Source organism: Sminthopsis crassicaudata, chromosome 2 (assembly GCF_048593235.1).
Source record: "Sminthopsis crassicaudata isolate SCR6 chromosome 2, ASM4859323v1, whole genome shotgun sequence".
NCBI classification, from domain to species: Eukaryota; Metazoa; Chordata; class Mammalia; order Dasyuromorphia; family Dasyuridae; genus Sminthopsis; species Sminthopsis crassicaudata.
In genome coordinates, this window is record NC_133618.1 from 356,368,781 (window position 1) to 356,512,959 (window position 144,179).

Here is a 144,179-nt window from a genome sequence, read left to right on the forward strand (position 1 = left end):
GCGCAAGGAAGGATTTTAGAGGCAGAGGTGTGTCTAGGTTGTGGACAGGAAAAAGCTTTTAGTTCTCCCAAATTCTTGCAGCCTCTCCCATATCTCTAGAGACAGAAAGTGAGATAAAAGAAGGCCTTTTGTCTCCCCACAGCAATTTGTAAAGAATTGTGCACAAGCATAGAGCTATAACAATGACCCAAGTGGCTTGAGTGTCCATTGCAGGATAGGGAAAGAAAAAGAAAGAAGAAAAAGACTTCTTTTACCTTGTCCAGAGTTCCAAATTTCCTGGTCCTGCTATCTCTAAAAATTGAGTGAGATAAAAAGAGGCCTTTTTGCCTGAAATGCAAATACTCTCCTCAGGAAAGTACTGCCAGCAAGCCCAGACCCGGTCTGGGTGCCCACTATCTTTAAAGACAAGGTGAGACAAAAGAAGGAACACAGGTATTCTTCCCGGAAGAATACTGCACCAACAGCTCAAAACCCAGATTGGTTCTGAGTTCCCTGAAAAAGTTGAAGTTCCGTTTGGTCGCCAAATTATATCTAGGTTTTGGGTATTTGGGTCAGTGAACCAATGATGAGATCTAGAATTGGGGGTACCTAAATGAAATTAGGGTTTAATTGAGGTCTAGTGGCAGGTTTGGGGTACAGGGAGTCAAATAGAATTCCCCTGCAACCCATTTGGATTCGGTGCAAGGATACAGAGTTAAATGAGGCCTAGTAGTGATGCAAGAGTCCTCTGTAAAGGAATTTACAGATCCAAAAACCTAGATTAATAAAAGAGGTTTATTGTGGGGTTTGGAAGTAAGGTTAAAGTCTAGTTAATAAAAGGTGAAGGTGAGATAAGAGGGCACCGGAAACAGTGTTCTAGTGGACAGAGATCCTTGGCATGCCAGACATAAGGCTGCCATGTTTGGAACCTCTGCCTAAAGAGATTTATTTAGAGGTAAGTAATCAATTAAGCCAGAGGGATTAAAGGTTTCCAAAATTACTTGAGCTAGTAACTAAGGAGATTTGGTCTCTTTTACTTCAGTTAAGTAATCAACAAATAGAGATAGTCAGTTTGGAGACTTTCTCATATCTCCAGGCCATTAAATAATTATTCAGGTTTTTCTCTAAATAGCTGAGTAAAGGTCAAGGGGCTACCTCAGGTATTTTCTACTAGAAAAGGAAATCTTTGCTCTTCTTCCCAGAACCTAATGATTAAACAGACCCTTGGTGCTGAGTCTTGAATACGCAAAGTTATTATTCTGAGAAGTCCTCAGTTTCCCATTTCACTCACTATATTAAAGATATTATTAAATATATATTAAAGATATTAAAGATATATTAAGCACTTGCTATGTTATGACCTATGCTGAGGATACAAACTGAAAGAAATAATTTCTACTTTTCAAGGACTTTACAATAAATATTTATTAAGTACCTAATAAGTGCCAGGTATCGTGCTAGGCTCTATAGGTAGAAAAGACAAAAGTAAAATAGTTTGTATGAAGGAAAGGAGGTGACAAAGAAAAATATGAATCTGGCAAATCATACATGGTGATATGATAGGAATTAGAAGCAATTTTTTACGAGATGAAACCAAAAGACAACATGAGAGAGATTCTCTGCCTTAGAATTCTTCACCCAGATCCAGTCCTGGAGGTAATCTCTTGCCTGGCTTCACAGGAAGGGAGTAAGAAAGTATGATTTTTTTTTTTTTTTTTTTTAAGGAGGGAGGATAGTAAGTAGTACATTTCCAAAAAGACTCTCAACCTCCTTTAATGTCAATCATTACTCAAAACATTGGAGTCACACTTTCTAGACATAAACCATCTAAAATAATAATAGCTAGCATTTATATGATAAGTAGGTGATTCAGTGGATAGAATACTGGATCTAGAGTTAGGAAGACCTCCCCAGTATTTTTGCCAAGAAAACTCCATGGACAGCATTGGTATGTTATGGTCCATGAACAGAGTCAGATACAACTGAATATCATTTATATTCCTCTTTACATATTTGATCTTCACAACAATCTTGTGAAGTACATGATATTGAGGAAACTGAGATTAAAAATGTTTAGGTTAAATTACTTGTTCTGGGTCACACAGCTGGTAAATATTTGAGCTTCCTAACTCCAATTCCTATTCTTTAGTTACTACTCCAGACTACCTTGAATCACTTAGCTAACTATGAACACTATCAGATTTGGAAAACTTGAGCAACTGACTCAATCAGTGGCACAGTATCAGGTAAGGGATCCATGCCCTAATCTTAGCTTTGTCAATGAGTAATCACATGACCTTGACCAAGCCATTTCTAAACTTCTAAAATTAAGGGATTTGGGGCAGCTAGGTGGCGCAGTGGATAGAGCAGCAGCCTTGAATTCAGGAGGACCCGAGTTCAAACCTGGTCTCAGACACTTAACACTTCCTAGCTGTGTGACCCTGGGCAAGTCACCCCAGCCTCAGAAAAAAAAAAAGAAAAAGAAAAAGAAAAAAAGAAAGAAAATTAAGGGATTTAAGCTAGATAGTGTCAAATGTTTCTTCCAACTCTGACACTCTACTAGGTCTCATCTAGGACAGGACACAACAGGGTTTATACTCACAGAAGGAGACCAATCAGCAGAGTATGAAGCTGGCTCTTTTGTTGAAATAAGAATAATTTTTTTTTTTAACATTTTAAATAGATCCATTATAAATGTAAAAACTATTCTTAACTTAGATTGTATTTGGCAATAGACCATACTTTGCTGGCTCCTGTTCTAGAGTTCCCAAATAGCTAGAGGCCATGATAGCCATTCTAAAGAAGCAAATGGCTACTTTCACACATCTTAGGTAATATCTGAAGGGGCCTAAACTAAATGATAGTGATAAGAAATTTTTCTTCCATCATCATCCCTAAGCATCTCAACATAGTTTTTAAAATAGAGTGAAAATTAGTTGACAAGTCTTAACAATTTTATTCTTAGGACATCTTTCATAATCATCTCCTTCTCTTTACTGAACTGGTCATCACCTTAGTTCAGGCCTCTATGAACATGAGGTTTTTCTTGGCAAAAATACTGAAGTAGTTTGCCATTTTCTTCTCCAGTAAATTAAGGCAAACAGGTTAAATGCCCAGACATTTATAGCTAGTAAATGTCTGAGTCAAATTTCAATTTGGGTTTTCCTGACTCTAGGCCACTTTATCAGCCAGATACCCCTCAGGGCTCATTACTTCTCACATAGACTATTGCCTTCTAATTGTTCTCCTTATGGTCTCCACCATCTTTCCTCTTCAACCCATGTATGGAGTTTCATACAACTGCTAGTTGGTATTCCTAAAGCATAGGTCTGATTATGTCACTGTTCAAAAAGCTTCAGTGGCTTCCTGACATTTTCTGGATAAAATAGAAATTATTTTATTATTGCTATTATTATTAGAATTTATCTTATCTGTGTACATTGTTTTCAACTAACAAAACAGAAGATCCTTAGGGATATTTTGAAAATAAAAATGTTCTTAGTTCTGAACATAGTGTCAAGGAAATAGGATCATTGTGATTGGATGTAGAAAGGGCATAAGAAGTTATATAATTCAAAACTCTTACCGATATTACTACTGAGAAGTGAAATGAGTAGTGAAAAAATGACTTGACAAAGATCAGAGATGAGTATTAAATAACATAGAGGGGTTTCAACCCAAATCTTCTGAATAAAAGTAGTACATTATTCTTCCCACTGTCCTTTTTTTATGCTACCCTGTAGTAAATGCTTAATGATTGTTGATTAAATTAGGTGAACTGAATCTCAGACTTAAAAGAGACATCTAGATGTCCAAACCACTTTTAAATGTGAACAGCCTCTATAATACTCCCAGAAAATTTCCCCATAAATGCTGTACTATTCAGATTTTTGACTGCTTTTTTCCTACAGTCATAGAATTTTAAATGTAGAAATGATTGGATTTAAGTACAGCAAGGTATATGCATAAGGCACCACTTCTTTCATTCCCAGACTTCAACACAGACCATATATTCATTGGAAGTAATTAGGAAGGCTCAGCTTATCTCTATATGTGCTCCATAGAACCGGTTCCAGTCCAACCTTCCTATACTTACAGTTGGACAAGAACCCAGTGGTTATCTATCTAATTCAACCTACTCCCTAAATAAATCATCACTTAAAATACCTGACAGGTGCTCATCCAACTGCTCAAAGGTGTCCAATGAGGGGGAACTTATCACCTCCCAAGTCAGACCTTAAAAAATTGTGAGGAAGCTTTTTTTGCTTCTGCAATTTCTATACATTTCTCCTTGGTTCTGTCCAATGGAACAAAATAGAACAAACCTTTCTATGTGACAGCCTTTTGAGTATTTGAAGAGTTATTTAGGTTGCTGTTGAGTTTTCTTTTCTTTTTTTAAAACTTTTTCATTAATTTAATAATTATAACAATTTTTGACAGTACATATGTATACGTAATTTTTTACAACATTATCCCTTATACTCTCTTCTGTTCCAAATTTTCCCCTCCTTCCCTCCACCTCCTCCCCTAGATGGAAGGAATTCCCATACATATTAAATATGTTATAGTATATCCTAGATACAATATATGTGTGCGGAACTGAATTTTGTTGTTGTTGCAAAGAAAGAATTGGATTCGGAAGGTAAAAATAACCTGGGAAGAAAAACAAAAAATGCAAACAGTTTACACTCAATCCCCAGTGTTCCTTCTCTGGGTCTAGCTGATTCTGTCCATCATTGATCAATTGGAATTCCCTATGTCGAAGATATCCACTTCCATCAGAATACATTCTCATACAGTATTGTTGTTGAAGTGTATAATGATCTCCGAGTTCTGTTCATTTCACTCAGCATCAATTGATGTAAGTCTCTCCAAGCCTCTCTCTATTCATCCTGCTGGTCATTTCTTACAGAACAATAATATTCCATAACATTCATATACCATAATTTATCCAAGCATTCTCCAATTGATGGGCATCTATTTATTTTCCAGTTTCTAGCCACTACAAAAAGGACTGCCACAAACATTTTGGCACATACAGGTACCTTTCCCTTCTTTAGTATTTCCTTGGGATATAAGCCCAGTAGTAGCACTGCTGGATCAAAGGGTAGGCACAGTTTGATAACTTTTTGGGCATGGTTCCAAATTGCTCTCCAGAATGGATGGATTCTTTCACAACTCCACCAACAATGTATTAGTGTTCCAATTTTCCCACATCCCCTCAAACATTCATCATTATCTTTTCCTGTCATTTTAGCCAATCTGACAGGTGTGTAGTAGTATCTCAGAGTTGTCTTAATTTGCATTTCTCTGATCAATAGTGATTTGGAACACTCTTTCATATGAGTGGAAATAGTTTCCATTTCATCATCTGAAAATTGTCTGTTCATATCCTTGACCATTTGTCAGTTGGAGAATGGCTTGATTTCTTATAAATTAGAGTCAATTCTCTGCATATTTTGAGATAAGGCCTTTATCAGAACCTTTAAATGTAAAAATGCTTTCCCAATTTGTTACTTCCCTTCTAATCTTGTTTGCATTAGTTTTGTTTGCACAAAAGCTTTTTAATTTGAGGTAATCAAAATTTTCTGTTTTGTGATCAATAATGATCTCTAGTTCTCCTTTGGTCACAAATTCCTTCCTCCTCCACAAGTCTGAGAGATAAACAACCCTATGTTCTTCTAATTTATTTATGATCTCGTTCTTTATGCCTAAATCAGGGACCCATTTTGATCTTAACTTAGTATGTGGTATTAAGTGTGGGTCCATGCCTAGTTTCTGCCACACAAATTTCCAGTTTTCCCAGCCGTTTTTGTCAAATAATGAATTCTTATCCCAAAGAGTTCTCTTTTCTCTAGTGAAAACATACCTAGTTCTTTTAACTGATTTTTAAATGATTTGAACTCAAAGCTTTTGAATATCTCAATTATCCTCCTCTGGTCACTCTTCAACTTCTTAAATTGTGGAATCCAGAACTGAATACTATCCACTTGAGTCTGACAAGAGCAGAATACAGAGAATTTTAGAAGTTATGTTTCTCTTAATTCACTCTAAGACAATTACTTTTTTGGCTACCAGTATCACATGCTGACTGATAAATTGTGTATTCCATTAGAATTTTCAGATTTTTTAAAAAAACTGTCATTTTAACTATATGTTCTCCATCTTGTACCTACTAAGTCATTGAGAGTTAGTAAAGATTATTGAAGAGGGGAAGGATGTAAGCCAGATTTTTTTAAAAATGATTTTTAGCAAATATGTAGAAGGTGGCAAGAAGCAGGAAAGTTATTGAAATAATTATTGCATTATTATTATTAATATAATTATGTTTTATTATTTAACATAATTATTATATTAATATTATTATTAACATATTAGTAATTAACATAACTAATGTATTAACATAAATCAGGGATAGTTGTATTGGAGGAGTATAAGGGATGAGAAAAATGGAAGATATTAGGGAGGTAAAAGTAACAGGAATTGGTAACTGATTAGATATGGGAAATGAACTGAACTATGTAAATAGTTGAGAATAATTCTGAGGCTATGAACCTAGATAAGTGATAGGATACTAGTGTCTTTCATAAAATGAGATTAGGAAGAGTCATGGGTTTTGCATGAAAGACAATGAGTTTTGCTTTGGCCATTCTGAGTTTGAGATCACTATGGGGCAATCAGATTTGGGATTTATTAACAAGATAATAATTAAGCTTGTGGGAAATAGATGAAACCCCAACTGGAGAAGTGAACATAGATGATAATCCAACAAAGCACAATGAAGAGTGATCATACAAGAGTGATCATACAGGTAGGAGGAAAACCTGTAGAGATTGGTGTAGGGAAATTACTAGAAGGAAAGTGCCAGAGAAAGGTTAGTCAACAACATCAAAGGCTGAAGAGAAATCAATTCAATTCAACATTTATCTTCTAGATTCATGGATACTATGACAAAGATACAAAAACATGCTTTATCTCCCAATTTTCTTCCTTGAAGGCAAGCTCATCTTTTTTTATCCTGAGCACATAATAGACACTTTAAAAATGTGTGTTATTTCAAAATGGATGCCTAAGAAGGATGAGAAAATCAATACTTTGAAAAATATACATTACAAATTATTAAACACTGAAAATAATGTACTTAGTGACCTCTGAATTGACAAATTTTTTGGTAGAAAACAAACAAACAAATCTTCAATTGGTAAAAATCAACCTAGAGGGAATTGGGAAAGTTTTGATTTGTTCAGCTAGAAATGGACGAATCAATTCCCAAGCTGCAGCATTTATGTGGGTCTCCTCATCAAAAGCAAGAACTCTAGAGAGGATCAGGAAACTGCCGTGTCCTCACCTAGACTGGAGGATGAAAAGTAATGTCCTACAGAATTCTTTGACCCAAAAAGTATATGAATGCTTCCTAAGACTTTTACTTTTTTTTATTTTCTTATTGTTTTTTTGTATAATATATATGTATATATCTTTTTATATTTTTCAAAATACATGCAAAGTTTTCAACATTTGCCTTTGCAAAACCTTGGGTTCCAAATTTTTCTACCTCTCTCCCCATTTCCACTGTTCCTTAGATAGCAAGCAATCCACTATAGGTTAACCATGTGCAATTCTTGTAAACATACTTCCACATTTATCATACTGCACAAGAAAAATAAGATCAAAAGGGGAAAAATGAGAAAAAGAAAACAATCAAGCAAACAACATCAACAAAAAAGGTGAATATATTATGGTGGAATAAACTTTCAGTCCCCGTAGTCTTCTCTCTGGATGTAGATGGCTCTCTCCATCATAAGTCTTGGAATTGGCCTGAATCACCTTATTATTTTTTATTTTATTAAAGCTTTTTATTTACAAAACATATGCATGGGTAATTTTTCAACACTGACCCTCGCAAAACGTTCTGTTCTAAATTTCCTCCTCCTCCCCCACCTCCCATGGATGGTTAAATATGTTAAAATATATATTAAATCCACTATATTATACATATTTATACAGTTATTTTGTTGCACAAGGAAAATCGGATCAAAGAGGGGAAAAAATGCAAGCAAACATCAACAAAAAGAGTGAAAATGCTATGTTGCAGGCCTCTGTGAAATCATCCTGTTAGTCGTTTCTTACAGAACAATAATATTCCATAACATTCATATATCATAATTTATTCAGCCATTCTCCAAGTGATAGGCATCCACTGAATCACCTTATTGTTGAAAAGAGCCAAGTATGATTTTTATTTTTAAGAAAAGTATATAAAACACTCGTGTGGTATGGCAAATCCTAACAAAATTCTCAGAGGTCTCTCAAAGTGAAGAAAAGAAGCTTTATTCAGGAATCTCATGAGAACTGGAAATCCAATAAACTGGAGTTCCCCAGTTTAAAGGAGGTCACCCCTTCAGAAGTCAGAGGAGATTATATAGTCAAAAGCCATAAGAAATCATGACAACCCCACCCACCATCCCACCTTCCCCTTATCTGGTCGATTCTCATTATCTCTATTAATGTCTGGAAGTAACTTGGAGTTGTTAAATTTTGACCTGAATTTTATGATGGTCACTTTCACAAGTTTTACAGTTGTTTTATTTTATCCAATATGAGCACCCTATCTCCCAAATTCCTAGGTAAACTGAATCCAAGTTATAAATTCAATCTACCTTAATTAATGATTTTATAAGAAACCATATAATCCCCTCACAAAGATTTGTTTGGATGGATTACTTACAATCCATTAAACTAGAATAACCAAGGAAACTTGATTTACCTCAGGCTTCCTCAACAAATAGAGATTACCCAATTTATAGACCATTAAGAATATCTCCAGTTCCTTAATTAGTTAGCTTTTTCTAAGAAGTTAAGTAAAGGCTTAGGAGGTCAAATATTTCTACTAGAAAAGCAAGTCTTTTGTTCTCCTTCCCAGGGTCTTAATGATTAACAGACCTCTAAAATTGGGTCTGGAATTATCAAATGACTATTCTTGGGCAGTCCTCAATTTCCCTTTATACTCACACTTGTCTAGCAATTGTCCCTAGCAGCCCTAGCTAGGCTAGTACACTCTGGGGATATGGGAGTGGTTTTGGTCTGTCAAGTATGAAGCTGAGATTGTGACAAGAGATTATCATAGACTCCACACAGAATGTCTAAACTCCATAGGGGCTTGAAATGCAGTAAAACAGCTAACTTTTGAAAATATCAGAAAATGTAATAGGGAACAGAAAATATTTGAGGATACTTGGCTCCTTCCCTCTCCTCAAATTCTATTGCTTTGTGTCTAAAAAGTTTGAAAATGCATCATTAATCATTTCTGTGTGAATGTGATGAATTATTGTAGCCCAGCCTGAATAAAAATGTGATGCACTTTCATATGGCTGCTGTATTTGTTACCTCATTCCTCCCCATCCCCACCTCCACCCCAAATACTGGTGCTTTCCCTTTCCACAGAAGCCCTTGATTCTCTTCATTTGAAAGAAATATGACTTTGCAAAGTTAGATAAAATAACCAAAAGATTATATCACTACCACAGAATCCTAGTTCTGCAAGGGACCTTAGATAATATTGATGCTTGGTGGGTTTGTGATTTTTTTTTTTTTTGCTCATCTCCCCGAGTCCTGTTTGAGGCATGAACTGCTTTGCAATATTTCCTGCGCAATTCTGAACAAAACCTTTTAGTATTACCTCTCACTGAACAGAATATTTCATAGTCTCTAGGAACTCAGCTTGAAAACACAAGATTTTATTTCTGATTTCAAGGTGTAGGCAAGAACATTGACCTTCCTTCTCCTAGTCCCCCATTATCACTACTTGCAGTTCTTACTCATCATCTAGGAGTGCTGCACATGGGTTGAAATTACCGGCTCTGCCATCTTCTATCTGAGTGGATTCAGACAAGTCACTTGATCTCTATGGAACTCATTTTGTTCATTTGTAAAATGGCTTTGGAAGTTCCTTCCAACTCTAAATTTATAATCCAAAGAAAACTTTTTTTTTTTTTTTGTAATAATCTGTCCTACTATCTCTTCTCTTTCACTATTGAGAAAAAGAAAAGAAGAAAAACAAAAGAAAACTCTCCCTACAAATATACATAGCTCAGCAAAAAGAACAAAAGAAATAAATCCTGTATTTACCATATCTGAAAATGTGGATCTTTTAAAGTTTATCACTACTCTAGTAGGAGGTGAATGATCTATTTCATCTCCATTGTTTTGGAGTGATGGTTTATTATTGCATTAAAGTTTTAAAGACTTTCAGTTATTTTTCTTTATGATGTTGTCACTATTAATTGTTCCTCTAGTTCTGTTTACTTTACTCTATCAATTTAAAGACCACTCAATTTTTTTCTGAAACTATCCATTTCACGATACAATATTTTATTACATTCATATATGATAATTTGTTTAGTTATTCCCCATTAGGAGGACATTCCCTTACTTTCTAATTTGGGTTTACAATTTGGAGCTGCTACAAATATTTTTATAATGTTATGCTGAAACAGATGCAAGATAAAACAGGAATTTGATGTGGAGATTTATTGTAACTGCAGCTGCAAGGGGAATTCAAATCCCAGAGCAAGCAGGTTTAATGGGGGGGAGGGGGACAGAATCCAGATTAAGAGGAGCAAGAACCAAGGGAGAGGGTCCCTATCATCATAAACAATAGTTGTACAGAAGCAAAAAGCCAGCCCGTAGTTCCTTATCTGGGGATGCCTTTAGGCCTCCTGCTGCCCAAGATATTCCAGGGCGTTAACCCAGAAGGGGCTGATTGAAAAACAATCCCTAGAGGCCTAAGAGAAGGGGAAGTTTATTGTAATTTCCTTGTCTATGGCAACAGATGGGTTTGAGCACGGGATGTTTATCTGTTTGTTTATACTTATCCTTTGTGCAGGAGGAGTCCACAAAGGGTGGAGATCTATCTGGATTTTTGTAAGGGATCAAGAAGATGCCTTGCAGTCCTTGAGGGCAGGTGTGTTAAGTTATTTTTATTTTTATTTTTTTAATTTATTTTTTATTTTTTTTTATAATATTATCCCTTGTATTCATTTTTCCAAATTATCCCCTCCCTCCCTCTACTCCCTCCCCCCATGACAGGTAATCCCATACATTTTACATGTGTTACAATATAACCTAGATACAATACATGTGTGTAAATACCATTTTCTTGTTGCACAATAAGCATTAGATTCCGAAGGTACAAGTAACCTGGGCAGACAGACAGTAGTGCTAACAATTTACATTCACTTCCCAGTGTTCCTTCTCTGGGTGTAGTTATTTCTGTCCATCATTGATCAACTGGAAGTGAGTTGGATCTTCTTTATGTTGAAGATATCCACTTCCATCAGAATACATCCTCATACAGCATTGTTGTTGAAGTGTATAGTGATCTTCTGGTTCTGCTCATTTCACTCAGCAAGGTGTGTTAAGTTATACAGGCTATGGTGAAATAGGTTTTTTGGTGGGGCTCCAGGAGTTTTGCTGTACTTTTAAGTTATCTAAGCTTCCAAGGTTAGGCAAGGATTAGTTAAAATGTTGGGGTAATACTTCAGTAAATAATAATAATAATAGCTCACGTTATATAGTGCTCACTATATCTCAGACACTATGCTAAGTGCTTCTAAATATTATCTCATTTAATCCTCACAACAATATTGGGGGAGGGCTACTATAATTATCTTATTTTACAGTTAAGGAAACTGAGGAGAGAAGAAGCTAAATTACTTGCAAGTCATATTACTAGTGATAATCTAAGGCTGGATTTGAACTCATCTTTCTGACTGCAAATCCAGTATTCTATCTATTGTACCCATATGAATGATTCTTATATGTAAGAATCTGTATGTATGATTTTTGTCCTCTTTCTTTGATCTCTTTGCTATAGAACTGTTGAGGTTTTGAAAGGAACCCAAAAGATTGGTGTCATAGCATAGTGAGGTGTCTCAAAAGAATTTGCAAGCTTGAACCCATAACCAAGTCAAGGGGCAAAGTTTATTGTAATTGTAACATCAATTAAAGCATGTCAAGCTCCAAAAGAATTTAGCAAAGAATCAGGAGCACGGAGACAAATTTATTCAGTTCTTCATGTCATTAATATGCTAATTTTATGGCCTAGAGGTAGAACTGAGGAGTGGTTTTAGGAATTTGGTTATCATTGATCTAGGACTATCCTAAGGGCAGAAGACTTTAGTATCATTGACAGATTGTTAGAACAGAAGCACTCTAAAGTGGGGAAGGGAGAGGGGGAGGAGGAAGGGGTCTTCCTTACTATTGTTTCCCCTAGAAACTATTCTCCATTAGGACTAGTCCTGATATTTCAAAGATTTTCACACTTGGATAATTGTCTGGGCACAATTTCCAATTGCTTTCCAAAATGGCTGGACCAATATCTATCTCTACCAATCAATGGTGCACTACTATTGTAATGCCAGAGAAACAGACAAGATAGAGATTAGAGAGTTTTTAATATTATTTGAAAGGGAGAGATTTACTGGAATCAAATGGATCCATGATTTGGTCCCAAGGCTGAACAATACCAAGAATCCATCAGCAAATGTCGGATACAAAGATTCTTTTATAGGATAACAAGAATGATGATGGCAGGAGGTACAGGAGATGGGGATAGGCTGCTGATATTCTAATGATGTCTAAAACATAAGACTTTTATCCTATCAAATATTCTAATGATTAAGAGGGAATGGTTATAGCCTGAAGCAGTGTAACTGAGGGACAATTAGGAAAACTAGGTTAGGACATTAAAAGGGATCTGCAGCACAATATTATGAGCTTTGCTCTATTACCTTGAATATTCCATTTTTTCAATAGTATTTTATTTGTTTAAATACATGCAAAGATAGTTTTCAACATTTACCTTTGCAAAACCTTGTTTTAAAATTTTTCTCCCTCTCTTCCTGCCTCTCTTGCTCTCCAAGACAGCAAGCAATACAATATATGTTAAACATGTAATTTATTAAAACATTTCCATATTTGTCATGCTTCACAAGAAAAATCAGTTCAAGGGGGGAAAACACAAGAAAGAAAAGGAAAACAAACAATAGCAACATCAACAGGGTGAATTTTGATCCACATTCAGTCTCTATTGTTCTCTCTCTGGATGTGGTTAGCACTTTTCATCACAAGTCTATTGAAATTGCCTTGCAGTGATGCATTGTTGAAAAGAGTCCAATTTATCACAGTTGATCACACAATCTTGTTACTGTATGCAATGTTGTCTATGTTCTGCTCACTTCACTTAACATCAGTTCATGTAAGTTTCCAGGCTTTTCTGAAACCAGCCTGCTCATCACAATAACATTTACATTTACATTTACATACTATAACTTATTCAGCCATTCCCCAACTGATGGGAATTCACTCAATTTTCAATTACTTGCCACTCAAAAAAGGGCTGCTAGGAACATTTTTGGCATATGTAGATCTTTTCCCCTCTTTTATGATCTATTTGGAATATGTGGATCATGAGCAGTTGCATACACAATTTTATAGATCTTTAGGCATAAGAACATTCCGTTTTCCTTTTGTCATTTTTAACAATCTGATGGATATGAGGTAGAAGATGCTTAATTTGAATTTCTTCAATCTTTAATGTGTAGGGAGCAGTTAGGTGGCGCAGTGGATAAAGCACCAGCCCTGAATTCAGGAGGACCCGAGTTCAAATCTGGTCTCAGAGACTTAACACTTCCTAGCTGTGTGACCCTGGGCAAGTCACTTAACCCCAGCCTCAGAAAAAAAAAAAAAAATCTTTAGTGTGTGGAGTAAGATATGGTGAAGAACTTTCAGATTAAGCACATATTGATCAGAGACTGCTAGCTAACGTAAACCAGACCCATGTCACATGAAGGCCTAGGCTGCATTCCATTGCCCAAAGAAGAAGAGGTTATAAATCACTTTGTTGGCTGCATTCCACTGACCAAATATGATCAATCACAACCTATGGAGGGCGGGATTTTGGAGGTTCTTTGTCTGAAATGTATAAAAGTTGTGAACATCTTCAAGAAAGTGGCTCTCTCCTGCTGTGAATTTGGCTCACAGACCAGGATGGGGTCTGCTTCTAGAGATTCTAATAAATAATTCGCTTTTCTATGAGTGATCTCTGAGTAGTCATTTTTTGGATAGGATTTTCTATCCCTCACATTAGTAACTTGGAGTATTTTTTCATACACTAATTAATGCTTGGATTTATTTCCTTCCAAATTACCTTTTAATATCCTTTGACCATATATGTTTTGGAACATGGCCCCTTAGTCTTATAAATTTGAATCAGTTCCAATCTAATTTGGATAAGAAATCTTTATCATAATAAATTTGATGCAAAGATTTTTTTCCCTCTTTTTTCCCTTCTAATTTTAATTACATTCAATTTGGGAAATATGTAATTTTATGTAACAAAATCTATCCTTTTCACTTTGTTATCTTCTCTATCATTTCTTTAGTCCCCCTATCTATTCATCTGAAAGGTAATTTTTTCCAGACTCCTCTTATTTATGGCGTGACCTTTTATATCTATATATGCATATATTTGAACTTTATGTTGCTGTATGAGAGAAAGTTTTGGTCTAAAATCTGTATATTGCTAAAGACCATTGGTCTTTGAATTGGAAGATCTTGGCTTAAGGCTTAACTCTACACAAAAAACCAAGATTATTTGGTTCTGGGCAAACCACTTCATCCCATTGAATTTTACCTTCTGTATTTAGAAATTGAGAAAGAAAATTTATATGGCACATAGTAAGGGCTTACTAAGTGCTTGTTGATGGGCTGTTTACTTAAAAGTATTGTGAAGAAAGTGCTGTTTAGTGTTATAAAAATATCAGAATATTATTCCTCTCTCTGTGAAGGATACTATTCTCATTATATATAGACTATTTCCTCTGAATGACATACACATAACTTTGGTATCTATCTTCTAGGTTTACTAACATAAAACATCATCAGACATACCTGATTATGTGGATGTTCCTTGCTCTAGAAGCAAAACTGAGATGAATCTAGTTTACTAGAATTTCTCAAAAAACAAATCTAAGAAAGGTAGATCAGTTTTAAAAGTAGCTGTCTACAAAGTGCACCCATTATTTCTGCTAAAGTTGCTTGTTTTCTCTTTCCAATTAAAGTAACATCGAAATATTTCTCATGATTTATCTGTTTGATAGAAATGTTTCAAAGAAAGATATATCTTTATTTCTATTTCAATAAAATTTCATCTTTAGTGGTTTACCAGAATTGAACTATTTGAAGTCAGAAAATAAATAAAAATGAGGAAGGTGAGAAAGCCTGGGAAATAAAATATATTTATCTAATAATCCTAAAGTAAGAAAGGACATTTGAGGCCATCTAGTCCAACACCACTGGGGCATTAAACTTCTCCACAATGTTCCTGACTAGAAGTCATCTGGTTGGGGCAGCTAGGTGGCGCAGTGGATAGAGCACCAGCCCTGAAGTCAGGAGGACCGGAGTTCAAATCTGATCTCAGACACTTAATACTTCCTATTTGTGTGTGACCTGGGCAAATCACATAAATCCCAATTGCTTCAGCAAAAAAAAAAAAAAAAAAAAGATAGATGTCATTTAGCCATACACTAATGATGGAGTACTTATTAGTTGCCAATGTGACGGAGTAGATAGAGTGCTGGGCCTAGATTCAGTAAGATCTGGATTCAAATCTGTTCTCAGATACTTAATAGATGTGTGACCCTAGGCAAGTCATTTAACTCTGGATTTCCTTAGTTTCCTCATCTGTAAAATGAACTAGAGAAGGAAATGGTAAACCATTCCAGTATCTTTGCCAAGAAACCCCCAATGAGGTCAGGAAAAGTCTGAAATGACTAAATAAATCCATTCTACTTCTAGATAGATCTCTATTTAGGAAAAAGCCAATGAGTCAACTTCACATGACATTGTTATAGTGACCAGGGAATAGTTCTACTTCAAGCAGACTGCTCTCTCCAGAGGTATCATTAGTAGCAAGAATAAAATTTATGAGACATTTGGATGGTTGGGACTATGTGTAATGCCAGCAAGATAGAGATTAGAGAGTATTTAATAATTTATTAAATAGAAGAGATTTACTGAGACCAAATGGATCCATGGTTTGGTCCCAGGGCTGAAGGAAACTATTGTCTCAAAGAATCCAGCCCTGAATGTCTGATAACAAGATTCTTTTATAGGGTAACAAGAACAATTACATAATGGGGAGGTACCTGGATGGGGATGACCTAATGGGGGGAGGAACCTAGGATAAGGATGACATAATGGAGGCAGGCATAATGGAGGGAGGTACTGGAGAGGCTCCTGATATTCTAGGACGTTGAAAATGGATAAATACCTTTATCCCATCAAACATTAATAGGGAATAGCCTAAGGTCTAAGATATAAGACCTTTATCCTAACATTAAGAGGGAATGGTTATAATCTGAGGCAGAGTAACTGAATGGGACACTTAGGGAAACTGGGTCAGGACATTAAAAGGGAACTGTGGCACAACATATGTATAGATTTAGTCTGATACCATTATCTCATTAGCACCTCATACCTTAACCAATCTACAGTAGAGAAATTCCTACAGTCAACTAGGTTGTCTAGAACCCATTGAATTCCTCTGATCCAGTACAACAGTTTAATTGTGTCACAAACACTAAGTTGGAGATTTTGACCTGATAGAAAAGAGGCCTGAGGCTTTGAGTCTAGATTTCCTTCATGATTTGCAGCCTCATCTGTTTTCACAGCCACTTACAATGGAGGAAAAATCCAAATATTCTACTTTAAACCATGGGTTCTACATGGTTTTATAATCCAAATGAAAGTAATTTAAATAAAGTATGAGATGGCCTTAGTGTTCCCCTTCAACTCACATCTGAAGATCTTACAAAGTTCTTGCACTGTTTTTAATATTCTCCATTCTTCACTGGTAGGTATGATAGAAATAAAATTATATTTCCCTTAACCACCTGGAGGCACAGTAGGTAGAATATTAGGCCCAAATTCAGGAATACCCTGAATTCAAGCAGCTTACAATTTAGCCAAGAATTTCAGAAAAATCAGAGCTGGAAGTTACTTTAGAGGTCACTTTTCTCAACTCCCTCAATTAACAAAGAAAGAAACAGATCCCAAGAAGATGGCACTAAGATTACAGAGCAAAAATCAGAACTAAAGTCTCTAACTCATAATCTGTGCCCTCTCTACTACTCTGACAGATTCTGATACCTATCACACAGCATCATTTCTCCTCCTGTCACTCACCATTCTAGTCAGATAAGCATGAACAACCAAAAGTGCTATAATTCCACACAGAGATAATGAAAGAAAAATCCATTGCCCAATGTATATAAAGGAATATGCCATAATCTATTTTTGAGGGCTGAGGACAGCTGGAGTCTCAGGAAAGTATAAAAACTTCCATCTGAGAAATTTAGCTTTTATTTGCCTGGGACCCAAGTTAAAATATGCTCAAAGCTAGATGAGAAAATATGTCCTGTCCAAATGAAATGAAATGATGGAAACCAGTAAGCCATGAGTGAGACAGTCTAATCTCAAAGTCAGAATCATGAGGGAATACATGAGTTGTGGTCACAGGATTATAGCAAAAGGACTCACAGCAGGAATTTCTAAATGCTCTAGTCTGGGACTCTTTCTGCTAGATTTTTTTTTTTTTTTCATTTTCTTCCTCCCCCCCAAAAAAATTTAGACACTTTATTCCAAACCATTCTCTCTGTTAGAATACATAGCTTTGTCATAACTCTTAACTCATAATTGCTAAAGCATCCCTTTAAGCATCCACTCTCAGGGACTTTTAGACATGGATTGAGTTACAGTATTGTCAATTTCAAATTGTAAATTCTACCTCCATAATAACTCACATCTGTTACCTTTCCACTAACACAGCCACTATTTGGTAGAAGCATTCATAACCTTTTGCCTAGACTACTGAAATATCCTATTTAAACTTCCTTTCCTTAGTCCCCCCTTTTCAATTCATCCTCTACACATCTACCAAAGTAAATTCCTAAAACACCCATAGCTCCCAATGCTTAATAAACTCCAGCAGATCCTCCTCCCTCAATTCTAGGTTCACAATTAAACTTGTTTGTCATTTAAAGCCTTTTCTAATCTATCTTTTCAGCTTTATTATACATTCTTTCCTTTCTGTATTTTGGATAAACTTGCCCCTGTGATATTTGATTTCTGCTTTTGTTCTCTCCCATGTCCTGAAATGCATTCCCTTAAATATTGTTTCCTACTTGATCCCTGCAAGCTGCTAATGCCTCCCTACTTTTGCCTTTTATATTTTGCATATGCTTTATTATCTTTCCAAATAGAATATAAATTCCTCAAGGACAGGAAGTGCTTCATTTTTCTTTATATCCACTGTGCCTAGTATATGGTAGGCACCTAATGTTTATTGATTCATAAATTCATAATTTTTTATGGCCTAATGCTTACTTAGGTTTGGAATACTGCTCCCCATAGGTAAGTATCCTTACTTGATATGCTGTAAAGCTGATTAATCTATCAAGTACCCATTCCATTATATAATCTATAGTGCCTTTCCCAAAGACAAAAATGAAATCTTTATCCTACAAAAGTGGTGTATTTTGGGTACTAACAGACATTTTCCCATCCCTCTGAATAGTCTTCTGTGCTTCTTTTCCAAATCTCTATCTTGGAAGAAGTCAATAGAGTATAGTCTTAGGCTTTGAAAGGATACTTAGTGTTCCAAGCTTTTTCAATCCTTATTTCCTGCCTAAGGAACTGAGGCCTAGAATGAGGGATTTTACTGAATTTCAATTACAACTCTGCTGTCATTTTTGATAAAGTCAATCATAGACTTTCTTTACCAAGGTTAAAAACCTTTTTTTGGGGAGGGGCCACAAATCTTTTCTCTGAGCAAGTAATAAAGGAAGCATAATGTAGTGGACAGGAAACTGGATTTGGAATCAGGAACACCTAATTGCTTCTGACTAGACCAATATTTACTAATTCTGTGACCCTAGACATGTAACTTCTCTAAGGCTGTTTCTCATCTATAAAATGAGAGTATTGCTTAAATTCAGAGTATGAACTCCTTTTTCCTAGCATACAAATCTGAGATTATCCTTCTTTTCAGTATGAAGCCTCATAAATCTGTTAAATCCTTGTTATTTTTTAAAAGGACTCTTGAAGCAGAAAATATTGTCTACCAATGTAAATAAATTCTTTTGCAGTTTATGTCAATTTGGATACTGACAGGTATCATATAAGCAGTATATATCAGGTCTTCCTAACTTTGAATACCTCTTCATTTGCCTTGCTAAAATATGTTAAATTTTGCAATTTGACTTATGATTCCTATCAATTGTTCTCTTCAAAGTTATTAGTGATTATTTGGTTTATTACCAAATCTAATAGCGCTTTATCACTCTTTATCTTACTGGGCTACTCCACAGATTCTGACACTGTTGATTACTGTATATACATGGGACAGTAGTGACCACAAAAACAGAGACTCTTAGAGTAAGAAAAAACAAAAAGGGGTTTATCACAATCTTGAGAGAAAGGGCAATTCCCATCTGACAAGGTGTTTGTCAGAAAAGAAGTGCAAAGCCAAACTGCAAAACAAAATTAAATAACAGAAATAGAAAGCTCCCCCCCTCACTTTGACCTTTTCTCCCATTGTCTAGGGGCATTCAGATTTACTCTGAACAGGGAAATCTATACCAGAAACAAAATAATTGCCTATAATAATTAATAATAAGAAGTACTTAAATGCTAATTAAGAGGTGGTGGGAAACAGAAACGGAATGTTCATTCAAGAAAATCAAACACTTGCAGCTTTTAGATATAACTTAACTTATTATTGCAGTCTCAAGTCACAAGTCACCTAGGACATAGGTTGAAGCCACATCCTTATGAAAGAGTCTTCACTCAGTTTATCCCATACAATCCATCCTCTTATTAATCTTTGAAGACCACTCACCCCATTTTTGATACATTTCCTCAACCATTTTGTTCTCAGTCTCCAATCCCTCTGGGTCTGGTTTGTCCTTTTTCTCTACTGGGGTCCATTCTCCTCAGGAATCAAAGAACCTGTTTGCAGTTTGATTCCTTGATCCTACCCTCTAAAAGTTCAAGTCTAACTGGACTTCCCCCACCAAGTTGTTCATTCTTCTGTGGAAATCCCAGGCATATCCCCAAAATTAAATTTTCTATAAAACCTACTTGTGGGCCATTCCATTGCTGTTATCCTCCCCCAAGTCAGCCCACCACAGCATTCTGCCTTGTAGTGTTGTGCCACAGTTCTCTTTTAATATCCTGACCCAGTTTCCCTAATTGTCCTATTCAGTTATTCTGCCTCAGGTTATAACCATTCCCTCTTAATATTTGATAGGATAAATGTCTTATATCTTAGGCAGGAGTTCTCAAACTATGGCCTGAGGGCCAGATGCAGCCTGCTGAGGACATTTATGCGGCCCTCCAGGTTATGGCAAATGGGCTGAGGGGGCAGAGACAGAGTGTGAGGTTTTGTTTTTACTATAGTCCAGCCCTCCAATAGTCTGAGGGATAGTGAACTGGCCTATTTAAAAAGTTTTGAGGACCACTAAGACTTAGACCTAAGTAAAGAGTATACTTCCCTCTTAATGTATAAAATGTCCATTTTAGACATCATTAGAATATCAGGAGCCTTTCCAATACCTTCCATTATGTCATCTTGGGTTCCTCCTCCCATTAGGTCAGCCCCATCCAGGTACCTCTCCCATTATGCCATTGTTCTTGTTACCCTATAAAAGAATCTTGTGTATCTGACATTGGGGCTGGATTCTTTGAGATGATAATCTCTTTCAGTTCTGGGACCAACCATAGATCCATTTGGTCCCAGTAAATCTCTCCCATTTAATAAATTATTGAATTGTTCTCTAATCTCTATCCTGTTCAGTTTCCCGAGAGTTACATTTTGGAGCTCCCCAGAGAGATATTAGAAAACATGCAAGATTAGAGATAAGAGATTTTCAGGTCTCTGCCTTGGGCTTCAAGGGTGGCTGCAGATCTTTATTCTTGGTCTTGAGAGGCCAGACCCCCTGGATTTTTTTTCCAGAGCCTCTGGGAAAGAGAGCAGTTTCTAGTCACAATAGCCTGATAGACACCCCCATTCCGGTCACAGGAGAGTAAGTTTGTCTGGGTACCTTTTGGGTACCATCTGGTTAAGCCTTAAGACCTGTTCTGTCTATATAAGACCTATTCTGTTCTGTATGATAGCATCTGGATTCCCAGAATTATGAAATACTGACAGGCACAAATTCTGGGAGTATGGTCTTCTGGACGCAGGGGACCCTACCTGGGTGTCTAAGACACATATCTGTGTGCCAGTTGGCACAACTCTGGGCATTCCAGAGAATAAATCTGGGTATTGTTTTTTTTAAAACACCATCTTGTCAAGTTTGGGCTAGCTCCTCTGAAGGGCTCAGAATCAATCCTAGTCAGGATAAGCAAAAGTCTTTGCCCCACATTGTGGGCGCCAAATTGTAAATGTTCTGTCGTCTCTCAATTATAATCCTTCTCTGGGAGGAGGTTTCTTTTCTGTTAATCCTTTTCTCTTTGAGCAGGTTTCTGGGGAGGCTTCTGGAGCCTCCAGCCAGAGCAAAGATAGACGTGAGAATGAAATCTTGACTCTGATTTTCCTAGAGTGTGGGAATCAGACTCTGCCTCCAAGAGTGTGGGAAGTCTTCTCCTTGACCTTCACCAGATTCTCTCCTTCCAGACTGCCTTCCAAACTCAATGTCCCAGGAGGCAGCCTTGGTGGCTCCTTATATCCTCCCAGAGAATGGGCTTGTGGGTTCTCCCAGGGGCTTGTGGGAACTCTGTACTGACCAATGAGCAAGCTCCTTTTCAGAAGTCTAAGGGTGCAGACTCCTTTTAAAGGTTTGAACTAAAGGTGTGAACTCTGAGCTAGAGAATTGTTTAGACAACCTGAGTTAACACCTAGTAATCTAGTAATACTAACACCATCTGGCTAAAAAAAAAAACAAACAAAAAAAAAACAGGCTCCCTTTGGATTATGGGAGGGCAGACTGGAGCTGACAACCTCCCTCAGGGCTATTCTTTCCAGATGAGCCCCTGGTCTGTGTTAAATGTTTTGACTGCTGCACAGTCTACATGTGCTCTATGTTCTGTGTGATTTGTTTTTTTTTTAATTTTAAGAGCTCTGTTAAGTTTAAGAACAATGATCAAATTTGGGAATTGGTGCCAGATTTGTTCTGAGTATTTTGGGCAGTTTTAAAATTGTGGGAAATGTTACTGTTGCCTCTGCAGGCTAGATTTAGTTACCTTTAAGTATAAGAAGAAGTTCGGTTAACTTACCTGAAAAGAGTCATGTGCCTCTAATTAGGTAAAGTATGTAGCAAGAAGGATCTGACTTCTGAAGGCTTCAACTCTGGCCAAATTGAAGCTTAGGAGAAGTCCATTGGGAATAATGGCACGTGAGGCCAGAGGGAGAGAACGAAACTATGCCGTTTCATTATTTGAAATACAATAGGAAAAGCAGTTTTATATTATTGGAAATTTAAAGCTGTATTTTGTTTGGTTAAGAGTTTGTTACCTATATTATAACATTTTAAGTTATTTATGCATTAAATCCAACTCTGCAGGATATGTGGGTTTTATGGAATCTTCCCCTTCCCCCCACTGATTTCTGCTACTTTAAAGGTGGGGTGGGGTAGGGATATTTTGTCTTCAAATTGAAACCCCACTGTTCTCTGCTACTTCAGGTATGGAGCATAGTTAACCTGGGCTGCAGTTAAGTTCGCCTTCCCTTTCCCCTGCTTCTTTGGTGGAATGGGGGGAAGGAGAGCCATGTAGAATCCTCTTCCCCCTCCCCAAACTGTTCCAGAGTTAATGTCACTGCATTTTTTCCTCCTGTAACTGATTTCTATAATCAGAGCAATGGTTAATAAGAAACTGTTTGCTGTTTCCAATCTGGTTATGTTATACCTGATTATCTGTAATCAATACTTGAGCAAATAAGTATTTAGTTTGGTCATCTATCAGTTACTAGATATTGTGTCTGGATATTCAAGTTTTTTTTTAAGGTTTATAACTAATGAGAGGCCACATCTTGTAGCAGTCCTTGTGGACCAGTCTTTCTATCTCAGACTGTTCTAACTTTTCTTTGTTAGATTTATTTTTGTTTCTAGATTTGGTCAAATTACAGATACTGACTTGCTTCTGGGACCTAGATTGAGCTTTGATTGTCAGCACACCACACTATGCCCATCCCCCTCCCTGTACTGAGAATCTCCCCCCATCTTCAGCAAAAAGCAGTTTTTGAGAAAACCATCACTTCTGCTCCTGATGTAATTTGGACTGATGGGGGAGTGGTAAAGTGGCTGAATTGTTAGAATTTTAACTGTATTATTGTACTTAAAATTTGGGATGGAAATTGTTAAACTTGTGTAACTATTGCTGTTATGTTTGAGGGATTTTTAGTCTGTTATATGTATATGTATATGATTTATATGAGGGATGGTTATTTGATAATTCCTTTCTGTGAGAAAAAAAGGAAGACATAGGAACTTGGGGAAACTGTATTTTCTTAGGCACTTCTGCCCCACCCACTGTCTTACTAGTTCAGATTTAATTGGAAATTCTTTAAACAGTCCTTTACTCCTTGCTTAAATTTATTGGACTGATTTGCTGGTTATGCTTTAACTTTGAAATCTTTTATTCTGTTGAATTGCCCTGGTAGACTAAGTTTTGGGAATTATTTTTTAGAAACAACCAGAAATCGGACACCTGTCCTGGGACTGGCAATCTCTCTGATCTGTTTCTCCACTCCTGTTACCCCATGTCCTTAATTAGTATTTCAGCATACTTAAAAGGACCTTGCAGTTTGGTATCAGGCTTCTAAAAGTTTGGGGTTTGCCTGCCTTGGTCTAACTGCATAATCTGCTCAGAAATCTGATCCTTTCTGCAGCCCTGTCTGTTCCTCTGGGCAGGGACAGATGGAGCTACTCCAAACCTCACCCTTCTCCCCTGGAGTGGGTTGCCTCGCTGAATGGGCAGCATGACTGTCTTGAGCCCTGCTGCTCTGTAAGCAGAGGCTGAGTTAAATGAACAAATTACCACAGACCTAATTTACAGTGAACTGTCCATATGCTCCCCAACTGCAGAGGACCTGACATGACTACAAAAAGGAGTTTTGTGTTTTGCTGATTAACTCTGGGGTTATCAGAGAGAGAGTATTGTGACTGGATATCTTAGAATCAGCAGGAGTAAGGATAAGCAAAAGTCTTTATTCTTGGTCTTTTGGGGTTGAAGTCAAGGGATTAGATAAAGGAATCTCCATACCTCCTTCCTCTCTCCCCACCACCAAAGAATGATCCTGATTGTCCTACTCCACCCTCTGATCTCTCTTCCCCTTCTTTGTCCACACAGATCCAGCCAGCACAGAGGTAAGTAGGGTCATCTTCCAAGCATATCTTAATAGAGAATTGTCCTTAAGTGCTAGGTTATCTTGCAGTTAAATGCATCTGTTCAGTTTTAGAATGTTGTGCCACAGTTTTCTTTTAATGTTCTGACCCGCTTTCCCTAAATGTCCTATTCAGTTATTCTGCCTCAGTTTATAACCATTCCTTCTTAATGTTTGATAGGATAAAGGTCTAATGTTTGATGGGATAAAGGTCTTTATCCATTTTAGACATCATTAGAATATCAGGAACCTCTCCATTACCTCCCACTATGTCATCCTAGGTACCTTCCCCCATTATGTCATTGTTCTTGTTACCCTATAAAAGAATCTTGTGTATCTGACATTGGGGCTAGATTCTTTGAGACCATAGACTCCTTTAGCTCTGGGACCAAACTATGGATACATTTGGTCTCAGTAAATCTCTCCCTTTCAAATAAATTAAATCTCTATCCTGCCTCAGTTTCTTCGGCATTACACCCCTTCACGCCCTTCGGCGATTCTCACATCATAACCACATATTTTCATTTGTTATTAAAGCTTTTTATTTTCAAAACATATGCATGGATAATTTTTCAACATACAAAGGTTACTTTGTATAGCCTTGTTTCCAAATTTTTCTCTTCTTCCCATCCCCTTCCCTTGCTGGCAAGCAATCCAATATATATTATACATGTTAAAATGTATGTTAAATCCAATATATGTAAATATATTTATATAATTAACTTGCTGCACAAGAAAAATCATATTAAAAAGGAAAGAAAATGAATAAGAAAACAAAATACAAGCGAACAACAACAAAAAAGTGAGAATGTTATGTTGTGATCCACCCTCAATTCCCACAGCCCTCTCTCTGGGTGTAGCTGGCTCTCTTCATCACAAGATCACTGAAACTGGCCTCAATCATCTCATTGTTGGAAAGATTCACATCCATCAGAATTCATCGTCATATAAAATTGTTGTTGCTGGACCACATATTTTCAGATAAGAAACTGTACAATCTTACATACTTGAATTATGCTCATAATTTCTACTAAATACTTGCCCTAATTATAGAAATTTATTATAAGAGGAAAAACAGAGACATGACTAGTCCTTCAGACCTCAGCCTGAGAGCACATATATGACAGGATAAAGCATTTTTAGCTAACTGTATGCAATAACAATTCCATCTTATGGCTAGACTCAGGAATAATCAGGTACGTCCTCATTCAAAGGAGCACCACTGGGAAACTGAATTGGAAGGATCCCACTTCAAGCGGAAGCCAAGGTTGTCCTCCAAAATCTTGGGCAGATACTAACCTCTACCTGTAACAATTCAGGACCACATTCCTCTGAATAACTTGTGGCATATTCTTTCAGATTGTGGATTACTGGCTTAATGAACCATCAGATAATCACACCTGAATTCAAAACTCCAAATAATATCAGCTACAATCCCAAGATATTTCATCTCAAATAGCAAGTCTCATTAATCAAAGCTTTAGGTGAATTTAGCTCTCAAGGATCACATATCCTGAATAAGTATTATCCATATGATCATCTCAATAGATGCAGAAAAAGCATTTGATAAAATCCAACATTCATTCCTTAATAGGAATAAACACTTGAGAGTAAAGGAATAAATAGACTTTTCCTTAAAATAATTAGTAGCATCTATTTAAAACCATCAGTAAGCATCATATGTAATGGGGATAAACTGCAACCATTCCCAATAAGATCAGGAGTGAAACAAGTTTGCCCACTATCACCATTACTATTCAATATTGTATTAGAAATGCTAGATTTGGCAATAAGAGTGGAGAAAGAGATTAAAGGAATTAGAGTAGGTAATGAGGAAACCAAATTATCACTCTTTGCTGATGATATGATGTTATACTTAGAGAACCCCAAAGATTCTACTAAAAAGCTATTAGAAGTAATCCACACCTTTAGCAAAGTTGCAGGATACAAAATAAACCTACATAAGTTATCAGCATTCTTATATATCACTAACCAATTCCAACAGTTAGAGTTAAAAAAGAAATTCCATTTAAAGTAACTACCGATATTATAAAATATTTAGGAATCTATCTGCCAAGGGAAAATTAGAAACTATATAAGCAAAACTACAAAACACTTTCCACACAAATTAAGTCAGATCTAACCAACTGGAAAAATATTAAATGCTCTTGGATAGGGTGAGCAAATATAATAAAAAATAACAATACTACCTAAATTAATACATTTAGTTAGTGCTATACCAATCAGACTCCCAAAAAACTATTTTAATGACCTAAAAAAAAAAAAAAAAAAAAAGTTTTCATATGGAAAAACAAAAGGTCAAGAATTTCAAGGGAATTAATGAAAAAAAAAAAAAAAAAAAAAAAAACTCAAATGAAGGTAGCCTAGCTGTACCAGACCTAAAATTATATTATAAAGCAGCGGTTATCAAAACCATTTGGTATTGGCCAAAAAAATAGACTAGTTGATCAGCAGAATAGGTTAGGTTCAAAGGACAAAATAATCAATAACTTTAACAATCTAGTGTTTGACAAACCCAAAGACCCCAGCTTTTGGATAAGAACTCAATGTTTGACAAAAATTGCTGGGAAAATTGGAAATTAGAATGGCAGAAACTAGGCATTGACCAACACTTAATACCACACACCAAGATAAGGTCAAAATGGGTTCATGACCTAGGCATAAAGAATGAGATTATAAATTAATTAGAGGAACATAGGATAGTTAACCTCTCAGACCTGTGGAACAGGAATGAATTTATGACCAAAGAAGAACTAGAGATCATTATTGATCCCAAAATAGACAATTTTGATTATATCAAATTGAAAAGTTTTTATAGAAACAAAACGAATGCAGATAAGATTAGAAGGGAAGCAATAAACTGGGAAAACATTTTTACAATCAAAGGTTCTGATAAAGGCCTCATTTCAAAACTATATAGAGAACTGACTCTAATTTTTAAGAAATCAAATCATTCTCCAATTGATAAATGGTCAAAGGATATGAACAGACAATTCTCAGATGAAGAAATTGAAACTATATCTAGCCATATGAAAAGATGCTCCAAATCATTATTAATCTTAAGAGAAATGCAAATTAAGACATCTCTAAGATACCATTACACACCTGTCAGATTGGGTAGAATGACAAGGAAAGATAATGTGCAATGTTGGAGGGGATGTGGGAAAACAGGAACACTGATACATTGTTGGTGGAATTGTGAATACATCCAGCCATTCTGGAGAGCAATTTGGAACTATGCTCAAAGAGTTATCAAACTGTGCAAACCCTTTGATCCAGTAGTGTTACTACTGGGGTTATATCCCAAAGAGATTTTAAAGAAGGGAAAGAGACCTGTATGTTCAAGAATATTTGTGGCAGCTCTCTTTTAGTGGTCAGAAACTGAGTGGATGCCCATCAATTGGAGAATGGCTGAATAAATTGTGGTATATGTATATTATGGAATATTATTGTTCTGTAACAAATGACCAACAGGATGATTTCAGAAAGGTCTGGAGAGACTTACATGAACTGATGCTGAGTGAAATGAGCAGGACCAGATCATTATATACTTCAACAACAATACTGTATGATGATCAATGCTGATGGATATGGCCATCTTCAACAATGAGATGAACCAAATTAGTTCCAATAGAGCAGTAATGAACTGAACCAGCTACATTGAGGGAAAGAACTCTGAAGACTATGAACCACTACATAGAATTCCCAATACCTCTATTTTTGTCTGCCTGCATTTTTGATTTCCTTCACAGGCTAATTGTGCACTATTTCAAAGTCTGATTCTTTTTATACATCAAAATAAATGTTTGGACATGTATACATATATTGTATTTAATTTATACTTTAACACATTTAACATGTATTTAACATGTATTGATCAACCTGCCATCTGGGGGATGGGGTGGGGGGAAGGAGGGGAAAAATTGGAAGAAAAGGTTTGGCAATTGTCAGTGCTGTAAAATTACCCATGCATATATCTGGTAAATAAAAAGCCATAATAATAGTAATAATAATAATAAAAAGTATTACTATAATCTTCCTAGAAAGTTCACAGCTTATCTTCTTATCTAAATATACATTCAACATTACACAAATCATCAAGTATTAACTATGTTCAAAAGGATAAGGACAGACCACTGTTCTCAGAATCTCCCCAAACAATGGGAACAGCTTTTAAAATGACTCAATACAAGCAATTAAACTCACATATATAATATCCTAATTTCACATTAAAGAACCCTATCAGAATTAATCATAATTTCTTTATCCTAAAAAAAAGTTAACTCAATTTCCTCTAATTGAGGAATTCCTATAAACTTTTCTGGAAATATAAATAACAGGTATATAACATCAATATTGTTAAAATTACTCTCCCCTCCCACCAAAATATTTCTAATTGCAAAGTCAATTTGAGAGGTTATAATTGTCTTTAAAGTCCATTCTTGAAGTCTCTTCCCAAGTCCTCTAAGTCTAATGTTCTCAGCCTCCAGAGTGCAATCTAAGTCATCTGTAGTGTCTGGTAAAGTCCTTCTCACTCTACTTCTTCCAGGACTTAGTAAGTATCTACTCTCCTGCAAACTGCAAACTCCAAAGGTATTGTCTGGAACAATAATCCTTGTTGCCTAAGGGCTAAAAAGGGATGAGGACACAGCACGTAATAAAAAACTTTTGTTTTAAAAGAGGGTCTTTCTCCTTCTCTTCTCAAATAAAATAAACCAATCTCATATGGAAAAGTCCCAGTTCACTTCTGGGAATATTTTCAATTCTTTACCAAAGCAATAGTTCTTGACAGAAAAAAAGTATGGAGGACTCACCTGATCTTACTAAAGGAAACCTTTCTGAAGGTTCACAGTAGCTTACTTATCCTCTTTTCTCTATCCTCCCCACTAGTTTCTCACTCACCTGGGTTGGGAAATTTCAAATTTCTCTGTGCTGGTTTATTTCCTGGGCTGAATCAATCCTCTGTCTTGGATAGTCCACTTCCATTTTTATTTTTTCCAAGTGTCTTTCTTCAGGGAATTTACCTGAGCAGAGTGGGGAATTCCCAAGCTAAATTCAAGGATCAAGAACTCTCCAGAGGGCACCTGCCCAAGGATTCTGTATGGTAAATGGGATTCCTGCTTTGACTTTTTCTCCCATTATCTAAGGGACAGGCTTATACTGTAACATGGAACTCCCAGAAACAAAATAATAAATTGCCTTTAAAAGAAATACTTAAATGCTACTTAAGAGGTGCTGGTGATAAGGTTAAGATTTGGGGGTTCCCTTCTGTCAGGGAAGCAAATGATAAGGTCTAGGTTTAGGGAGCCAAAATGAGATTAGGATTTCTGGTGGTCAGGGAGTTAAATAATAAGGTCTAGTGGCAGGTTCGGAGTTCAGGGAACCAAATGGAGAGGTTTGGCTTCCCTACACTCCCTTGGGATTCGGTGCAAGGTTAGGAGTTTTGGGGAACCCCCTTCTGGCGGCACAGAGAATCTCTGTAAAGGAACTTAGAAACCTGAAAAGGCTAGACTGATAAAAGAGGTTTATTATTGGCATTGGGAAGTCAGCCTTTACTATCCAAGAATATAAAAGCTGAATTCCTTAGTGGAGGAGTTCTGGCAGAGAGGCAGAGAGAAATCCTGACAAGAGAAGCATAAAGTCTTGTTAAGGAAATAGGTGAGGATAAAGGGAGGGTAGCACTGGAAGAGAATATCATTCCAGTGGGAAGAGGTTTCCTTGGCATAGTAGGCATGGCATAGCTTAGCATGGCATGTCAGAACCTCTGCAAGTTATTTCAAGTTGATTCTTTTTATCTACAAGCTGGGTTTCAGCTTGGGCTGGAATTTGAATAGAATTGAATGAGTAATTCAATAGGAAGCTTAATCAGTAGTGAGTGCTATCAATGGGGGTGGTGCCTGCCTCTCAGGATTTTTTAGAGGCCAGGATTCAAGGAGAATCTGTTCTTCAAGGAGTTTTAGAGAGTTTCAGGATCCTTTCTTCACTGAGAAATAGGAATATTCAAGACAATTCAACTCCCAACAGCTTTTTACCTATAGTTTGTTATTGCAAAGTCTCAAATCACAATTAGAGCATAGGTGGAAAGCACATGAGAATCTTTGCTCAGTTGCTATTTAACCCTAATTACTGAATGGGTATGGTCTATCAAACTGAGACTTGTTAAAAGACCTTAGCTTAAAAAGGCCAAGGTCCCCCACTGCACACAGGGCCATCTCCAATTTTCTTGATCTGGCCATTTGGATCCATATTACTCTGGAGGGGAAGTGAAATAGGAGATCTTACACAGATCTGCCTCACTTCAATTCAATTCATTTGCATGCTGTAATATCTTTCTGCTGTCATTGCCCTCTTTGAGAAGGAATTAAATGAATTGTGAAACCTATCTCACAAGATGGAGACAGTGTTCTAAAATTTGAGGGAAGGTCTATTGTGCCCCAGATCAGATTTCTCTCTCCAGAGACCATGTGTTTTACAAGGAGTGTAACCACATAGCCCTTTTTTTTTTCTAAGACTAAACTGGGGCCACCTTGGAATTGAAACTGTAAGGTAATTTGGTAATCCTAAAGATGTGGTTGGGTAATAAGTTTTTCCTCACTTACAACAGAGTGTGATATCATTTGTCCTGATTAATCAGGGCAAAGATCTAGCCTACATATAATTCTTGTCGGTTAACTGGGCCTCACCTTTCCTTGTCTGACTGCTCGTTGGGAGAGAGACACCCTTTCTGGCAAGATCATAATAAAATTCCTTTTTTGCTTTTACCTTGAGAAATCTCCTTGATTTATTGAGCCGTTGCTCTTGTCCCACATAGGACAAATCATTCAGTTATATCAGAGGCATTCATAGTTACCCTTTATCTTCATGTTTGTTAAAAAGTATTATTTGGCTGTTAAATATTTATACATATATTGGATTTAACATGTATTTCAACATATTTAACATGTATTGGACTACCTGCCAGCTAGGAGAGGGAGTTGGGGGGAAAGAGGAGAAAATTTGGAACAAAAAGTTTTGCAAGGTGTTAGGTTCTTACTAAGTGCTAATGAGATAATGAGATGATAGGTTCTTACTAAGTGCTAAGTTGGTACTTAACAATTCTCTAGTTACGGCCTTTAGGGGAGTTTTATCCCTGTGAACTCCTGGGGAGGAGCTTACATGTTTAGGAGGAGCAAGTTCATTGGTTGAAGTATTTCTTCCCAGGGACCAATTCATGAAACTCCACAAGCCACAACAAGTTTTGTCCAGGTTCTAGACATGTCCTTGCTATGGATTTCCAATCATTCGGGATTAGGACTTCATAAGACAAACCATCTAGTAACATTTTAACATAAACTGATGTAACCCCATAAAGGGTTCAACCTTTTTTCAAATCTCTAATTTTATTCAAATCTAAAGGTGCATATTTTCTCCTTTTATGACCTACAGAGTCAATCTCTTCAATCACAGGATATGCATGTATAAAATCACTTATATCCTATCTTTCTCTCTTAGCTTTAACCAATGCTTTTTCTAATCTTGTCACAGGCTGCTTCACAGGCGATTCTGTTTGTATTTCTGCCTCTTCCTCTCCTCCTCCTTAATCCATCCCTGAAGGGTTAATTGAGGGAGGGAAAGGGAAATGCTCCTGTTGCTCAGAATTGTACTTAACTTCATTGTTATCTGATTCATCCTTTTTCACCTAGTTTAGTTGACACCTCCCCATTTTGCTCCTTCTTCTCTTCCTTTAGAATAACAATTTTTAAAGCCATTTGGATTAAATTGTAGGTATGAAGTGTATCTTTGGAAATTGAGTTTGGTTTGGAATTGTAGTATTCACCTAATTGCTTTCCTACTAATTCCCATTCATCTAGATCCAATTCTTCTTCCAGAGAAAAACAAGGACATAGGACCTGCAGTTTTTAAAAGTTCAGTAATCTCCTCCAAAATTATAATCAATCCTTGGCTTTTCATAACTTTGATAATGCTCTCCAAACATTTTCCTTGAACAGAAGGCATTTGCCCCATTTCACTGAAATTCTACTTTAGCTCTTTAACCAAAGTTTAACCAAAGTTTAACAAAGTTTCCTTGTTACTCACGCTTCTGGGTCAGAGAGACTTTTCCATTGAGATCTGGATTGGAAGCTTTTCCACTGGAATCAGGATCTTGTCTGTTCTTGTCTTGTCCCTGTTCGGGCGCCAAATTGCTAAGGTCCATTTTAGCTCCTTTGAAGGGCTCAGAATAAGTCCTTGTCAGGATAAGCAAAAGTCCTTGCCCCATATTGTGGGGAGATCTGCTGTCTCAACTGCTGCCAACTGTGACCTAGAGTAAAGACTCCTTCCTCCAGAGAGCCGCCCCAACTCTGGCCCAGACAAGACTCTCCCCTTGCTCAATGGTGTCTTCTTTTATCCTCCCAAAGAATGGGCGTGGAATAACTCAGGGGCTTCTGGGAAGAAATACTTCAACCAATGAACTTGCTCCTCCTAAACATGTAAGCTCCTCCCCAGGAGTTCACAGGGGTAAAACTCCCCTAAAGGCCGGAACTAGAGAATTGTTAAGTACAAACTTAGCACTTAGTAAGAACCTATCATCTCATTATCTCATTAGCACTTAGTAAGAACCTAACAGCAAGGGTAAAAGTTGGAAAAATTACCCATGTGTATGCTTTGTAAATAAATTAAAAAAATATATTTTTGGGTTCAGTTGAGCTAGTTATTTATTAGTAGAGTTATTCCAGTTTAGGGTTCTTGGTTTGGTTCAAATAGCATTTAGGAACACCATGCATAAAAATTTTTAAATCCTGTCAAATGACTACTTTGAAGGACTTAGGAAAAATCTCATCCATACCCAGAGAAAAACCAATTGTGCCTGAATACAAATTTACACATAATTTTTCTTAAGGATTGTTTTTATAGGGTGGGAGATCTATGTTTTCTTTTACTTTATGATTTTTATGGAAATGTTTTGCATAGACTTCACATTGTGGTTTCTTAATGGGAGTTAAGGATAGGGATAAAGTAGAATTCCAAAGTTAAAAAAAAATGTAAAAAAAAATTGTTTTAAATGTAACTAGGGAAAATATTCAACTAATTTTTTAAAAGAAAAAAGTCCTGTAAAAAGTTTTTTTAGAAATTTTATCCAGCTAAAGATATGTGAATAGGAAATTAAAAGATTTGAATGAATTAATGAACACTCAGTGCTTGCTAAGTGTTGAGAAGAAAAAAAGAAGAGAATTCCTCATCTATAAGAGCCCATATTCTAATGGGGAAAATAACACATCAGATGGAAAAGTCCCATGATCCTTAAGGCATAATCACAGAGCAGATAATGCCTACTTTTTAATGACATTTCCCTTGATAAAAAATCAATTTCTGATGAACCATCTGACAGCAGAATCAGTTCAAGAGGCCCCAAGCTGGAAGATCACCAATGCTCAGGATTATGGTGGTGTCTTCACTGTGGTCTGAGGGAAGCTGGTGGTTAAGATGATAGTAAGTGTGGCTTGCTTGGTACATACTGCCCTCCTGTTTTTCAGGGCTGCTTCAGGTAAGTTGGCTTGACTACTCTGTGTGTATAGCATTTGCATGGCAATTGTTGGCAGTGGACTGAAAGCAATTGTCAGTTGATGGTAAAGATGGTGGTAATAAAGGTGGGTTCTCTCTCCAAAATGACTTTCTCTTCAATTATGGTTGTAGAGGATGGCTTAGAAGCAGTCCTAGTAATTTGGGACACACAACAGTTTAGTACTGTTATCTGAACAAAATATTATCTAGAAAATTTAATCCAGTAGCTTTACATGTCTATAATCTCAAGAAAGAAAATGGTAACAATCTTCCTATGTAAAAATCCTTAGTTATTTCCAAATTCCATTAAAAGTAAAAGGGAATATTTACTTAAAATTGTATTAGAGAACTAATATTACTAAGCAAAGGAGGCAGCTGAGGTGTAACAAACTATATTGAGAACAGATAGACCCTACCCTGAATCTTTGATGATCAATGATAAATCCAGCTGTCTGGAGTTCTTTCTTAAAGGCAAAGGGCCAAAGTAGTAAATTACCCCAATGTGATTCTATTTAGCAGATTATTATTCACAGAGATCCATTTTGTTGCTTTTTATAAATGTTTTAAGTTTTTTTGATGTTTTTATTGGCTGGATTGAGGGAAAAGGATCCAAGTTTAAATATTAAATATTTCACCAATATCCACACTTGAAAATCTATTTTTGAAACAAATTTCTGTATGCACTCAACCCCAAACGTGCAAAAACACACAAACATATAACTTGTTAAGAAATCAATCATGAATTAATTCTTGGTCCCAAGTTAAACTCCTGAATTAGAAGCTGCTAAACAGCCAGTTTTGGGAGTTATACTATTATAATTAATGTATATCTCTTCTTTAAATAACCCAGCAAATAATATACAATGCTGGTAGTCAATTTATTCATGTGTTAAAATCTTGCAAAATTTAAAAGGAAAAATATAATTAAGTAAGCCAATAAAAGAACTTTAACATTCCCTGTTCAACCATGGATATATCTTACATTTCTAAATAAATACTCTGGCAATTTTGACTCAGTTCACTTATTTATATGAGTCACATTATAATTGCTGTAGTGGTGAAATACATTCCTTATTGACCATTTTTGTTGAAAGATAACTGGAGCAGATTATACTACTTATGACTGAAGTTAGAAGCTGTTGCATTTTATTGATTGTTCTATTGTAAAATGTTAACATAAAAAGGATGTTCATAAAATACCAGTATATATATATATAAAAGAAATCAAAGGAAGAAATGATTTTTCCAGCAAGTCTTTTCTCCAAACAGAAGACATTTCATATAATAACTTATTTTTCTTCTATTTTCATTTTTTTATTAACAAAGGTTTCAGTGGAATTGGCCCTTTTCTATTGGATATAGCAAAAGAATAAAATAGATCATAACTTTCTCACCTTGTCTAAGACCTAGATATACAATAAATACTTGTAAAATGAGCTAAATAGCCCCCATTTTTTTTTTTTTTTTTTTTTTGGTAAAGTAATACTACTGAAAAGAGCCTACAATTTAAATTGATCATTAAATTTATAGCAGCCATTGAGAGTACATCCAATAAAGCAAAAATAAAAATTCAGTTATGCCAATCCTTTGCTCAAAATGTAGAAAGTTAGAACAGTTATGAGAATTGAGAACTGAGATATTATAAACTTTTTCAGCAAGTATCTTGTTCCATATTAAGAATACTCTCATAGTCCTGATACCCCTAATTCCCTTACCTTGTGCTCTAGTATAATCTATAAAGCCTCATTTAAAATTTAAAAACCCTAATTTTAATCTTTTTTCTTCTTAGCATTTGCTTATTCTTTCGACTACTTATTAACTGCTACAGCTTTGGGGAAATGAGGTTACAATCAAAGCAACCGATTTTTAAAAAATAAGTACAATTCAAAAAAGTTTTTTATTCTATAATTTTTTTATAATTTTCTTTTTTTTTTTTAATTGAACTTTATTTCCCCTCCTATCTTTCCCTCCCCCCCCCCCTTGGGGTTAAGTGACTTGCCCAGGGTCACACAGCTAGGAAGTGTTAAGTGTCTGAGACCACATTTGAACTCGGGTCCTCCTGAATTCAAGGCTGGTGCTCTATCCACTGAGCCATCTAGCTGCCCCCTGTTTATAATTTTCATAAAAACTTTTATGGCTTAAAATGTCAAGAAAATTCATCTTGCAAAAGCAAAGCTTTCCAAATATAGTCTTCTCTATCATCTGAGCTGAGAAATGAAAGTACAGTATTGGATGATGAAAGATAAAACTCATAAAAACAGCATATATATTTCTATTTAGCCTTTTCATTTTTTTTTTCAGATTACCATCATAATTATGTTTTTTATCAGACATTCTTTTCATAAAGAATAAAAAAGAAGGGTGAGACAAAAAGAATTTAAAGTAAGAGACCTTGGAGATCGCCTTATCTAAATTCATGGAGGGGGAAAAAAAGAAAGCTGTCCCAAGAAAGAAACCTGCCCAAAATCACCAGCAGACATGAGATTTTTAAATCAGGTTCTCTGTCTCTAAATCAATGCTTTATTAAACTTTAACAATTTAAAAATTTACAAAATGGATAACTAGAATTTAGCTTAAAATTGAGTCTAACCTACAGTCTAACTTACAATTATTCCAAATTAGCAGTACAATGATCTTATGATTATATACAATATTCATATTTAAGAGATTAAGAACCCAGAGGAGAAATAAATGGCTTAGGTCAACTGGTATTAAAATTCTGCGTCTCTTGAATTTCAGTTCAGAGTTCTATTACATATTGCGTTATTTCCAAATAGAAGTTTAATTTATGACTTTTTTCACTGTTATTACTATACAAATATGACCAAGTACAAATGGTTAATGGATGGACAAAGGTGGCTACTTGGTGGTAACTCTGTTTTTCCTTTGATAACTAAAGAAAATAATTTTCTTTAATAAAAGGTAAAAAAACTCAGAATTTAAGGGGTCCCCATCAATTGAGGAATAAACATTGTGATAAATCAATGCAATATTACACTGTAAGAAATTATTAAAGAGAGAATGTAAGTGAACCTGGAGAAATATAAACTGAAGCAAAATTAAGTAAGCAGAATCAGGTGAACAATTTATACAAGGAAAATGTAAACAATTTTGAATTCTGATCAAAGTAACCATCAGTCACATCCTTCAAGAACTTATGATGAAGCATGTTATCTTCCTCCTAACAAAGAAGTAGTGGACTTGAGAAGAAAGAGAAGTACCAATGGAGATATTATCAACATTTAGGACTATGCTCATTTATTCTGCCTTCCTACCTCTTTCTACTTTTTCCCCCCCTAAATTGGGGATTCAGGACAGAAATGAATGTCAAAGTCAGACACAAACAATAAAGACAGCAACTAGGATGGCCCACTGTTTCTTGAAATGCAAAGAATACCAAAGGGAATTCAGAAGACAGCACAGAGAATGAGGAGTTTAAAAAAATATTGAATTATGCTAATGTGTTATGTATATGTCATATATGTAGTATAGTTATAAGAAAAGAACATTGGGAAAGAAAGGACTATGTAGATACCACAAGGCAAAGAGTTCTGGACTAAGAATTGGGAAAACCTTGAATTCAAATCCAGCCTCAGAGACTTCTTAGTTATGTGGCCTCAGACAAATCACTTAACATCTGTTAGTCTAAATTTTCTCGTCTGTAAAATGAGGAAAATGATACTACTTATCTCCCCAGGGTGTTGTTGAGATATTTGTATTTTGCAAACTTTAAAGTGCTCTAATTATGATGATAATGCTTTTTAAAAGTGGTATGAAATGTAAATGTATGGTTTCATACATAATACTCCCTTATGTTTTGCTATATGCATAAAAAAACTTTTTCTGGGGGATGTTAAATAAATTCAAAATAAAAATAAGAAGTGAAAATCAACTTATTCAATATCCCCAAAGAGATATACATAACATACAGATATATATCTGTCTGTCTGTATATTTAACTTTAGTAGTACATGTCACAAAAGGCAAATGCTATTAAGTATTTTGCAGTCATGTCAAACTCTTCATGAGCTAATTTGTGGTTTTCTTGGTAAAGACCTGGAGTGGTTTGCCATTTTCTTTTCCAGCTCATTTACAGATCAAGAAAACAGGCAAACAGGTTAAGTGATTTGCCAAGGGATTAGATAAGTATTTGAGGCCAGATTTGCACTCAGGATGATGAGTCTTTCTAGGCTGGCATCACATTCACTGTACTTCCTAGCAAATAGAAGCGAACATTATAGATTGAGCAAAAAGACTCAGGGCATGTTCAATTAAGATGGTTGCCTGAATATCAGGAAACAGACCTGATCTACTACTAGATTTCACAAAAACCTCAGAATCACATCAGACAGAATAATAACTAAAAAATCCATAAGAAACTAACTTAAGTGATTTCTTCCATTCCAAAACTGAACAAAAAGTCAGAGTCAGAATGCCATGGTCAATAGAGGAAATAAGATCACCCAGCAAAGCCAATTCAAATAAGCAAATAGATAGTAGGGATTCAGCTAGAGATAAAGGTAGTTTATAGCATTGTAACCCAAAGTAACAAAAATGGAGAGTCCTCTCCAAAAACAAAATCCTAAATAAATCAGAAACTAACAACAAGGTCCTTGGAAACCTAAGATAACAGTTATCAATGTGAAAGCAAGGGGTTGTAGTAGTGTTTAGATTAGGACACCTAGATCCAGATAATCTATTGTCTCTAGAATTGTTCAAATGCCTTGATGAAGATTTTCTGACCCATAAAGATTTACAGGAACCCAAATCTGGAAAGTAAAGATCGACAGCACTCATGTAACCTAGATCTAGACCTAGAATAAAAAATGTAGCAGAAGGCAGAATTTAACGATACATAGTCCCTATTTAGGAACTAAGGCTGAAGAAGTTAATATGAGATTTTGGCCACTACAAAGCATTATCACATCCAAAAGTACAATTTAAAGGGAGAAAATATCTTCATAAAAACTAAGCAGAGGCTCAAAAGTGAATTTTTCATATGGAATACATGAATAGCTAGAAAAAATTAAGCAACAGCAAAAAAAACAAAACAAAACAAAACAAACACCTTCAGGCATTTGCTCTGTAACAACGGATGTAAAAAAAGAGGTTGAGGTTATTTCAGAATCAATGTGAGTCCCCAAAACCATGATTAAATATTTTTTAAAAATTGATTACCATATTTCAGGAAATAAATGAAAACTGCCTAGATCTATTAGAACCAAAAGGCAAATGATGATAGAAAGAACTCACAGACCACCTCCTGAAATAAATATCTCAAAAGAAAAGCCCTAGGAACATAATGGCCAAAAAAAGAAAAAAACAGCCACTCACACAACAACAACAAGCAAATGAATATACACACATGATTTGTTGTGAAATGTCAAACTGAACAAGAAAATGAGTGGGAATAGGGAGAAAGGACATTAAAAGTAAATTAAAATTAAAGGGTACCTATTAGGGAATGAATAAATTATAGAATATGAATCTAGTATTATTTCACTGTAAAAAAAATAATCTCAGAGAATCTGGGGAATGACTTTTTTGTAGTATAAAGATTGGAACAGAACCAAGTAAACAATTTCTCCAAGGACAAGGTAAACAGCTTTTAAGAACTTTTAAAAACTCTCATTGATGTAATAATTGACTTTACCTCTAAGGGGCCAATGATGAATCATATTCCCTACCTCCTGACAAAGATCAAATATGGAGTCAAAGTTCAAAAAGACATATTTTTGGACACAGTAAGTATGCGGATTTATTTTGCTTAATCATGCTTAACTGCTATAAAGGTTGTGATTTTGTTTTTAATTTGGGGGTGTGGCTGGAAAGAATGAATTCACAATAGTGATGCCAAAAAAGTATCGCTGAAACATTTTTTAAAAAGGCAGAGAGAACAGAAGACCATTCACAAGGAAGCACAGAAAAGCAAGGCAATTTTTAAAGTAACAAGTTGCATTCATCATATACTTTTTAACAAAGCATCACAAAATGGAGATTCTTGGTTTCACATACAATCTTGCGTTCTGCTGTGTATAAGGAAATGCTTGTTTTTCTGGCATTTAAATTCAAAACAAACAAAAAAAGTTAAAAATAAAAGAATGAGATTTATTGAAAGAGTATTTATGAGCAATATGCAAAAATTAATAAGCATTATGGATTTGTAGAGCACAATAAAAACTAACACATTTTACAAATTAACAAAAAGAGAAGAAAATTAAAACTTGCTACTAGAATTTCATTTCCAATAATAAAGCATAATAATGTTAGCATTACAAATGAGATGCAGACCCATGGTATAATCAAATAATTTGATCTATTATTTGCTTATCAAATTTACTTTTAGAAAAGCAAAGGCATACATACAGAAACTTCATGATGGTAATAGAATCAGTTAAAAAGTAAAACAATTAGTTCTTTTCAAAATGTCTTTGCTGAAAATGTTTTTTAAAAACACATCTGGTTAATGTGAAATACTAGTTTTTTGTTCAGTCTGGATTTTTGTAATCTTGCTTATCAATATTATACTGTCTGGACCTAAAAATCACTCAACACCATTGTTTTGTATTATTATCATAACAACACATAACCTGCTTTGAAAAAACATAACAAAGCAAAATCAGATGCTTCAAAGGCTAAGAAATATGTAAGTTGGAAATTTGAGATGATTTAAGTTTTTCAGTATTATTTTAGCGAGAACAGCCTTTCAAGAATAACTGATTAGACCAAATCTAAAGCATGACTCTAAGGAAGCACTGATAATATCAACACAATTAAGTTCAGTTTTCTAAACCAATATAATTCTAGCTTTTTGGGATGAGTTGTTTTCTAAGCCAATATAATTCTAGTTTTTTGGGATATCGATATGCTGTCATGCTATTATTTCTCACCTTTTTATCACTCAAAGGGTTAATATAGAGCCTCATTACTATATGTTGAAACTAACAACATAAAAGTTTTCTTTTTATCTCAACTAAAATTTGGAAGACTTCTTTACAGGTGAATTTCTTTTTATATTAAGACTACCCTTCTGCCCCCAATAAACCCCTCCAAATACGATACTACTTATAATTCAGTTAGGCTATAGGAGCAGAGTGTAAGGAAGAAGGCAGGAGGAAGACTATTACATTAAATGCATTTGTCAAAATTCTTGTAATTAAAGTATCACATGAAAACCTTTTATAAGATATTTTGAGGGTCAATTTTCATTATGAAAAAAACTGCAACTTGGATTAAGCTGGGCCCAGATCTTGATCCTTAATTTTGTACAGAACAGCTAAATAAATACCTTAATACTGGCCATTCCTGCCAAAACCCCATTTTTCAGCCTTATTGTACATAGAGCAACAGAGAAAATAGGCCTGGCTTGACTTCTAAGTTTTTATTGTAGGGCTACTAAAAAAAAACCCCAAAAAATGGAACAGTGAGGTTGGCTCCCAGAGAGAGAAATATACACATCCTCCTACACATTGGCCCAGGAAACATCACAGTTGTTGGGGAAGATTGTTTTGTTTTAAAAAAAGGACTCACAACTGTTAATAGAAATGTGCCTTAATAATCTCTGATAAAATCATTTTCACATTTTTGTTTCTAATACTTTATGAGGCACTTTTTTTTTTTTTACCATTTCTTTAGAACAGTGTAATAAAATATATATACTGATCTATATCTATATCTATATATACAATATATTCTTTAATTTATACATTTACCATGAAAAAGTCAAGTTCTGTTTCTAACATAATATTTCGCTTATGATATCCCTCATTAGTTGGTTTATTAGTAACAGTTCAATTCACTTACATAATTCTGGTAAGATATTAGCTTTTGGCAGTAGAGAGAAATATGTAATGAGTAGTGGCATTAAGAGGATCAAATGTGCCCCATGGTTGTATCTGAAGATAAGAGTAGTAGTACCTTAGATTCTAAAACTCTTTCATTTCAAAGTTCTCTTAACTGGTGATAAAAAGATTATAGCCTTATCTAAATATGCCTAAAAGAAAAATCTCTACATTAACAAAAAAAGTTTCTGTAATACCAAAAAATTTCTGTCTCACACAGATAAACCATTCCCATCTATCATGGAACATCTGAATTTAAAACTGTGATCCTGCAAATTCAATTTTCTGATAATTACAGTGACAATACTCAAATTTCTAACAAAGAGACAGCACTATATCTCAGCTCCAAAGAGGAAATTCAAGTTGGCCAAGTAATCAAAGTTTTAATATCCTGGGTTGTCATATACACCTATGATGCTTGTTAACTATATAACTATTTAAAATTTTTCTTGAGGGTGGCAGAAAGGGGCTTCAGGGATCATATGTAAACTAAATTAAAATTCAGAAATATAATAATATCCAGCAATCTTTAACATCTGTGAAAGGTTAAAATTACTACCTGATTAATTAGTTCCAATATCTGTTTAAACCACCAAAATTAAATGTCTTCCCTAATTCAACATCAAAACTGTAAAATGCATTTACATCATCATGAAAATGCTCCCAGTAGCTTTCGTTGGTTATTAACTAAGCTTTATTGATTTCCACCATCAAAATCAACTTGATTCTGAGAATTCAATGGAAAAAAAAAAAAAAAAAAGGCAGGACTCTTTCCTTCCTAAGTTGAATCAAAAGGCATGGCATTTACTGATTTTTAAGACAACTCGGAGTCCAGATGTCAAATAATGTTTATATTCACTGGTATTCCTTTTATCTGGCAAAGGGTTCATCTCTAGAGTAATATGAAAATTTGTGTTAACAAAAATATTTTAACCAAATTAAACTAGTTGCAATTCACAAAAAACAAATTAAATATTAGGATAGATGCCAAAAGAAAATCACATTCTCCATCAAAAAGGCCTGTTTCTTAAGATCACTAAAGTATGAAATCAAGTAATAATTTACCTGTATCCTTCCTACTTATAAAATGTCAATTTTATATGCTTATGAAAACATGAAATTTCTTTGGACAGGTAACTAAATTTCTTTTAAAATATCCTTTCCTTCTTCCACAATTATTCCATTCTTGAAAAAGTGACTGTTCTTTTAACCTGAAAATTATAGCAGCTCACAAAAAGGTCAGAGGTTTAAAGTTTTAATCCCTATCCTCAAAAATGTTATTTGGGTTGTTTAACTGCCATTTATCTAGGTAGTGAATTAGAATAAGCTATTGCATAACAGCTAACAATACAATTTGCATTCTTTGATGCATAACCACTTTAAAAACCTTGGAAACCACTGGAGATTCTCTATTCTTACATATGGGTCATAAAATACTTGCCATAAAGTACACATTATTTCTGAATAAAGACCTGAATCATTCTTAAGGATGAAATCAGACTTTTAACATTAATGCCTTGACTACATATTTATGTTAAGTTGGTTGTCTTCTCAATGAAGAGGGCTGGGAAGGAAGAAGATAATTTGGAACTCAGTTTTAAAAATAAATGTTGAAAATTGTTATTGGGGATAAATGAAATACTAAATTTAAAAAAATCCATGTGAGTGAAAAGGCATCTCAAATTAAAGCTAAACAAAAACCTTATAATTCTGATCGAAAATAAAAAAATCGACAAAAAAACTTCTTGCAACTTAAGTATGAGTTGTCATTTACAAACTGAAGTGTTTGTATTAAGACAAAAAGGGGTAACAAGCTAATAATTAACAACTACATCAGTTGTTTGGGCACTTTGTCAAAGGCTACACTAAAAAATATTCACCCATAAAAGTGCAAAATAAAAGGTTATTCTTAACTAAATTACAATCCTTACAATGGTGGCTAAAGGCAACATAATCAAAGTGGAATTTGTGATCTGTCATTCAGCTATTCACAATAGTGTTCATGACAAAATTAAAATATTGTCACAAATCTGATACCACTTGTCTGTAATAATTTTTTAAAGTGAGGCAAATATTTAGAGGAAAAAAATTTTATGATCTTTAATCTATAAAAGTATAGTTTTTCTTTACTACCTGAAAACTAGAACAGTGAATGGCATTCTTTAACTAAAGCACACATTTTATAATTTTTTTTAAAGAAACACAAGATGCCCTCCAAGAAGTTCTCACACTCTTGAGATACTTTTTTTGTTCATTTAAAAACTGGTGTGACACTGAAGTAAATGCATTTTCAAGGTCAAGATGAATGCAAAATCATTTGACATACAATTATATATATGAAGGGTCATAATACTTGCTCTGTATCTTTCAGGCCATTTTTGAGACTTAAACTACCATTTTTTATAACACAACCATGAGTAAAAACAGAAATGTCCTTTCATTACAAAATACAAATGTATTGGTCACAAGTAGGTAGAAAAAGTAAGTTATAATATCTGTTCTCCATGTAAGCTCACAGTATCCATACTGAAGGTTTCTCTAAAATTAAAATAAAGTCACTAATATAGTAACTGAAGTTTAAGATGTCAGCACTACGAAACAGAAGATATGGGATTAAGAGGGGAGCCCATTTGAGTAAGTACTTTATCCAGCCATTGCAGAGGCCCATGAAGATGAATTTCAATCCAGCATGGAGTACTGGTAACATCCTGCCGGTGATATTCAGCTCCCCAGCCCTACAAAGAATAAGAGATTTTAACATTAAATTTTTCTTCAGACTGTTACAATATAATATATTTTTGTTGAGATATAATTTTAACTTTCTGATATACAAGATATTAAAAAACCTTTCTACCTGAATGATAAAAATTTTCAGTTTTGAATATAAATAATTGGGAGTTATAAATCATTCATGAATACAAAATTGTTTTTAGGGGCAGATATAATTTCATCGATATAGGGTGGGTATTCACTGAGTAAATTCTCTTCAAAATCAACAACATTTTGCAATTTTAAATCTTCAGAGAGGTATTATTAAAGTAAAAACTAAAATTTAAGTCTCTAAGTAATTCATTAATTTATTTCAGGTGCAAGTTATGATTCATTAAAAAATGATCACTGACCTTTTTAGAGTGAAAGAAGCTATTCAAATTCAGAATATTTTAACCTAAAAAACTAGCTAATTAAAAGAAAATGTATTCTTCTTAACTTCCTCTTAAGCTGTCTGGATCTATCCATTGTGCATACAGAAATGAGAATACTGACGGTGAGAGCATAGAAAATTGGTAAGAATATTAAAATTGTTTTTCTAGCTATCTTCTGTCTTCCTATAAGAAAGGAAAACAAAAAGGATGAGCTATTGCACAACTGCTAACAGTACAATTTGCATTCTTTGATGCATAATCACTTCAAAAACCTTGGAAACCACTGGAGATTCTCTATTCTTATATATTGGTCATGAACTAATATGCTATTATTAAAAGAAAAATATTAGCCATATGTATGTAGTAAAGTAACAATAGTTCAATCAGCCTTCAGAAAAGAGAAGATCAAAGAAGAATGAAAGTGATTGGTAATTCTTTGACTTTGTCCTCAGCATAATGTAACAACAGCATTAGAGTATTTATGTGGTAATATGATTCTACTCTTCTCAGTTTTACTCATGAAATAACATTAATTTTTAAAAGCTCACATTTATTTGAAAGCTTTTAGAACTGTTATCACCTTTAAGAAATAGCAATTCTTAAGACAAAATTTTATTTAGGTAACATTAATAATAAAGTGACTGACAACAAATGGTTATTTTCCCATAGAGCTCTCTTCCTTAGTAGTTACACTTAGAATTTTCTTTTTATATCTGATGATCCAGAGAATGGCAATAAATCTGATGATATCTTCTGCTAACATTTTAGAGACATAAGTCATATGAAAAGTAATACTCAGTGTTTCAACTACATTCATAGAATTTGTAAATTTATTTTTCCTAATCGAATTTGCAGAAAACCAAATATTGAAGGCTACAACACTGGATGGTGAATCAAATTGGGTCAAAACAGAATCTACTCACCTTTACAAAGCTCATTCGAATTGTACACATTTTGGTGAGTTCATAGACTGCCTCAAATCCATGGTTGACAGACTGAGCCAAAAGCTGAGCAAACTCTTGATTGTTAAAAATCTTTAGGCTACAGCCACTAGGAATCTTACAGACAGTGGTAGGATGAAAGCCATGATGAAAGTTGCAGTTTCTACTCTGAACAAATATGCTGCTGTCACTCAGGCACTCAGCATAGACTTCCCCTCCAACATAATAAAGATGAACCCCTTGCAAAGAAATGCATTAAAATATATTTTAATAAATTTCGATTATTAAGACCACAAATACAATATAATTTTTATGCAAGATTTATATAACGTGCTCCAAGCAACCAATAATTGGCAATTCTTTACCATTTATACAACAAAATGTGCTTCCTCCATCATATCCAAATGACAACCATTTCAAGTTTGTTATCTACTATGATATTTTTGTTTCTGGTATTTCCTTCTTCTCTCCACTAATCATTTGTCATCTTTTTGGAAAGATGGAAAAGAAAGCTTTTTAGATGAGCCCTTAATTAAGTAAACTACTTTTAAAATGGAATTTAACAAAGCATTTCCTCATTATTTTTATCAATGGAAAAAAAATGGTACATAAGTTCAATAAATTTAGGATACATATATAATTTAATTGGCAGTGTCCTAATTTGTTTTGGGATAATTATATGTCAAAATTGCTTCAATCGCCCAAGACATATGAATTGAACATTGATGAAAGGGTTTTAATAGAGCAAAGCTGGAACATTTTAGAAATTGATACATATAATCCATTTGAAAATCATTTTAAAGAGATTCCATCTTTCATTTCATAAGCATATTGGGTATAGTACCCTTATTAGGCTGACAAAATAGAACTAGAAATAAAAATCCTTTTGTTAGGAAATTAATTTTCCTCCTACAATTGCTCTAATAGAGAAATGAATTTGTTCTAATAATATATTAATAGTCCATTATCAAAGATAATACCTGAAAGAAAAGAATTTGTTTTATTTAGCCAAAGAATGAACCTAGCCATACATATCTTTTCATTACAAGTAGTAATACTATTTAAAAAAAAAAAAAAAAAAAAACAGAAGGGGAACAGACTCAGAAAAAGTACATTCTTGATATTCTATACATGCCTTCAACTTCTCTGACAAAAGAATCTTTAAAATAAGTTATCTCAATGCAAAACATTTAAAATTTCTAAATATGAATCAAAATTTACCTGGTGAATAAGAGAACAGGTCTCAAGTCAGGAAGACCAGTATTTCAAATTTTACCTGATACTTACTAGACTTTAAAACCATAATCACTTAATTACATAATATCTTGTCCTCAGTTTCTTCTTTAAAAAATGAAGGGATTAGATTCCATGACTTCTAAAGCCACTTTTAGCTCTAAATCCATAAACTATTATGGAGGCAGTTTGGATCTCTGTTACTATTATATTCTGAACTACTATATTTTGGACAAGTTATTTCCACTCTCTGTATCTTAATTTCTTCCATTGTTAAAAAAAAAAAAATGAAGGGTTTAAACTAGATGATCACAAAAGTCACAAATCATATTACCTTTTCCAATGTGCCGCCTGGTATTTTCAATTGTTGAGTTACGATTAACATTTGACAACAAACCTAAACAGAATCTACTTTTGTTATTGGAAGGATCTGTAAATCCATCAACTAGAACACTTGTTGAAGATGCATGAAAAGCTTCTCCAACTCGATTGTTTAATTCATAATAAACAATTGAACACCAGTGCTTGGGCTCTTCATAAGCAACAGGTTGAACATCTGTAAATGTTAACATAAAGAAATGATCAATTACTTCACAAGATGAATTCTGGCATTTTTATTATAGTTTCAAGATATAAAAATGAAACTTTTTTACTTTTAATATAGGTTCCAAATGTCCAAATTCTCTTTTTGCCTCCACCCCCCCCCAAAGACAAGATATATGATATGCATTAAGTGAAAAAATAAAAAATAGAAAAAAAAATGCTTCGATTTGAGTCCATTCCCTTCTCTTTTGGAGGTGGATAACATTTTAACATTTTTCACTATGAGACATTTGGAATAATTTGATTATTGAACTGATCAGAATTGCTGCTAAATCTTTCATAGATTATCATTACAATATTTTTGTAATCTTATATAAACTGTTCTCCCGATTCTGTTCACTTTCCATTCTTTCATATAAATCTTTCCCAAGTTTTTCTGAAATCACCTCCATCATTTCTTATAGTACAACGGTATGCCACTATTTTAATATTTTATAACATTATTTAACTATTACCAATTAATGAACTTGCCCTTCAATTTCCAATGCTTTTACCACCAAAGAAGTGCTGCTAAAAATATTTTCCTTTTGGGATATGTCTAATCAAGTCAAAGGGTATGCATAGTTTAATAGCATTTAGGCATAATAAAAATTGCTCTCCAGTTGAATCAGTTCACAATTTCACTAAGAGTCTTCCTAATTTCCCATATCCCCACTGTCATTTGTCATTTTCCTTTTCTGTCATTTCAGTCACTTTGATAGGTGTAAGGTAGTACCTTACATTTTAATTTGCATTTCTCTATTAGTGATTTAGAGCATTTTTTTTTTCACATGGCTTTCTTCCTTTATCAGAGAAATGTGCTGTAAACATTTATTTCCCAGTTTCCTGCTTTTTTCTAATTTTGGCTACATTGGTTTGGTTTGTGGAATGTAATCAAAGTCATACATTTTTACCTCCTGCAAAATTATCTTTTTTTTTGTGCTCATGATCTTTTCTCCTTTCCATAGAACTTTTTCCAAGCTCCCCTAGTTTGCTTATGACAAAGACTTTCTAAATCATGTAATCATTTTGAGTTTTTCTTGGTACATAGTATGAAATTTTGATCTATGCCTGGTCTCTGTCAGATTACTTTTCTACTTTTCCCAAAAGTCTTGTGAAATAATGAGTTCTTATTTCAGTGGCTTATTTCAGTTGCATTTCTGATCTCTAGGTCACTATTTATTTGCTTCTGTATATAAACAGTTCTGTTTTATTTCCTATCCAATGCCAAACTGTGACAGTTGCAGCCTTATATTATAGTCTGAGATCTGGTACTGCTAAGGCACCTTCCTTCACATTTATTTGTCCTATTGAGTTCATTAAAATTCTTGACCTTTTGTTCCTCTGCTGAATTTTGTATTATTTTTTCTAGCTCTAAAATTTGAATGGTATGACATTGAATAAATAAATTTAGGTAGTTCATTATATGAACTTAGTCAATCCATATGCAATTAATATTTCTCCATTACTTTGACCTGTCTTTATCTGAGTGAAGAGTATTATGTAATTGTGTTCACACTGAATACAGTTACTTGTCTTGGCAAGTAGACTCTCAAGTATTTTATAATACTTGCAATTATTTTAAAATGGAATCATCTTTCTACATCTTCCTGTTGAATTTTGTTGGCAATATGCAGAAATGCTAATAACTTTAGGGGATTTAATTTATTGTCTACAATTGTGCTAAAGTTATTGTTTTGACTATTTTTTTTAGTTGACCTCTAAGAATCTTAAGAATATTATCATATCATTTGCTAAAAGTAATATTTGTTTTTCCTCATTGCCTTTGCTTATTCCTTCAATTATCTTTTTCTTGTCTTAATGCTATAGATAATATTTCTAGTATAGTACTGACTAATCATGTTGATAATGGACATCTCTGTCCATTACCTTTGATCTTACTGAAAAGGCTTCTAGTTATTCCCATTATAAATAATGCTTGCTCTTGATTTTACATAAATATTTTAAGGAAAGTTCAATTTTGCTTTTTAGTATTTTGTTGTTTTTATTTTAAAAAGAATTGAGTATTTCTCATTTATGGAGGACTGATACAGACATATAATTTTTTTTTTTTTAATGACGTGGATAATTATGCTTATAATTTTCTTAGTATTGAATCAACCCTGCACTCTTGGTTTAAATTTAGCCTCATTACGATTTCAGGGAAGCGAAATAAGCAAAACCAAGAGGTCATTGTACATGGCAAACAAAATTATACCATGATCAATTCAGATGGAGTTGGCTCTTTTCAACAATGAAATGATTCAGACCAGTTCCTATTTTCTTGTGATGAAGAGAGCTATCTAAACTCAGAGAAAGGGCTGTGGGAACTGAATGTGGTTTACAATATAGCATTTGCACTTTTTGTTGTTGTTTGCTTGCATTTTATTTTCTTTCTCGTTTTTTCCCTTGATTTGATTTTCTTGTGCAGCAAGATAATTGTATAAATATGTATGCATAAACTGAATTTAACATATTCCTACCATGTTTAACATATATTGGACTACTTACCATCTAGGGAAGGGATGACTAAAGGGGGGAAAATTGGAACACAAAAATTTACAAGAGTTAATGTCAAAGAATCATCCATGCATATGTTTTGGAAAATAAAAAGTTTTAATAAATAAATAAATAAATTTAGCTTGGTCATATATGTGATATATTGCTATAATCCCCTTGCAAATTTTTATTTAAATATTTCTGCATTAAAATTAATTATGGAAATTAGTCTATAGTTTTTTTTTTTTTTTTTTTTTTTTTTTTTCTGTTTTTGCCTTCCCTTGTTATTTGTCACAAAAGGAATCTGACAAGACTCTTTTACCTATTTTTTTCCAAACAGGTTTTAGCATTAGAATTGTTCTTTGAATGGTAGAATACATCTAATTCTGAGTTTTTTCCCTTAAAGCTCATCTATGTCTTGTTCAATTTCTTTTTCTAAGGTAAGAGTTATCTAATTATTTTATTTCTTCTATTAATGTGGACAATTTATATTTTTATTATTTATATCCATACAATATCCATCCATTTCAAAAAGAAAACTTTCAAACATTTTCCCTAATGTAACATGCTGGTTATTAGAAAAAGGAGAGTTTTTTTAATTAAAAAAAAATTTAATTCAAAAATGGGTGCATGCTAAAGTATACTTAAAACACTTGGAAGAAGTCTTGCACACTTCTTGAATCCTAAGAGAATATTAAATATAAATAAATAAATAAACAAATATAAAAACATAGTACAAATAATTTATTTCTAAATATCAAGAAATAAATTACAATTAATGATTTCTACAGAAGTACCAAATACAAATTAAATTTCCTGTGAATATCAAACCTAAAATGTGGATTATTTTGTGAAAATGTTTGTAACTTCCATAATCCAAATATATTTTTCCCTTCAACCTTTCATATTTGAAAGTTTTACTTATTTTACTTTACTTTCTAGGTTTCAGTAGTGTTAAAAATTTTGCCTTGATGCCAATGAAGTTAACAGGCAGCTTTATCCGAAAGCTATCGAAACATGGGCAGAAACTTCTAGAAGACGGTACTTTTGGTACTCACTACTTATTTGATATGTTCTTAATATGAATTAAAATCTAAAGTGTTTACAATTAAACACACACACACACACACTCTCTCTCTCTCTCTCAGTAGACCACCAAGGAACTGAGTGTGGCAAAAAACATTAAAACATTAAAAAATGAAAGTTTTACTAGCTATCAATTTAAAAGAAAAAGGATTAAGATGTTCAATGTAATTAGTATTGCTGAGAGGCAGAATAGATAAAAAGCTGATCTTAAGAGTCAGGAAACCTGGGTCCAAATCTAGTCTTTAATATGTAATAGCTTTGTGACTTTCCGCAATCACTTTATCTCTCAGCATCCCCTAAAACTAAATTACAGAGCATATTACATTCTACACTTATATAGTTTCTTATCTCAATGAAATCACAAGTTTGGTCCAAAAATTTAATCTCTTTCTCTCTCTGTCTCTGTCTGTCTGTCTTACACACACACACACACACACACACACACACACACACACACACACACACACACAAGAATTACTTGTTTATTTTTACCTCTAGTAGATATATTTGGCATAATCTGAGGAATCATATTATTGCTTGTATCCATAGATTGAGAATTATCTTGGCCTATCTGGTCATCAGGAGGCATATAAGCTGGAGGGGGAGTATCAGCTATAAACAAAGAAAATAAAATTAATGAAGCATTCATAAAGGACAGCTAAAGTTTGAGTTTTCTCTAAAGTTTTCAAGGGAGCATATATGAATTATTCTTAATGAAAAAATACCCAGTTGATTTTACAGAGAAAGCTTACCAAATATACAATGTTTAAACAAATATCAGTAATTAAAGGCAATATAAAATCATGAATGAGTCTGGCAAAAAGGGAACATTTTATAGTGCAAAAATGAGTATGATAAAAGACAAACATGGGAGAAATTTACCAGAAGAGATTAAGAAGAGGTATCAGGAATATACAAAAGAAGCAAACAATTAAGATCTTAACATCACTGATAACCACAATAATGTGGTTATTGATCTTATGCCAAATATCCTGGAGAATGAAGTCAGTGCATCTTAAGGCAGCATTCCAACCGAGATACTGAAAATTCTAAAAGATGCTACCTAAAATATTATATTTAATATATTAGCAAATTTGAAAAACTCAACAGTAGCCACTGGATTGAAAAAGATCTGTTTGTGTACCAATTCTAAAGAAGGGAAATGCCAAGAAATGTTCAAATTACCAAATAATTGCACTCATTTCACATATTAGCAAAGTTAGACTTAAGATTCTACAAAAGTTAGGCTTCAGCAATATGTGAAACAAGAATTGCCAGACTGGAAAAGGAGTATAAAAAGGGTGTATATTGCCTTATTTATTTAACATACGCAGAGCACATTTTGTGAAATGTCAAGCTGAATAAATCAAAAGACAGAGTTTAGTATCTGGAAGAAATATATCTCAATCTTCAAATAAATCTCAGATGTGCAGATGATACCACTCTGATGGCAGAAAGTACAGAAACATTCCAAAGAAAAAAAAGAAGAGCAAGAAAGCAAAATGGCTATTTGATAAGGCCTTAAAAATAGCTGAGAAAAGGAAAGCAAAAGATAAAGGAGAAAGTGAAAGATCTGCACAAATACAGAATCCCAGAGAAAAAGCATGGAGAAGGTTTTCTTAAATGAGCAATGCAAAGAAATAGAAGAAAATAATAGGAAAGACAAGCTCTCTTTAAGAAAATTAGAGCTATTAAATGAGTGTTTCATATATAAAAATAGGCACAATAAAATACAAAAAATGGTAGGTACTGAAGAGGAACAGAAGAGATTAAGAGGGGGCAATAACACATTAATAACCAAGATCATGTGATTAATGATCTAGAACCAGACATCCTAAAGAATGAAGTGAGGTGAACCTTAGAAAGCACTATTAATAATGAGGATAGTGGAGGTGATAGAATTCCACCTGAACTACTGAAAATCCTAAAAGATGTAGTGTTGCTCTCAATATGCCAAAGAATTTGGAAAATTCAACAATGGCCAGTAGAGTGGAAAAATTCAGTTTACATACCAATTTTAAAATCGGGCAATAACAAAGAATCTTTAAAGTATTGAGCAATTGTGCTCATTTCACATGCCAGCAAGGTTACTCTACTCTTAAAGATTCTACAAGCTAGGCATCAGCAGCATATAACCTGAGAATTACTAGAAGAGCAGGCTGATTTTTAAAAAGTCAGAAAAACTAGTGACTTCATTGCTACTAGTAGCTGGGTTATAAAGGAAGCAAGAAAGTTGCAAAAAACCACTTATTTCAGCTTCATTGATTACATTAAAGCCTTTGACTTTATGGTTCACAGCAAAATGTGCCAAGTCTTCAAAGAGATGAGTACCAGATCATATTATTTGTTTCCTGAAGAATCTGTATGAGAACCAAGGCTTAGCAGTTAGAACCAACATGTGGCTGGTTTAAGACTGAAAAAGAAGTACCACAAGGCAGTATGTTGTCACCATATTGATTTAATTTCTATGTAGAGTATGTCATGTGAAATACTAGGCTACAAATAAGGTTGTCAGGAGAAATATCAACAATCTCAGATATGCAACATACTACTTTGATGGCAGAAAATGAAGAGGAATCAAGAAGTCTCTTGAGGGTGAAAGTATAAAAGTTGGCTTGAAATTTAACATCAAGAAAACAAAAAAAACTAAGATATTGGCAACTGATCCCATCATTACTGGCAAATAGAGAGAAATGGAAGCAAGTGTCATGATTTTGTATCCTTGAGCTTAAAGATTATGGCAGACAATAACTGCAGCCATTAAATTAAGAGATAATTGCTTCTAGGAAGAAAAACCATGGCAAATCTATGTAGTATATTAAAAGCAAAGGCATCATCTTGCTGACAAAGCTCCTTATACTCAAAGATATGGCTTTTCTAGTAGCTAAGTATGGCTATAAGTCAGGGGAGCTGCAGAATTGATGGTTTTCAGTTATGGTGCCGAAGAAGATTTTTAAGAATCCCTTGAGCAAAAGGAAATCAAATCAGTCAGTATTTAAATTAATCCAGACTATTCATTGGAAGGCAAAATACTGAGGCTGAGTATTACTGAAGCTGAGGCTTACTTTGGCCACATAATGAGAAGACAGGATTCACTGAAAAAGACCTTGATGTTGGTAAAGATTGAAGACATAAGGAAAAAGGAGGTGGCGGAGAATAAGATGGATCGTGTCTTGAAAATAAACAACAAACATGAACTTGAACAGACTTCAATAAATAATGAAGGATAGAAAGACCTGGTGTGCTATGCTTCATCGGATCACCATCTTTGCTATAGATCAGATTATGGGCAAAAGATTCCTTTATTTTGCAAGCTTTTCTCCTAATAATCTATTCATAATATTTAGAACTACAGCTTTTCCAAATTAATTTGAAGAATAGAGATTATCCCATCATGAATATATTTCTGCAGGGAAACTAAAATGTTAAAAAAATGACTATCAAATAATTCTTTAAATGTGTATACATATATTGGACTTAACATATATTTTTTGACATATAACGTGTGGGAAGGGTGGGGGGAAGGAGGGAAAAATTTGGAACACAAAGGTTTTGCAAGGATCAATGTTAAAAAAATTATTCATGCGTATGTTTTGAAAAAGCTTTAATAAAAAAATTAATGTTTAAACAAACAAAAAGACTATCAAAAAATTTTTTTTCAAATGACTTTCAAAAGCATTCAATAACTTAAAACTTGTATCATTAAATGTGTCCATAAAATAGTGTTATCAGTACAATTCCCTCAGAGGTTCACTGTAAGAAATCTTAAGGAATTAAAAAGCAAGTTCAGTTATAGTTCACTTCTTACCTATAGTAATAACCAGACTGCTGCTAATATGTAAAAGATCTAAGTTTTAAGGTTTGTCAGTTTAAAGAAAATCAATATAAGGAAGTTATATTTAATGCCAATGGCATCTTAAAGCAACAGTTTGCTCATTTGATGAGGAAAGTGTACAAAATGTTTTCAGACAGTATAATTCATTTAGGAATTTAATAAAAATTTTATCTTTATATGCAAAAAATTATGTTTTAAAACCTATACATGTTAAATATTCCTGAGAATATCCCTCATTACCACAAAAAGCGCAGATAAGTTGAGGGATAGAAGAAGAATCATTTTAGGGCTCTTTCAACCATTGATTACTCATGTCAAGGAACCATTATCCTTCATACTCTTTCAGTGACAGGATACCTCCAGGAAACCTATCTTCATTTTATCCATACTTTTTTTGTTCAGTCATTTCATTCATGTCCAACTTCATGACCCATTTGGGATTTTCTTGACAAAGACAACTAGAGTGTCCTTTCCTTCTCTAGCTCATTTTACAGATAAGGAAACTCTGAGGCAAACAGGGTTAAGTGACTTGTCCCACAACTAGTTAAGTATCTGAGGCCATGTCTGAACTCAAGAAGATAAGCTGTTGACTCACCCCAGCACTGCATCACATAGCTACCTACACTGCAAACTTATACATTTGATATTTCGTTAAAATGACAGGGCATAAGTCCTTATAAAAAAATCTATTATTTTGGGTCTGATGACCACAATCTCATCCTAGTCACCAGTCATAAAGCACTCTATATCAGAAGCTATTTATTCTTATCTCAAAATGCTTTTGAACCATCAAAACATTTTCTTAGCACTGTGCCTAGCACACAGTAAATATTCAATGAATTTATTATTCATTCTTCAAATGCTTCTTCCTACCCCCAATTTAGAAATAAAGCATAGTACAACTTTTACTATTTGGCTTTGTGTGAAGAAAGTTTAAAAAGAATTTAGAGAGGGAGCTAGGTGGCACTGCAAAAACAAAGCCAATCAGGATGACCTGAATTCAAATGTGGTTTCTGACACTTAATATTTCCTAGCAGTGTGACCCTGGGCAAGTCACTTAACCCCAATTACCTCAACAACAACAACAAAAAATTAGGATCCTCTTTTTTAGGATTTTTTTTTTTAAACACAGCAATATTAAATGTGCCTTATTTTAGTTTAAATGTAATACCACTTGCACGTTATAAAACCGAAAGCCTGATTTTCCTTTTGACTTGTGAGATTAGAATCAAGTCAGCCATTATAAATCAACAAGCATTTAATGAAAAAAATCACTACAGGTAGGGTCAAGTGAAAGTTTTTGCCTAATGGGAGAGATCTGTTCTTATTTGTAAGCAAAGAAGGGGTCAGTAAATAAAGGAAAATTTAGGGACAATGAGATGGCTAAAAAGACAAGTTCCTAGAGAAGACAAGAAGAATGGGATCAAGGACATTAAGTAAAGCATTTATGTTATTAAGGAAAACAGCCATGTGACATAATCCTCAAAATGAAAAAAAAAAGTTACACTTCTAGAGTAAAGGAGAAATTCTTAATATTTACAATAATGATGAAAGGCTTACTTTTCACTTGGATTCTGGTACAGAGAAAAAGAGTTTGGATAACAGTTATTAAAGCAACAAGCAGCAGTACTTATCACACACATTCTATGCAAAATGTTAGTCATTATCTTTATTGGAAAAACATTACTAGTTCTCATAAATCATTCAGACTTAATATGTAAAAACTATATTCACAGCTGAAAGGTAAAGATCTTAGAGAAGGCATGTATTAGACATCAACAATTTAAAGGAAACACAACTAAGTCATTAGCCAGAGATGGGAAGATTATATATCTTCACTGTTCCTGGTCCACAATAAAAATATGTTATTAGGCTCTAATTTTTATATGCTAAGTATCCTTTAAGTGTAGTAACTTGGAGATATGGTACCACCATTCTATTATCTATGGTATTCTTGTTCAAATACAGCTTTCATACTTATTACTAGAGCTTAATTATACTTCAAAGCAGTTTGGGGTGACTGAAAAAAATCACTGAATTCAGTCAGATTAAAGTTTTTTTTGTTTTTTTTTTTCCAATTTACTGTTGAGAGCTGGAACTTTGAAAAAATACTTAAGATATTGACAGAAGGGTGCTTATAGTTAAGCACCTATTCAGTGTAATTGATGAGATGATTTTCTAGTTCTAGCACATAGTGTGATCCTCCAGATAGCTTGCCAGGACATTACATTTACTACCTTCATAACTTTGGACAAGTCATCTTACCTTTCTGCTTTCTTTCCTAATTCAAAATGTCATATTCTACTTTCCTCTGTTTAATGTTCCTTGGTCACAATTCTAATTAGTTCAGTTGTGTCCAATTCTTTGTGACTCCATTTGGAGTTTTCTTTAGCAGAGTCATTGAAATGGTATGCTGTTTCTTTCTCCAACTCATTTTACAAAAAAGAAAACCGAGGCAGACAGGATTAAATGATCTGCCCAAGTTCACACAACTATTAAATGTCTGAGGACAGGTTTGAGTTCTGGAAGTTGGTATTCCTGACTCTAGGTTTGATGTGCTAACTATTGTGTCACTTGATTGCTCATACATTCTAAAAATCCAAATGATGCTTGTTTTTAATTTTGAGGTCACAATTCTACCCATTGTACCTAAATCTCCCTATGGCCACATCCACATCAAGATATTATCAACACCTGTGAAATGTTTATCCATATCAATATATAAAGCTTGCTATGGAGTAATACATATGTATATAGATAGATAAATATATAGATATATATCAATATATAAAGCTTAATAAGTAATTGGATTATAAAGAAAAGAATACTGAGAACATCAGAAACCAAACACCTTAAAGGCTACAAGAGATTAAATTATATAAAGAAAAAAGTTGAAGCAGTAATTTATATATTTATTAACAACTTTAAATGTCTTGTTGAAACCTTTTTAAGAGAAAGGCATAAATCTGTGGCTGAAGCATCTCAACTGTATGTTTTGAAATTTTAGTATAAATAGAAAGGCTCAATATAATTTTTAGGGGAATAGGATGATAATAGTCATTTAGTACTTACCATGTGCTAGGTACTGTGCTAAGCATTTATAATTATTATTTCTTTTGATTCTCCTAAGATCTTGAGAGGTAAGTGCTATTATTATCACCATTTTGCAATTGAAGACATCATGCTTAATTGAACAATTGGTTTCAAATCTTATATAATGCTGGAATCTTATATAATAGATTATTATTTTGCTTTTCTACTTTGATAACTATAGAGTATATACTAAATAAAAAATTTCTATCTCAATTATCTTGTTACCTATAGACCCATTCTTTTTTTTTTCTTTTTTTTTTTTTAAGACCCATTCTTTTAAATATTATTTACCAGATCAAAGTGTAGACAGGGCTAATCAACCTTGACTCAAACAGATCATAAGAAATTTGTATTTGAAAACAATTTTGTAGAGAGCTGGAACTTTGGAGAAATATACTTGAAATAAGGTGTTAACTCAGTGGAATTGATGAAATAATGATTCTCAAGTTCAATATATATATTTAGTACTTAGCATGGTGATGTAATGGCTCTCTAAGTTCACATGTGAAGAGTATGCTGTAATGATATAATTAAGAAGGACTGAAAGATAGACATTCTATCTTTGACCAGCCTTGTGGTGGCTTTCCTGCCTTCTGCACTAATGGGGAGACTGGTTGAGATTGGCTGAAAGTCAAGACTGGGTCAGACTATGACAGAAAACTAGTTCACAAATTATACAATTTAAGGTTTTGCTTTTGTTTATCATTGTTTTCTCCCATTAATGGAAGGCAGTGATAAAAAAATTCACCTAAATGAAGGTCCTAGCCATTTCACTTTACTGCCAATATACACCTGCCTATTAACACATGTAGTAAACAACATATAATTGGCCTTTCAAATAATATACTAATTACTCTCACTATTCAAAGCAAATTATTTTACCAAATATCTAAAAAAAATATAAAAAACCTACTGCTTTTTTTTTCCCCCCCTGAGGCTGGGGGGGGGGGTTAAATGACTTGCCCAGGGTCACACAGCTAGGAAGTGTTAAGTGTCTGAGACCAGATTTGAACTCGAGTCCTCCTGAATTCAAGGCTGGTGCTCTACCCACTGTACCACCTAGTTGCCTCAAACTACTGCTTTTTAAAAGCCAATTTTGAACAGTATGAAAACATAACTATTTCATAAGCTCATAACAGTAAATATCAAAGGTCAAACATTTTATGACCATTTCTTAAAAGTCATCATGTGTTAAATTTACTATATATATTACATATTGGTTTTTTTGGGGGGTGGGGTTGTGACGTGACTTGCCCAGGGTCACACAGCTGGGAAGTATTAAGTGTCTGATCCAGATTTGAACTCAGGTCTTCTGGCTTCAGGGCTGGTGCTCTATCTACTACACCACCTAGCTGCCCCATCTTACATAGTCTTAAAGAAAAAGAAAATTGCAAAAGATTCATAGCATCACATAAAACTCTTCTTTCTATTCAAGTTGTTTATGGAAATATTCTGTCTACCTTCCCTGACACATCCTTATCCTCTCCCTCTCCTCAGGGAATTTTTAAAATTCAGATTTTTTTTTCTAAAGGCAAGAGCCAAATTTAATATTTCTGAAATGAAAACTATTCACTTCACAAAATAAAGTTAAGTCTAGCTTTCTTGGCTCACATAAGTCCTCATGATGGCAAGTGGCTACTAAAAGAAATATCTGTAGGGTGATTTGAGATTTGGAGAGATCAAATAAAATTAATTTCTTACCTGGGAGTTGAAATGGACTTCCTGGTCCAGAACTGGCAGGAGAATTAGGGTATGTGCTGCTAGCTGGAGAAGGAGGATAAGGGCTGTTTGGTGATAAGGGGAAAGGAGTGTTGTTGGGTTGCTGGAAAGAATCTGGAAATGTAGCATTCTGTGGCATATGTGGTTCATTGTGGCTTAGATTCCTGAACTGAACTAGTAGGCTGTGTTGTGGATTGAATTCACTATGTCGAGGCACTAATACTGGAGGTAAGACTGAAACAGAACAAAACACAGTTGTCAAAAATACTAAAATAAATACTCAACATATTATCATTGTCACTAATATTAATATTAAAGATTAAGGATTTAGAAATGTATATGTGTAATATATATTAATTCTTTTGAGAAGGTAGGCCTTAGAGAATTATTTCAAAATCAGATTGAATTTAGCACTACTAAGTAGCTATAACAAGTCCCTTTAAGTCTCTGTTTCTCATCTGAAAAATGGGGATGATATTTATCAGATCTATCTGATTGAGATGCCAAAGTCAAATGAGATAAGGTCGGCAAAGGACTTTAGACTATATATTTCAGCTATTATTAACTTATATAAGTTCCTACCTGCTGTTTTAAAGCTTATTCTTTTCAAAAACATGCCTTTCTCATCTTATTTCATCTTATAAGTTAAAGGCTCTGCCCACCACTCCATGTGAATCATGGAAATTTAGGAATTTAACAGTACACTAAATTAAAAAAAAACATTTAACTAGATAGAATACAAAACTAATCACTTTCTTTCTAGCAAACTCACTATAGCAATTAAAATGAAATGTAATTCTGAGCTAATTTACCCTCTTCCAGGGGAAGAAAAAAGGTCTAAAACATACCTGGACTTTCCACTCTCTTATAGTGGTATGGATTGATACAAACTTCCTTTTGCTTAGACCCAAAGGGAAATTCACAAATATCCAATGGCTTCAGCTCATGATGACTCTGTAAATCAGGCCAACGCCAGACTCGGCAATAAATAACATGGGGTAGGCCTTTTCTGTGAGAAACCTGTAGTCTTCCATCTAAAGATCTAGGAATAGTAACACACTTGCTGGGCTGTCCAGGGCTACTCAGTGCTTTTTCTAGTTCTTCCATTGCACCCTTTTTCTTTTTTAACTTTTTTACCAAAGCATCAACTGCTTTTTCTGCCCATTTTTCTTCTTCATCACCTTGTTTCCAGCCCAATAATCGCTTTACAGCTGGGCTAGTAAAAGAAAACAAACTGGCCATTGACGTCATTTGATATAACTCTTGAAGAAACTTTACTATTAAATGTCAAAGTATATTTGAAGCTATTATCACAAATTATAAACAATGATATTATCAAAAATGATAAACAATCTTTCTACAGAAGAACCAATTAACCAGTAATGGGAAAACACTGATTTATCTTCATGATGATCCAGCATTTCTTGCATCAGGTATATCCTAAAGAAAAAAACAAACCAAGATAAACATTTAATTAAAAAAAAAAAACTGCAAGTATATATTATTTTTGGTAAATAAAACATAGAAACCATAATTAGTTTTTAAAGATTTTTTAAATACCCCAAAAGTTTCTAATTCCATATAAATTTTTTAAAAACTCTTTTATTATTTATTTTTACCATTAAAAAAAAAAACAAAAAACTGAGTCCCAAATTCCCTCCAACCATTCCTCCATTCATTGTGAAGACAAGAAATGTATTATCAATTAAACATGTGAAATCATGCAAAGATTATTTTTATATTAGACATGTTACAAGAAAAAAAGTTTGAAAACTATGCTTCAATTTGTAGTTAAGATTCTATTAGTTCTTTCTCTGGAGATGATTGGTTTTTTTGTTTTTTGTTTTTTGTTTTTGTTTTTCATATCTAATAGTTTTTATTTACCAGATATATGCATGGGTAATTTTACAACAATGACAATTGCCAAACCATTTGTTCCAATTTTTCCCCTCCTTCCCCCTCCACCAGATGGCAGGTTGACCAATACATGTTAAATATGTTAGAGTATAAATTAAATACAATATATGTGTACATAACCAAACAGTTCTTTTGCTGAACAAAAAGAAATGGACTTTGAAATAGTGTACATTTAGCCTGTGAAGGCAATCCAAAATGCAGGCGGACAAAATTAGAGGGATTGGAAATTCTATGTAGTGGTTCATAGTCATCTCCTAGAGTTCTTTCTCTTGAGTATAGCTGCTTCAGTTCATTACTGCTCTATTGGAACTCATTTGGTTCATCTCATTGTTGGAGAGGGCCACTTCATCAGAATTGATCATCATACAGTATTGTTGTTGAAGTATATAATGATCTCCTGATCCTACTCATTTCACTCAGCATCAGTTCATGTAAGTCTCTCCAGGCCTTTCTGAAATCATCCTGTTGGTCATTTCTTACAGAACAATAATATTCCATATTCTTCATATACCACAATTTATTCAGCCAATCTCCAATTGATGGGCGAGATGATTGGTTTTTAAGCATGATTCCTCATGTTTATTGGCTACACATATATTCTTGACATTAAGAGTAAAATCTACACCTTTTCCCTTAGGAACACTATAATCTTAAAATGTTCTAAAACTTTAACATTTCTCTTCAGGACAAAATCCATGCATTTTTTTAAAAGGCAAAGAGTGGTCTTCAGAGTATGAATTACAGCAGATAGCATGTATTTTAGCTATAATCTTTTAATTTTTTATTTGATATTTTGTTTGAATACAAACTTCCATATCCAAATACCCTTAACAAAATCTACTCCCTGGGGGTTTATTTTGATGGTACATTGGCATTTGATCAGTTTGTTGTTTCTCCATATATACCCCAATTTAATATTAAGAGATACAAACACTTAACTCATATCTCCTCCCAAAAAAAAAAAAAAAAAAAAAGTTTTATCATCTCAGATAAAGACAAATCACAAGAATTCTAGTTTTAAAGTGCCTGTAATTTTACAACCTTCTACTTTATTTATTAGCACAGTGAAAAATGTTAAACTATTACAGATTAGTCACTCTGGAAAATATTTAGTATACAGATTTTAGATAATAGAATCTTTTAAGCTTAGCTTGTTAAACCATTTTGCTTACTGCTAATTAATTTGCTAATTGAAAACGATTTACAATATGCCATTTTTTGTTTAATAATTACTCATTAACTAGTAATTTAGGATTTTCAAAAATCAGTCCATATAAATAAATGATAAAAACCAAGTTTAGAATAGAGAAACCAATAGAGAATAACATAGCATCTATTTTACTCTCATTTACAAGCCTATAAGTGATTATAAAATGAGAGAGATAGAAGAAAAGAACTTTTCTTCAGTTTCCTAAATAACATTTACCTAACACCAAAAGCAAGCATATATGTAGTAGAGAATCCTTAAGATCAGTAGATTTTATTGCCACTGTTATTTGATCTAGAATTAGAAATGCTAACTATAGCAATAAGGAAAAAGAGAGTAAAGAAAGAGTGGCAAAAAATAGTTGCAGGTAATGTGACACTCTATTTAAAATACCTTAATCAATGGAAACATAGACATGTACCTACACATATGTGAGACAAAAACCAGCAAGAAAAAGAAAAAGAAATTCCATTTAAAGTTAACCATTATTGTTCTGTAAGAAATGACCAGCAGAATGATTTCAGAAAGGCCTGGAGAGACTTACATGAACTGATGCCCAGTGAAATGAGTAGGACCAGGAGATCATTATATACTTCAACAACAATACTACATGATAATCAATTCTGATGGACATGGTCACCAATAGAGCAGTAATGAATTGAACCAGCTACACCCAGTGAAAACTCTGAGAGATGACTATGAACCACTACATAGAATTCCCAATGCCTCTATTTTTGTCCGCCTGAATTTTTGATTTCCTTCACAGGCTAACTGTACAATATTTCAAAGTTCGATTCTTTTTGTACAGCAAAATAACTGTTTGGACATGTATATATATATATATATATATATATATATATATATATATATATATTGTATTTAATCTATATTTTAATATAGTTAAAATGTATTATCAACCTGCCATCTGGAGGAAGGAGGGAAGGAGGGGAGAAGTTGGAACAAAAGGTTTTGCAATTGTCAATGCTGAAAAATTACCCATGCATATATCTTGTAAATAAAAAGCTATAATAAAAAAAAATAAAGTTAATCATAGTATTACATATAAAGCATTTGGGAGTGTACCCATCAAAACAAATACAGAAATTGTCTAAATTCAACTACACAAAAATCTTTACATAAAGACCTTCAGAATTTAAAATATTGCTTATTTTCATGCAAATATAATAAAAATGTCAATATTAACCTAAATTAATTTATTTAGATGAATAATGACCATACAAATCAAACCACCAATAGATTGCTTTAAGAATTAGAAAAAAAAGAAAAAATTCTGGAGGAACAAAGGATCAAAAATCTCAAGGGAAATAATAGGAATGAAAAAGATAGAAAGAGGGCTATTTAGTATTAGATCTTAAACTAAACTTCAAAGCAATAATTTTAAGTTAATTGGCATTGGTTAAAAAGTAGAAATGCTGATTAATGGGAAGGATCAAGAACCCAAGATCCAAAAGCAAATGCACATGGTTCAATAAGCCTAGACTCCCAATTACTGGAGTAAGAATCCACTGCCTGACCAAAAAAAAAAAAAAAAAAAAAAAAAAAAAAAGACTTGGAAAGCTAGAAAGGAGGGTGGGCAGAAATAAGGTTTAGAATGGGCACCTTATACCACATGCTACATACAATAAATTAAAAATTATATGTAATCTAGGTAAAAATGATCACACCATAAACAAGTTAAAAGAGAATGAAAAGAAATAGATTTTTCTCAACAATGAATAAGGGAGAAACTTGGTCTTACCAAAAAAAAAAAAAAAAAAAAAAAAAAAAATCAAATGGACAATTCTGATTTCATAAACTCAAAAAGATTTTATTTTGAGGGTTTTGTTTTTTGTACAAACACAATCATGGAAGCTTAAAAAAAATAGCCAAGGAAAAATGCTTAAGGTTCGAGACATTAAAAAACAAAAAACTAATCCCCAACAAAACATAATCAAAGATGTGAACAGGTAATTGTTAAAGAGAAAAAAAAAGCAAGCGATCACCAGACACATGAAAAAATACTCCAAATCACTCATAATCAAAATGCAAATTAAGGCACAGAGAGCAAAAAGGGGAAATGGTGATAGTTGGACAAACTAATCTTTTGGTGAAAGTGAAACTGGTGAAACTAAATTGGCCTAACCATGACAAAAAACATTTTAAATAAGTAAGAATTATTATTATATTAGCATATAATCTTTGACCTAGCAAAAACAGTATTAAGTATATTCTCTATGATATAAAGAGGGAAAGAACTCACATACATTCCCTTTCACTAAAGCTATATTAATGAAATTCACCGTCATATTCAATAGTCATTCTTTTGTTCTTTGTCTATGGAAGCATGTACATTGGCATGTAAAGTTCAGAATAACCACAGAAAAAAATAATACATATACAGATATAAACAACTACACAAACAAGGTAATTTTTGGAGGAATCAGGGACCAGTAAAGGCATAATAAACAAGACAAAAATACCCACACTGGCCATGTCCAATGAGCATACATCTCAATTTGTACCCTAAATATACATCACTTCTCTGTCAGGATAAAGTAGCAAGCCTCTTCATCAATCCCCCTAGAAGCAAGATCGATCATTCTATTGATCAGAGTTCTTAAGTCTTTCAAAGTCAAATCTTTATAATTTTGAACTATTGTATAAATTATTCTACTGCTTCTACTCATTTCACTCTGCATTAATTCAAACAAGACCTCCCAGGTGTCTCTCAAACAATCCTTTTCATCATTTCTCATAGCATAACAGTAAGCCATTATGTTCATATACTATAATTTGTTTAGCCATCCTTAATGAGAATTCTTGACAATTTCAAATATTCTACAATCACAAGAAGTATACCTGTGAATATTTCTATTCATATTGGCTGTGGATATTTTTTTGTTTATATGGGTTATTTACCTCTGGATTGCTTAGGGATTACGCCTAGTTGTCTTATTGCTAGGTCACAGTTTACCAAAAGTTCTTCATCTATTTCCCAAATGACAAATTTCCCTCTTAGTTTCTAGTTACTGTTTGCCACTATAGAAAGCACCGCTGTATTTTACTGCATAGAAGTTTTTATTTTTACATCTTGGGGAAACAGTTCTAGTAGTGTTACTACTGATATATACAAAGGATACACAAAGAAACACATCACAGAGAGAGACACAGACAGTTTAGCAAATCTGGGGGCATATAAACTGCAAACTGTTTTCCAGAATGGTTATAACTATGGACGGCTCCAAAAGCAGTGTATGCCCATAATCCCTCAAATATTTGTGATATAAGATTGAATTCCAATTGTAGGTAGATTTTTTTGGTTCATTTCATTCTTTTTTTCAGAAACTAAAGCTGTAAATATAAAAAAACAGAAAACAATACCTTATATTAAGAAAAAAAGTGATCAAATAAGAACTAGGAGAGCAGAATGTCATGAAAATCTAGAGAGAAGAGTATCAAAAAAAAACAGCAGAAATGGACGCCTTAAGGGATTTTTGAAGATAAGGAAGATACATAATCATGCTTGTAGGTAGTTAAGGAACCAGCCAATAGACACAGAGATAAGTTAGAGTAGGGATGGTTAGGACATACTAGAGAATTCAGGATAGAAAGAGATAACTTAGCAAAAACAAGTAACCTTTTCCTGTGAGACAAAGATAAGAGTGGTAGAAGACATCGGGATGAAGTTATAAAAGATGAGGAGAGAAGAGGAGGGAGCTAGTCAGTAGTCTCAATTTTTTCAATAAAATGATCCAAAGGATCTCAACTAAGAGAATGGGAAAAAGAAAGCTTTGATAGGTTTAAGGAGAGATGAAAAGACTTGGAAAAGCCCCTGTAAGTAGGATAGTGATTCAATATACTGAGTAACTAGAATATAATATTCCAAAATGTATAATCCATATGTTATCTATAAATAAAACATTAGTTTTTATACCTTCTAAAGTTCTAGGATGATAGGGACTTCTGGCTAAGATGGAGGTGTATGTTAGATCTCACAAACAAACCCAATTCTCTCATTTTAATTCCAGCAATGCATAGGAAAAAGGACAAATTGAACAATGATCAAAAAATCCAAAGGGAAACCTGAATAACAACCTTCATCTGGAGTTATTTACCATTTTATATCAGAGATTCTAGAGCTCCTCGGGACTGCTTAGCATTCAGGCATTCAGGAATTTATGTAGACTAAACGAAGCTTTAATCTTCTGTTCTTATCATGTCTCAAGAACAAGCTAGATACTTTTCTTTTCTTTTTTCTTTTTTCTTTTTTTTTTTTTTTTTTGAGGCTAGGGTTAAGTGACTTGCCCGGGGTCACACAGCTAGGAAGTGTTAAGTGTCTGAGATCACATTTGAACTGGGTCCTCCTGAATTCAAGGCTGGTGCTCTATCCACTGCGCCACCTAGCTGCCCCTCGATACTTTTAAGAAAAAGCTAGCTTGAGGTGAAAAGTTAGAATATTGCTCCTACAGTACTCCTCAATTTTAGTTTAATAAATTAAACTAGATTAAAGTATATGGTCATTCACTGAATTATTAAAGCTAAAGGAACTCAGAGACCTTCTAGTTTAAATATATTATATAACAAACAAGAAAAGTGACACCTAGAGACAGGAAGTGACAAGATCAAACAATGAGTAGCAAAACTGGTATTCAAAACCAGATCTTGATGCCATTCTAGTAATCTTTCTTTAGACAACAGTGCTTTGTAAACACAATACTCTTTTATTATTCCATTATTAAAATTTATTCTAAATTTGTTTTTAAGGGATAATTTATTTTTATAATAGCTTTTTATTTTTCAAAATACATGCAAAGGTAATTTTCAGCATTTACCCTTGCAAAATCTTATGTTCTAAATTTTTCTCCATCCCTCCCCTAGATATCAAGTAATCCAATAGAGGTTAATAAACGTGCAATTCTTCTTAATGTATTTCCACATTTATCATAAGAAAAATCAAATCAAAAAGAAAAAAAAATGAGTTAGAAAAAAACTAGCAAGAAAACAGCAACAACAAAAGTGAAAATACTATTTTGTGATCCACATTCAGTTCCCATACTTATCTCTCTGGATGCAGATAGCTCTCTCATCACAAGACCATTAGAACAGACCCAAATCACCTCATTGTTGAAAAGAGCCAAGCCCATCATAGTTGATTACCACTGTGCACAATGTTCTCTTGGTTCTATTCACTTCATTTAGCATCAGTTCATATGAGTCTTTTCCAGGCTTTTCTGAAATGAGCCTGATCATCATTTCTTATAGAACAATAATATTCCAGTACATTCATATACCAAAATTTTTTCAGCCATTCCCCAAATGATAGAAATCCACTCAGTTTCTTGCCATTACAAATACTTTTGTACATGTGGGTTCTTTCCCCTTTTTTATGATCTCTTTTATCAGAACCAGGAGAGATCAAAGGGATCAAAGGGTATACAGAATTGCTGTCATCAAGGGCCTGCCTGGGTGATAGCAATGCCAGGAAGAAGGGATACTATAAACAGTATTATAAATAGATAATAATTAATAACATGTTTAAAATCAAATTCTTTTTAATAGTAACAACAGTGGTATCTTATATTTTCTAACTTTTTCAGTTAACTTTATTTATATTACATCTCCAAGAAAGCAGATAAAAATCTTCCACATCAAACCCTTTCTAGTGTAATAAAGAACTGCCAATGCTCTCATATTGTCCTGGTTTTAAGAACCCAGAAACACTATTATACAATAATAAAGTAGATACATTTTGTAATTATCAACCAAGGGATTTAAAATGTTGGTAAAGACTCAATAGCAGTCTTCAAGAATATCGCACCTGTTAGGATTCTTACAAGGTGCTAAGTCAGTTGTCTAATTTAGAATGGTACTTAACAGTTCTTTAGTTCAGAGTTCACACCTTTCACACCTTTAGAAGAGCATATAAAAGGACAAGCCCACTGGAAGCTCAAGAAGATTCAGAGTCAAGATTCATTCCCATCTCCACCTTTGTGCTGACTAGAGAAATTCTGCCAAGAGCTCTCCGGAACCAAGGAGAGAGGAAGGCCTCCAGAAAACTAGCCGAGCCCCAAGTGAAGGAGCTAAGATTTTGGAAGCGAAAATAAAGGAGTTGGTCTTTAACTCTTGGCTGCATTTAGGATCAGTCTACTGAACTAAAACTAAGGCTGCTTCCAGAAGCTCCCCAAGAGAACTGCTCCAAGGGAACGATTATAATTTAGAGAAAAGCAACATTATACTCACCTTCATATGCTAAAACAATCATGTATATAAGTAATTGGACCTCTAAGTATATGTCAAACTAGAGTGAGATGGGTAATTATCTGAAGGAAATGTTGAAGTATGGTATTCAACCCAATAGTAGTATATTCACTGAAATACTAGTCCAGGGATAGAACCTCAGGAGATGGTAACTCTTTGGGGAAGCAAGGGTTAACAAACATATCCAAGAACTCTTTGTGGATGCTATAATAGATGAGGTTAGGACCTTATTTATAGGCAGTTACTCTACTATGAGCAGCTAATCTCAAGTAAGAATGATGCAGCCAATAATTAAGCCTAAGGACATTACAGTATTAAGAAAGAGATTATTGATGCAGTATTGGAATATAAACTGGAACAGTACAGAGAGCTCTTGACTTCCTACTATTTCATAGTTTGGGGAAGGTAAGATGCAGGATTCATCTCATAATCAAATCAATGGAGAGCTTCTTCATTAGCAGTAGCAAGAAATTCAATTCAATACATATTTATAAAGCACTTATTCTATGCCAGAGACAGAGAAGATACATACAAATAGGAAGAAGTTCCTGCTCTCAAAGAGTTTACAATCTAATGGAGGAAGACAAGGGAAGACAAGAAAGGCAAGCAAAGTTTGTGGAGTTGAAATGCAAAGTATAGTGAACTCAAGTCCAATTTCTGTCCTTTATGAAAGAAGGCTTTGGGAGGAATTTGGTACTCTACCTTCCAGTCCTTCAATCAGAAGTAGATCACCTGTGACATCTGCTAATAAAAACACTGACATCAATTGCCCACCAACTGGAATTGGTTCACTAGTCAAACACCTAAGCACCTATAATATCTGTTAAGAAAACCCATCATAAACAACTTCCTATGGTGGTAACTTGGTATCAAGAGTCTGCATATATCATAAATTTGATTTTAGATGCCATTTGTGCATTTGTGTAAATGGAAAGTGAAGAGTTAGGAGGTGGGGGGAAGGAGAGAAGATAAGGCAGATTTGTGAGACAGAAGTTTAGGCAGAAGTGACAATTTCCTCACATTCCCTCCAATATTTCTCATTTTTCTTTTATGTCATTTTAGCCAATTTGCTAGGGTAGTATGTCATAGCTATTTTAATTTGCATTTTTTTATAATTTTTTTAATATTTTAATTTGCATTTCTCTGATCAATAGTCATTGACTTTTTTTTTTCATATGACTATATACATAAAATTTGACTTTCTTCATTTCAAAAAACTGCCTGTTCACATCCTTTGAGCATTTATCCATTAGGGAATGATTTCTATTCTTACAAATTTGACTCAACTCACTATACATTTGAGAAATGAAGCCTTTGTCAAAGAAACTTGCTATAAAATATTTTTTTCTCCAGGCTTCTGCTTTCCTTCTACTCTTGGTTTATGCAAGAACTTTTAAAAATAAAACTTTTTTCCAATTAATTTTTAACATTTTTAAAAAAAATTCTGAGTTCAAAATCTTTTCCCTCTTTTCACTCCTAAGAAAGTTAAGTATTTTAAATAGGTTATATATATGCAATCATATAAAATATTTTTCCATGTTAATCATGTTGTGAAATAAACAGAACACACAAACACACACACACACACACACACACACACACACACACACACACACACACACCAAAGAAAGCGAAAATAGTATCCTTCAATCTGAGACTCCCATCAGTTCTCTGGATGTGGATAGCATTTTCCATCCTGAGTCTTTGGGAATTGTCTTGTATTGCTGAGAAGAGCTAAATTATTCATAAGTGATCATCTCACAACTTTGCTGTTACTATGTATGACAATCTTATTCTGCTCACTTCACTCAGCATCAATTCATGACTTTCCAGGTTTTTTTGAAATTTGCCTACTCATCATTTCTTATAGTACACTAGTATTATATTACATTAATATATCACAACTTGTTCAGCCACTACCCCAACAAGTGGGCATCTTCTCAATCTCCAATTCTTTGCAACCACAAAAAGAGCAATTAGAAATATTTTTGTACATTTGGGTCCTTTTTCCCTTTCATGTGATTTGTTTGGGATATAAATACACTAGTGTCACTGATGAATCAAAGGGTATTGTGCAAAAACTTTTTAATGTAATAAAAAATATGCATTTACATCCTGTAGTTCTCTATCTCTTGTTTAACCTTATTATATCTCTATTTCTCTTTCCTGTTTACCTTATGCTTCTCGTGAGTCTTGTTTTTGAATATCAAAAAATTTTTTTCAGCTATGGTCTTTTTAATCAGGAATACTTGAAATTCCTCAATTTCATTACATAAATTACTTTTCCCCTTGAAGGATTACATTCAGTTTTGTTGGGTAGATAATTCCTGCTTGTAATCCAAGTTCCTTTGTCTTCTAGAATATCATAGTCCAAACTCTTTTATCCTTTAAATGTGGAAGCTGTTAAATCTAGTGTTATCCTAACCATGGCTCCAAAATATTTATATTTTTTCTAGATAGTTACAATATTTTCTCCTTGACTTAAGAGTCCTGGAATTTGGCTAAAAAATTCCTGGTAGTTTTCACTTGGAGAGTTCTTTGGTTTCTATTTTATCTTCTAGTTCCAAAGACATCAGGTTTTTCTTGATAATTATTAAAATGATTTTTTTAAGCTCCTTATGTGATTATGGCTTTCAGGCAGTCCAATAATTCTTAAATCATCTCTCTTCAATCTATTTTCCATGTCAGTTGTTTTTCCAATGAGATATTTCACATTTGCTCCCATTTTTTCCTTTTTTTAAAAAAATTGTGTTTGTTTCTCTTTAAGTCTCATGGAAACATTAGCTTCCCCTTGCCTACTTCTAAGTATTTTCTTCAGTGAGTTTTTGTACTTTCTTTTATGATTTAGCTAGCCAATTCTACTTTTAAAGGAATTTTTCAGGAAATTTTTATATCTCACCATTTGGCTTATTCATTTTGTCAAGGTGCTTTATCAGTATTATTTTTTGCCAAGCTATTGACTCTTTTTTCATAATTTTCTTGCTACACTATCATTTCTTTTCTCAATTTTTCCTCTATCTTAGATTTTTAAAAATCCTGTTTGAGTTCTTCTAGGAACTTTTTTTTTTGCAGGGGAGGGGGGATGACAGAAGCTCAAGAGCAATTCACATTTTTTTCTCTGAAGGTTTTGTATGTAGCTGTTTTGACATTGTTGTCTTCTGAGTGTTTTGTTTTTCCCTGTCACCGCGTTAACTTTCTATGGTCAGATTCTTTTTGTTGTTTACTCTTTTACCCCTAGTCTCTTTTCTTGACTTTGAACTTATTAAAATTGGATTCTGGTCCCTAGCATGTAAGAGGCACTCTCCCAAGTTTCAGGTTTTCATGCTGTTTTCATGTTTCAGAGCTAGTTGTTGGGGTCTATAAGTTTTCACTTCTTTTAAGGTGATTTAGTCTAAGGAAAAGTATGATCATTATTGTCCTGTGCTCCTGTTGATGAATTCCCATAAACATTCTTTTTTTAATCTTGGAACTGTATCCAGATCTCTACTCCTCTTAAGTGCTTCTCCTCACCCTTGAGACTATGATCTAGAATTGCTTATAAACAATGCAACAGAATTCAGCTCCCAATTTCTGCAAAGGGTCTCCTCTAATCTCCTCACTTTATGTAGGCTAAAAGCTCTGGAAGCCATCAACACAAATTTACTGACTACCTCTCCCATGCTCCCATGGACTGTTGGCACACAGTCTGTGCTAAACTTTCACCCCAGTGAAATAAACTTTTCTGTCAACTTTCTAAGTCTTCTTTGGCTGCAAAATTTTTCACTTCATCCTTTTGTTGGTTCTGCATTTGGAAGAGTTGGCCAAGTCCCTGTCTTTATTCTACTATCCTGCTTCCACTCTACAGTATATTATTCTTAATATTTGCTGAATTAAATTTAATGATTTGTCTGAATTCACACAGGACAGTGTAAAAGGACAGTACAGTTAGTCTGGATTTGATCCTAGATATAGTCCACCTCTACTGATTAATCAATAAACTATTAATGTTAAGGAAAATTCCTTAAAAAAAACAAACAAACAAAAAACCCCAAAACACACATAAAAATGAAAACTGCTCAGGATAAAGTTTGCAGGGACTGACATCTACATAACTTTGAAGTACGACTAATATTGATATAATCAAAAAACTATCAAAGCATACTTTTCCAGAAGCAGCAAAGAATTTTTCAAAGTGGCTAACTTCTAACCTATACCTAAAAAAACAATTCCATCCTAAACATCCCAGGGATATAGTCTATGCTTGAAAATCCCCTATGTTAGAAAACCTAATGCCTATGAAGCAGACAATTCTATTTTGGAGTAGCTTGGCAAGTTTTTCTTTACCAGTTTGTGAATATAAGTTTGTCTCTTAGCAACTTTCACCTAGCTCTGCTCTCTAATATCAAACATAATTTCTCTCTTCTAATACTATCACTATAAGTGCAAGCCCTCATCACCTCATTCCTGGACTATTATAGTAGCCTGCTGATAAGGAGAGATTTAAGGAAATCTGACCTATTCCAGACTATTCCCTTTTCATCCACTTTTTAATTTCCTAAAGCACAGCTCTGACAATTGTCAGCCTTCCCCCCTCAAAAAAAAAAGTTATCAGTGGCTTCTCTGTATCTCCAGGAATAAACAGAAAATTCTGTTTAGCATTCAAAGCCCTTCTTAACCTAGCCCCTTCTATATTTTCAGTCTTTTCACACCTTATTTCCCAATAAGGACTTTTGAATGCAGTGATACTGGTTTCCTTCCTATTCCTCAAATAAGATATTCCAACTCTTGACTTCATGAATTTTCTCTGGCTTTTCCTCATGCCTGAAATGTACTCCTCCCTCATCTCTGCCTCCTGGCTCTCCTGACTTCCTTAAAAGTTCCAACTAAAATTCTGTCTTCTACAGTAAGTCTCTCCTTATTTGTCTTAATTCTACTGCCTTCCCTCTGCTAATCATTTCCTATTTACCCTGTATATGCCTTATTTGTATATATTTGTTTGTTTATTGGTTGACTTAACCGTCTTTGAACAGCGTATAGACTTAGCAAATGTTTGTTTTTATGTGTTCTTTCCTCTTTCCTCACCCCACTAAAACTTTTTAAGGAGCTTATAACCCAAAGAGCAGCTGAGATACAGAATGATAGTTAGCAGTGATGAAAGATCAACTGAGGGTTTTTGAGGACAGGGAAAACATGGGTATATTTGTAGGCAATAGACAATGGGATGATAGGAAAAGACTAAAAATAAATGAGAGTGGGGATGACAGAAAGAGCAATCTGTTGGAGCAGATAGGAAGGAATAGGATCATTTGAGCAGGTGAGGGGAGGGTCTTTGTGGGAAGTAGGACCACCTCATCATGTGAGAGAGGAATGAAGATCATCTTTGTAGATGTACTACGAAAAGAGGAAGAGAAAAGAATAAACAGTGAATGGCCTCAAAAATTTTTCCCTGTAAAATATGAGACAAGGATCTCAAGTGAAAGAGTCTAGAGGAGCAGCAGTTATGGGAGGTTTAAGGGAAGAAAAGCTTTGGAAGAGTCACTTTGGAAAATAGGATAATGAACTGATGAAGTAGGGGGCATAGAAAATCTACTAGTAGCAGTGAGGGCCTACTTCAGTCTGTGCAACATAAAACTGAAGTGAATAAAGTCAGAACAGTTGTATGATTTTCTTCCCCTTCATTAAACAGCCTATTTGTAGCAGCAAAAAGGTGGTAAATAGAGGCAATGATCTAAAGCTAAGGCTTGGCAGGGAAGAATATTATATAATCACTGTAATGACAAGAGGCCTACTGACTCAAATTTGTTCTTTCATCAAAAAGTCAAAATGCGGAAAAGAGGAAAGAACAGTAGTAGTATGTAGTAGTAGTATGGGAAAGAACTGAGGGGTCAAGTGACTAAGTCACAGTATAGAAGAAATGCAGGGTTTTATAAGGGGATGCAGAAAGTAAAAAAACTGATAGGTTATAGAAGAACAAAGGGATTTACAAATTCTTTATAATGTAAAGGTACATTTTTGGATGATACCTTCTTAATGTGTAACTGAGGCAGGGTATTACAGTAGTTCATAGGAAGTGGAGAGATTAAAGTACTGAGGTATTTGAAAGTCAATAATGTATTGAATGAAGTTCCTTTATATGAGGACAGAAGTTAAAAAGGAAAGAAAAATTGTGAACCACATGTTGAACTCATTGAGGACAGAAGGGGAGTTACCTGGAGATTATGCCTGGATGATAGATATGAATAACAAGAAATTCAAAAGATTCAAGGTTACTGAAGGATGAAGAGGAAAAGGAAAACCTGGAAGTGGTGACAAGAGTTGTCCAGTTCCTTCACTGGCATCAGTCACTTAAGTGGAATAAATGAAGGTGAAGTCAGCAATGTTATCAGGGGGAAGTCTGATTTCAGTAAAAGCCAGGAAATGGAAGGAATGGGGAAAGGAAAAAATAAAAGAATGATGAGAAGTGCATTGTGTAAGGAACAAGCATTCCACAGGGCATAATGAAAGGGCTTGAGGATAAACTGATGTAAACAATGATCACCATAAAAGTTCAGAGGGAATCCACATGAAATAGTCTTAAAAGGAAATGAGATTTGATTTGAGTTTGAAATGAGAAATAGGAAAGCAATTCACAAAAAGGGAATTATTACAGTAAACTAGAAGAGAAAGTTTGAATGTATTTCTAAATGAGGCAGGGAAAGAGTAAATTGATTTTGTTAGAGTGGAGAAATACAATAAGATAAAGCAGGTGTGGTCAAGATTTCTAGAGACAAGACTATCAGGCTAAAAGCTTAGATTTTCCTTTATTTTCAGTAAGGAATACCTGGGAAAATGGAAAAAAGGTCTAAAGCATTATTGGAAAATATTCATCTGGCTGTGATATCTATAGTTGGAAAGCAAGAGAAATGAAAAACAATTAGATTTTCCAAGTCCCTCTCCCTCTATGAAATAAGAGTAGAGTAGTAGGAATGAAAAAGTGGATTATTACAAAAACACTTAAAAACTCAAGACCAACCTTCTTTAGAATTCTTCTAGATGATAATGATTTTTCCCAAAGTTTACTCTCTTGGATAGTTTCAATTCATACTAATCAACAACAGTAAACAACTTTTCCAAACAAAAATAAAAGCTTCATCCAGAAAATTTTAATGTGTTGGGATTGTTTCCTTATTTGTAAAATTAAAGAGGCAGACTAGATAACCTCTGAGGTTCCTAGAAGCTTCTAATGATTCTATGATCCTATAAAGTAAGACATGAGAACAAAAAGGGCTATTGAAAAGCTAGCCTAAAACATAAAGATTATTAAGTGAAGCACTCTGTACTCACATATAAATAAAGGCTTCAAAAATATATCAGACCAGGTGATATTGGATATGCTGGTACTTCCAAAACTTAAGAGCAGCAAAGCTTGTGGCAGCATCATACTGACAAGAAATTTTTCAATCGGATGAAAAATTAAAATTTTTCTAATAAAAAGACTTAATATATTCCAAGACTGAGAAGAAGTTCAATAAGTCTCTGATTTTCCTAATTACTTTTGAGTAATCCTAATGCCAAAAAACTGACCAGAACTAGTTTTTATTTAGTTTTTAATTTTGTTTACTTAAAAAAGGGCATGTGTTCTAGCCACAGATTATTGAAGCTAAACTGGAAAATAATCTGGAATTCCACTGTGGGGGGGAGAGAAAAGGAATTTTTTTTTTTTTTTAAACCCATTGGCCACTGGACAGAAACTGGGAGGGTGGGGAGTTCCAGACCTGATTCAGAAAATAGGTATTATTCTTATCAGTGTTATTCTTTTGGAAAGAATACAAGAAATTTCTCCCTTCAGTAAGCCACACTCCTTTTTGAATATGTTTTTTTCTTCCTCATTAAGTAGGAGTAGTGTTGACTTATACTACTACAAGTGAGTGAAATATGTCACATTCTTCTTATTCCTCTTGTGGACTGCTGTCTGTTAACGACTAGCTTTGAGGAGGTTAATTTGCCAGACAAGTCCAAACCAATACCACATCTTGATTACTGCCTCCACTCAGATCCAGGTGGAGATTGCTCAAAACCTTGAGTTCAAGAGCCTTAGGAATAACTAGGAATAGTCTTAAATACTGAACCTTCTTCTGGGCCAGGTTCCACAAACATCAATGAGGGAAGATCACTGTGGAGAAGGAGCCCACTTTCTCATCATCACAGGTAGCTGTTGACCAGTAACCACCATCTAGAAGAACAACACAGGAGTCCTGGGAGGGGCCACACCTCTAAAATCACTAATCCTGCTTTCAGCTCAGCCCTCACATCCATCATTAGAGAAGGGTATGGCTATTCTCAGTAACTGCTATCTACAGCAAGTCAGGCAAACTAACCTAGCTGAGACAGTGAGGAACCTTGGGAGAAAGAGTATGCAGCATGTGCTTTCTTTTAGTAGTCAAAGCATCACCACTATTTATACTAGAGCCCACTGGAGACTGCAGAGGATCTTGGGCCTAAGACTTTTGGTAACAGCAATGTTTTCATTATATTGCCTCCAGTCATCCCGGGGCCACAGCAATTCCTGTGGAGACATCCTGGCAAATGTTCTTACAGATGCTCCGGTTTACAAGCTACCAAAGAAAGTTCTTGCCACCAACATTTTTGGCACTGTCAAATGGTCCAGTATCAGAAATTGACACAATAAGATTTTTTAAGAAGAAATAACATTAAAGAGGCGGCAATATCATCTACTCTGCCACTGCATCTTATGGACCATTTAATTTGCACATGAAAACATTTTATATGTTTTTCACCCCCCAAGAAGACAAGCAACTTGGTAGCAGGAGCTATTTCCTTTTCTATCTGTATCCCCATTGCTTAGCACAATGGCTTTGCATATAAGCAAGCACTTTAATATATGCTTTTTTCATTCATTCACTTGCCAACTGTTACTTCTGAGTTTAGCATTCAGGTTCACTCATCAGTAAGTGAAGAAAACCTCTGTACTTTAAGAACCATACCAGGGTTTACTTAGTTTTGAATTTTTTAAAAAAATCATTTTTATTTTCTAATCATAGTCTAAGAGTTGAGCCTATACAGTTTAATACATAGCTGATCAATTTCATATATTTAATAGCATGTTGAGGGAAGTATTGCTGGCAGAAACAAGTTCTACAAAATGATTCAAATTATTTTTTTTTTTTTCTTTTCTGAGGCTGGGGTTAAGAGACTTGCCCAGGGTCACACTGCTAGGAAGTATTATGTGTCTGTGTTCACATTTGAACCCGGGTCCTCTTGAATTCAAGGCTGGTACTCTATCTACTGCGCCACCTAGCTGCCCCCAGATTATTTTTTTTCAAAAGCTTGGAAGAGAGAATCACCTTCATTATAAAGCCTGGGGAAGAGAGATATGTGATACTATAGGGATTAGTTAGGGGAATCTCCTTTATCTGTGTTTTGCATCCAAGATACCCAAGAGCCAAAGGATGAGGCTTTTAATATGATAAAAATCATGGAAAGAATGTTGAGATTCCAATGTTAATAAGAATTTTCTCATAAAACCTGGCTTTCAGTTTCTATTTTTAAAACATCTATAGAATCTCATTCTTCTTCCCCAAATCCTAATTTTCATGTTTATTGTGTTGAACCACTACTTTTCTCATGTCTCATTTTGGTACATGTGTTAAGCAAAAAACAAAACAAAATCCAAACAAACAAAAGAAAAACCATCCAAAAAAAGAAAGGAATAAAGAAGCCTCCTCCTTACAATATATTCATTTAGTCCTTGCTTGAAGGTCTCCAGTAAAAGAAAATCTACCACTCTCCTAAGGCAACACATTCTTATGTGGATTTCTCTATCGCAAGGGATAGTAGGGTCCATGAATTTTTAAAAAAACTTATTTTGATCATTATATTTCAGGAAAATGTTTTCTATGACACTATTTTATTTAATTCATTGAAAAACATTATTCTGAGTTTGGATTTATAATACCAGAGAAGTCCATGACAAAAAAAAAATTAATACAAACCAGTATGCTTGTCTCTTTAAAACTTTCACCCAACAAAACAAAACAAATCCCTTCTCCAGAAGATAAGTTCTACAAATAGCTGAAAACAATTATTCATCTTTTCTTTTCCAGATTAAGCATCATACTATTTCCTTCAGTTGATCCTTAAACAATATTTTACTTTTAATTGTTCCTTCAATATTGCTAACAAAATAACAGATATTTATATAGAACTTTAAGCTTTACAAAGCCCTTTACATACATCAGAAGCTACAAGGCAGATGGCATAAAGGACTAGCTATATCCTGATGTGAATAATAAAATGTGAAAATTACAAACCCTCCTTCCCCCCTAACCACACTAAAGTATCAAGTAAAGAGAAAACTAAAAATAACATACAATATCATTTTAAAACATTATATAAAATAAGATGGACAGAATATAATATACAAGGCTTCAAAGTCAATAACCAGCTATAAGAAAATACTAGTTTATAAAATCTACTTACATTTACAGCATTACATAGGAAAAAAAAATTGTATTAAAATGTTTTTCTCCTAAAATAGGCAGGGTAAAGCTCAGTAAAACAGAGGGGAAAACCCTCTATAAGAACAAAGTCTTAAATTTAGTTTAGTCCATTTATTTGTTCAAAGCAATTATCAAAATGAATGTAAAATTATTGAACTATTTATTTTAGTGGAAAACAAACAAAAACAACAACTGATCTCTATGTATCTAATCTTTTAGAAATGGAAGAGCAACCCAAAAGTGACAATGCAAACTGAATCTATGCTTTCACATTAGAAATCAAGCCAATCTTTTTAAGAAATCACTGATTTTAAAAATCCTTTATAACTAATTTTAGGTCCAACTCTTTTATATTATTAAACATAGCTAGTGTAACTGTACATGTTAGAGTAGTTAGTAGAGTAGTAAAAGTGTAAGATTAAAAAACAATCAAGCAGCAAACATGTTTTGAAAATCAAATAAGAAAATATATATAAAATATTTTGGCAAACCTCAAAGCACAATATAAATGTGAACTATTCTGTGCTAACCAATGTGCTAGATTCCAAAAAGAAAGACTTTAAATTTCAGGAAAGAAAAGAACTTCATTTACCCAAATTTTGGGGAGTGGGCAGCCTGATTAGACCTGATTAGACCTGATAGCTGTAATACATAATTCCAGAAAAGTATTATGAAATTAAAAAAATAATTTCAATATGAAGTTCACAAAAGGAAATCAATACAAAGGGTGATCAGGAGTTAATTGGAAAGAAGAAAAAATCAATCAAAATATAGGGCCTAAAAGCAAAGGTGTGTAGAGGCAAGAAAATATAATCTCTTAATTTTACTGGTAGAAAGTACCTAACCATAGTTAACATTTGGATAGCACCTGAGTGAAAAACCTTTGAATGTAAATTATTTCCAAATTTAATTTATCTATAATAATCTTTCTTAAATACAGACCTTAACATGTTATTTAAATAAAATGTATTCAATAAATCTCTACTGCAAAATCAAGTATAATAATAAACTACCATAAGAGATTCTATTGTAAAAGGTACCAAGTGGCATCAGTGTTAAAAGGAAGAGCAGTGGCCTAGAAATCAAGAGATCTTGGAACAAGTAGCTTTTACCTTTAGGCCTCATAAATTTTCTATCTGGTAAGATATTTTTGTTGTCCCCTGGTGAGATGATCCATTATGTAAATCCAATATGAAATGTACCCAAATCTATTGAACTGTAAGTCAGGAAATGCTTTTACAAATATTATTAAGAATAATTTTTCACCCTTTTTTTAATAGTGGAAATATTTACTTTTAGAAAAATCAAAACTTACGTAAAACTTATGAAATGCTTTAAAATATTATAAGACTTCAAATTTCCTTGCAGTTCTGAATAACATGCTAATTAAGAGTCAAACACTTTTTAATATTATATTTCATTTAATAATTATTATGTATTACATATAAAATACATAACACTTTCAAAAAACAGCCATTGGCCAATATAAAGTTACAGAAAGCAATAGACTGTCCATTGCAAAGAATAAAAAGGATTACTTATACCATAAAGTTTGAATTCATAATGAAAACAAGAAATAAGGCTCCTCAGGAAGAATTATGATTCTATATATTATCTTGTTATTCATGCCTCTACTCTCCACACTAACAATATCATGTTTTAACGAATTTTGTATGCTTATCTGGCTTTATTATCTATCAGTTCTAGTGATAATGAATGAAGAAGTAGGATATACTATGCAGGATATATACTTTGCAATATTGTGGGAAGGAAGATTTTAAAGGGATTTATTTTTCAAACAATAAGTGCATAAAAAGATAGATATAAGGTGAGAATGGAGAGAAGATATAGCATATTAGTATAGGTGGTAAAGATTGTCATTAATCAATGAAAAAAATAAGTCAAATCTAAATATAGTCATTTTAAAGATGACTCCTTTATATATTAATGTCGAATAAAATTAATCAACCATCTTAAAACTTTAAATTGATATGCTTTGAAATCCTTAGGGAGAATGATTCACTGGCACTTGTTAATTTGTAAACAGCTTTCTTGAAGTTTCTGAACTTTAAAATATACAACTATCACTTTAAATTTTATAATCATTTTGGGATAAATGTGGAAAAACAAGGTAAGAATTTAAAACCATCAGCGACCAGTTTAGAAAAGACAATACTTCTGATCTTGCCAAAGAATAACCTTTTTTTTTAGGATAAAATGAAAATCTAACATTCAAATCACTACAAGTTATAGACTGAGTACTTTGAGTTGAAGAATGTTATCAGTCTCATTGCAATAAAAGTGTGTGCTAGTGTTTGCTGTTAGATAACATCACTTTTCAGTGCTGGGGAACAAGCAAGATATGACACCCCAACAAACTTCAAAACTTTTTCCAAAGAAAGTTAAGGTAAACAAGATATAGTTAGCACCACTCCCATTTATATGTACAAGCAGACAAGAATGCTTTTTTTTTGTTTTCTCTCCCAGATTCCCAGCTTGTCAGGAAACAGTCTCTGCAATCAAGGTAGAGATCTGGCCCAGAGTTATCTAGGCATTCCTTACCTCCTGGTCTGACTAGTGCAATGTGTTCTCTTTCCATCAAAACCAGAATTGGAATTTATTTAATTGAAGTGAATTAATTACCCCCAATTTTTCTCCCCACAAGTTAACTCTTGATTATTGCTTTAAAAGAGATGTATTCTCAATAATAATAAATAAATAAATATATATTAGTCTCCATTTATGCTTTCTTATGGTGGAAGTCATTATTGTGTTAGACTTTAGACCTGATGACTTATAAATTCTAAATTTTGTGATGTCTAAATATCTGGCTATCCATACTTACTCCAGCTTTTTAATTGCCATCAAAAAAAAATCTTTTGGATACAGAGAATGCTCAAATTCAAAACTGGATCCATATGAAAGGTTCAAAGTTTACACTTCAAAAATCCACTAAATCATAGACATGTTTGCATATCATAGATTTGAGATAAAAATGTGTCTCTAACGGAACTGAAATTAAGAGGAAAATAAGTAAAATCGGAGGGAAATAACCTCAGAATTTTTGAGGACCAATCTCTAAGTGAAACTATTAAGTACTGATAGCCATTTGTGAGAAGTTAGGTGAACTGCATCAATTCATCAAACTTCATTACCGAAAGAACCCATGTGAATCCTTTTCAATGGATATAAACTTCCAGGGTGAGGATATAAGTGGACAACGGAAGTGGAGAGCTTTAAGGGCAGAACAGAGGAGGAGAGATATTACTATAGCCTTGAGTAAATCATTTTAGCACTGTAAGCCTAAGTAAAGCAAACAAATAAAAATTAACTAGTTGATCTCTATAAAGTCTTTTCAGCTGTTTTTTTTTTTTTCTTAATTCTGTGATTTCAAAAGGATGAAATGGTACTGTGCAAAAAGAACCTCTCTAGCTTTGCATCTCTAAAGCATCAGGCTTCATATAGGTCTACCTACTCACACCGGAAAAGGCAGTTAAGTCTGTCCTCCCTTCCCCAGCAACATTCCCGGTACCAGGGACTTTCCCTGCTTACCCCATAATTCGGGGAGCACCGGCCACTAGACCGAGAGTTTACATGCCGGCAAGAAGACTATGGGCCTGCTAGGCCGCTCCAAGACCTCTTGAAGCAAGCCCTTATTGATATCCCCAAAATTTTTAATTACAGGGCTCCCGTTCCTTCCTTTTGGTGACATACTATTGTTTGCTTTGCCTCTCTCCCGGCTGTGGCGAGGCAGCGCACTCGGAACAGGAGCCGTTATTATGATTCTTGGCCACTCTTGAGGGACCTGATCGGAAGCCCCATCCAGGCCCCACTCCACCTGATTTCTAAACCTTCCACTAATTACTCCCCTTTCTCCTGGGGGAAAGGGGCCCGTCCCATTTCCCCGGCCCTAGCGCTGTCCCAGGCTGGGGTCCAGACAGCCGGGGCTGAAACGGTCCGCTAGGAGCCTGGCACGTAGTAGGAGCTTGTTATACTGAGGCACAAGGAGAAAAGTGCTTGTCGGGGCTCGGCTGTGGGGCACAGGACACACAAAGAGTGTCCTGGGTGCACAAGAGCTGGGCTCGCGGGTGTTCCCGCCGCCTGCATCCGTCAACGGCCCGACCCAGCGGGTCCCGGAAGCCGACGCGACAGAATCAAGGGAGGCGGGGAGGGCAGCCGCGGCCTGGGAAGGAGCCGCCGCTGTCTATCCCTCACAGACCTTGGGGTCTCCCCTCGCGCCCCACTCCCCACCCCGCGTTAATAGAATACACTTACAAACCAAGTAAAGCAGGCGGGGGTGGGGTGGGGCGGGGGAGAGTGTCCCCGCCGGTGCTCCGTGCACACTTGCAGGGCGCGGACCGGTTTCCACTCAGTGCAACTTTATTAGGTCCCAGCTTCGGGAGACACTGCGCCCGCTCCCGGGCCGGCGGTCGACGAGGACCCGGATGGTGGGGGAGGGTTACAGTTGGAAAGATTGCTGCAGCAGTGGCGCCTGCGCACTGAGACAGATTTGTTGCAGCTGTGGGAGTTCGAGCAGCTTTGGGGGAAGAATTGAAGTAGGGCTCTCTAAAACTAGCACCCCAAATTCCCCTTTCCCTCAAGTCCCATTACCTATTATCTGTACATACAAGCCGAAATGGTAGTACTACTATAGTATTACAGAGTTTAAGTCAGAGCTTATCACGTTACTGGAGAACTGGTTAAAACCACAAAACCACTGAAAGTCCCAAGAAAGGCTCTTCGACTTCCCCAGCAGATTCAGGAAATACACTTTGGGACGTAGGGGAGGGGAGCCGCAAAGAGGGGAGGGTCGGGTCTATATTTACAAAAATGGTCATTCGGTTCCGAAACCCCTCTTTTCCCGGCAACTACTTCATTGTAGTTTTCAAGATCATCTAATCCAACCTTTTAATTTTATAGAGGAGGAAACCTAAGGTTCTTCAAGGTGAAGTTATTTAGCCCAGGTTCACTTCTAAAATTAGAACCCAAGTTCCCCCTTTTCCCCCCCAAATACCACAAAGTTTATAAATTAACTACAATCTGCTCATCTGGCTGGCATTTCAGAACTCCATACTAGCATTCCTTATCATTGCAAATCAAAATTCTTCACATTTTAGTTTATTTCTTTTATTTTTGATAACGACAAAGGAAAAATCAATATCTGTTAGTTAGCCTTCTGGTAATGAAGTTAACCTCAACTCAAAAAACCAATTGTCCCAATACAAACATATAGTCCTTTGCAGGTGTTATGCCACAGTCTCCTTGAACTGTTCTACCTCAGTTTCCCTGCACTAGTTTCCCTCATTGTCCTGACTGAGTTTCCCTGAATTGTTCTATCTCAGTTTCCTTAACTGTTCTGCCTCAGTCCCCTAAGTTGTAAAACCCACCCTGGTTCATAAGACTGAGGACCATTTGCTCTGAGGTTTTAAATTGTCAATGGGAGAGGAGGAGCAGATCAGACTTTCTGGCTCCTAGCTCCTTCTGCCCCCAAGAATTTATGACACTGCCCCTCTAAAATATTCCAGAAGATAAGACTATCTCAGATACTTTACTGACATCTTTACTTTTGTTATTCAAACATTCTGACTCTGGCTTTTAGTAAAGATTTATAGTCTCCCCCCATCCTGACAGAACCAAGGCTTCTAACTTTTCCCGCTCTTCTTCCTTTCCTTTGTCTGAAAAGCTTTAAAAGTGTTCATCATTCCCCCTTCATTACTGGATACTTTGAGATGAGAGTCCTGCCCAGTCAATTAAACTCTCCAATTAATATTTAAAAACTGTTTAATCTCTATCTTGCCTCAGTTTCTCTGGCATTACACAGGGACACCTAAAATCCTTTTGGGTTTGCAGACCCTGTTAACCATATTTGTCAAATCCTAGTCATGAGCCATAATTAAATTTTATTTTGGAGATTTCCCTAGAATAGAACTCAAATGTATGTATGTTTGAGGGGCCAGAGAAATGAATCATAGTGTAGAAAAAGACCCAGTATGAGTTTTGATTTATGAATATTATTTATCCTAATCTATATGAACCGTGTGACTACAATTGAACCCATAACAATTATAACACATAATCTATTATGTATAGATTTTAATATATTAACTGTTTACTGCAAGGCAGTAACAAAATTGTCCCGTTTGCCTGTAGTTTCTTTGCTATTTATAGTATTTTTATAAGAAGGAATTTTCTTAGCCATTTCAGATTTCATCATCACAATGCATCTGATTTAATCTATTCATTATCCCTTAATTATCCTACAAGCCAAGGACCCAAGGACTTCCTGAGGTTCATAAATATAACTTGGACCAGTTTAAAATGTAATTGGAAAATGGCAAGGATCCTTTTCTCTATGAGTTTCATATTACTAGTTTAAGACTACTTACTCATCTTTAGAGCTTTCCCTCTGACAGCATGCATATCTAATGCTTAAAGATCCAGTTTGAATCCTATTTCTCTGAGATGTCTCCCTCTGTAGCAGAATATTTATTTACTCATTGTCCACTTAAATTTTCCTATGTAAATCTTACTTCTCTAAATGATATATTCCTATAAGGTAGGAGCCTAAGAGGGTCTTTTATATTTCTTTGTAAGCAACTAAAAGAGTGGCTTTGCCTATATCAATAAGCAAGCATTTATTAAGTACATAGAGTATGTCAGGTACATGTGATATAAAAACCAAAAAAAAAAAAAAGTCTGTACTTCCAAGGAGCTTACTTTCTATTGGGAAAGACAACATGTGTGTATACATATATGTATAAGCGGATAAATCTATAGAAATCATATTAAACAAATATGAATTAATTTAAGGAAGAAAATCACAAAGTTATAATGAAGGGGTGAGGGGAAGCTTTTTGCAGACGGTACTATAAAGAGGCTAGAAATATTAGCTGGGGCCAGATGGTAAACCTTTATATGTAAAACATATTCTATCTTGTTCTAGAAGCCACAGGGAGCCACTGGAGTTTAAATAGGGAAGTAACATGGTCAGATCTGCATTTAGGGGAAAATTGACCATTAATTACAGAATGGATGGGAGAGGAGACAGGCTTTAGAAAAATAGACCAATTACAAAAACATTGCAAAAGTCTAGGAAAGAGATTGGATATGTTGCAAAAGATGCTGTAGACATAGATTGAAAATGTGAAATGAAGAAAAAGTAAAGTGTCAAGAAAAATACTTAGATTGTGAATCATGACATCTAGAAGGAGAGTGATACATTTTTCAGAAATAAAGAAGTTGTTGACATCTAGTTTGAAATGTCCAGTATGCAAATGGTGTTTTGGGAGCAGAACTCAGTACAGACATTGGGACTATGTCTATATATAGTCACCTGTAAAGAGATGATAAAACTGTGGAAGTTGATGAAGTCAAGTAGAAAAGGATAAAACAAAGAGAAGGCTCACAGAAGAGTCTTGGAACATACCCACTTTTGGGATGAGGGGTAGGAACGTGAGGAAGATCTGAATGATGAACCAGGAGACAATAGGAGAACCAGGAAAAAGTAATGGCAATCCTAGATAAGAAGAAGAGGGTCATGCTACAAAGAAGTCAAAAGGATAAGAATGTAGAAAAAAAATTGTGAGATGTCAGCATTTAATGTTAGCATTTAAGAGATTGTTGGTAATTTTGAAGAATAAAATTTCAGATTCAATGATGAGTTTGGAAGCAAGATTGGGTTGATGTTAATGAAAAAAGACTCAAATAATCTAAACAAAAAATTTGATTTCCAAATACAGAAGTCAAGAGATTTATAAAAAGGTAAAAAGAAATCTTGAGAACTGTATTTCTGTCATAAAGATATATAAAGAACACATGTATAATTTGTTCTAGAAACTAGAGGTGGAAATTATATCATAAAAAAGGGTAAAGTGGGGGTACTACATCTCATGAAGAGGCAAAGGTAATCTATTATATCTGAGAGAAAGAATGGAGGGAGATGAACATATTGTGTATCATATTCTCAGTAGAATTGACTTAAAGAGAAAAATATAGACATATTCGATTTATGGTGAAATTCCTTCCAGTTCATTGAAAAGTGGGAGGGGGAAAGTGAAAAGGGAAGGAGTAAGCTAAGGGGAAGGGAATACAGAAATTGTGAGGAAAAGGGGTAAAATAGGGGAAGGAACTCTAAGGTGGTGGAGGGATACTAAAAAGGGAGGGCTGTGAGAAGCAAGTGGTGCTCACAAGTTTAATACTGGGGAGGGGAGTAAGGGGGAAGGAAAGGAGAAAAGCATAAGCAGAGGTTAACATGATGGCAAGCAATACAGAATTAGTCATTTAAACCATAAATGTGAATGGGATAAACTCCCCTAAAGAAATAGGAAGCAGTTAGCAGATTGGATTAAAAGCCAGAATTCTACAATATGTTGTTTACAGGAAACACACCTGAAACAGGGTGACACATACAGAATAAAGGTAAAAGGTTGGAGCAGAATCTACTCTGCTTCAGGGGAAGCCAAAAAAGCAGGGGTAGCCAATCTCATCTTAGATCAAGCAAAAGCAAAAATTGATCTAATTAATAGCTTGCTAAAGGGTAGCATAGATAATGAAGCAGTATCAATATTAAACATATATGCACTAAGTGGTATAGCTTCTAAATTCTTAAAAGAGAAATTAAGAGACCTGCAAGAAGAACTAGACAGCAAAACTATAATAGTGGGAGATCTCAATTTTGCACTCTCAGAATTAGATAAGTCAAACCCCAAAATAAATAAGAAAGAAGTCAAAGAGGTAAATAGAATACTAAAAAAGTTTTATATGATAAATCTTTGGAGAAAGCTAAATGGAGACAGAAAGGAGTACACTTTCTTTTCAGCAGTTCATGAAACCTATGCAAAAATTGACCTTATATTGGCACATAAAAACCTCAAAATCAAATGCAGTAAGGGAGAAATGGTAAATGCATCCTTTTCAGACCACGATGCAATGAAAATTACAGTCAATAAAAAGCCAGGGGAAAATAGACCAAAAAATAATTGGAAACTAAATAATCTCATACTAAAGAATGATTGGGTGAAACAGCAAATCATAGACATAATTAATAACTTCACCCAAGAAAATGACAATAAAACCAAAATACCAAAATGTGGGGATACAGCCAAAGCAGTAATAAGGGGAAATTTTATATCTCTAGAGGCCTACTTGCATAGAATAGAGAAAGAGAAGGTCAATGAATTGGGCTTACAGCTAAAAAGACTAGAAAAGGAACAAATTAAAAATCCCCAGACAAACACGAAACTTGAAATTCTAAAAATAAAAGGAGAGATTAATAAACTTGAAAGCAAAAAAAAAAAAACCTATTGAATTAATTAATAAAACTAAGAGTTGGTTCTATGAAAAAACCAACAAAATAGACAACCCTTAGTAAATCTGATTAAAAAAAGGAAAGAGGAAAATCAAATTGTTAGTCTTAAAAATGAAAAGGGAGAACTCACCACTTAATGAAGAGGAAAAAAGAACAATTATTAGAAGTTACTTTGCCCAACTTTATATCAATAAATTCTATAACTTAAATGAAATGGAAGAATACCTTCAAAAATATAGCTTGCCCAGATTAACAGAGGAAGACGTAAATTGTCTCAATAGTCCCATTTCAGAAAAAGAAATAGAACAAGCTATTAACCAACTCTCTAAGAAAAAATCCCCAGGACCAGATGGATTTACATGTGAATTCTACCAAACATTTAAAGAACAATTAACTCCAATGCTATATAAACTCTTTGAAAAAATAAGGATTGAAGGAGTCCTACCAAATTCCTTTTATGACACAGACATGGTACTGATACCTAAACCAGGCAGGTAGAAAACAGAGAAAGAAAATTATAGACCAATCTCCCTAATGAATATTGATGCTAAAATCTTAAATAAGATATTAGCAAAAAGACTACAGAAAATCATCCCCAGGATAATACACTATGATCAAGTAGGATTCATACCAGGAATGCAGGGCTGGTTTAATATTAGGAAAACTATTAGTACAATTGACCATATTAATAATCAAATTAATAAAAACCATATGATCATCTCAATAGATGCAGAAAAAGCATTTGACAAAATCCAACATCCATTCCTACTAAAAACACTTGAGAGTATAGGAATAAATGGACTATTCTTCAAAATAATCAGGAGCATATATTTAAAACTGTCAGTAAACATATGTAATGGCAATAAACTGGAACCTTTCCCAATAAAATCAGGAGTGAAACAAGGTTGCCCACTATCACCATTACTATTCAATATTGTATTAGAAATGCTACCCTCGGCAATAAGAGTCAAGAAAGAGATTAAAAGAATTAAAGTAGGTAATGAAGAAACTAAACTATCATTCTTTGCAGAAGATATGATGGTATACTTAGAGAACCCCAAAGATTCTGCTAAAAAGCTATTAGAAATAATTCATAACTTTAGCAAAGTTGCAGGATACAAAATAAATCCACAGAAATCCTCAGCATTTGTATACATTACCAACACAATCCAACAGCAAGAAATACAAAGAGAAATTCCATTCAAAGTAACAGTCCATAGTATAAAATATTTGGGAATCTATCTTCTAAAGGAAAGTCAGGAATTATATGAGCAAAATTACAAAACCCTTGCCACAAAAATAAAGTAAGATTTAATAATTGGAAAAATAATAAGTGCTCTTGGATAGGATAAGCAAATATAATAAAAATGACAATACTCCCTAAACTAATCTATTTATTTAGTGCTATACCAATCAGACTCCCAAGAAACTATTTTAATGACTTAGAAAAAATAACAACAAAATTCATATGGAAGAACAAAAGGTAGAGAATTTCAAGGGAATTAATGAAAAAAAAATCAAATGAAGGTGGCCTAGCTGTACCTGATGTAGAGCTATATTATAAAGCAGCAGTCACCAAAACCATTTGGTATTGGCTAAGAAATAGACTAGTTGATTAGTGGAATAGGTTAGGTTCACAGGACAAGATAGTGAATAACTATAGCAATCTAGTGGTTGACAAACCCAAAGACCCCAACTTTTGGGATAAGAATTCATTATTTGACAAAAACTGTTGGGAAAACGGGAAATTAGTATGGCAGAAACTAGGCATGGACCCACACATAACAGCACATACTAAGATAAGATCAAAATGGGTCTATGATTTAGGCATAAAGAACGAGGTCATAAATAAATTAGAAGAACATATGATAGTTTACCTCTCAGACTTGTGGAAGAGAAAGGAATTTGTGACCAAAGGAGAACTAGAGATCATTACTAATCACAAAATAGACAATTTTGATTATATCAAATTGAAAAGTTTTTGTAGAAACAAAACGAATGCAGATAAGATTAGAAGGGAAGCAATAAACTGGGAAAACATTTTTACAATTAAAGGTTCTGATAAAGACCTCATCTCCAAAATATACAGAGAATTGACTCTAATTTATAAGAAATCAAGCCATTCTCCAATTGATAAATGGTCAAAGGATATGAACAATTTTCAGACGATGAAATTGAAACTATTTCCATTCATATGTTCCAAATCACTATTGATCAGAGAAATGCAAATTAAGACAACTCTGAGATACCACTACACACCTGTCAGATTAGCTAAGATGACAGGAACAAATAATGATGAATTGTTGGAGGGGATGTGGGAAAACTGGGACACTGATGCATTGTTGGTGGAGTTGTGAAAGAATCCAGCCATTCTGGAGAGCAATATGGAATTGTGCACCAAAAGTTATCAAACTGTGCATACTCTTTGATTCAGTAGTGCTACTACAGATACAATTGACTAATGATGGTCAGAATCAGCTACACCCAGAGAAGGAACACTGGGAAATGAATGTAAATTGTTTGCATTTTTGTTTTTCTTCCCAGGTTATTTTTACCTTGTGAATCCAATTCTTCCTTTGCAACAACAAAACAACAAAAAAATTTGGTTTTGCACACACATATATTGTATCTAGTATATACTATAGCATATTTAATATGTATGGGAATGCCTGCCATCTAGGGGAGGGGGTAGAGGGAAGGAGGCGAAAATTCGGAACAGAAGGGAGTGCAAGGGATAATGGTGTTAAAAAAAAAATTAACTATGCATATGTACTGTCAAAAATATTATAATTATAAAATTAATTTAAAAATTAAAAAAAAAAGAAAAGAGACTCCACTAAATCCTCAATTCAACCTATCCTCAATTAATCTGCTAAAGGGATTTTTTAAAAGTGCAGATCTGTCCATACTATCTTGCTTCTCAGTAAGTCTCAATGTGACTTGATTTGAGGTTTTCTTGACAAAGGTACTGGAATTGTTTTGCTATTTCCTTTGACATCTCACTTTACAAATAAAGAATTGAGGTAAACAAGGCTAAATGACTTGTGCAGGATCATACAGCTAGTAAAAGTGTCTGAGGCTGGATTTTAACTCAATTCCTCCTGATGCTAAGACCAGCACACTATCCACTGTGCCACCTAGATGCCCCCATAGTGAGTGCTTAATACCAATCAATAATCACTAATAATCAATAACCATTTATTAAATATTAGCATATACAGGATAGTCCTGTAGGATACACAGGAAGCTCTCATAGTGGGAGAAACAACATGCAAACAACTATGTATAAACAAGATATATATAGGATAAATTGGAGATAATCAATAAAGAGAAAGTACTGGAATTATTGGGATAGTGTCTGGACCTGCTCATGGGAGGATTTCAGTACTAGCCCAATCCTGATCATGGGCGAGGAGTGATGAAATAGAACTCATGAGGATGGTCAAACAGGAGTTCATTTATTCAAAAAATCCTTAGCCTTATATAATATATATCCTATACTTACATATTGCGCATGTGGAATCACATAAACAACTTGGTATTGTGGGCAGATGTTTCTTTGTCACGATAGCCTAACTCTGCTTCAAGTACAACACAGGTTGTCACACCCCCTGACTTCTTAGGAAGACTGAAATGCCCCTGGGCGGGGGGGAGGGGGAAGGGGGAATCAAACACATCAACAGGGTTCCTTTTATTGGACTAAAGGGTCTTCTTATACCTCACCCAAGGTTCTTCAATATTTATGGCCCTCTACATTTCTCTCTTACTTTTTGTTTTAATTGAAGCAGGTATACATCAGTAGATAACATAAAACAGTAGATAACAAGTTTCAACATGGGAGGAATCACACAGGCAAGTAGTAATATAACAAACAAGATGAATAAACAAGATACTATAAAAGACTTCTATGACTCCCCAAAACAAGATAAAGAAAATAACTATTGTCTTGCATTTCTCATCCAGTGAGCCACCTCATGTAACTAATGTACATTTGTGATCACTTATTGTGAGTTATTGATATTAATACAACAAGAGGAATTCACAACCACACATATACCTCCTCAGCAGCCAAGAAATAGTCCAAAGCCAATCTATTGTCCCTTATTTCATGTACCAGGGAATCCAATGATTCCTGCAGTCTCATTAGCAATTATTTTTATATCATGGTAATATTCTTTAGCCAATTGCCATACACGTAGGGCTAACAGCCATACTCTTTCAGTGGCAGATAGAGTCAGAGATGGAGCCACTCAGTGTTTCTTGGGTCTTCTCCTTTATTTCAAGGGTCTTCTCTTTTTTCGTCTCTCTCTGATGGACAAGGCAAATATGGCGTGTCAGCACCCTTCAGAATCCTCCTCCATAGGTAGAGACACAAGCAAACCTTCTGCCCCAAGTAGTTTGTCTGGTCCCTTCCATTCACTAATCTCTGGATCTTCCCATCACCTGACAATTATCTAAAGATACCAGAACTGCTTGCACTGGACATTTCTCTTAGGATGGATTATGAAACCTGTCTGCCAGAGCTAGTGCATCTTTATCAAAAATCGAAAAATTAATAGTATAAAGAGCTCAGTTTAGAAGTTCTCTAAGGTTACCTGTGGCTCCCCCTCTCTTTTGTTTTTGGAGGAGCATCTTGATATCTCTGTTTTTCCTCTCTACTATTGCCTGTCTGAGGATTGAAGGATATGCCAGTGGTGTGAAATCTGATACTATGCACAAAAATGTATGAAATGTTTAAAAGTATATTTAGGGTACATGCAGGTCCATTATCTGTTTTTTTCGCTTGTGGCACGTCCATAACTGCAAAAATAAATCCTAAGAAGGTATCCATGACAACATGGATAAATGACAGATGGCGAAAAGATATATAGTGGCTCACATCCATCTGCCAAATTTCATTAGGCCTCAAACCGTGAGGATTATTCCCTGGAGGGAACATAGGAACGTGGAAAGGGAGGCAAGTTGTATAAGCTTTTACTATGCTCCTAGCTTCCTCTTTTGTTATCCCAAACTACAGACATAAAACTCGTGCAGCCACATGATATTTAGAATGAGATTCTTGGGCATCCTGAAATAGGGGAGTATTGGCTAACATAGTGAGAAAAGAATCTGCCTTCAAGTTCCCATAAAAAATAGATCCTGGAAGACCAATATGAGAAAGGATATGAAAGAGGTAATACTTAACCTGAGTGGCTTCTCACTTGCTCCTAGGTTTCTTAAAAAGCTGATATATGTTAGAGTCTACAAATGTTATCTGGGCTTTGGCAATTCTTTGTACCATACTTACTGAATAAGCAAAATCAGATATTATATCAGATATTATATTTATATCTCCTGGGAAAATAAATAAATAAATGCATACAACTCATTCTGCTGAATGGACTGAAAGGAAGTTCTGACTATTCTTTTTATAGCTAAGTCAGGAGACTATACAGCACAAATGTTATATTTGAACACATCTGTAAAGATGATTGATCCTTTAAGAGGGATCTTAGAAATTTTTTCTTCAAAAATCCATAGCCTAATTGGGTAGGCTATCCTTAAGGGGGACCCATGCAAAAAATTTGGAGCTATAGCCAGTAAAATTTGCTGCTCTGGGATGATTTCACAACATATATTAATTTGTATATTTGTTAGGTCCTATACTAGATAATTATATTACTTGTTTAATGGCCTTCAATAAGATTCTAGCCACAAGCACTAGATAAGGAATAAGGCTTTGGCCTGATTGGGCTGGGAGGGTCATCTTTCCCATCTTTAGGTCTTGAAAAGCCTATCTGGGCATAAGAGGTATGTGTGTCCACTATGGCACAGCACCTTATGATCTCATCTAAAGTGGCATTTCTAAAGTGGCATTCTTTTTTAGTCCTAGTATAATTCTTCTACAATGCTCATTAACATTTTCTCTAGCAATTTGTCTTATAATTTCTGTTGCTTCATTTTCTCCAATGGTTTGTATGATGTCTGCCTGCAGACACCCCACAAAATTGGCAAAAAATTCATTAAGCCTTCCTGGGAGGGTACCTCATATATCCTCATATGCTGCCAAAGGGTAATTAATCTGTGCTAAAGTGTTTGCATAAAGACCTGTTGGTCAAAAGTAACTAATAACTCCAGGCTACCTATTTCATTGGGCTTATGTTCAGCATACTCAGAAAGCCACAACCAGGTTCTAAACATGTTTTTGCTATAATTTCCAATCATTAAGGGTAAGGATTTCATAAGCCAAATTCTCTAACAGAATTTTAACATAAAATGATGTAGACCCATAAAGAGCGCAAGCCTTTTTCAGGTCTTTGATAACTTCTAGATTAAAAGGAATGTGTCTTCTCTAGATTTGACTTAGAGGCCCATTGGGCTCTCGTTCTTCAATTACAGGATATGCCTCCATTCTCAATCCAAATATATCCCATCCTTCCTCCTTTCCCTTAACCAGTGTCTCCTGTAATCGGGACATAGAAGGAGGACAAGATAGCTGCACTGGAGGTGCCAATAGGGCCACTGCTCCTTCTATTCTCCCGTCTGGCATCCATGAAGGCAGAGTTGAGAGAGGAGGATGAAAAATTTGTGGGTCAGGAAGCAGAGAATACACCTGGGGTACAAGCACAGGGGGAAGTATAAGCAGGCTGAGAAATGAGAAATGGCAGGCCCCTCAAACTTCAGTTCATCGTCTTTGTCTTTATTTAATGTGCCACATCCTTTAGAATTGTTGGCACCTTCTTTTTGTTTATTTTCCTCATCCTCCTTTGTTTGGTACCCTACTCTAAAAGCCATTTTTTTTTTTTTTTTGGATAATATGTGGTATCTCTCAAAGCCAATTTTATTACATTGTACATAAGGAATGTGTGCTTGGGGATTGAGCCAGGACCCATAATATGGGTTAGTTGTTCTTTCACTATCTTCTACTTCTCTGGTTCCAACATCTCTTTATGGAATTATGGAGACATGCATTTCACAATATTAAAGAACTCAGTGATCTGCTTCTGAGTTACTAACAAACCTCGCTCTTAATCTAAACAAGCATTTTCCATACTTCCCTTGAGAGGCAGACTCTTTTATTAGCACTTGCCCCATTTTAACTGGAAAACCAAAGTGACTGGATTAGTTCTTTCCAAATCTTCCCATTCCCATTTAAATTTACTGTTCCTGGGTACTCCAGGGATTCCTCACCCAAACCTGTACTGTTCCTGTCAACTGAGCTGGTATATACCCTCCTCTCAATTGGGTGCCAATTGTCTGGCCCTGTTCACAGGAGGATTCAGTATCAACCTGAATCCTGATCTTGGGTGAAGAGTGATGAGGTAGAACTCATGAGGATGGTCATACAGGAGTCCGTTTATTCAAAAAATTCTCAGCCTTAAATACCCCATACTTATGTAATACTTACATAACTATAGAATACTACACATGCGCTAACTATATACTACACATTTGGGACCACATAAACAACTTGCTATTGTGTGCAGATGTTTCTATGCCATGTTAGTATAATTCTGCTTCAAGGACAACCCAGGTTGTCATGCTCCCTGACATCTCAGGAAGGCTGAGACGCCCTTAGGTAAGGATGAGGAGCCAAAACAGACATATCAACAGGGTTCCTTATTGGACTAAAAGGTCTTATACCTCACCCAGGATTCCCCACTATCTGTGGCCCTCTACAATATAGGAAAGGATTTCTATAGAGTGTGAGATTTTAGCCAAGATTTGAAGGAAACCAGGTAAGCCAGGTAAACAAAATTGAGAAAGGAGAACATTCTAGGCCTGGTGTCAGAAAATGAAATGTCTTGTTTAAGGATCAACAAGTAGGGTAATGTCATTGAATTTCAGAATATGTGATGGAAAGGAAAAGGTAGGGAGCAACAGGTTATGGAGGTCTTTGAACACAAAACAGAAGAGTTTATAATTGATCCTTGAAGTGATAGGAAGCCCCTGGAGTTTATTGAATCAGAATGAGGATGGGGGTCAGATATGAATTTTAGGAAGATCTCTTTGAAAGCTGGTTGGGAAGAACCTGAAGTATTGTGGCAGGGATACCAATCAGCAGGCTATATTGAAACAGTCTAGGCATGAGGTGATGAGGGCCTGAACCCATGTCAGAAGAAAGAAGAGGATATATGGAAAAGATGTAAAAAGGCAAAATCAGCAGGCTTAATAATAGTTTGGATACAGGGGTGGAAAGACAGTAAGAAGTTGAGAACTTTACTTATGTTGGAAGCCTGGATTATTGGTAAGATGGTGATGTCCTTAACAGCAACAGGGAAATTTGAAAGGAAGAATAGAGGAAATACAATGAGTTCAGTTTTGGACATGTTGAGCTTAAGATGTTTATAATACTTCCACATCAAGATATCCAATAGGCAGTCAGAAATGAAAGACTGGAGATTAACAGACAGTTTGGGGTTAGATAAGTACATCTGAGAATCATCAGCATAGAGATGATAACTGAATCCTTTGGAATTAATAAGATTATCAAATAAAATGATATATAGGGAGAAAAGGAATCCCCAGGAAAAGCATCTTATGGGATGCCCAAACTTAGTAGATATGATCTCGATGAAGAATCAGCAGAAAAGACTGAGAAATATCAGTCAGACAGGTAAAATGACAACAAAAAGAGAAAAGTATCATGAAAATTTAGAGAAAAGAGAGTATCAAAAAAAAAGGATAATTAACAGTATCAAAGGCTGCAAAGTGGTCAAGAAGGATGAGTTATTTGAAATGGCTAAGATATCATTAGAAACTCTGGAGGGAGCAGTTTCAGGAATTCATCAAAAGAAATATTGAAGAGAGTTAAGAGTGAGAGAAGAAAGTGGAAACATTATAGCCATTCTTCTGAAAGCATTTCACTATTAAAGGGAAGAGAGATGTAATGGATCAAATGAGGGTTTTTTGTTTTTGTTTTTATAAGAATAAGGGAGACATGAGCATCCAATAAACAGAGAGATATCGAACATATGGAGAAAGTAAAAAGTAGAGATGATAGAGGGAACAATGCACTAGAGAAAACAAGATGGAATGAGATCACTTGTTTATGCCTTGCCAAGGAAAAGGGCCATCTCTTCATGTGCAAAGAGTGAAGAAGGAGTTAGGGATAAAAGGCATGTAGGCGATATAAGATGAGGAAGAAAAAAGAAGAGGAAGTTTTTACCAAGTGACTTCAGTTTTTTGTTTGTTCTAAGTAAAATACTTAGCAATTTTTTTTTTTTTTTTTAGTGGGGCATAGAAACGGGAAACCATGATAAGCTTGAAGAGAGATGAAAGGTTTGGAAAAGCTGTTGTAGTGAATGGGATTGTGAATTAACCAAAGATGTGTAAAAAGAATTGCCTTGCTTTAGGTAGGGCCAAGTTTAGGTTATTTATCATAAATTTATATATAAATTATATCATAATAATAACTTTATCATAAATATGTATACCTAGACAGAATGATTTCATTATTTTCACTGAATGTTGAATGCATTCAAACAGCTTGTGTATAGGAACAAAGGTAGCAAATGTTGAAGGCTGAGGCTTAGTCCAGCAATGTAAGAATAAGGGACAGGACAATATAAAGTTAAACTGACTCACCCAGAATTGAATCACCAGGAATTTAAGATGGGGAAATGAAAAGAATAAAACCAATATAGGGACTATGATCTGGGAGAGAAATAAGAAGTAAAGTGATTGAAGATTACAGTATGGACAAAGTATAAGGGAGAGGGAGAAGCAGAATGATAATAGATTGTAATCAGATAAGGGAATTTATGCTTTCATGAGCATGGAAGTGGAATATTTGTGGGGAATGATAAGACCGAGGATATGGATCAGCTTTGTATGCCTGAGGTCCATTTGTAAAGTGGGGTCATTGTGAGTGAATAAATTGATGGACTTTGAAGTTAAGTTGTTTGATAGAGTATCAATAAGTGTGTTGAAATCAAACAAAATATTTTATATTCTATATTGATTGGGGAGGTGAGAGGAGTAACATGGTCAAAACTGAATTGTGGAAAGATCATTTTGATAGCTTCAGTGGAAGATGAACTATTGCAAATAGTCCAGGATTGAGGAGGTAAGGGCTTGCATCATCCTAGTATCAAAGAAAAGAAACAATATATGCAAGAGATCTTATGAAAGTAAATCAAAATATTAGATTTGGATATGCAGGGTGAGAAACAATGATGAGTTGATGACACCTTGGTTAGGAGATAAGATTAGAAAGACTGGATGACCCCAGATGGTGGAGAATTTTGAATGACTAAGCAAGAGTTTCAGCTTTATCCTAATTACATATAAATCTAAGCATACAAATTCCCTGCTTAGAAATAATTTTATTTCCCCGATCTTTGAACCTTCTGCCACATGTAGAGTGCAGTGCTAAAGATATTAGCATTTAGGGATAATGTAGCAGTCCTTTGGACTCATGAAGATTGTAAGGATTGGGAGAGATATTTTAAAGAAGATTAGTCACTGAGCTAAGAAAGACTTCCCATTCAGTAAACTTTAAAGAGAAAAAAATTTTCTGTTCTCACCTTCTTTCCTTCCTCTTTCTGGAAATGTAAAATGGAACTCTGTCTGGTACTTCCCATTAACAATAGCAACTGCATGCATGGCAATAGCCAATTTAGTTGCCTTGGCAAGCTTAAACCTGGTCCATTAGCTGCCTGTTTTTCTTTGTATTTCCTTTCTTGAACAAAGGTTTATTAGTGATACTGAGAAAGAACCTAATGTTTGGAGATAACATCATGAATGTAAGGTCAATCAGTCAATATGCATTTATTAAGTGTTTATTAATTAAGGAGGACCTGAGTAAAAGAAAGTTTTAAAAAGAAATTCATCAGTGGGAGGAGTTTCAAAAGTCAGGAGAACTTGTACTCTTAAATGGCATCAGCTGCATTGTGGTGGTGGGGGGCTTCCTCCTACCTAAAAAACATAAAATATTCATAGGAAGATGAATTAAAGCACTCGGCTCACTGCATTTCTGAACCTTGAAGAAATTGTTCAAACAGTGAAGAGCTGAGGCAGATAAAATAGTACCACTAAATGACCTATTTTTAAGCATCAGTCTTCTGAAACAGTATAATGAGTATAACAAGAAGTTTTATTATTATAGCATGCCTAAATATTTGTAAACATGTACAAATGAGTCATTTATATAAAGAAAATAATTAGCTGTCCTGTATCTAATCCACATTGCACAATAATTAGCTTTCTAATCTATTCTTACAGAAGCTTCAAAGATGAGTTAAATCTAAGATTTGAGTGATTTATCTTGGGGAGATATTGGGGAGGGACTTCAAGATAGAAAATATTAGAGACTTAAAAAGCCAGAGTGAAAAATGAGCTTGATTTCTTACTTTAGAGATCAGTTTCCTTCGGACTGAATCTTTGTGTGTATTAAGGGGCTTCTTAGTTGTAGACCTAGTACTCCCACCCTCTGGACCTGGTATTTATTTGCTGATTCATACATAAGGAAGAATAGTCTGACAGTATAGAAAGGAGATAAAGTTCACCCACTGGGATGGAGAAAGAGTGAAAGTTGGAAGAAAAAAGTTAATGAAATAAAGATGCCAAATATGTTATTGTAAAAAGGTACTACGATTGCAGTACAGAGTCAACCAAATACAAATGCCATGAATTTAATTTATTCAACAATAGAGAAGTTGCATGGTATAAAGCCAGAAAAGTGACCTCAAAGCCAGGAAAACCTAGGTTTACCCTAAATTATTCTTCTGATATATTCTATCTGACCTTGGGTAAATCACAATGTCTTAGGCAACTCCCAAAATGTGAGAGACAGTTTATTGGTAGAAGACTGTTCTATTCAATTAAATCAAAGGTTAAGTTGCCATTCCTATCTGCAAATGCTAATTTTTAAGTGTTTATTGTGTATCTGACACTGCTAGAATTTAAGCCTAAACTACCAATACTTTTTAGCTAAAAATATTATCAAACAGTAAATAACTTGGCCTTGCAAAAATATAGAATGAAAATAGAACTTGACCAAAGAACAAACATAATTTTGTATGATTTTAACAGATACATTCAGGAAGTAGAATGATCAAAGTAAAAACCAAACTCATTTGTCAGTTTAATTGATCTTTTTTCCTCATTGGGAATGCTAAAGGCTGTTTCAATACTTAAATCTCTTCTGTAGAAATATATAATTTTAGAACTATCTAGCCAAAGATACTTTTGGCATCTTGGTACCAATATTTAGGGTAACTATGTATCTATCTGAATTAGCAAGATAATTGTTTCTTTTTATCACTTCATTCTCACATAATGTCACAACTTATTGAAGTATTTCTCCCTTTGTCCACTCTTAACTTCATAAATTGAAGCCATTTTCAAGAATAGGTTTATGTTACAAAGTAAAGTATTAAGATGATTATTCAGGTTATCCAAATTTATAAAAAGTTCCACTCAAAACTTTTTAAATTTTTGATTGTGATCTTAAATATCTAAATAATTGAGGCAAAATATGAGGTAGGAAGGTTTGAATCAACTCAATTTAATGTATGATTTTATGCAGACTCCTACCTGAGAAATTCCTCCATGTGAGAAATGCACAGCCAAAGAAATCAAAAGGATATTGTAATTTAATTATTTATGGAACTCAAGACTAAATTCATCCGAATCAGTAGTGCTACTACATTTGATCAGAGACTTGAAAACAGCTACTTGAATCTTTTCCCTTACTCATAACACAGGGACACAACAGGCAAAATCAAGATTTGTTTCTCAAGATCCGGTCTTTAGAAAAAACAATGATTACAATTCTCAGAATCTGAAAACCTAAGTTAATATCTTAAAATCTGAAAAATTCCATACATTGAATCCTTAATGAAAGAAGCAGCTCAGTAGTCAATGTTGAATTTATATACGATTCATCCCTCCCTTCCTCCCTTCTTCCCTTCCTCCCTCCCTTCCTTCCTTCCTTTTTTCTCTCTCTCTTTCCTTTCTTCTTCTCTCCCCTCTCCCCCTTCTCCTAAGCCTTCCCATTTCACCTAGGTTGGAAGTATAGAGACCATTCACAGGCCCAATTCCACTCCCACTACTGATTGGCTTGAAAGCTTTAACCTACTCCAAGGAAGCTCCTGACCTTTGCCGTACATTATGTATCCATTTTTCACAGCCCAACTTTTCCCTCTCCACACCTGTAATGCCTGACTTAATAAAGACACTTCATTGGCTTTAGAACTCTGTGGCTCAGAATTCTTGAACTCAAGCAATCCAGCAGTCTCAGTATCTCCAATAGCAAGGACCACAAGCATGTATCACCACACTCAGCTTGTGTAATATTTCAAAGAGGTTTTCTTCAACAATAATTGTATGAGCTTGGCCTAACTTTTCTTGAAGTTCTCAAATACTTCACTGCCAAAACTTAAATTGTTTTTAATCTTCTAATTGCAATATTTTTAAGATCCATGAATTTTGGATGATGAGATAAACTTCATTACTAGTATCTATATGAGTACTTGTCTAATATTGCATATTACAGTTTAGTCTTCAAATGGCTATTAAATTTAGGACTCATAGGAAAATCTAATGAGAAATCTTTAATTAGCTTTGTCTTTCAATACTGCTAGAATCCATTATTAGTCCCTTACTTAAAGTCTTTCCACATGATAGGACCTTCCTGAGTTTGTGCCTTGTTTGCATAGACTTCAGAAACCTAAGGTAGGTGGGATGCTATGATGCAGACCAGAGCATCTTGAGTTAATACTCTCCTTTCAGGCTGTTGGGAGACAGAACATCATAATATATACTTTAACTTCATACACAGTTGGACTGACTTGAAGTCCAGCTCTGGGGTCTTTGGGCAAGAATACAATGGCCACTCTAGGTATTGAGCAGAAAAATCCTCAGATTGTTTTTAACAAACCTTCTTGTGGGCACTTTTTACCCAGAGTGTGTGTGTGGGCAAAGAGGATAGTATGGGTGAGACAGATAGTCACAGAGTATGTTTTTATAGAAGATGGGGGGAAGCTGTCCTAATCTTTTTTATTATTTCTCATTATAATTGTTTATTCGAACCCTCAGACTCAAAATGGTCCATTGCACCAGATGTAGAAATCCTGTGAGACAAAGGGTCAATTCTATGATATGATAAAGCATTGAACAAAGACTAATGGAAGATGAATTCTAAAAAATTAAGAAAGTCACAATTTAAAAAGAAATCCTTACCTCATGAACTACCTAAAAAAAAAAAAAACACCCTCATTTCACACTTACTAATAAGTGTATGAGATAAGGATTTCCTTTTAAATCATGTGAGACAGAGATGCAGTGCAATGTATTAGATAAGTTGCTGTCTTTGGAGTCATGAAAATGTAGGTTCAAATGGTACTTCAGATGCCTTTTAGCTGGGAGATCCTGGGCAAGTCATTTAATCTTTCCATGTTTCAGCTTGCTCATCTATAAAATGAGAGAGGCTAAGGCTTCTTCTTCTACCAATACATATATGATTGATATTTTATTTTTTTATTTTTTAATTTGTTTTTTTAAAATTTTATTTATAAATTTTTTGACAGTATATATGCATGAGTAATTTTTTTATAACATTATCCCTTGTATTCATTTTTCCAAATTATCCCCTCCCTCCATCTACTCCCTCCCCTAGATGAGGCAATCCCATACATTTTACATGTATTACAATATAACCTAGATACAATATATGTGTGTAAATCCTATTTTCTTGTTGCACATTAAGTATTAGATTCCGAAGGTGTAAGTAACCTGGATAGATAGACAGTAGTGCTAACAATATACATTCACTTCCCAGTGTTCCTTCTCTGGGTGTAGTTGTTTCTGTCCATCATTGATCAACTGGAAATGAGTTGGATCTTCTTTATGTTGAAGATATCCACTTCCATCAGAATACATGTTCGTACAACATTGAAGTGTACAGCGATCTTCTGGTTCTATTCATTTCACTCAGCATATGATTGATATTTTAAACTTACATGATGAAAAAAGGTTTTTTTCTCTTTCCTTTCAGAGAAATATAGTTAGAAAACCTTGTTTTCAACAAAAGGTTGGAAGCTTTTCCTGTCTTCTTTGCTGAATGGCTTTGTAATATAGGGTATAGAAGTTTAGCTTGGATATATTCTTTGGAAGTCCATACCACACATATCTCAAGATTACTTCTCTGAAACTAAAAATTGTGAATGAAAGACAGGATAAGTAAAGTTATTTAATCTTCACTGACAAAACACTTGTTGACTTTCCTTGACACCAAGCCTTACCACATATATTTTCTCCTCCAGGCTCTCCTCTAGTGATTGTTCCAGGCATTTGGGACAACATTCTTTCTAGAAGTACCACTTTAATCCAACTTCTACAGTTATAATCAAAGCAAGAAGCGAAATAGAATTTTGACAATTATCTCAATCTTATCTGTGTACCTAGATGTGGTCTATAATGATTTGCATATCAAATAAGGAGAATTTACTCTCAAAAATGAAAGTGACGATTAAACAATTAGATTTACATTATTGTGACTGGCAGTTTATTCTAATCAAATTTAATGGATCTTTTCCTCATTTATATAAATATTCCCATTATTCTGGGAATATGGGAAAAATACTTCCTTCTAGGATCTTACAGTGTACTGGGTAATAAAACTACATAGGTAAATAAATAAAAGATAACTCAACTGAAGAATACAAATGCTTAGAGAATCAAGCAAGACTTGATTCCATAAAAGGTAGTACTTGGGTAGATCCTTGAAGGATAATTTGAACTTTAAGAATCAAAGATGTGAAAGAAATAACATGTAGACTGTACAAAGGCTTTGAAGTAAAAAGCTCTCAATTTGGGGAAAGAGGGACAATTTAGCTGGAATGTAGAATATGTGAAATATTACTAAATATTACAGATGGAACTAGACTGAGAAGGACTTTAAATATCTTGGTGAGGTTTTGTTATTTTATTTTAGATATAGTAGGGAGTCATGGAAGATTCTAAAGAGTGAAATGAAATGGTCAGACTTGTATTTTAGGAATATTAATTTGGCATCTGTGTGCAAGATACATTGGAGAGATAGGAAAATGGAAGCAAGGAAACCAATTAGCAAATACTGCAATAATCCAGATTAAACATGATAAGGAGCTGAGCTAGGGAAGTAGTTATGGTTCATGGGGAAAAGAGAGCAGAGAGTCTGTAGAAGTAGCATTTTCAAGACAGCTATTAATTAAAGGTTGAAGGGATACAGGTAGGAATGAGCAGGAGAGGGGAAAATCAAGGTTGATACTTTCTGAATGACATTTCCTGAAGAATAGCAGTGTGCTCAATAGAAATAACACTTCCAGTGAAACAAATTTCAGCCCATTTTTACCTTTTCATTCTCAATGACTTTTTTATATTCTTCATATAAATCTTCCATGGAGGATTTCTTTAGACAATGCATGAATACTAATGGCATACATTTAGTATCTACCAGTTATCTGTGGCTTTTATCATTCTTTACATTATTTATCTCAAACATCTTATTGTTAATGTTCTATAGCTTACTCATACTTATCAAGTACCTAAATTACTCTTTAATTTTTTAGGAGACCGATATTTTATGCCTCATAGTATAAACAAATGAACATTCATGTTAAAACGTAGACTTTAAGTCCAAATGTAGCCACAGAGCATGGAGATCATCTAATACAAACTTGGGCACTAATAACACTTGCAGTATAGCTGATTAATGATTAGTAGAACAGAGTGCAGAATGCACTATTTAAAAATGATAAATAAAGATGCTACAAAAAAAATTGAGGACTCTAACAAGATTGTTTGGGAGGAACTCCATGAAAGGTGAGGCACAGAATATATTTAATAAAGCAGGTGCTTATGGTAATGTTACAATTGGCTTTATAGAATTTCTGACAATTATAGATAAAGAAACTAAGTCAAAAAGTCTTACCATGAGGCTGACAAAATATAGAACTAATTTTATGCTAATTTTATGATGGACATACTTTATTATAACCTACTGATTTACTTTACTATAACCTACTGATTCCCCTACTACTTTCCTACAGCAAAAAGATTTTTTTTTGAAAAGACGGAAAATATATATACCAAAATATTTATAGTAACATTTTATAGCAAAAAAATGGAACCTAAGGAGGTGCCCATAAATGAGAATGTCTAAAGTAATTCTCAAGTATTTCTTATTCTTTCTTACCTATACTGTACTAGAAAAAAAAAAAAAAAAAGCAAAAACAAAAAGTAAGTTCCTACATTTGCCAAAATATATCACAAAATATATCTCATTCTACATAGAGTTTACTGCTTCATTTTTGATCCTCTGGAATCTGGTTGGCCATTGCATGAGTCAGCCTTAAATTTTTTCAAAGTTTAAAAAACAATTCTCTTGGTTCTTCTCATTTCACTCTATATAAGATCTTACAAACTTCCAGATTGCTCTGAAACTCTCCTTTTTATCATTTCTTATAGTGCAATAGTATCCCATTACATTCATGTACTATAATTTCTCCAGTAATTAGCCCATTAATAGGCACTCCTATAATTTCTATTTCTTTGCCATCAAAAAAAATGCTGCTAGAAATGTTTTATGAATACATAGATTCAATAACAATGCATAATATGAATAAGTTGCTGCAAATTGCTCCAGCCTATCTAGAAAGTTATTTAGAAATACATCTCCTAAAGTCACTAAACCAAGCGTATCCTATAACCTACTGGTTCCCCTACTACTTTCCTACACCAAAAAGATTTTTTTTTAAAAAGACGGAAAATATATATACCAAAATATTGATAGTAACTTTTTATAGCAAAAAATGGAACCTAAGGAGGTGCCCATAAATGAGAATGCCTAAATAAATTACTGTATATGAACATAATAGAATGTCATAAAGTAAGAAATTATAAAAGGGGTAATTTTAGAGAAATCTGCAAAGTTTTGTATAAATTGATGCAAAGTAAAGTGAACAAAGCCTGGAAGACAATTTACAAAGTAATAACTGCCCTTAAAGAAAAATAACTTCAAAAGGCTTAAGAAGGCCAAGAGAAAATAAACCTGTTAAAAGAGGTTTATTATAGGGAATGGGAAGTAAGATTAGAAATCCTGACAGAAAGGCATAAAGTCTTGGTAGGGAAATAGGTGAGCATAAAAAGAGGGTAGCACTGGAAAAGAATATTATTCCTGTGGGCAGAGGCCTCCTGGTATAGCAAGGATGACATAATTGGCATGTTAGATTCTCTTCAAAGAAATTAGTTTTTAATTGGCTCTTTTGTAATAGAAGCTTTGGCTACAAGTAAAGGTGGGGCTAGGCGAGTGGGTGGAGTTTCAAGTTGGCTCTTTCTATGTACAAGCTGGATTTCAGCTTGAGCTGGAATATTAGAATTGAATAGGAAATCTTCACTTGAATGGGGTTGGAATTCTTTAGTTTAGGATTGAACCAATCCAACCTAAATAACAGAATAAAGCTGTTTATCTTATTTCCCTCTGGTGGAGTCCCTCACTGAGGCAGAGTTGAAGGAGATTTTATCCTTCAAGGAGATTTAGAGTTTTTGGGGTCCCTTCTTCAATATCACTTTCCTATGTATATTATCTGCTTTTTCATATATCATATTAGGTTTTGGGGTATTCAAATCCAAATATGGTAATTCTGTTGTTGTTTATGGTTCTATTACTGTTCAAGCATTATCTATTTTTAATTATCATAATTTGTCCTCATTTCTGCTTCATCCATAAATGTTCTCAGTATAAGGTAATTTAGTTGGATCTCCCATCAAGCTTTCAATAGACTTGATTTTCTTTTTACTATCTTCACTGTTTAGTGAAATAGCACTATTCCTTATCTCCATGATCATCCTCCATAATATAAAAATTATGCTTTGTAGTTTTGATGAGAGATAGGAAAGGGGGAACCCCGTTTTGGTTGGCGCAAAGATCGTGATGGGGCAGTGTCCCCTGTAAATGAATTTACAGGCCCAAAAACCTAGATTGATAAAAAGGTTTATTGTAGGGATTTGGAAGTAAAATTGAAGGTAGAAAAACGCCAGGGCCAAAGGTGTTTGCTGGGTGGGCAGGAACCCTTACATGGCTGGAAGGGTACCATGTTTGGGGGGAAGGGCTCCTGCAAAGAGAGAGCTCCAGCTTGGCTCTTTTATACCTAAAAGGGGCTTGTTAGCGGTGCCCCAAGTTCCTGGTGAGCTTTTCAGATAAGGAAGAAACTGTTTGTGGGGGGTTGGGGAAACCTGAGTAGATAGTGGGGGGCTGAGAAAGCCCAAGCCAACTCAGATCTGGTGGGGGCTGGGCCCTGATATCATTGGAATTCAAAAGGGTGCTTTTTGACCAGGATTTGTGAATCAAAGGTCAGCCATGGGGGTTGGGGAATCAGAAAGGAATCTTAAAGGGATCTCAACCCCCATCAGTTTAATGTACATACTTTACAAAAAACACAAAATATTCCCTATGCTCAGAATGATCTCCCTCCTCATGCATATGTTTCTTGCCTTATCCTGTTTTAATTTAGGCTTATTTCTATCATGCTCACATTATACTCAGTTTATAAGTACTGAATAGGATAAATGTAGCATTACTTTTTTCAGGAATGAAAGGGAAGTACTTTACGATCTGTCAGTAGGACATAGCAGATCCCAAAAGGTTCAGTATAACTTAAGTTTTCTGTAGTCTCACATCCTTCTTCTTGCCAAAATGTATTAGTTTGACATGTCTTGCTTTGACATATCTTCCAAATAAAGTGACTTTTGCCCTTCATTTTGCCAACACAAATAGCAAAACCAGCTTTTTGGTCACTTCTATACCATTTAGTTTGTTTATCTTTCCTCATTCCTTCTACCAGCTTGACAAAGAATTGCAGATAATAGTCTTCTTTGTGTACTACTTACTAATAATAAATCCATATTGGTAATATGTATTTTTCATCAATTAAATAAATATTAAAAAGGCAGAGAGTTCTAAGAATATAGAAATTTATTTAGAAAAATTGTTTGCTTGAATCCAATTTTTCTTATGCAACAAGAATACCATATGGATATGTACAGATATATTATATTTAAGATATACTTTAACATGTATAACATGTATGAGACTGCCTGCCATCTGGGAGAGGGAGTGGAGGGAGAGGAGATAAAAGTTGGAACAGAAGTGATTGTAAGGGACAATGTTGAAAAATTACCTATGCATAAATTCTGTCAATAAAAAGCTATAATCAGGGCGGAGCCAAGATGGCGGAGAAGATACACGCGATTCTTTAAGCTCCTTTCTTCCCTCACCACCAACTAGATATAATCAGCCTCAGAAATAGCGCTGGACTGGTAGAATCCACAAGGACTGGAAGCATGACTTACCAGCTGAAGAGAATCTGGAGTTTCAACAGGAAAGGTCAGTCCCCAGGGGAGGAAGAAGAAAGGCCAGCACAGACTGTGGGGTAGTGGCACACTGTGCCGATTGCACTGGGGAGGGCTCTGGGATCAGAGAAGCCACTGAGATAGAGGAATCTGGCACAGGCTGTTAGCTCTTCTCTGCTTATAATACAGCAGTTCAGAAGAGAAATCAAGCCAACTTAAAATTTAAAACCAGATTGGATTTTCCCGGATCCCGTGGGGTGACTCAGAAGATCTCGGCACTGTAGGTATGGCCGACATAGGCAATCCAGGTTTTCACCTGGGGGTAGTTAAGAGATTGAAAAGTGGGCGGGGTGTTAACTCATAGTGCCCGGCTCTGCTGGAGGCTGTGGAAATCAGCCCTGGGAAGTCCCAGAGAAGAGGAACCTTTGAACTAGGGACCGAAGTTTCTGGCAGACACTTCCAGTTTGAGCACAGGGGCTTTTTACGTCACCTGCTGCTGACATCCACGCCCCACCTGGACACATAGGCTGGGCTTTGTGTCGCCTTTACTGTTCAGTCTCAAACCTCAGGCAAGCTGCTAGAACACAGCACCCTCAAAGCACAGCAGTGCTAATCACCTCTGAGGCACTTCCAGGGAGGGGATAGGGAACTCCCTCCCAGAGCTCTCTCTTAGCTCAGGCACAAGAGCCACTGCATCCATCCAGTCTGGGAGGAAGCTGATAAAGAAATAAATAAATAATTTCCTACCCCAGGGACAGACCCCAAAAGATTTTTTAAGTATGAGCAAAAAGCCAAGAAAAACTATAGATTCCTTCTACAAAGAGAAAGAGCGGGTATCCAACCCCGAGGAAGTTAACAGCAGAGAATCAGCAGATAACAACCTAAAGGGGAATGATTCCTGCCCCCCATCACATAACTCTCTCCTTGAAGAGACTATTAAAAAATTAAGAGAGTTTGAAGAAAAATGGGGAAAGGAAAGAGAAGCTATGATAGAGAAAAAACAACGTTCTGAAATTGGAGTTGGAAAAAATAAAGAATTCACAGGAGATGCAGGGGAATAAAATTAGTGAATTAGAAAAGGTAAAAAAAATCACAGGAAAGTAGGATTTCTGAATTGGAGAAGATAAAAAAGTCTCAAGAAAATAGAATTTCTGAATTGGAAAAAGAAAATAATTCTCAAAAAAAAATTAGGGAAATGGAAAAAAATTCAATAGAGCAAAATAATTCATTTAAAAACGAAATTGGGCATTTACAAAAAGAACTAAAAACTGTGAAAGAAGAAAATAACTCCTTAAAAGTCAGGATGGAACAAATAGAAATGAATGATTCATTGAGAACCCAAGAATCAGTCAAACACAACAAAAAAAATGAGAAGCTGGAGAACAATGTCAAATACTTACTGGGAAAATCTATAGACCTGGAAAATAGATCTAGGAGAGATAATCTGCGGATCATTGGACTTCCAGAAAACTATGACCAAAAAAAGAGCCTAGATTCTATTTTACAGGAAATTATCAAAGAGAACTGTCCAGAGATAATAGAAACAGAAGGGAAAGTAGATGTGGAAAGAATTCATCGAACTCTTTCTGAAATAGACCCTAAAAAAAGAACACCACCGAATATAGTGGCTAAGCTGCAGAATTATCACACAAAGGAGAAAATCCTGTAAGCAGCTAGGAAAAAACAATTTAAATACCAAGGTGCCACAATAAGGGTCACACAAGATCTGGCTGCATCCACATTAAAAGATAGAAGGGCCTGGAACCTGATATTCTGAAAGGCAAAAGATCAAGGATTGCAACCAAGAATAAACTACCCAGCTAAGTTTAGCATCTTTTTCCATGGAAGAAGATGGTCATTCAATGAAATAGAGGAATTCCATATGTTTCTAAGAAAAAAACCATACTTAAACAAAAAATTTGATCTACATCCACAAGACTGAAGAGAAACAGAAAAAGGTACACAGAAACCTTGAGAACTGTATCTCTGTTGTGGGTATATAGAAAGTACTCATGGATAATTTGATTTTACTGATATAAAAGAAAAAAAAGGAGGGGGTATAGTAAAGGGAAGGGGGTAGTTTCAGAAAAAGGGGAGGGAGTGATAAAAAGAGGGAAACTACATCCCAGGAAGAGGCATAGAAAATACACCATATGTGAGGGAATTTAGAGAGGGGGAGAATCATTGTGTAAATCTTACTCTCATCAGAAGAGGCTCAAAGAGTAAATAATTGACATATTTGTTTTTCAGAGAATTCTCTATCACCTCATTAAAAGGGGGGAGAGGAAAAGGGAAAAGGAAAAGGAGAATAAGGGAAGGGACTTGGAGGGAGGGGGGAGGGATACTAAAAAAAAAAGAGAGGGCTGCACATCACAAGGGAGGGTCTATAAATTAAATATTGGGGAAAGGGTTCAGGGGGGTCAAGGGAAAAAACATAATCTGGGGATAATATGATGGCAAGAAATACAGAATTAGTAATTTTAACTGTAAATGTGAATGGGATGAACGCTCCCATCAAATGGAGACGGATAGCAGACTGGATCAAAAATCAGAACCCTACAATATGTTGTTTACAGGAAACACACTTAAAGCAGGGAGTTACATATAGAGTAAAGGTAAAAGGTTGGAGCAGAATCTATTATGCTTCAGGTAAAGCCAAAAAAGCAGGGGTAGCTATCCTTATCTCAGATCAAGCAAAAGCAGAAGTTGATCTAGTTAAAAGAGATAAGGAAGGAAACTATATCCTGCTGAAAGGTAGCATAAATGATGAAGCCATATCAATACTAAACATATATGCACCAAGTGGTATAGCATCTAACTTTCTAAAGGAAAAGTTAAGAGAGTTGCAAGAAGAAATAGACAGTAAAACTATAATAGTGGGAGATCTCAACCTTGTACTCTCAGATTTAGACAAATCAAACCACAAAATAAATAAGAAAGAAATTTAAAAAGTAAATAGAACATTAGAAAAACTAGGTATGATAGACCTTTGGAGAAAACTGAATGGCAATAGAAAGGAATATACTTTCTTCTCAGCAGTTCAAGGATCCTATACAAAAATAGACCATATATTAGGACATAAAGATCTCAAAATTAAATGTAGGAAGGCAGAAATAATAAATGCCTTCTTCTCAGACCACAATGCAATAAAAGCTACATTCAGTAAAAAGTTAGGGGTAAATAGACCAAAAAGTAATTGGAAACTGAATATGTTTCTAAATCAAAAGAAAGGGGGAGATGTTAGGATTACTAGGTGAGAACTCAGGTTGTCTGGACAGTGACAAGGTGAGAATTCAGGTTGTCTGGACAATTAACAAGGTGAGAACTCAGGTTGACTTGATAGAAGGAGCAAGCTCATTGGCTGAAGTGGTTCTTCCCAGAAGCCCTTGCATTATCCCACGCCCATTCTCTGGGAGGATAAAAGAGACAACATTGGGCCTGGAGATTGGATTGGACTGGAGAAGGACAAGAGTTAAAGAGGAGAAATCTCTGCATTACATCAGGTGTGACGGGGCTCTCTGCAGGAAGGGAAGTCACTTCTCTGGACAACCTGAGTTCTCACCTAGTAATCCTAACATCCTCATCTTAAAGAATGACTGGGTGAAACAGCAAATTATAGAAACAATTAATAATTTCACCCAAGATAATGACAATGATGAGACATCATACCAAAATCTGTGGGATGCAGCTAAAGCAGTAATAAAGGGAAATTTTATATCTTTAGAGGCTTATTTGAAGAAAATAGAGAACGAGAAGATTAACGAATTGGGCTTACAACTTAAAAGGCTAGAAAAAGACCAAATTAAAAACCCCCAACCAAAAATTAAACTTGAAATACAAAAATTAAAAGGAGAAATAAATAATAGTGAAAGTAAAAAAAACTATTGAATTAATAAATAAAACCAAGAGTTGGTTTTATGAAAAAGCCAATAAAATAGATAAACCTTTGGTAAATCTGATCAGAAAAAAGAAAGAGGAAAATCAAATTGTTAGTCTTACAAATGAAAAGGGGGATCTTTCCATCAATGAAGAGGAAATTAGAGAAACAATAAGGAGTTATTTTGCCCAACTTTATGCCAATAAATTTGATAACTTAAGTGAAATGGATGACTTCCTCCAAAAATGTAGGCTTCCTAGATTAACAGAGGAGGAAATAAATTGCTTAAATAGTCCCATTTCAGAAAAAGAAATAGAACAAACTATTAATCAACTCCCCAGGAAAAAATCTCCAGGACCAGATGGATTTACATGTGAATTCTACCAAACATTTAAAGAACAATTAGCCCCAATGCTATATAAACTATTTGAAAAAATAGGGGATGAAGGAGTCCTACCAAACTCCTTTTATGACACAGACATGGTACTGATACCTAAACCAGGTCGATCAAAAACTGAGAAAGAAAATTATAGACCAATTTCCTTAATGAATATTGATGCTAAAATCTTAAATAAGATATTAGCAAAAAGACTTCAGAAAATCATCCCCAGGATAATACACTATGATCAAGTAGGATTCATACCAGGAATGCAGGGCTGGTTTGATATTAGGAAAACTATTAGTACAATTGACCATATTAATAATCAAATTAATAAAAACCATATGATCATCTCAATAGATGCAGAAAAAGCATTTGACAAACTCCAACATCCATTCCTACTAAAAACTCTTGAGAGTATAGGAATAGATGGACTATTCCTTAAAATAGTCAGCAGCATATATTTAAAGCCATCAGTAAGCATCATATGTAATGGGGATAAACTGGAACCTTTCCCAGTAAGATCAGGAGTGAAACAAGGTTGCCCACTATCACCATTACTATTCAATATTGTATTAGAAATGCTAGCCTCAGCAATGAGAGTCGAGAAAGAGATTAAAGGAATTAGAGTAGGTAAGGAGGAAATCAAACTATCACTCTTTGCAGATGATATGATGATATACTTAGAGAACCCCAGAGATTCTAATAAAAAATTATTAGAAATAATTCACAACTTTAGCAAAGTTGCAGGATACAAAATAAATCCACATAAATCCTCAGCATTTTTATACATCACCAACAAAATCCAACAGCAAGAGATACACAGAGAAAGTCCATTCAAAACAACTATTGAGAATATAAAATATATGGGAATCCATCTACCAAAGAAAAGTCAGGAATTATATGATCAAAATTACAAAACACTTGCCACAGAAATAAAGTCAGATTTAAATAATTGGAAAGACATTCAGTGCTCTTGAATAGGCCGAGCGAATATTATAAAGATGACAATACTCCCCAAACTAATCTATTTATTTAGTGCTATACCAATCAGACTCCCAAGAAACTATTTTAATGACGTAGAAAAAATAACAACAAAATTCATATGGAAGAATAAAAGGTCAAGAATTGCAAGGGAACTAATGAAAAAAAACTCAGAGGAAGGTGGTCTAAGTGTACCTGATCTAAAGTTATATTATATAGCAGCAGTCACCAAAACCATTTGGTACTGGCTAAGAAATAGACCGGTAGATCAGTGGAACAGATTAGATACAAAGGACAAAAAAGGTACATCTATAGCAATCTAATCTTTGACAAACCCAAAGATACCAACATTAGGGACAAAAATTCATTATTTGGAAAAAACTGTTGGGAAAACTGGAAATTAATATGGCAGAAATTAGATATGGATCCACACTTAACACCATATACCAAGATAAGATCAAAATGGGTCCATGATTTAGGCATAAAGAATGAGATAATAAATAGATCAGAGAAACAGAAAATAGTCTACCTCTCAGACCTGTGGAGGAGGAAGGAATTTATGACCAGAGGAGAACTAGAGATCGTTATTGATCACAAAATAGAAGATTTTGATTACATCAAACTAAAAAGTTTCTGTACAAACAATACTAATGCAAACAAGATTAGAAGGGAAGTAACAAATTGGGAAAATATTTTTAAAGTTAAAGGTTCTGATAAAGGTCTCATTTCCAAAATATATAGAGAACTGACCCTAATTTATAGGAAACCAAATCATTCTCCAATTGATAAATTGTCAAGGGATATGAACAGACAATTCTCAGATGATGAAATTGAAACTATTTCCACTCATATGAAAGAGTGTTCCAAATCACTACTGATCAGAGAAATGCAAATTAAGACAACTCTGAGATACCACTCCACACCTGTCAGATTGTCTAAGATGACAGGAACAAATAATGATGAATGTTGGAGGGGATGTGGGAAAACTGGGACACTGATACATTGTTGGTGGAGTTGTGAAAGAATCCAGCCATTCTGGAGAGCAATTTGGAACTATGCCCAAAAAGTTATCAAACTGTGCATACCCTTTGACCCAGCATTGCTGTTATTGGGATTATATCCCAAAGAAATACTAAAGAGCGGAAAGGAACCTGTATGTGCCAAATGTTTGTGGCAGCTCTTTTTGTTGTAGCTAGAAACTGGAAGTTGAATGCATGTCCATCAATTGGAGAATGGTTGGGTAAATTATGGTATATGAAGGTTATGGCATATTATTGCTCTGTAAGAAATGACCAGCAGGAGGAATACAGAGAGGTTTGGAGAGACTTACATCAACTGATGCTGAGTGAAAAGAACAGAACCAGAAGATCGCTGTACACTTCAATGCTGTATGAAGAGGTATTCTGATGGAAGTGGATATCTTCAACATAAAGAAGATCCAACTCACTTCCAGTTGATCAATGATGGACAGAAATAACTACACCCAGAGAAGGAACACTGGGAAGTGAATGTAAATTGTTAGCACTACTGTCTATCTACCCAGGTTACTTATACCTTCGGAAGCTAATACTTAATGTGCAACAAAAAAATGGTATTTACACACATATATTGTATCTAGGTTATATTGTAACACATGTAAAATGTATGGGATTACCTGTCATTGGGGGGAAGGAGTGGAGGGAGTGGAGGGAGGGAGGGGATAATTTGGAAAAATGAATAAAAATAAATAAATAAATAAAAAGCTATAATCAAAAAAAAAAAAAAAAAAAGAAAAATTGTTTGCTGAGAATGAAACTTGAAAGAGATTAGTCTTGGAATAACCTTCAATATGATAAGAAAAATAATACCAAAAGGAAGTTTTTTACAGTTGCAAATGAATCATGGAGGATGAAGTCAAATGGCAATGACTTCTCATCAATACTCAGATTAGGATTCACATTTTATATTCAAATTGTTGGATCCAATTTAGTAAGACATCTTTTGCACAACAAAATTTACGCTATCAGAATTTATCAGAAAGATCCAGTAGCAGAGAGGTCTCTTTTATTAAAAATTATGAGCCTTCAGACTAGCAAGAGATTGATAGACATTTCATTTAGATTTACTTCTTTGCATATTCCTAGTTCACATCTCTTTCCCTCTCCTTGCTCAGTGTACAATAGGCACTTGAATATTTGTGTTGGTAATAGATCATTTTTCTCACTAATGTGCTACCTGATAAAGACTATTCATGCTATTCTTCAATGGTATGTGAGCCTACAGTATTTAATTCACTTAACTTTTATTGAATACTTAGTATTGAGGAATGGGATTGGATGACATGGTCAATTGATCTCCCAGTTAATTGTCACTTGGCATCATCAAATTTTATCAGTGTGGCCAATACAGATTTTATATGAAAAACAAACAAACAAGCAAACAACAAAACCTTACCCCAATTCTCCAGAGCAACAGATTTCTGTTGATTTAAAAAAAAAATGAAATTGAGAAACTGAAAAGTAACAGTACTAGGATAAGTATAAAACAACAACAGACAGCAAAAACAAAGGGCTTTAGGAAATGTACTCATTATTTGAAAAATGCAGCCCATCTCAGTTTTTATATTACTCGAGTTTTCTAAGAACTTTGAGGAGTTTGTTGGGGGATTTTTTTAAGGTTAAAAAAATCTTAGTTTGTCTTTCTTTCCAACAAATTTCTATATATAGCTTTTAGAAACAATAAATGACCTTGAATCCTGTTGAATTTGGACAACTCTGGTTTCCATTGTTCTTCACTATTCTAGTCCAGTGGAGAAGCTAGTTGCTGTTATTCTTTCTTTTCTAATACCATAAAGTTGTGAGAGAAGGGTATGAGGGAATAGAAACCATAACCTAGCCAAGTCAATGTGTTTCAATTTAATGTAATCAAACAGAAGTTACAAAAGTGATTTTACATGCTTGATATCAAGAATACAAAATTGAAACTGAAAATCTCTTTCCTCAAAGGGTTTATATTCTACTGGAGTCATAATCCTATTATGTTTCTTTTGGAAACACAGAATTATTTGCTACTACATTGGGGTGATACACACACACACACACACACACACTCACACTCCTCAATCTGCCTGCAACTCGATTGTTTGGCAACTCATTAACTTGATTGAGAGAGGATTACAAGATAGAGGAGTAGTAGGAAGAAGATTGAGATCTGCCCCCTCAAACTCTTCCAAATAGATCTGGAAAATGCAAATCCTGATGGGAATATCCCCCTAAAATGTGTGTGAGTGATTTTTCCAACCTATGTCATCACAGAAAAATAGAAAAGTCTGTAGTCATTAAGGATGGGATCTGACCAGGATGTTACCAAAGGGAGGACTCTAGTATAGGAGAGACTATGTGCCAGGGCAAAAGGGCACTGAGATCCATCTCAGAACATCACTATTTCCTGTGAGGTGTGTAAGCAAGTGCCAAGTGACAGCTTTATCTCTCACTAACCAGTTCTGAGTCACGGATCCAAGGTGGTCAGAAAAAGGGACCTATTGTACTAAGGGGGTCTGGGTGACTGTGAGCAATACTGGGTAAGGAGAAGTCATAAACTCTGAATAATATATCTGATGAAGAGGAAGCTTGGAAACAAGCAGCAGCAATGTGGCTCAGACCCCAGAAGTACAGTAGAGTTTCAGTGCCAAATTTTAATCCAGTCTGAATTATGTAGAAGAATAACCGGGGCAGAAATCCCAGACTAAAGGGAAGCTTACAATTTCGTCATTGTGCATCAGCAAAGCTTCCCAAATGACTAATAAGGGCTGAGTCAGGAAGTTGCAGACCACAAAGGAGGGAAAGTGAAGTGATCAGAATTTGCCCTGAATTAAAACACTTGGGGAACATCATTCTAAAATCAACTGGAAGAATGAGCAAAATAAAAATGCCATTTAAAAATATTATGGTGATAGGAAACAAAGCCAAGAGAAGAGAATAACTCCAAAGCATTCATAAGCAAATTGTTAAAGAAAAAAGCTGATTTGAACACAAATTCAAGTAAAATTTCTGGAAAAGATTAAGCAAGAGTTAAAGTTTTTCATTTTTTAAAAAAATAAATGCAAGGAGAGTGCTAAAGGAAAAAAAAAAAAAACTGGAAAGGAAATGAGACCTGTGGAAGAAAATGTTGGAAAAGGAATTAATAGTTTTGGCACAGGAGATATATGCCCAATCAACAAACTGAAAATTAGAATGAATCAAAAAGAAGCAATGAGACAATAGAAACATATTAAAGTAAAAAAACAAAAACAAAAACAAAAACAAAAAAAAACCCTGGAAGGAAATTTAAGTTACCTCACCAAAAACAACTGATCTGAAAAATAGATTGGAGATAAGAAAATCAAAGAATAATTGGATTATATAAAAGTCACAACCAAAAAATAGAAGTACCTAGATATTCAAGAAATTTCAAAAGAAAACTTTTGAGATCTCTTAGAACAATAGAACAAAATAAAAGTAGAAAGAACCTACTGTTCACCTCATCCAAAAAAAAAAAAAAAAAACAACTCCAAAAAAAAAAAAAAAATCTCCAGGATTATGATAGACAAGATCCAGAGCTTCTAGGTCAAAGAAAAAAATATTGCAGTCACAAAGATTTCAAATACTGAGAACTTCCAAACATTCTTGTTAAAGAGAATAGAGCTATAAAAACTTTTAAAGTCAAGCATAGCAGTTAAGAGAAATAATAAAAGGTAAACAATAGTGAACAATCATAGGAAATTAAATAAGAATATACTGCTGTCATTCAAATATAAGAAGAGGATATGTTTATACCTTCTCAATCCTGTTGTCATAGAGTCTTATCAAGTAAAATTAGAACAGAATCCAGGAGTACTATTGTGTCATAAGATCATTATCTTAAAGCAAGAATGGGAGAGAGAAAAAGGAATATATTAGGTGAAATGGAAAAAGAAAAAGAAAGTTAAAGAAAACTAACTCATAATTAGGAGTGAGTAAGGAGAAATCTATGAAAAAATAAGGAAAATGTTAGGGGCTAACACTTAAACCTCATTCTCATCTGAACTGATCACAAGCATTGTAATAGAATGTTAGATATAGAAATGTTTCAATTAACAGGAGAATAAAAGAAAAAAGGGAGAAAGGGAAGGAGGGAATTATGGGGAGAGTTGTTAAGAGAAGTTTAAGTAAAATAAATTCTAACTAATGTGCAAAACTGTTACTCCTTTTTTTGATATGGCAAAGAATGGTAATCTGTGTGAGTGTCCATCAGTTGAGGAATTAATAAATAAACTGTGGTATATAAATGTGATAGAATATACTTGTGCTATAAGAATGATGAAAGGGATAGTTTTAGATAAACATGTGAATGAAGTCTTATAAGATGCAAAGTGAAGTGAACTCAACCAGAATAATTTATACAATGACATATTTATGAATTCTAATCAGTATAATGATTAGCCTTAATTTCAGAGGACTAAGGATGAAACATGATACCTACCTTCTAATATGTAGGTAAAAATATTATATTAGAGGGATGAGACCTGGGTACATATATATACACATACCACTTTAGTAAATATCCCTCTCTAAAAACTTTTTAAAGAATGGCTAATTAAATGATTTACATCTGATAGCCAAGAAAGGAAACACATTAGTGCTGCTTTGTAAACTGCACAAAATTAGATAAAAACAAGTCCCTCCTCTTCACTCCTGGGATATATCCTGAAGAAAAGTGTAGTCTATTTGTGAGGACAGGATTCCTCATGAATGAGTCTGGATAAGTCTCAAAACATGTGTTGTACTAAGATACTAAGTAGATACTAAGCTCAGTTGTTTCTGTGGAATCTGTTCTATGGAGCTGAAGTGAGTTAATGTTCTAGACAGGAGAACCACTAATGGATGAAAAAATAGAAAATATTATCATCCCTGTATCTGGACATTTTGTATGCATATTGCATAGATGTGTAGCACATATGCAACCAGTACTTACACACTTGGATACTTGTGATCCATAATAATGACATTATGTGGGCTCTTTCTTTCTGCCTTTTCTGATTAATTCTCACATAATAATCACACTTTTATCCTTTCTCCTCTTATGTTAATTTTGCTTTTGAGTCTTTCTCTCATATAAGAGGTTCCACACAAGGCATTGCTGCTTACTTCTTGTATCATCCTGAATAAATCTTTTTCTTTCCTTGGCCTTTCATTTCCTCATCTGTAAAATTAAGAGATTGGACCAGATCATGAGGTTCTGTTAAAAATCTAAGCTTATGATCCTTCCACTGAAGGTCTTTCTCTATTAGTTTTATGATTTGGGGGACTATTCAAGAATGGCCAGAAAACGGAGATAGGTTGATTATGTATTGAATTAGATATTATGGATGGATAACCTATCTTTGTTATCATATGACATTTCCAATATACTTCATTGGTGCTATTGAAATGCATTCTAGTTATTTTTGGGTCTTCTGTAATATTGCTACTAAGATCATGGTGTTAACTTTCTCCAAAGATCTGAAGTGGAGTCAGGCTGCCCAGCTACATCAAAACTATTTCAGCAAAATTCTAGTCTTTACCACACACAATAGTGACCAAGAAATCTTATAAGAAACTACAGTAAGTAATTTCTTATATACTATAAAAGAAGTATTTGGTATAGAACTATACCAAAAAACTGTCAATAGCTTACAGACAATAGGAAAAGGGGGAAGCTTCTATCAAAAAGATTGTCAATACAACCAGAGATACATGAATTTGGATGGGCTCTGTGTCAAGAGGAAGCAAAAGCAGAGTATTTCCCCTATCTTTCCCTCCTCAGAGAAAAGTAAGGGTAGGGATCTTGGAAGCCCTGAGTAGCAGTAGCATTCAGACTTAGATAGCTCAGGCCCAAGGACTTTGAGATCCTGAGTTGTTCTGTGTTGTCAAATAGAACACTGAAGATCCAGAGCTCTTAATCTTAAAAGTTTCTAGAGGAGATATAGGCCAGTGTAAGAACCAGTGAAACCAAGAAGGACCTACCCAAAAGTAAACTAGAGGACCAGACTTTATACAAAGCCCCAGTTAGGAACCAAAGCTGGAGAGATGAGAAATTCAAATAAAATAACAATATAAAAAGTTAGTGCAAATCTATCATCATAATAACTGCAAGCAGACACTCAAAGGAACAACTAAGTGGTACCATGGATAGAATAATAAGCCTGAGTTCAAATCCAGTCTCAGACACTTACTTTGTGACCCTGGCCAAGTTACTTAACCCAGTTTCCTTCCAGTTTCTTAATTTGTAAAATGAGCCAGAGAAGGAAATGACAAACTACTTTAATGTCTTTACCAAGAAAGCTCCCAACAGAGTCACAAAGAGTCTGAAATATCTTAAATGACTGAACCACAATGACACAAGAAAAAATCATGTATTTTTCATAGGGATTGTATACAAGAAGTTTTTTTTTTTTTTCTTTTTCTCCTTTTGAATTGGGGAATGGAATGGGAGGGAGAGAAGATATGTAGGTTTGAGTTCTTTATCTGAAAATTGCCTATTCATATATTTTGACCATTTATCAATTGGGGAATAGTTTGTATTCTGATAAATTTGACTCAGTGTTCTATATATTTGAAAAATGAGGTCTTTATCAGAGATACTTGCTATAAAGATTGTCTCTGCTTTCTTTCTACTTCATTGCATTGCATTGGTATTATTTATACAAAACCTTTTTAATTTAATATAATCAAAATTATTTGCATTCTGTAATGCTCTTTATCTCTCATTTTGTCATGAGTTTATTTCCTCATAGAGCTGACAAGCAGACTATTCTTGCTCTTCTAACTTGTTTATGATTTTATCTTTTATGTCTAAATCATGTACACAATTTCAAACTCATCTTATACAGTGTGAGATGCTTGTCTGCATCTAGTTTGTGGCCTATTGCTTTCTACTTACCCCCCAAATTTTTGTCAAATAGTGATATCCCAAAAGCTGAGTTTTAGGTGTGTCAAACACTAGGACATGACTATGGTCATGGGCAGCTACCACTCTATTTCTTAGGCAATACTAAATAGTTTTAATGATTACTGTTTTGTAATATAGTTTGAAATCTGGTATTGATAGGTTACCTTTCTTTGCATTTTTTCCCATTAATTCCTTTGATACTCTTGAACTTTAGTTTTTAAAGATGAATTTCATTGTAATTTTTTTTAGCTCTATTAAACTTTTTGGTATTTTTATTGGTATGGCACCAAATAAGTCTATTTGTTTAGGCAGAATTGGCATTTTAATTATATTTTATATTTATATTACTTTATACATTTTTATATGCTATTTTTTAATTTATATTCTATTATATTGAGTCAGTCTATCCATAAACAACTGACATATTTCCAGTTGTTTAGATGTGACTTTAGTGTTGGTTTGTCTTTGCAGGTAGACTCAAATATAATTTCTCCTTCTATCTCTTGCTGCTGGACTTTGATGGTCATATAAAGAAATGCTAGTGATTTATGTGGGTTTATCTTATATTCTGCAACTTTTCTAAAGTTGTTAATTATTTCAAGTAATTTTTTAGTTGCGCTCTAGGTAATTAAACCAACTCTAAATAACCCATTATTTCATCGCCAAATAGTGATAGTTTTGTTTCCTCATTGCTTATTCTAATTTCTTTGATTTTTTTTTTATATCTCTTGCTGACATTTCTAGTATGATAATAGGCACCCCTGCTTCGTCCCTGATCTAATGGAGAAATCTTTTAGCTTATCCCCATTACAGATAATGCTTACTGATAGTTTAGATAGATACTGTTCATCATTTTCAAGAAATGTTTCTTTTATTCCTGTGTCTTTTAGTGTTTTTAATAGGAATGCATGATGTATTTTGTCAAAAGCCTTTTTCTGCATCTACTAAGCTAATCATATTATTTCTGTTGGTTTTGTTATTGTATATCAATTGTAAATCAATTCACATATGTTGCTGGTTTTCCTAATATTCAGCTAATCTTGTATTTCTGGTATAAATCCTATCTGGTCATAGTATTTAATCCTTGTGATATATTGTTACTTTGAAAAAAATTTCAATAGCATTTTATTTTTCCTACTACATATAAAGATAGCTTTCAACATTCACCCCTATTAGATTTTGAGTTCCAACTTTTTTTTTTTCTCTCTTCCCAAAATATCAAGAAATCTGGTATAGGTTATATATGTACAATCATCCCAAACATATTTTCATATTAGTCATGTTGTGAAAGAAAAATCAGAAAAGGAAAAAGCCTCCTTTTGATATTGTGTTGTAATCTTACTAATATTTTTTCTAAAAATTTTTGAATCAATATTCATTAGGAAAATTAGTCTATAATATTCTTTCTGTGTTTTAGCTCTTCCTGATTTAGGTATCAGTACTAAATTTGTGTCACAAAAAGAGTTTTATAGGACTCCTTTTTTTCTGCCTATCTTTCCAAAGAGTTTATATGGTATTGGAATTTATTATTCTTTAAATGTTTGGTAGAATTCATTCATGAACCCATCTGATCCTGGGGACTTTCTCCTAGGGAATTCATAAATGTTTGTTGAATTTCTTTTTTTTTCTTTCTTTCTTTTTTTTTTCTTTGTGTGTGTGTGTGTGTGTGTGTGTGTGTGTGAGATGGGACTATTTAGGCATTCTATTTCCTTATCTGTAAATCTAGGTAATTTATATTTTGTCAATATTCATCAATTTCACACAGATTGTCAGACTTATTGGAATATAATTGGGCAAAATATTTCCTATTAGTGGCTTTAATTTCTTCTTCAGTGGTGGTGATTTAACTCTTCATTTTTTCATTCTGGATATTTGGTTTTCTTCTTTCTTTTTTTTAAATCAAATTAACCAATAGCTATTAGTGGTAAAAAAAATTTTAAGAACTACAATTATCATCTTCTCATATGTAGATGCAAACAGGTTAGTTATATTGAATCTCTTATGCTTTCTTTTCCCGTTTATCTGTTTATTTTTCTCTTGAGTCTTGATATTAAAGGTCAAATTTTTTGTTTAATTCTGGTTTATTTATTTATTTATTTATTTATTTATTTTTTATTCATTTTTCCAAACTATCCCCTTCCTCCCTCCACTCCCTCCCCCCCGATGACAGGTAATCCCATACATTTTACATGTGTTACAATATAACCTAGATACAATATATGTGTATAAATACCATTTTTTTGTTGCACATTAAGTATTAGCTTCCGAAGGTATAAGTAACCTGGGTAGATAGACAGTAGTGCTAACAATTTACATTCACTTCCCAGTGTTCCTTCTCTGGGTGTAGTTATTTCTGTCCATCATTGATCAACTGGAAGTGAGTTGGATCTTCTTTATGTTGAAGATATCCACTTCCATCAGAATACCTCTTCATACAGCATTGAAGTGTACAGCGATCTTCTGGTTCTGTTCTTTTCACTCAGCATCAGTTGATGTAAGTCTCTCCAAGCCTCTCTGTATTCCTCCTGCTGGTCATTTCTTACAGAGCAATAATATTCCATAACCTTCATATACCATAATTTACCCAACCATTCTCCAATTGATGGACATGCATTCAACTTCCAGTTTCTAGCTACAACAAAAAGAGCTGCCACAAACATTTTGGCACATACAGGTTCCTTTCCGCTCTTTAGTATTTCTTTGGGATATAATCCCAATAACAGCAATGCTGGGTCAAAGGGTATGCACAGTTTGATAACTTTTTGGGCATAGTTCCAAATTGCTCTCCAGAATGGCTGGATTCTTTCACAACTCCACCAACAATGTATCAGTGTCCCAGTTTTCCCACATCCCCTCCAACATTCATCATTATTTGTTCCTGTCATTTTAGCTAATCTGACAGGTGTATAGTGGTATCTCAGAGTTGTCATAATTTGCATTTCTCTGATCAGTAGTGATTTGAAACACTCTTTCATATGAGTGGAAATAGTTTCGATTTCATCATCTGAGAATTGTCTGTTCATATCCCTTGACCATTTATCAATTGGAGAATGGTTTGGTTTCCTATAAATTAGGGTCAGTTCTCTATATATTTTGGAAATGAGACCTTTGTCAGAACCTTTACTTTTAAAAATATTTTCCCAATTTGTTACTTCCCTTCTAATCTTGTTTGCATTAGTATTATTTGTACAGAAACTTTTTAGTTTGATGTAATCAAAATCTTCTATTTTGTGATCAATAATGATCTCTAGTTCTCCTCTGGTCATAAAATCCTTCCTCCTCCACAGGTCTGAGAGGTAGACTATTTTCTGTTTCTCTGATCTATTTATTATCTCATTCTTTATGCCTAAATCTCTGGTCTTTTTCTTATGAAAGCTTGAAATTTTTTATTTCATTGAATAATCATTTTAACTCCTTTACCTTCTGAAATATTATGTTCCATGACTTCTGAATCTTATGTTGTAACAGTCGTAATCCTGATTGTGAATCCCTCATATTTGAGTTGATTTTCCTGTTCACCTGTAGTATTTTTTTCCCTTGACCTGATAGCTCTTTAATTTGTCTATAATGTTCCTGGGAGTTTTTATTTTAGGATCTCTTTCCTGAGGTGATTGGTAGATTCTTTCAATGCCGATTTTGCCCTCTAGTTCCAGGATATTAGGATAATTTTCCTTGATAATTTCTTGAAGAAATACTGTCCAACTGATACATTGTTGATGGAATTGTGAATACATCCAGCCATTCTGGAGAGTAATTTGGAACTATGCTCAAAAAGTTATCCAACTGTGCATACCCTTTGACCCAGCAGTGTTGCTATTGGGTTTGTATCCCAAAGAGATCTTAAAGAAGGGAAAGGGACTTGTATGTGCAAGAATGTTTGTGGCAGCCCTCTTTGTGGTAGCCAGAAACTGGAAACTATGTGGATGCCCATAAATTGGAGAATGGCTGAATAAATTGTGGTATATGAATATTATGGAATATCATTGTTCTGTAAGAAATGGCCAACAGGATGATTTCAGAAAGACCTGGAGAGACTTACATGAACCGATGCTGAGTGAAATGAGCAGGACCAAGAGATCATTTTATACTTCAACAACAATACTATATGATGATCAGTTCTAATGGATGTGGCCATTTTCAACAATGAGATGAACCAAATCAATTCCAATAGAGCAGTAATGAACTGAACCAGCTACACCCAGCAAAAGAACTCTGGGAGATTATATGAACCATGACATAGAATTCCCAACCCCTATAATTTTGTCCGCCTGCATTTTGGATTTCCTTCACGGGCTAATTGTACACTATTTCAAAGACCAATTCTTTTTGTACAGCAAAACAACTGTTTGGTCATATATACATATATTGTATTTAATTTATACTTTAACATATTGAACATGTATTGGTCAACCTGCCATCTGGGGAGGTGGGGGAAGGAAGGGAAAATTTAGAACAAAAGGTTTGGCAATTGTCAATGTTGTAAAATTACCCATGCATATATCTGGTAAATAAAAACTATTTAAAAAAAAAAAAAGAAAAAGAAAAAGAAATACTGTCCAGTTTCTCCTTTTGATTATGGCTTTTAGATAGTTCAATGATTTTGATGTCTTTCCTAGATCTATTTTCTAGGTCAGCCATTTCTCCATGAGGTATTTTACATTTTCTTCTGTTTTTCTTTTTCATTTTTTTCAATTTGTTTCATTGATTTTTAATGTGTCATAAAGTCATTAATTTTCACTTGCCCAATTGTAACTTATAAGGAGTTATTTTCCTCAGTTAGGTTTTCTTTTTATTTGGTCAATTGTGTTTTTTACTTCGGTGGATTTTAAAATCTTTTTCTATTTAACCAGTTCTATTTTTTTAAGCAAACTTTTTTTTATTGTTTGTTGTTTTTTTATTTTTCCTTTTTTAAAAAAATTTGAGCTCTGCTCAACTGATTATGTATATCATTTCCTCTTTGAGCCACTACTGATGAGAGTAAGGTTCAAGCAATGCTCATTGCCTACTTTCCCTCCACTGTGATAGATAGATCTTTCATACCTCATCATATGAAATAATTTATACCATTTTTCTCTTTCTTCCTTCCTCAACTAGCCTATATGTGCCAGTGGCTTCAGGCCTTGACTATCCACATCGTGTTCCACTAATATTGCCCTGAGGCCCACAGAGAACTCTCATGTCTGGTGTTGTGCTGAGAAGATAAGAGTGGAACATGATTGGCTGGTGCAGCTGGAGGCTGTAGATGTCTAGAAGTTTACTTTGTGCTGAGATGAGATCCCACTGGTGATGATTGGCATGGACTAAGGCATACAGTGGTGCACTGAAGTGCAGTGAAGCATGGAAGGTCTGGTCTCAGGAAAATACCTAACTACCCAATGCTGCACCAATGCACATTAAGGATTTAGCTGCTTGAAGATATCTGCTTGCCTGGGGTCAAGCAGAAGCATATGGTGGTTCCCAGAGCTGTAATATGCTAGCTCCCCTGCTATTCTAAGGCACATTGGAGGTTCTGGTATTGTCATTTGTCTGCTTCACCACATTGGGATTCAGTATCTATTGCCAGTTTGCTGAGTTGGGGCTTGCTACTGTATCACTGGATCATTGGGAAGCTTCCTGTCCTGGACTGTGCTCCCTCCCACCTGAATGATTCTGACCCCTCCTGCTTACTCTCTAAGTTTCCTGGTGTAACATATTGTTTTGTGCTTTCTCCTTGCCAATTTCACCACTTTAGTGCTTGTCTTGTGACACTATTTTATGTTTTCCCAGAGATGAACAGAGATGCAGTGATTTGCTGCTTATTCCACCATCTTGGCTCCTATAAGTAACTGATATGTAAAAAGAACACAGAGAAGGATTCTGGAAAGGGTGACTGAGTAGGCTAGTAAATTTCAGACTCTTTAGATTTCTCCAACAAAAAGAACAAATCCATGCCTCAGGGAGAACACAGACTGATGAAAAACAAAGAAGAATTGGGACAGAACAGGGATCCTCCAGGTACGACCTAAGAAAGCCCTTGATTGAAAAAAGCTCCTAAATCAGGGATTAGCCACTGTGAAGGCAAACACTTCCAGGCTAGCTTCACAGAAATGTCAAGTGGGGAACCTTGGAGTCAGCAGGGCTCAGATGAAACCAAGATCACAGAAACATTCACCTCCTGTTCAACATGTAGTGGGGCCTCTGAGTCCAGGAAGACTAAATGAACCCTGGTTGATTATGAATGCCAGGCCCTGCTGGGCTGCAGAGACAGGATCCTGTGCAGGATGGAACCAGCATACCTGGTGAGTGCAGAAGCAGCCGGGCATGGATGTTGCTAGCTGCAGGGATATTGCTAGCTGAAGGCACTTATAGTAGGAGGAAGCTTTTGGTTTGGGGTCCCAGGTCAGAGAAGAGAGCTCAAGTGAAGCTAGAGGCACCATCCCCCCACCCCAAGATTATAGATGTTTAAACTAATACTTCTCATTAAAAAAAATGAATAATGATGAACCAACAAAGAATAAAGAACCTGACCATAGAAACTTATTATGGAAATAAGGAAGACCAAGGCTCATCTTCAAAGGAGATGAAGCAAAAAAAAAAAAAAAAAAAAGCTTCTTCTACCTCAAAGAGTAATATTAAATGGCTCTCTGCCCAGAGGTAGTTTATAGAATTCAAAAAAGAATTCAAAAATCAAATGAAAGACATTAAGGAAAAAATAAAAAATAAAAATAAAAACCATCCAAGAAAAACAAGAAGATTATGAAAAAAAAAGTTATCTAACTAGAAAAGGAGATAAAGTCCTAAAAATGAAAATAAATCTGAAAATTAAAATTAGGCAAGGAGAAGCCAGTGACCAAAGAAGAGACCAAGAATTAACAAAACAGAATATAAAGAATAAAAAAAAATAGAATAGAATGTGAAACATTTTACAAGTAAAACAATAGATCTGGAAAACAAATCAAGAAGAGAAAATATAAGAATAACTGAACTACTTGAAAGTTGTGATTAAAAAAAAATAAAATAAAATAAAAAAAGACCCTTGATAAAAAAAAAAAGTCAAGAAATAATTCAAGAAAATTGTCCTGGAGTAATAGAACATTAGGGGAAAGTAGAAATAGGAAAAAATCCACCACATCACCACCATGAAGAGAACCTTTGTGTAAAACACATAAAATTATTATTGCCAAATTTCAAAACCCCCTGATTAAAGAGAAAATTTTACCAGAGACAAGAAAAAAGACTATTCAAATATGCTGGAACTACAGTTAGAATTGTACAAGACTTATTAGCAGCCACAATAAAATATTGCAAGTCCTGGAATCATATATACTGGTAATCAAAAGATTATATATCACATCCAGAAAAATTATCCATAATACTGAATGAAAAAAAAGGACATTCAATGAACTTTCACATTTTCAGGACTTTCAACCAAATCTAAACTCCATAGAAAATTTAACATTTAAATAGAGCCAAAATCTAAGATTAACTTCAAGGAATTTAACATGGACAAATTGTCTATGTTTTTTATAAGGAAATGTATATTATATGTTTTAAATTGACAACAACAACTAGATAGCTCAAAATAAAGATTGGGGCTGAGTTAAGTATAACATGATTCTGAAAAGCTAAACTTCCTAGGAAAAGATAAAGAATAGTAATTATACAAATGAGACACAGAGAAAGAGGGAGGCATTAGATAGGGGAGGAGGGCTCATAGTTCTGAAAACCTACTCACTTCGGGAATGGGTTAAATAGATAACACTACATACATACCATGAAGAATATAGCATCCTTCAAAATCTAAAGAAATAAAGGGGAAGGAATAGAGGAAGGGGAAGCAAAGAATGCAGAAAGAAGACAAAGGAGGGATTCATGGGTGGGGGGGAGGTTAAGTGATAGCAAGGCAAGTTAAGCAGTACAATTAAAGTAGAAGAGTTAGTAGGGAGAGAAAAGATATATACATACACACACATATATCTATACACACATACATATGCACAAATGTTACAACAAGGATCAGGAATAGAATTTATTAGGAAAAAAAAAGCATGGCTAATAATCATTGATCTTAGACAAAGTCAAACTTAAAAAGTCAATTAAGAGAGAAATCTATATTATATGACAGCCATGCTAATAATTGTTTTAGATGCATGTTTACAATAGGTCAGACATATCTGTTTAAGTATTTGTAGATATGTATGCATGCAGCTCTATGTTTGTCTATATACAGATAAATGTATATATATGTGTGTATGGGTCTGTGAATGAATGTGAATATATATATATATATATATATATATATATATATATATACACGCACATATATATTTGTATATATATAGTGGCAGGTGTTTGTATGTGTGTGTGTGTGTATATATGTATGTATGTTTATATCTATATATGTATATATAAATATATCTATTCTTAACTATAGCCTGCTTGGGGAATGTGAAGGGAATGTAAGGAAAAAAGATAATGAATAAAGTAAAAAGTACACAGCAAAGAACAAAAGAACAACCTTTAAGAAAGCAAAGAAAAGATAGATACTCATAAATATAATTTCTTCTACTAGTACATATCCTTTCTTGAAACTGAAAATTTATTGTTATGTTTTGAATCTTCCCCAATGTTCTGCTGGGCACATGACAATGTTCTGTTTTGTTTTGTTTTGTTTTTCTGTCTCTCTTTTTTCTTTTCTGTTTAAAAAACAAAACAAAACAAAACAGAAAATTAAAAAAAAAAAAAAAAAAAGAACATTGTGTTCCGTGATTAACAATTACACAGTATTTGGTCATGGTGACCTATGTATTTTCAAAACATGTAATAAACATATATCTTCCTAGAATCTATAAATATGAGGGTTTTGGAAATACATGTTTATACCATGTGTTTATTTCTAGATTTACTTCTAGAAGAAATTCCTAGAAGCCATTAGTTTAACTTCGTTATTTTATAAGTGAGGAAAGTGGTGAAATGACTTGCTAAAATAAGAAAGACTTAGGTTCAGGTCATTTATTACCTCCAACTCTAATGCTTTCTCTACTTTACCTTGCTGCCACACTTATGAATAAATAGGTTGTGTCTATGTTGATGTCTTTCATTCCTGAAATTATGGACATTTATTGTAACTATGGACAATTATTTTTCCAAGTGCTAAATCAATTGTGAATGTCTTCTTTCTCCTCAAGGTTAAGTTATTTTGTTTATTTATTTTTCTTACTTTTTTATTGTAGTAGGTTTATTTTTTTTTTTAACATACATTGCTTTATAAATCATGTTGGGAAAGAAAAATCAGAGCAAAAGGGAAAAAACATGGGAGAGATTAAAAAAAAAAACACAGAAAAAAAAGTGAATATAGCATATGTTGATGTGCATTCAATCTTCTTAACTCTTTTTCTGGATGCAATGGCATTTTCTGTCCAAAGTCTGTTGGCATTGCTTTGGATCACTGAACTCCTGAAAAGAACCAAGCTTTTCATAAAGTTGATCATTGCACATTTTTGCTGTTATTGTGTACAATGTATTCCTAGTTCTAATTGTTTCACTCACCATCAGTTCATGTAAATCTTTCTATGCCTTTCTCTAATCACCTTGTTCATCATTTTTTTTTTTTTTTTTTTTATAGAACAGTAATATCCCATTACCTTCATGTACCACAACTTGTTTAGCGATTCCCCCACTGATGGGCATCTACTCATTTTCCAATTCTTTGCTACCAAAAAGAGAACTTCTACAAAAATTTTTGTACATATGGGTCCTTTCCCCTCCTTTATGATTTCCTTGGGATATAGACCCAGTAGTGGCATTGTTGGGTCAAAGGGAATGCACAGTTTTATAACCCTTTGGGCATAGTTCCAGATTGCTCTCCAGAATGGCTCAATCAGTTCCCAATTCCACCATCAATGCATTAGTGTCCCAGTTTTCCCACATCCTCTCCAACATTTGTCATTATTTTTTCCTGTCATTTTAGCTAATCTGAGAAGTGTGAGGTGGAACTTCAAAGTTGTTTTAATTTGCATTTCTTGAATCAATAGTGATTTAGAGCTTTTTTTTCACATAATTGTAAATAGCTTTAATTTCATCATCTGAAAATTGTTTGTATCCTTTGATCATTTATCAGTTGGGGAATGACTTATATTATAAATTTGACACAGTTCTTTATAAATTTTAGAAATGAGATCTTTATCAGAAACAATGGCTATAAAGATCTTTTCCCAATTTTGCACTTCCCTTTTAATCTTGCTTTTGTTGGTTTTGTTTGTGCAAAAATTTTTTAATTTAATGTAATCAAGGTTGTCCATTTTGGGAAGCCAAGTTATTTTAAACATTCTTCTGATGAACTACAGACTTAACATTCCAAACTTTAGCCATGGTATATACTAATGTCACTTTGTCTGGTATTTGAAGTTCATGGGACAGCCTGCAACACTATGTGTGGGTATGTGCAAATGAACATACTGAGATGTGGTCATAGTCCTTTTCATATCATATGTGTGAAAACTCTGTGATTTATAGTTATAAATTTTATGGAGTATATATATAAACCATAAAAATCTTCTAGTTTGAGTCAGGATCTGGGCTGTAATTCAGAGGATATGCTCCCTCTATTAAGAGGGAAGTTCTCAGAGGAATAGGATCCAATTAAACTGTTTTCTCCCAAACTTTTCTTATCCTGGTCAATGCCTTTGCTTGTGCTAGACCCTTTTATTTTAAAATTTAAAGTTGAAAGGGATGTCAGAGATAGTCTAACCCAACCTGAACATTTTATAGAGAAATTCAGGCCCAGGAAAGATCTAATACTTGGGCAGAAGTCATATAACTTATACAAGAGACTAAGAAGATTCAGAACTGAAACCTCTGATACCAAATCTAGTTTATTTTTTATTGTTGCCTCTTTAGGCTACTCTTATTTTTCTTTTCTGTCTTGCCTAATGCTATCCATTTTTTCCAGCCTAAAGTAAAGTCCTATAGCTTTCAGGAAGTTTTCTTCAAATATTGGTACATGATAGGCCTTTAGTAAATTCTGTTTTGAAATTTTTTTTTCCTTTAGTAAATTCTTGCTGAATAAATTGAATACTAGTGTAGTATTACTTTTGGTTTTATTTGCCCAACTTGCATTGTACTATGAAGTTATATTTCATTTATTTATTTATTTATTTTCCTGTGGCTGGGGTTAAGTGATTTGACCAAGGTCACAAAGCTAAGAAGTGCTAAGTGTCTGAGATCAGATTTGAACTCAGGGTCTTCCTGAATTCAAGGCTGGTGCTCTATCCACTGCGCCACCTAGCTGCCCCAAGTTATATTCTTAAAGGGCAAGAACTACTGCTCCCCTCAGTACTGAGGGATTGTGGTTTTTAGTACTCCAGATCAGATGATCTCATATGGTTTGTTCCTTTCAATATCAAATAAACCAGTCCAATTTATTTGCTTCTAATTCTACAATTCTACTTGCTGGGAGTTTACTTGAGAAGACATAGCAAGAGCAGTAGTTAAAAAATAATCCACTCTATCCTAGTCCCCTAAAGGAGGCGAGCGTTACTCTTATTTTTTATACAAGCAAAGTCCCTAAAGAAAGTCTCAAATTAAGGGGGTGAAGATTTTCAGGCACAGGTCTATTGAAAATGTGCCTCTAAATTCCTGGTTTGTTGAATCCATTCCTCTCTTTTTTGTAGAGTTTCTCATGAATTGAAGGATTACTGCCTTTCCAGAGTCCATAGCTAGCATTTTTCTCTAACACAAGGAGTTATAATCCCTAAAGCTGCCACTATCTCCATGTGACAGGCTCTCCATATCAGTCTTAAGATTCTTCTTCCCTCATGAACTAATGCTACTGCCTTAGTGAGGGAATTTTCAAAGGTTCTTTGGACTTCTTGTAATTAACAACTCAAAAGAACAAAAAAGTATTGTGTTGTCAGGTGATCAAGTCCCTCTCCAGATACTGACTCATCTAAGATCAGGAAAGAACATACAGTTATGGAGTACTTTGTGTATTCAGACACACCGAGATAGGTGAAAGAAAAATGGCAACTTTTCTTTTCCAAAACTCTGGTATGCAGTCTTTAGGAATCAAATGTCACCAGGGAAGAGATTAAGAGATTGTTTGTTTGAGATTTTTGAGTGCACTCAGTTACTATCCAGCCTTTCTTGGGTCATCAATCCTTTAGAAAACTTCATCATCACTCAGTTCCAGATCTTCAATAACTCATGACCAGAAAAGGACTCAGAACCTGGTAGAATAAATCTGAGCGTGTTCTACTACACTAGCTAATGTTTCTCTCTCTCTCTCTCTCTCTCTCTCTCTCTCTCTCTCTCTCTCTCTCTCTCTCTCTCTCTGTTTCTCTCTCTTTTTTTCCTTTTACTCATAGTCTACCTTGTTCTCTAATTATTTCTTGTGTGTGCCTTCAAGATGAGATTCATGTATTTTTTTTTTCAGGCCTAATGCTTTAAGAAGAAAGGAAAGAAACAAACAAGCATTTATTAAGCTTCTACCTTGTGGCAGGCACTGCACTAAATGATGAGGTCAGGGTAGCAATCCCTGGTTCAAAATATGAGGCACAAAGCACAAGGCACATGTTTTGAATTCACAAAGGCTTCTTCTTTGCCAAAAGATACATTTATTAACAAGAAAAGATTAGAAACAAAATGAAGAGGTAAAATAGATACCAAGAGTGGTAAATAGAAATATATTTGGGAGAACATAGAGTTGGCAAGGAAAAGGACATTAACAATTAACAATGGAAAAGACAAGAATTGTAGTGGAACTCAATTAACCAGGAAAACGGAAATATGCCATGAAGTGGGAGTACTCCACTGACTGGCAGGCTAAATCCATAAAGCAGTTTAGCTTTATTAGTTTAAAGAGGAGAATGATACCAGGAGGGATAAGGTGGAAGGAGAGGAGGTGGGGGGAATGTGTGAGAGGAAAAATACCATGACACAGAATGCTGTGGTGGATTAACCCTAAAGGGATTTTGCAAAGATGGCTTTGGCCATGGACAGATTTATTGGGGAAATTTAACTATAGGGGTTTGACATCATAACTTTGGCTTTCTGATTAGATACAGTAAGGTGGAGTTTCCCAAGACCTCCAAAGGGGTGGGACTGTAAGGCTGAACTGTTCCCTATCAGTATTCTTATCAGTACTTCAGGCTTTCTCTGCCAACCCCATCTAGAGACCCAAGATCTTATCATAAGTGGTGCTAAATACTTCACACAATCATTTCATTTGTTCCACATATATGTAACCATTTGTAACTTTGTAACCATTTAACAGTTGAGAAAACTGAGTCAGATAAAAGTCAAGAGATGGGACTATAACCATACAGTTAGCATATGCCTGAGGCTTTTTTGATTTTTATCCACTATACTACCCAGCTATCTTACAATACTGGGTAACATAGTGTGTGCTTAATGCTGGTTAAAAAGTCTAGTAGGCTTAAAAGGGAGTGTTCTGGAATCATCTTTATAATTTTATTTAGGTCAAACTAGAGACAAATCACTGAAATGAGAGGGGACTCTAGGATTCACAGCAGTTCAAGAAAAGGCAATAAAATAGAAGAGAAATTTCATCTTTTCTCATAGTCTCCTATATCGATTTTTTTTTCCTAAGCAATCACCCTTTCACAAGTAGTTGTTCTTCAGTGAGCCACAAGCTGATATCTGGATTCTTGTAGTGGCTAAGAGGGAGATCCCCACCCTGAGAATGAAATTAGACTTTTGCATAACTGTGTTGGGATAAATGGTTCAAAAGGTTTTGCCAGTAGAGGGAAGTGCATGCTTAAACAAGGAAAAATGAATGTGCGCCAGATAGCCAATAGTGGGATTATTGAAAAACCTCTTCCTAGCTTTCCATTGTCCCTGGAGACAATATTTAAGGGTGAAAAGGGTAAAGTTCATGAACTTGAGTCTAAACTAATTTTTGGGGAGGAGTTCAGGGATGAGGTAAGGCTGACTCTAGTACTTTGGACCTTAAAGACAAAATTTTGTGGATGAATTCATAGCATACTTCTTTTTTAAATTTTTATTTAAGCTTTTTATTTTTCAAAACATATGCATGGACAATTCTTAGCCCTTTATTCATTAGCTCTTGCAAAACTCTGTGTTCTAATTTTCCCTCTCTTCCTCCATGTCCTTCCCTAAGTGGTAAGTAGTCCAATATATGTTAAACATGACAGAAATATGTTAAATCTAATGTCCATAGCATACTTTAAAAGAAAAATAAAATTAAAAAAACCCACAACAACAATAAAACAAGTCACCAACGATTCTTCCTGAAGTCCACCTTTCCCATTATTCTTTCCCATATTTACCATGCAAATGCTGGCCCCCTCAGATGGTCTTCTGTCCAACAGAGTCAGGAAGAATCGTTCATTTAAATGTAAACTTGTGCCTTGGAATGAACTTGGGGGAGAGAGAAAATCTACTTACCCCCAATAGACAAGGTTACTTCTGCTTCAAGTTGATTGTTATCAGAAGGCCTGAATAATCATCTTGGTTATTCCAAAGACACACAAAGACATTTGTGATATTGGACAAATAATTTGCCCTCTCTAGACTTTAGCTTTCTTCTCTCTTATATTGTTACAAATCTTTTGATTATGTTCACTCTCTGAAAGGAGATGACTTAGGTATGATGTTAAAAGCTCTTTGCTATTTTGATGTTTTATGATTCCAAGACATCCCATGTGATGATCCACTGCAATTTTGGAGAATTGTAATAGGTTAGGGTAGGAATATACAGCATAATAACACAAGTAACAGATTTCAATTCAGTTTCTGAAAATCTCCCACTAAGCCATAGAAAAAGAGATAATCTTTACATTCATTTAGTTTGCATTATCCTTCCATCCTGAAGATGGCAGCATTGCTAAATCTTAAACATCCAGATAGCCCTGAAAGACACAGGAAGCTCTCCTCCCTCAGTTGGGTGTGGACAGAATGGGTATCTTTGAGATAGAACTGCCCAGCAAAACCTCAATTGGACTTCAGAGGGAAAATCCTTAGGGATCATTTTAAGGATATAGTCATCCTAATTAGAGACAGAGGGCCTGTTCTTAAGTATTTCCAAAAGCATTTCCTCAGTTAGGAAATCTTTGGCCTACTAGTTCAAATTGAATTAATTTTGTGGAAGATAAATTAGGAATGTACTATCACCAAGTCAGATACAGTTTGTAAATAATTGCTCTTGGTGAAAATATGCAGAGGTGGTTTTGTTTGTTCTTCGGGGCTATGTTAAGCTATCATATATCCTGAAAAGCCAAAGGGATCCCTCTAATAAAATGAGCACTTGACTTGGGGAAATTGAGAGTTGCATTTAAGAAGCCATCAAAGGCAAAGCAAGAGATGGGAAGACTATGTGCTCCACAATTAGTGTCAAGGTTATTTGACAATTATTAGATAGTTTCTTCGGCTTTTTATTGTGTTGAAATTTTAAAATGTGCCCATATTCCCTATTGTGGTTTGCTATAAACAGAAGCAGGGTCTTAGGCTCTGCTGTAGAAAATAGATGGGTGGAAGAGAGACCTTTGAGGACTTAGGCCAGTTTGTCCAGGCGGGGAAGAGAACAGCCAAGATAGATTCCTATTCAGCAACACAGATTTATTTTCATCAATACTAGATTATAGGGATGCACTCTGTCTTTTCATTTAACACTTACTTGTTCCTTCTATCACAATGAAAGATCGACCCAGAGGGGCAGCTAGGTGGTGCAGTGGATAGAGCACCAGCCTTGAATTCAGGAGGACCCTGGTTCAAATCAGATCTCAGACACTTAACACTTCCTAGCTGTGTGACCCTGGGCAAGTCACTTAACCCCAGCCTCAGAAAAAGAATTAAAAAAAAAAAAAAAGAAAGAAAGATTGACCCAGAGAGGGAGCTTAACTACTTCTTGTCACAGTTGAGAAAAGGTTACTGTTTTCTAGTCCCTGAAAGATTCTTAGATCATAGGAACCGTGTCCAAAAGGATAGGCTATCTATCCTTGAGAAAAAACATGAACGGGGGGGCGGAGCCAAGATGGCAGAGAAGAAACACACGTCTCTGTGAACGTCCTCACTCCCTCACAACCAATTAGATAAATTAAGTCTCAGAATTAGCTCAGGACTGATAGATACCATAAAGACTGGAAGCACGACTTACCAGCTGAAGAGAATCTGGAGTTTCAACAGGAAAGGTCAGTTCCCAGGGGAGGAATAAAAGAGACCAGCACAGACGGTGGGGTAGTGGCACACTGCGCCCATTGCGCTGGGAAGGGCTCTGGGATCAGAGAAGCCACTGAGGTAAAGGAATCTGGCACAGGCTGTTAGCTCTTCTCTGCTAATTATTTAGCAGTTCAGAAGAGAAAGCCAAAATATTTTAAAACTCAGATTAGATTTTCCCCAGACCCTGGAGGTGACTCAGCAGATCTCGGCACCAGGGGGTGTGGCCTCAGCTACCACCTGAGAATAGTTAAGAGATTGACAAGTGGGTGGATACGGTCCAAGGCAACACACACTGCCTAGCTTAGCTGGAGGGAGTGGAACTCAGCTCCAGGAAGTCCCAGAGAAGCGGAACCTTTGAACTAGGAACCGCGGTTTCTGGCAGACACTTCCAGTTTGAGCACAGGGGCTTTTCACGTCACCTGCTGCAGACATCCACGCCCTACCCGGACACATAGGCTGGGCTTTGTGCTGTCTTTACTATTCTACGCCCTCGAAGCACAGCAGTGCTAATCACCTCTGAGGCACCTCCAGGGAGGGGGTGGGGAACTCTCTCCCAGAGCTCTATCTTAGCTCAGGCGCAGGAGCCTCTGCATCCATCTGGTCTGGGAGGAAGCTGGTAAAGAAGTAAATAAATAATTTCCTACCCCAGGGACAGACCCCAAAAGATTTTTTTAAATATGAGCAAAAAAGCTAGAAAAACTATAGATTCCTTCTATACAGAGAAAGAGCGGGTATCCAACCCCGAGGAAGTTAACAGCAGAGAGTCAGCAGATAACAACCCAAAGGGGAACGATCCCTGCCCCCCATCACATAACTCTCTCCTAGAATAAACTCTTAAAAAATTGAGGGAGATTGAAGAAAAATGGGGAAAGGAAAGGGAAGCTATGATAGAGAATAACAACGTCCTGAAATTGGAGTTGGAAAAAATAAAGAATTCACAGGAGATGCAGGGAAACAAAATTTGTGAATTAGAAAAGGTTAAAAAATCACAGGAAAGTAGGATTTCTGAATTGGAAAAGATAAAAAAGTCTCAAGAAAATAGAATTTCTGAATTGGAAAAAGAAAATAATTCTCAAAAAAAAATTAGGGAAATGGAAAAAAATTCAATAGAGCAAAATAATTCATTTAAAAACGAAATTGGGCATTTACAAAAAGAACTAAAAACTGTGAAAGAAGAAAATAACTCCTTAAAAGTCAGGATGGAACAAATAGAAATGAATGATTCACAGAGAACCCAAGAATCAGTCAAACAAAACAAAAAAAATGAGAAGCTGGAGAACAACGTCAAATACTTACTGGGAAAATCTATAGACCTGGAAAATAGATCTAGGAGAGATAATCTGCGGATCATTGGACTTCCAGAAAACTATGACCAAAAAAAGAGCCTAGATTCTATTTTACAGGAAATTATCAAAGAGAACTGTCCAGAGATAATAGAAACAGAAGGGAAAGTAGATGTGGAAAGAATTCATCGAACTCCTTCTGAAATAGACCCTAAAAAAAGAACACCACGGAATATAGTGGCTAAGCTGCAGAATTACCACACAAAGGAGAAAATCCTGCAAGCAGCTAGAAAAAAACAATTTAAATACCAAGGTGCCACAATAAGGGTCACTCAAGATCTGGCTGCCTCCATATTAAAAGATAGAAGGGCCTGGAACCTGATATTCCGTAAGGCAAAAGATCAAGGACTGCAACCAAGAATGAACTACCCAGCTAAGTTTAGCATCTTTTTCCATGGAAGAAGATGGTCATTCAATGAAACAGAGGAATTCTATATGTTTCTAAGAAAAAAACCAGACTTAAACAAAAAATTTGATCTACATCCACAAGACTGAAGAGAAACAGAAAAAGGTACACAGAACCCTTGAGAACTGTAACTCTGTTGTGGGTATATAAAAAATACTCAAGGATAATTTGATTTTACTGATATAAAAGAAAAAAAGGGGGGTGTAGTAAAGGGAAGGAGGTCGGTTCAGAAAAAGGGGAAGGAGTGATAAAAAGAGGGAAACTACATCCCAGGAAGAGGCATAGAAAATACACCATATCTGAGGGAACTTAGTGAGGGGGAGAATCATTGTGTGAATCTTACTCTCATCAGGAGAGGCTCAAAGAGTAAATAATTAACATATTTGTTTTTCAGAGAATTTTCTCTCACCTCATTAAAAGGGGGGAGAGGAAAAGGGAAAAGGAAAAGGAGAATAAGTGAAGGGACTTGGAGGGAGGGGGGAGGGATCCTAAAAAAAAAAAAAAAAAAAAAAAGAGGGAGGGTTGCGCGTCACAAGGGGGGTCTGTAAATTAACTATCGGGGAGGGGGATCAGGGGGGTCAAGGGAAAAAAGCAAAATCTGGGGATAATACGATGGCAGGAAATACAGAATTAGTAATTTTAACTGTAAATGTAAATGGGATGAACGATCCCATCAAACGGAGACGGATAGCAGATTGGATCAAAAAGCAGAACCCTACAATATGTTGCCTACAGGAAACACACTTAAAGCAAGGAGATACATACAGAATAAAGGTAAAAGGTTGGAACAGAGCCTATTATGCTTCAGGTAAAGCCAAAAAAGCAGGGGTAGCTATCCTTATCTCAGATCAAGCAAAAGCAGAAGTAGATCTCGTTAAAAAAGATAAGGAAGGAAACTATATCCTGCTGAAAGGTAGCATAAATAATGAAGCCATATCAATACTAAACATATATGCACCAAGCAGTATAGCATCTAACTTTCTACAGGAAAAGTTAAGAGAACTGCAAGAAGAAATAGACAGTAAAACTATAATAGTGGGAGATCTCAACCTTGCACTCTCAGATTTAGACAAATCAAACCACAAAACAAACAAGAAAGAAATTAAAAAAGTAAATAGAATATTAGAAAAACTAGGTATGATAGACCTTTGGAGAAAACTGAATGGCAATAGAAAGGAATATACTTTCTTCTCAGCAGTTCATGGATCCTATACAAAAATTGACCATATATTAGGACATAAAGACTCAAAATTAAATGTAGGAAGGCAGAAATAATAAATGCCTTCTTCTCAGATCACAATGCAATAAAAGCTACATTCAGTAAAAAGTTAGGGGTAAATAGACCAAAAAGTAATTGGAAACTGAATAATCTCATCTTAAAGAATGACTGGGTGAAAGAGCAAATTATAGAAACAATTAACAATTTCACCCAAGATAATGACAATGATGAGACATTATATCAAAATCTTTGGGATGCAGCTAAAGCAGTAATAAGGGGAAATTTTATATCTTTAGAGGCTTATTTGAAGAAAATTGAGAAAGAGAAGATTAACGAATTGGGCTTACAACTTAAAAGGCTAGAAAAAGACCAAATTATAAACCCCCAACCAAAAATTAAACTTGAAATACAAAAATTAAAAGGAGAAATCAATAAAATTGAAAGTAAAAAAACTATTGAATTAATAAATAAAACCAAGAGTTGGTTTAATGAAAAAGCCAATAAAATAGATAAACCTTTGGTAAATTTGATCAAAAAAAAGAAAGAGGAAAATCAAATTGATAGTCTTACAAATGAAAAGGGTGATCTTTCCACCAATGAAGAGGAAATTAGAGAAATAATAAGGAGTTACTTTGCCCAACTTTATGCCAATAAATTTGATAACTTAAGTGAAATGGATGGCTTCCTCCAAAAATATAGGCTCCCTAGATTAACAGAGGAGGAGATACATTGCTTAAATAGTCCCATTTCAGAAAAAGAAATAGAACAAGCTATTAATCAACTCCCCAGGAAAAAATCCCCAGGGCCAGATGGATTCACATGTGAATTCTACCAAACATTTAAAGAACAATTAGCCCCAATGTTATATAAATTATTTGAAAAAATAGGGGATGAAGGAGTCCTACCAAACTCCTTTTATGACACAGACATGGTACTTATACCTAAACCAGGTAGATCGAAAACTGAGAAAGAAAATTATAGACCAATCTCCTTAATGAATATTGATGCTAAAATCTTAAATAAGATATTAGCAAAAAGACTTCAGAAAATCATCTCCAAGATAATACACTATGATCAAGTAGGATTTATTCCAGGAATGCAGGGCTGGTTTAATATTAGGAAAATTATTAATATAATTGACCATATTAATAATCAAATTAATAAGAACCATATGATCATCTCAATAGATGCAGAAAAAGCATTTGACAAAATCCAACATCCATTCCTACTAAAAATTCTTGAGAGTATAGGAATAAATGGACTATTCCTTAGAATAATCAGGAGCATATATTTAAGACCTTCAGTAAGCATAATATGCAATAGAAATAAACTGCAACCTTTCCCAGTAAGATCAGGAGTGAAACAAGGTTGCCCACTATCACCATTACTATTCAATATAGTACTAGAAACGCTAGCCTCGGCAATAAGAGCCGAGAAAGAGATTCAAGGAATTAGAGTAGGAAATGAGGAAATTAAACTTTCACTTTTTGCAGATGACATGATGGTATACTTAGAGAACCCCAAAGACTCTGCTAAAAAGCTACTAGAAATAATTCAAAATTTCAGCAAAGTGGCAGGATACAAAATAAATCCACATAAATCCTCGGCATTTTTATATATCACTAACAAAATGCAACAGCAAGAGATACAAAGAGAAATTCCATTCCAAACAAATGTTGAGAGTATAAAATATTTGGGAATCCATCTACCAAAGAAAATTCAGGAATTATATGAGAAAAATTACAAAACACTTGCCACAAAAATAAAATCAGATTTAAATAATTGGAAAGACATTCAATGCTCTTGGATAGGCCGAGCGAATATAATAAAGATGACAATACTCCCCAAACTAATCTATTTATTTAGTGCTATACCAATCAGACTCCCAAGAAACTATTTCAATGACCTAGAAAAAATAACAACAAAATTTATATGGAAGAATAAAAGGTCGAGAATTGCAAGGGAACTAATGAAAAAAAACTCAGAGGAAGGTGGTCTAAGTGTACCTGATCTAAAGGTATATTATATAGCAGCAGTCACCAAAACCATTTGGTATTGGCTAAGAAATAGACCGGTAGATCAGTGGAACAGATTAGATACAAAGGACAAAAAAGGGTACATCTATAGCAATCTAATCTTTGACAAACCCAAAGATTCCAACATTAGGGATAAAAATTCATTATTCGGAAAAAAACTGTTGGGAAAACTGGAAATTAGTATGGCAGAAATTAGATATGGATCCACACTTAACACCATATACCAAGATAAGATCAAAATGGGTCCATGATTTAGGCATAAAGAGGGAGATAATAAATAGATTAGAGGAACAGAGGATAGTCTACCTCTCAGACTTGTGGAGGAGGAAGGAATTTATGACCAGAGGAGAACTAGAGATCATTATTGATCACAAAATAGAAGATTTTGATTACATC

The 144,179-nt window shown here is 34.6% G+C and overlaps 1 protein-coding gene across 3 annotated transcripts; it reads right to left on the reverse strand.

Moving 5' to 3' along the window:
* Positions 1-40,069: 40,069 nt before the first annotated feature.
* SMAD5 (SMAD family member 5) lies at positions 40,070-84,243 on the reverse strand. 3 transcript variants are annotated; one of them, XM_074290866.1, is made up of 7 exons: positions 84,090-84,243; positions 60,803-61,394; positions 59,937-60,188; positions 51,800-51,919; positions 47,475-47,696; positions 45,890-46,146; positions 40,070-44,558 (listed from the first exon to the last, which is right to left on the reverse strand). In XM_074290866.1, exons 2-7 carry the CDS (start codon positions 61,203-61,205, stop codon positions 44,415-44,417), a joined length of 1,398 nt encoding a protein of 465 aa, XP_074146967.1. In that variant the 5' UTR covers positions 61,206-61,394; positions 84,090-84,243; the 3' UTR covers positions 40,070-44,414. The 3 variants fall into 3 exon arrangements, with proteins under 3 accessions (XP_074146967.1, XP_074146968.1, XP_074146966.1); XM_074290867.1 differs by having other exon boundaries at positions 83,680-84,243; XM_074290865.1 differs by having other exon boundaries at positions 84,094-84,242.
* Between the last annotated feature and the right edge of the window lie 59,936 nt (positions 84,244-144,179).

Bases quoted from the DNA above. Each gene is read 5' to 3' on its own strand.
- SMAD5 (XM_074290866.1), bottom strand. From the start codon at position 61,205: ATGACGTCAATGGCCAGTTTGTTTTCTTTTACTAGCCCAGCTGTAAAG. The intron at 60,189-60,802 runs GTATGTTTTAGA...GTTCTGTTTCAG, and splicing joins TAAGAGAGTGGAAAGTCCAG to TCTTACCTCCAGTATTAGTG. The intron at 47,697-51,799 runs GTAAAAATAAAC...TAACATTTACAG, and splicing joins GCCAAATATATCTACTAGAG to ATGTTCAACCTGTTGCTTAT.